Source organism: Atractosteus spatula, chromosome 14 (assembly GCF_055471065.1).
Source record: "Atractosteus spatula isolate fAtrSpa1 chromosome 14, fAtrSpa1.hap1, whole genome shotgun sequence".
Classification (NCBI taxonomy): Eukaryota; Metazoa; Chordata; class Actinopteri; order Semionotiformes; family Lepisosteidae; genus Atractosteus; species Atractosteus spatula.
In genome coordinates, this window is record NC_142719.1 from 37,455,921 (window position 1) to 37,600,099 (window position 144,179).

A 144,179-nucleotide genomic window follows, 5' to 3' on the forward strand; every position below is an offset into this window, starting at 1 on the left:
ACACACATACCCACATATATATAAATACACATGGCTTTTAAACTTTTTTCTAGGTATAGTTTTCATATTACATGTGGTTTACAGTATATATTTCTCAATTGTGTCTGATTTAGATTACAGTGTATTGACAGGCAGACATAATATTACATCATACATTATAACATAATGCACCAAATGAATACAAATGAGTATTTGGAGCTATAGTTCCCATTCTACTTAAAACCACTAGATCCTTTTGTTAGAATCTTAACAAAATGCTATGATATCTATGTATGTGTGATACGGGTACAAGAAAACCCTTTTTCTGTCTTTGCTGAACTATTTGTTAGAGCTGTAACTATTTTGTGCTTTTTTCCTTTCTATGATTTAGTATTTTTGTGACTACTGTACCCTGTGTCCTGTTTAAAAATATTTCAGTACATTTCATATAGACCCAGCCAGGAGTAAGAAGGCCTCTGTGATAGAGTCCCTCTTATTTACTCATGTCTCCACTTGTTTACCTTTTAAGTTATAGCTCAGAAAAAGTCCTTTATATCTATCCAAACCTTCCAGCTTTTGGCACTTATTGAAAGGAGCATACATTCCAATACAGACTCTTGGCAACATGAAAACTGTGCATCATCTTGAACATTGCACAGATTAATTCTGAGCGTATTTCCTGTCTTGCATAACTGAAAAGACTCTTCATCCTCCCCTTGCCCCAGAACAGCCTTCAGGTCTCATGAGCTGTTTCAAGGGTTGAGAGTGTCAATCGTTGCCATCGTTCTTGTCTTCATACAGTAGAATTGCCAAAAAAATAAACACCATTTTAACATTTTTTGTGAAACAATTTCATGAGAATGTCATTTCAGAAGTCCTTCTGTAGACTCATTATATGTTGCTATAAAATGCCTCCAGTAGAGCCATTGTATGTACTGTGTATTACTGTAACGTCTTTTCAGCTGTTTGTCCAAAGAACTTTAGCAGTGGTGATTTAATTCAAGATTTTTGCTTATAGTCACCCTCCTGTTAACATTAATGATAGCTATACAATTACAATTAGTAAATTATATAATTCTTAACATTATTTGGTCCATCAAAATTAGATCTTGAAGCATTGAAAATATTTACATCGATGGTACTATTGCATGTACGCAAAAATTAAATTAAAATTCATTAAAGTCAAATATAGCACAAATATATGAAATCTAGGTTGATTTCAAATGACAGGAAAGCTAAGCTGAATGTTTATCCTGCACCCTACAGTAACTTAATCCTTCAGCTTTTTTGTATCAATGTACATGTGGAAAGGATACATTCAAGTACTGATGTGGGCTTAAATATTCAGCAATAAAGTGCATGCAGCTGTGCTCAAAATATTTTGTAGGAACAAGTAATAAAGACAGATTAAACCACAGACCATGCACATCGAGATCTAGCATTATGTTTCTTGCCAAACAGGCTTCATAGTAGCTGTGGGTTTCAGAATGAACCACAGGACAGTCTGAGAACCACATACTTTGGAAACTTTTTTGATGTATTAAGTGAAAGAAGATTGTCATTTGAAAAGTGAATGAAGCCTTAATAAAAAAAAAATTGGAATGATTATGCACAGCCTGCTGACTTTCTTTTGACAGAAATTGTCCCAACAGCGACACAAGGTATACATTATTCTCATAGTCCCAAAAGTTTGTTTCATCCCTCATGCTATGTACAGTACAGTATGTGGTGTCAGAGTTAGAGCTTGCTGACCCTGCAGATGTGGTGTATAGCTTTTCACCTGACACTGTTGAGATGATCATAAGCTAAACTGAACCAGTTTAATAGCTTTCAAAGTTCTTATGCTGTTGATGATTTAAAGAGACCTAGAAAATGTGCTAGATTCTAGCCTGAGGACTGGGGTGCTGCCCCATTGCTCTGTACAACACTGCATTGTAAGAATACACATTTAATAACATTTTATTTGAAGAGACTGTTCATGAATAAAGGGGTTTTAGAGACTTGTGAAAGAACTGAAATAGATTTTATGCTTTCAAGACTTTCTTCGTGAATAATATTATCAGCTACAGATTGTCTTTGTGGTACCGTTTTCATTTTAACTGGTGAAGTTTAGAAAAGTAGGGCATCATTTGTTTCAGAGTTTCCCAAACTAATTCACTATAGTTACCCTGTGACAACACAGTAACGTACAATATCTTGTAATGTTCTAATTACAGTGTAACATACAGTACATGCATACTAAGCATACACACTATGTATTTTCCTACCAGGCAGAATATACTTTGTCTTAGAACATTTCCACTCAATAGGAGCATTTGACATACAGTATCTGCACTCCTGCACTCATCGTTAGTATCAAGCTGTCTAACCCCCTGTAGCTTTTAAAGTCTGTCTCTCTCTAACTTGAGAGTATAAAAGAGTTCTGGAATGTCTTATTAGTTATTTGGGATCATGCATTTTCCAGGTTGCCGATTGAGAAAGCCGTGTGGCATCTGTCTTCTGGCACAAGTTTCAGACATTTTTTTTTACTGGATTTCCTTGTCAAAAACAATTCTGCAAAAGTACAAATTGCAAATTGCCATAAAGTGTAAAATCTCTTGCATCTTTCTTGTTAGTGCATGTAAAGAAAGATCACATAAAAAGTCAAACTAGATAATGACATGCTAACAAAGGACTTATATGACAATTAAAATAATTCAAATCTGAATGGATAATAAATTAAATATGATAGGCTCCAAAAAATAGGAATGTTGGGGATGTACAGAATTGTCTCTTGGATTTTTTTTAAATTTCTCTGTTTTGGTTAAATACCTTTTTTACAAGTTCAACACATCTGACATTATGTTGTTGGGTTAATCATGGCATTAATGTTACTTACTAGATTATCAGTACATAATGTGGAACATAACGATTATAGGACACTGAAAGTCGCAATGGAAGATATGGCAGAATCACATAAATATATTTTGACCTTTGCTGATGTTTTTCATCATTTTGGGAAACAGCATGAAGCTAAACTGGAAAGGAATTCAAACCAAAAGACTTTGGCTACAAAAGGAACTTTTTATTTTTAGATGTTCAGATTTTTTTAATATTTTGTGCAGACAAAAGTTCATTAGTACAGTATGATACAAATGTGTGGTTTGGCTGTTGGAGTTGTATTTGCAATTTGTTTCAGAAAAACACGTCTTGAATAAAATGAACTAGACATTACCTTTAGGCTTTCTTTTGCATCAGTTCATACCATGCACACATGCTACATTTATTGAAAAAAATCTTTTAAAAAATAAAACATGGAGTATTTTAATCTCATTTATGAGGGCCTAAATATACTACAAACAAAATCATCACTGAACATTGCACCAAACTGTGACTACATCACTGAACATGAAATGATTCATTTTTGTTGTTGTTAATTTGATTCATTATTAGCCTTTGGCATGAAAAAGCATAAAAATATTCACTTACCCAAATATTTAGTCTGTATTTTTTTACATTTTTGAGTAAAAGGTAAGAAAAAACATTGAAAGACATACACCCGCTGAAATTTCAAGTGTAAGAATACATTCCACAGAAAAAGAATAGCTTTCAATGAGTTAACAAAAACAGTTGGCTTGAATAGCTTTAAAGCATTTCTCTCTTTAAAGAAATTACTTGGCACGGCTGAGTTGCCTGCTGGAGTGACTTCTTACAACCTTCTGAAATAGGTCCTCTGAAAAATGATAAGAAGAAGAGAAAAAAAATGAATTGACAAGACCATATGCTAAAGAATTACTTTTCACAAATATAAAGTAAAGATTTAAAGTAATTCAGGGTTTTTCTGGTAAGAATTTTATTATGCAATATGGTATGTTTAAAATTAGTTTATTAGTTTATAAAGCCTATATTTAAGTTCAAAGGCAGTGCAATTGTTTTTATTTTGTTTTCTAGAAACGGGATTATAATTCACAATATACTAAAATCTTTTGTGTGTTGTTTCATATAGTGTTTCTCTATAGATTTTCTGATTAAATTAGAAAGGAAAACTAGAATATGTTAAATAATAAATAAATATTATTTACCATTTCTCATGACCACTTCTGGTGACTGGAAAAGAGAAATCAATAAACAATCATTGTGAAAATAATGAATAATAATAAAAGGCTTGATATTTTAACATGATGACTGCAAATTAAAAATGGTTAATTGAAAAAAACAAAAATTGCAAATAGAGAATACAGATTTAAATGCTTAAAGGTGAAGACTAGTTTGTTTCTTTCAGAAGGAGTTTGTACAGGGTTATGAATAGTGAAATGCTTTGTAAACACATGTATTCACTCTGTAGAAGCCATTATCAGCAATTCATTTGTTTTTGTTTTGTTTAAAGAAATAAAACAAAATTTAATAGGATGCATGTAATATGAAATATAGACAATAGTAAGCAGCACATTAATATTAAGGATGTTAACTCCAGAATGGCCCTTCTGGCATAGAAACTATGAAAAAAACACACAGAGAACTGCCAATACACCTCTGTCCTAAACTGCCAAAAGTGCTTTTACAGCAGCAATAACCCTTTATTATTACACGTTGTTTATTATACTGCAAGTAGTTTCATTTCTTTTGATTGTGGCCAAATAGCAGCACATATAATAACATAAGACAGCAGAGAGTGAGAACAATACTGACCCTACCCCGATCTTTTCAAACAAATTCTCAATCTTAATGAACAGATTTAGAGAAAACGCCATCTATTTTCCTTTGCTTTTCAGTTAGAGTTCAAATGTGTGTTGTGGCAATCTACACTCCTAATGTCACTAAACTGTTTTGACCAGTGTGTTTATCTCAATCACTTTTCTGAGCATCATGTTAGAAGCTGTATGTCAATTGAAACTGAAATGTGATCCTTTACACAATGAGACTAGTAAGTGTTGGATGAGTAACAAGTCTGTGAAAAGTACCACAGAGATGCAGTGTGCTAGTGATAAACATCATGAAGTGTTTATTAATTTCAGAAAGATAACTCACTCTAAAAGCAGAAGCTTGTCTGAAGTCATGTTGACTTGAAACACTGGGGTCATCTCCTGAAGTTTTGGCAGCTGGAATACACAGAAGGATTTAAAACCAACACAAGTCGGTGATGAAATCTTTGACTAAACAAGCCACTATGAGTTTTCACATAGAGATGGTAATTGTAATGGAATGGAATAACAAAACAAATCTGAATGTTTTAAAGTATGTTGTTTACAAGCGACAAATGATACATTTTCATATTAAAAGTTAGTGTTCCATTTTTTTGGTGTTGATTTTACAATGGCATACCTCTGTTTACAAGAATGTAGACAATCATTGCCTTTTAAATCCCAATTTAACATAGGAATAGTGAATGACAAAAATATGGAATATTAGTAATGGTGCACAATTACTGCTACTGCTAAAATTTCTAAACTCGACTGTTCGCTTCTTAAATTAAGATCTCTTACGAAGTGGCTGAATGACAGAGCCAACAACGTGGACAACTCCATTGGTGGCCATCATGTCCGCTTCATTCACAGGCACTTTGTTGACATACACTGTGTAGTTTTTCTGAAGGAAAAGTAAATGTTTTTAGTAACTGGCATTCAGATGAAAAAAACAAGATTGTACAGTATATGCTAAACATACTAAATATCTAGTAAATAGTAGTAGTAGATAGTAGAAGTTAAAATCAAGTAGAATGTTTTTATGTTGTGTGAGGAAATTGCTGTTTTATTTTTAAACATTTTTGCAATTGTTTTTCTCCATGTGTGGAATGAGCAAACCTTCAGATATAATTGGCACCTAGGCTCCGATTGATGTCTTCCTCAGAACTGCTACCATGAAAGCTAGGCATGTCACGTACAGAATGAATGGATGAGAAATACACCCACACATGAAAAGAAAATGGATGTAAAGGACAAGGTTTTCCTCACCTTTGCAACATTTCAAAGGAGCCATGGGAGGTTTCACATGTCAAGGAAGAAAATGCAGTTGAGGACTCACCATGTTGAGCTCCAGACGTTCTCCCTGTAGAGGCTGTATCCTGGTGTGAGAGCCAACTCCCCCACTGACCAGGATCCCCTGTCCAATGTGGTACTTCAGGACATTGGCCAACTGGCGAGGGTTTCCTGTAGTATGAAGAAAGGGAATCAGGGCTCAGAAAATACATCATTAAGAAAATATTTTAAATGGTTCGAACTGTACTAACATTCCCATCTTCCTTTTAATATCTGTCTGCTGGCTCATATGCTGGAATCATTACCACGTACAGATTATTGATTGGTTGAAATCAGCAATATTCACCCCTGGTCTTGGGGGATTGTCATTTCCTGGTTCTCATTCCACCCTGGACTCAGATTAATAACTTAATTTAGATAAAATGTTCATTTAATTGGTCTTTGTTACAATGATTCCAATGATTCTTTCTCATTGATTAAAAATGACCTAGAATACCTGACTTCCGCCCTGAAGGACTGGAGTGATTATCACTGGTTAAGACAAAAGACATGAAAGTGCCATTTGGCACACAACAGCTCTGGTCAGGACACCCTGTCCCTTACAGGGAAAGAAGAAGTAGTGTCATGGATGTCGCCCGCGGGGTCAAAGTATAGTTCAGCATTCTGTCATGAATGTCGGAAAGGCATGCCATGGAATGACAAGGAGAGCAGTAGAGACCCTCTGTGTATCAACAAAAGGGGGAACATGGAGGTTAGCCCAGGCTCAGGGGGTCAGACGATGTCGCTATAGAAACCTATGACCTCAGGACACAAACGTGGGGCGACCTGGTAATAGGCGGGTCTCACAACATCCGTATCATCAATGCTGAGAAAGGAGCAGAGCAGACACAGGAAGTAAATAGGCGACACAACAAGACACTCCGGAAAGACATGAGTAATCACAGCAAACTAGGAACAGGACAGAAGTAGAGCGTCCTCTAGGTGTACCAGGCATGACAGTACCCCCCGCCTGATGCCCTCCTGATGCCCAAAAAAGAGCTGCACAGCACTGGGGGGAGGAAAAACCTCATTTAACTGAAAGGAAACCTCCTGGAGTCCACGACTGAGATCTACCCCCTCCTTTGGGATAAAAAACCTTTATTGAGTAGAGGAAGGGGGGGCCAGACTGGGCTCCGGAGGAGCGAGACAAAAAATCAGACCGAACACGTAAAAAATCACACACAACAAAAAATAAACCCTGATGGAACAGGGGAACAAACAACACATAAAAAAAATAACTCACAATAGATAGGGAGACCAGGGGGCATGGAAGCCCAGACCAGGGGGCACGGAAGCCCGGAACCAGGGAGACCAGCGGGCATGGGAGCGCAGGACAGAGAGACTGGAAGGCGTGGGAACCGGGGACAGAGAGACTGGGGGGTGTGGGAGCCCGGGACAGACAAAACACGTAAAAAATCACACACAACAAAAATAAACCCTGATAGAAAAGGGGAACAAACAACACATAAAAAAGAACTCACAACAGATAGGGAGAGCAGGGGGCATGGAAGCCCTGAACCAGGAGTAAAAAGAATTCCAAAAACACGGGAACAACATTTTTTTTAAAAAAGCCGCTCGTGGGGCCTAGTGTAGGATCAGCATTCTGTCACAGATGTCGGAAAGGAATGCAGTGGAATGACAAGGAAAGCAGTTGAAACCTTATGCGTAGCAACCTCTAGGTGTAACTGCGTGACAGTACCCCCCCCCCCTTCAAGGGCGGCTCCTGACACCCAAAAAAGAGCTGCACAGTACTGGGGGGAGGAAAAAAGAAAAACCTCATTTAACTGAAAGGAAACCTCTGGGAGTCCATGGCTGAGAACTACCCCCTCCTCCAGGGTAAAAAACCTTTATTGAGTAGAGGAAGGGGGGGCCGGACTGGACTCCGGAAGAGTGAGACATAAAACTAGACACACCAGAAAGACATGAATAATCACAGGGAACTAGGAGCAGGAGAGAAGTAGAGTGCCCCCCAGGTGTACCGGGTGTGACAAGTAGTGGATGTATTTAAATAGCTATGTATTAAGATCGCAGTCTCATCCAAGCATAAAAACAACAATCCCTTTCCTTCTGTCTGATGAATAAAAACCTTCATCTAAGTTGAAGGGCAAATGTGAAGCTTACTTTTTGGATGATGAAAAACACAAGAAATTAATCAATACAGCATGTTCTGCTCTGCGGTGAATAGGCGGAAACAGAATGGATGTGCTATAAGTGAAAACAGAACAAATTTAATAGCCATTTAAATAAAATGTTTTGTTACGAGGAAATGAAAAATACCACCAGATTGCATCTGGACGTATTGGAAACTGTACTCTTTTAGATAAATGTAAAAAGAGTTCACAAGAGGAAAGTGCATCCCAAAGTGTTTGAAAAAAAACATAGAAGTCTTTTATTATTTTGCAACACCTGGTGAGCTGTTCAACTTCCATTTTCATTCTTCCACTTTTCATTCTTAACTAGAATACACAATATGGCCTTTCCTGTACATTGCAATTAGTAGCAGAATGGTCCCTGAGAAAGAGTATCCAGATGGTAAGCATCATATTCTGTACTGACATAATGTGACCTAAAACCACTAACAATTTACAATACAGTACAGCTAAGAGACACCAAAATAAAGTCCCAGTTTAGTCACTGTTTGGAATTGGAATTCGTAACGTTCTTTTTCTGAATGATGATAATGTTTGGCTTTCTTGGGAAACAATAAAACATCTGGGAAAGGCTTTGGAACAAATTTAAACAAATAAGAAACATGTGCCTAAATAGCTTATTACATATATTTTGTGTCTTAATGTGAAGGTTTTGGGCTAAATGGGCTAAAATTTGAGTCAGCTGCAATGAAGGTATTTGTTTTTTTAATCTGAGTCCATTTTTTAAATATTCATCAAAAATCTTTGGTCAATATAACAAAGAGTAGGATAAATCTTCCAAGCCAGGGGATATTTGACAACATATTTTTATAACTGCCAGTTACAAAATACAACAGTTACAATGGATACAACAGTTGTGTATCCATCTTACTTCAGGTACAATAACCCATGTGTAGCAAGGGTTAACTTAGCATGGAAAGAACCAATTCACCCTTCCAGAAGTGCTTTTTAGTAAGTTCATGTAGACAGGAAGCTTTTACATAACTGTCTACATGAAGAATATTTGTAAAAGCCACGCTGCTGTCTCATTTTGGCCATATAAGTCCAATGATAATGCTAAACTTGTTAACATAACTCAAGAGCAATCCATCTCAAGTACTTAAAAATGATGTGTGTGTGTACAATTGCCATTTTATTTTAAATGTTTGGTTCAGACAATCCTGCACCAAGCCAAATATTAGCCAATTGTTTTCTTGGGAAAATAAATGAAATATTTATCAGTAGAACACTTGAAGATTTTTTAACCAAAACTTAGCAGGGGAGGTGCAGATCAAGTTTTCAGTAATCTTCAAGTGATGAAATTACAAGAATTATGAATTAGCTCTGAGTGCCAAACAAAAGAGTACTGAAGTATTTTCTTCAACTTTACTTGTTTGAAAAAACTTAAAAGCTTCACATAGGTTACAACTGTTCCCTCTGCAATATTTACATCTACATAGCTGACTCACGGTATAGTCTGGTGTACTTTGCTTCTATTGAGTACAGATTTGTTTAGATTTTTACACATCGGTAAACCATCATTTTCATGTGCAGTAATTGATCAGAAGGAAACATTTCACATTAACAGTATCTTGTTAAACAAATAGAAAAACAATTCTGAATAGAACTGGTAGCAAAAAATATGTTTTAAAATTCATGCTGCTGAAACTAATCTCATTTGATACACATCTTAAATGTGTTAACAAGAAGAATAATGATTTTCTGTAACTAGACACCTATTAATGGCCCTTTGTGGAAAAGAATTCTGTTCAACCTCACCATTCTCTAGTTCATGCGTCTCAGACTTTTTCAGCTTATGGTAAACTTTTTGTGGCACACGCAATTATTTTAAAATAATCAGCACTAAGGCTAAAAAAATAATATTTATTTTAAACTGAAACATAGACTACAATTTTAAATGAGACATATTTAACCACTTTTTGACTAGAGTTTCAATGTGAAATGTGAGCTTGTTCCAATGCACATAACTGTGTAATATTTAGTTTAATGTTGGAAAGAACTCCTGTTGGAAAGAATGCAAAGCTCCTGATCTACACTTCTAAACACAATCCCTTTTGATTTCACAACACATCAGTTCACTGTGTTGTTATTTTAATACTTAGTACTTAAAAGATTAAAAGTAGATTAAAAGGCATATCCCAATAAAAAAAAACATTTTTAACAACTGAATCTCATAGACTGATTTATAAATTAGCCTTCACATATATGTTCTAATAGATTATATTGCTATGCATTTTGGTTATAATTTTAATTCATTATCCTTTATTGCCTTTTCATTTTCAATACATTTAGTCTGCCAGAACTAGTGCATATTATCAAACATCAGTTTTAAAAAGAATACTGTTCTTATATCAAATAAAGTTTAAGAGTTATAAAACATGTGCTCTACTTGAGACACAGACACAGAATCTCTTTCAGGAGCAGTTGAAAATAGTCGTTATTTTAATGGTATAAGCGGTGTGGTGCCTTCAGTCAACCTTGAATGGCACAAGGGAGGAAGTCTAGCATTTCCTCTCCATTACACAGAAGTATTCAGTTTTCTCCAAGCTGCAATAAGATAAATCATTACCCATGAGTTTGTTCAGTTCCCCTTGAGGCATGGCACGGAAGGCTTCATTGGTGGGGGCAAAGACTGTGAGTGTCCCAGCTCCATTCATCATTTCTGTGAGGCCTGCCCTCTGAATGGCACCGACCAGGGTACTGCAACAGAAAGAGAGTCTCCCTAAGCCTGACGCCTCATTCCAGACTGAAAAAACAACAAAAGTAAGAATAAAACAACGATGGTGAAAAATGTTAGCACTGCTTCCTGTACAGCTGTTAAGGTAAGAGCTCTTACTGAATTACACAAGTAAAAAAACTGAAGAACTGTTAAAATTCTTCAGACTTTTAAGGCAGTATATTTGGCAATTACATTCTGCAGTCTTCTAGCTCCATTGCCTTCAACTAAATCTTAGGCTGAAGAGCTGCAGTGAAAAAAAAACTATTGGACAGTAAGGTTAAGGGTGAAATTGCACAGCATGTACTGTAAAAGTCAATTAAAAAATTTCTAGAATCTTTGCCACGTCAGTATATTGGTTGTTATACTACGGTACCTTCAAGTAAACATGGTAATAGTCAGTCTCAGCTACCTGAAGCGATTGTCACCCTTCAGAACATCCATGACAGTTCCCACAGGTGGAGTAAGAACTTTGTCCACATTAAAGAGAGATCCATATCGACCCTTTTTGTCATGAGCTGCAATGCAGGCGTTCTCAATACACAGAGCCTGAGGAAGAGAGAATAACCCCAGTAGTGTACAGTATGTACATTGTATGTACATGACGAAGGGTATTACATAAATCAAAAGATAATCATAATAGATAACTGATTTGGATCAAGACTGTCATAAGCCATCATCAAGATGAAAAATCTTGTTTCTTTTTTGGAAAAGCCAAGAAAGGCCACAGAGTGCACTTCTCTGCCAATACAATTGGTTTGGCAGAACTACAACACATAGAACGCTTGAGGAAATTACATCAGTGTTAATTCTGGGAATCTGTTTTCATCCAGGCATTTATCAAACCAGTGAAGAACATGTACTCTTCCTTGGGAAACTCACATTGCGGTAGACAAACACTCTCAGCTTCTGTCCGTCTACAGTCTCCAATTGTTGTCCATGATACAGATGCTTGGAGGACAGTTGTCCCTTCACAATATGTTTCTTCAATACCTTCCTCAATGCAGGTGTGATCGACACGCTTGCATCTGAACAGAAATGTTAAACATCCAGTTACAATGTATAAGATTAAGATCTGCATGTCATATTTCTTTTTCTAAAGCTGAATGGCAAAAAAAAAATAGATACAGTAGTTGTCATATTGTTATTATTTAGCAATTTGTGCTGCCCCTGCAAGTTTCTTGTGATTCACTGATGATGCTACTTTTTTCATGTTACACTGTCAAACAAGGATAAGAAAGAAAATTACTGTAAAGGTATTCCAAATATGTACAATACTATACACTGTGCTCTTCCAATAAATATACAAAATGATAATAATATATTGTATTGAAAGATCTTGAAACACTCAAGATTTGTTGCAGTCCATAAAGCAAGGTTTTCTATACATACTGTAGTAGTAACTTTCATTCTTGGCCTACAGAAAGTAGAAAGCCTTTTGTTTGGCTTTAAAACCTTTTAAGGGTAAAAATCACATCCAAAACAGGCAGTGATTCTCAATCTTTGTTTCATCAGGCACTATGACAAAATCATATAAAGGACCTGTCATCACCTGGGAAGGCATCATTCTGAGGAGCTATCAGGGTAAAGGCTTCACTCCCAGTGAGATAAGAGTTCAGTCCAGCATCAGCAAAAAGCCTAATCGCCGTGGTAACAGTGGAACCCTGGGCCAACTCAAACAGGGTCTTAGCTAGTTAGAAACGTAACACAAAATGAAAAATATTAATCCACACAATCTTACTAGAATGTTACTATTAATGATCACACCATAATTCAGTTTTCTGTTCAGCACATGGTCTTATATTTCATGTTTGAAGATAAAACTTGTGTCCAGTTAAAAAAGTAAAGAAAAAAATCACTGACTTCATCACATTTCTGACACTGATAAAAATATGCTTTCATTAATGGATTTTGGTTGTGAGGAAATGGTTTAAAAAAAAGGTACTAGAACTCAACATTGGGATAGGACACCTCAAAATATGTGCTGTTTTCTAGTGGTATTCTGTTTCATAAACCCTAGGCTTAAACAAAACAAAAGAAATAAAATATTTCTGAAAGTGCTTTCTTCAAAGGGACAAAAATAACAAGAACAGCACTGTTTTATTATAGATTATATGGCATGTGTGTTAAATGAAGTTGTTGTGTTGTGTACCAGAGTCAGGGATGAGAAGCTCATCGATGTAGTGAATGACTCCATTGGTTCCCAGGTGATCCTTGGTGGAGATGATGGCCTTGCCATTGAGAGTCATCTCTCCCCCTTCACAGCCAACCTCCAAGACCGTGCCCTGCAGTGTTTCCATGGGAGTGCCCGCCACAATAGCCTCAGAGCACTGAATGGAGTTCAGAATGTGATAGTTCAACAAGTCTGGAACAAATGAAGGAAATCAGGGGAATCCTTGCATTAACTTTAGGATAAATAAAATACCAAGCAATAATTGCCTTACTGCTTAATTCCGCTCATCTTTTCATCTATTACTGTTTATTTAACCCTGAATAAATCAGATGTGAAATATCTGGCAAACATTCAGTAAGCAGTAAGTTTTCATGAAGCCATTTGTGCTGTTTGTTTCACAATTTGAAAAGAGGTAACGTCTACCACAGCACATAAATGTATTGCTTATTGAACACTTCCTTCAACTATGGTGAACTTACCTTTCAGGGCCACTGGGTCGCCCAGAATCCTGTTCAGTGTCTCAGGAGGGATTTTCTCAAAGGCTTCGTTGGTTGGAGCAAACACAGTGAAATGACCATCTTTTTCCAGAAGAGTTGTTAGCCCTGCTGCAGCCACAGCAGTCTGACACACAAAATGGAACACAAAGAGAAGCCTTACATTAGGATTTAACAAATTTACATAAACAAACTAGAATTATACAAAATGATATAGTACTGCAACCGCCCATAATTGTACTGTGCCTTATCCAAGATAGCTATCCAGAATCATTTATACTTTGAATTTAACATAAGCATAGTGCTTTGCAGATTAAAGTAATTATGTCTGAAATTTGTATGAAGAAGTACTGTGAAAAATTTCCACTGGAAATGTTTTAAGTACTTTATGAAAATCCTTTTCAGTTTTTTTTCAAACTTCATGCACAGAGGTGCTAAAGTTAAAAGCGATAAGCATACAAGAATGTGTTATATTAACTGACTGTACAAAAATGTAGTTCTGTGCCAAAAACAATTTGCTTCCAGTCTAGCAAACAGTGAAAAATCTGACTTGTGTCTGGCAAAGCAAATTTCACATCTGCATAGAACGTATATGTACAGTGCCAATCCCTCTTTAATCTGAATAATGTAAAACATTTTGATTTGCAGCATAAGTGAAATATGCAGTAGGATATTAGATGTACTCTTCTATTTGAGCAGGGGTTCCCTTAAACCAAGCTGTGACCGGTTTAGGCACACTACTTGTGTTCTGAAATGGTTTAAAAGGGAGCCAGAAAACTCACACGCAGAGTGTCCAAGCTCTCGTCTATCTCAATGGTCTGGAGAATGTTATTGGTGATGGCTGTAATGACCTTGTCAACCACATGTACCATGCCATTGGTAGCATGTTGGTCAGTCTTCACAAGACGGGCACAGTTCACTGTCACGATCTACAAAGAATACAGATGTTAATGATGCATTATTCTCCTTTCCATCTATAAATAATCTTTTGGAAAAATAAATACATTTTTGGAAGCTTTAGATTGCATCATCTCAGTCGAAATTACTTTTCATTCACGGCTTCTTTGACAGCTCCAAATGAGATGGCCGATAAATGGAGTAACAGCTGAAGCACAGCTGTCCCAATGGAGAAGGGAAAATGCCCTCCTGTTTCTGACTCAGCAGATGCATTGAGAGGTGATACTCACTCCATTGGGATAATGGTGGATGTGCACGTCAAAGTCCTGGTACATGGAAGGGATAGCCATTCCGTGTTTCAGATCTTCAGAGGTCAAGCGCTTGTTAACCATGTGGTAATGCAGAGCATTCAGCAACTCAATGTTGACATTGCTAACCAGGGCATCCAGAATTTCCTAGAATTCACAAGTAATACATGTAATGACATGACACAGTAATGCTGTAGTCTTATTATTTATATTCATTCATCACCAGTAAGCCCCCTTACTCTGATGAGGGTCACTGCAAGCTGGAGACAACCACAACCCTGGACATTATGCCAGATCATTACAGGGCTGTGGACAAAGGAACAAATAGCAATGGCTAATCAGACCTAGCCAGCATATCACTGGGAAGTATCCTGTCTGGGGGAGTGTCATGTGCTCTTTTATCTCCATAGCATTACAGAAACTAGAATAAGCTTTGGTGGGATAAGCTGAGGTGGCTTGGATATAGAAAATACATACCAATGACTAGTTTGATATTTTTAGTTCATCATTCCATATGATAAGTAAGGCTTTTGCAAATAAAAAGTCACAATGCACTTAATGCGTTAATGTTTGTTAATACAAATTTCTGGTCAAACATTCCAACGTGTGAATACAACATATTTTATCTGGTTAATAAAGGAGCTAATTTAATGGGGGAAAATAACATGAGTCAATACTTTTATGTTCTTGGGGCAGGATGAAGCCTGCACACAAACCATTTGTATGTGAACTCCAGCGGATAAGAGCTTTGGGACCCAACTCAAAGAGTAAATATATTGAGAGGTTTGCTTACATTGGGAAGGGCTGCCCAGGCCTCATTGCTGGGGGCAAACATAGTGTAGCTCCCTGGCCCTTCTATTTCAGGCCGCAGGCCGGCTCTCTCAGAGTACATCTTGGTGGTGGTTGCTCCTACCACTCCCAGAGTGTTGTAGATGTTGCTAAGAGGCAGGGCTGGAGGACAAAGAGACCAAACCAACTATGTTGACATCACCTTTTAAAATTCTCTTTTTTGGGCGATATGTTTTTGTCTATGTATGTTTTTTTAATAAAGAACATAAGTTTCCAAAGGATAACTGTCATAGAGTGTTCACAAAATTACTCCTCCAAACAGATGGAAACTGTTTACAAAATGCAAAATTAAGCAAAATATCAGATATTTGCCTCAAGCTTCATGCTTATTCCTTGGATTTTTTTAGATCTTACAAAACAGCTACAAACTCTTACAAACAACTTTTTTTAGCTTAAAACCCACAAATTCCTCAACAAATTTCTCTAAGGCTTCTACAGTATATATGAAAAATTATTTGCCACATTCTTTGCTTCTATGAGATACAATTATACATATAGAACCATGAATGCTTTGATCAGTCTCTAAAATGTTCAAAGTTAACACGAACTTTATAAGTTTTTCTCAAAAATCTCTTGGGTTGTCTAATGGATAGATGATGATTACATAGACTTTCAGCCTCACAATCAACAGCAAAGTTACCAAAAAATGAAATCAGTTGGTGTCACTGCTGGAGTACAAGGTGCTAAAGCGGGATTGTGTTTGAATGAACCAAAAAGAAAAACTGCAGATCACTGTCCGTGAATAAAGCATTATCTCCTAGCAAGTGCACTAGGTTATAGTGGCAGTTTCCAAACTTCCAATCAATTTCATCGATAGGTGTATGTCTGTCCTTGTTGTTAGTGGCAAAAAAGGAACGATCAAAGTCTTTTACACATTATATACAGTATACTGTAGATGTCGAGCATGTGGCCTACCTGCTGGACAACCCTTTTCTCCAGGAACTTTCTCATATCCAGGGCAGCATTCGTAGGTGATCACCCTAATAATAATACGTTTGATTATTCACAAATTTCTTAGAATTGTCTCGCTTTTGAAGAAGTCTTTTTTGTAATCATCTGTTTTTTACAGCATGTAAAACCCAGTCCATTTTTCTTCAGAACTGACACAACAGTGAAAGGGAAGAAAAAGATCATTAAAACCAATACTGTCAGGACTACAATAAATCTTTCAGCTCTCATTTAGACTATTGTACTGTTATTTTTTTTCTGTCATTCTTTTCATGCTATAGCTTTTGCATGGCATAGTGCCAACAAAATTACAGCAGCGGTGAGCACATCTGTTTTGTGTGTAATGATTTAAGCCTAGCCATTAAAAAACATACCCAACTGCTTAGATAAACATTTTGTTGCTATGGATTTCTATCCTCACAGAAATATTTTTCCTACATTATTTGTATGAAATACCTCTATAATGAAGTCTCTTTTACTGTATTCTTTAGTATAAAGTACAGTAAATATAATGTACACAAAAGCAAAATGCCATTCAACTGTTTGCTGAGGTGGCAGTGAAAGAGATTGGGGGAGACTGAATGAACTATAAAACCTCCACCTCACTATCTGGAGAAATGGGAATAGCATTTCAGATATTTCCATTCTAAATTAATACAGTTATTCTTTGTCATGGATAGCAGTGTACCCATTTCCCTGCAGGGTAGCTGAATCCAGGCACCTAAATATTGACAATAAGAAGTTCCTAAGCTAAGATAGCAATGCCTCTGATGGACACGTTTCAAAACTCTTGCCTATAAAAATAGACGAGCTATTCTGGCTCCTGACTAATAGAATCCAGTCATCAAGCTGCTGATGCAACTGCTGGTATCCTTTAAACTACAGAGAGCTGCAGCCTGAAGAGGTCCAATTCAGATAACCAGACCACATACAGTATTCATGTTAACATCATATAACCACTGAGTACTTTTGCCCCACTTATGCATAACATCTAATTTTATAAGGACCAAGAAAAGCTGAAAACTTAGGTTTTTGACACTATGGAGAAAGAAAAATTAAATATATGCGACCCAAATACTGTATTGAGATTTGATGATTGAGTAGTACATTGTAAACCAAAAAAGATAACAGCTGCTTATGAGATATCATTACATTTGGATAATTTAGCATTTCTGCATCTGTGTTTTGCCAAAAACTAGCATTTTATAGTATTTTACATATTTTTTTAATAACCAGGCTTCATTTAAAGCTTCATTTTAATGTAGCTATCCATTTTAGAAATTCATTTGGGATTACTGACCTCATTACGACATGTGCTCTGGCCAGCTTTAAGTATATTTGTTAACAAACCAACATAGCCAACATATAAACATGTTAAAACTAATTTTTAACTACAATTTCAAACATTTTTAAAACATTCTTAGTATTTGTTAAAAAGCAGTCCCTTGCAGGGCACACACAGACATAAACATGCACACTGGGCCAATTTTACCAAAGTAAACTAAATCTACCAGAATGGCTTTGAACTGTGAGCAGAAACCAGATCAGCCAGAGCAAACCCAAGTAAACATGGGGAAAGCATACGAAATCCAAAACGATAAGCACTCCAGGCATTGAACCCAGGGCCCCAACACTGCAAGATAGCAATGATAAGCAATGTGCCACCACACCACCCTGTAATATATATATATATTGTAACATTTCTTTCATACAACCAATGAAACTAATTTTTTTTCCACTGAGTTTTACAGAGAGATGTTTTGGAGGTGTCAAGTAATATAAAATGAAAGTGCAATTTAGCATAGACAGCAGTATTGTATTAGAATCAGTAATAATACTGAAAACACCATAAATATATTTGGTAATGTGAAAGGACACCAGTTTTATTTTATTAATTTTGTGTCAATCATACCATTGAAGGAGACAGTTCAAAACAATTAAAATGTATATGGCCCACATAACCATAATCTGGGGAATCCTATCACAGTACTTTCTTATATTGAAGGAAATTACTGATGCACTGGACCTAATTCAGTATAATGTTAAAGGATGATTAAGAAGATTTTACATTTTGTTTCTTCCTTGTCCTGTGTGTTATCTTGCCTTGAACATTTACAGCTCATCTGGAATGAGCAGCCCACTGGGGAGTAAATATGGGAAAGATTAAAGACAAGCAATGTAAGATCAAGTAAAATGTAAAACAGAGGATAACAGCTGAAGGAGTTACATTGTAACAGTGTACCAGCCCTCAACACTAAGCCCTTAATTTACCCTGTAACAACGTACCAGCCTTCAACACTAAGACCTTACTTAGAGCCCAGCCCTTGCAGTTGTATTCTGTATGGGCATGCAGAAAAGTGATAGTAGGACAGTGGAAACAAAGGTAGACTGTCTTTCAGGTCTTTGAAGTATCATACAAACCTCCATGTCTAAGGGTATCATGTTGTTTGATGTACTGAATTAAAAGGGTGGTAGTTTAGAAATGAGGCAAGCCATCCAGTTATCTTCTAAACACAAAAATAAAAAAATCCATTTTATAGATGTTACATAAGATACAATTGGAATTTTGCATGATCTTTTTTCTTTTCTTTTCTCTACAGAGCTAGAGGCTCCACTTTCAAGTCATTCCAAGTCATGTCTGAGCATATTTAAAAGTGATTATGATCATTTTTTCCAACCACATCTTCTCAGGATATGGCTCATTACAGTAAAAGAACATAATGTTAGAACTTTAGGTCATACAACTAACTGTTTAAAGTGGAATGATTCTTTTTGTAATTGAAGACTTATTTGAGTATATATTAAATTATTTACAGCTGGAGGAGGGCAGCTTTTCAGGTGTTCTGGTTACTGTACCATCCAAAGATATGCTGGCTAGGTTCACTTGTGTCTCTAAATTATACCTGTTTGTGACTGGCTATTCATCCTGGGTGTAGTGTAGCCTTGTGCCCTATCCTTTCAGAATGGCTCCAGGTTGTCACAAACCTTACATTGCTTAAGAGGCTTTCTGATAATGGACAGATGTATAAAGCTATTTATTTTAAATGTAAGACTATACATAGAGGAAAAGAGTATGAACACTAATACTTTCTCCAAAAAATAATGTAACAAAAGTGCTAATACTGTACCTAATTAACAGTACATACTTCAGTGTGTTTGGGAAGTCTTTAGACCTCATCTGTACAAAACAATGATCTTTTGTCCATGAGTGATAGAGAGCTGAACCGTATAAGACATTTGAGACGTATAAGACATATAAGACGTATAAGAGCTGAACATATAAGACATCAGACATTTCATTGCCAGCAACTACTGCTGCACGCTGTATTGTTGTGCATTTGATAAATAAACTTTGATTTGATTATTTGATTTGATTTAAAATACTTTAAATGCATGGTTAAACAGAAACTAGTAACACCTTATTGTGGTACGTATCTTAGCATTAAGGCTATAGAACAATTCTTAAATTCACAGACATGTCAGAACATTCAGAATCTAAAACCAAAAGTCTACACTGAATAAAAACACAGATGGTAATGCAATACCTATTTTTCTTTTGCCAACATAAACAAAGGTGGTAGTCAGAGACTTCTGACAAACCAAAAACATCAATGGTCCATAATTCAAGCAACGTGCTTCTCCAGCTTTCCAATGGCACAGAGGCAAGTAGCCCTCCAGAAAAAAAATGACTAAGTGGCCCTTTGCTTTAAGGTCGTCTGTCCTCTCTAATGCCCCAGTTTGTCTGTTTTATACATTCACTCTGCTCCTTTGGCTAAACCTTTCCAAAGGTCTATATATCTGCAGTAGTTCCCCCTTAACTTTGAGGGATGTCTGTCTGCTTCCAGTCTAGTTCACTTTATTCAGGCAATCAGATTAAAAACTTCAAAAGCATGGAAATAAATTCAAAACTTGCAATTGCAAACTGCCATTTTTACAAATTATAAACCGATTGTTCATATTTATTGTTTTGTTTTTTTCCATTTTATTGTGCTGCAGTGATACAACCCTTTTGGCCTGGCCATCACCATTAATGAGAATGTCATCTCAGCTGACACATCTGATTAAATAAAAGTTTAAATAACAGACAAAATTGAATATAATAAGCACTGACTTTAATTTCTATCAAGAACTCCTTCCGAATGATAAATCATTTTTTAATCAACCAGTTCTTACCCTTACAAAATAATATATAACATTACACACCGAGTGTGATACTGATGCTTAATGGTATGAAGTAGATCACTATAATATAATGTAGAAATACTTAGATATAAATAATTTAATCAACAGACCAGACCTGCTGTACAACAACACTGAGTTCTTAATCTTTATCTTGCAGCAAACCATATCCCTCAAATGTAATGCAAAAATTAAAGAATTGTAGTCTAATTGGAAGATGAAATCGCGGTCTGCATTTGCACTCTGAGTCTCTGGTTCATCGGGCATGCAGCTTCCAAACGTTCTGCAGCAACAATTTGAGTTCCTGAATGTGGCTTGATCCTTTAATAATTACTTTGTGGATTTCAGGCTAGATGGCTACATGAAAGGGAAGAAGTCTGGAAAGCAGAGTTGTCAGCAAGACTGAGATCATTCAGAACAAGCCACGAGTGGTTTTATACAATAGCTTATGCATAGCATTGAAATGTATTGGACTTTGGCCGGCACCTCCATGGTAAGTCCTAGATGAGCTAACAAGAAAAAATAGAGAATGACTTCACATGTTGCACATAAGGAATAGATCAAATCTTTGTGTACAGATCTTCTAAGTTCAAATGTATGGATAAAATGAGCTAGAAAAACAGAAACAATACCTCAATGTAGTGGCATCTCATCTAAACATTGACACAAGAAGCCAAGAAGAACACAGAGCAGCTGAGGGTGGGCAGCTTTCTCAAAATCGAACTATGAATGACTTTAAGGACCAGCCATGCACTTTGAGAGAAGCAAATTCTTTTCCTCCCAGGACCCTAATAAAAACATCCTTCATTTAAGGATTCAATTTAAGAGAGCCTGCTATACATTTGGAACAAGTGGTGCCACTGTGACAAGGAAACAGGACCTTTCAAATGGTGGCTAATTATCGCCTTGGCCCACCAAGAGATAACACAGGACAAGTGACTTTAAGCCTCCCTTTGCCCCCCCTGTGGGCCGCACACACAAAGAGGGGGATTGTTAACCTATCCACACAGCAGGACTGGCTGCCCACAGCTTCCCCTGCTTTAAAAGAGCAAAAGTTTAAAAGTCCCCAGTGGAAGTTCATAAATAATATGGAGTTCAACGGTTTTCCAAAGACACAGCTATTTCCGTAGCTTTGTCTAGCTAACAGATACGCTGTCTTGCCACGAACTTTGCTGTACTTTATTATATAGTAAGTAAAACAATCCTTTATTACCATAACAGGTGAGATAAAACAAAAATGGTAAAATAAAGCCCTGTAAAAAGACTCAGAACAAATACTTTGTTTGAGGAAAGTAAATTTAAAAGCTTTTTTTATTTCCTGAAAACCACAGTAGCATATACTAAATTTTCTTTCACTAATAAAAAAAGTTTAATATTTTCCTTTTTGATCAAAATAAAATACATAAACAGAACAAAAATCCTAAGATTGAAAAATCTTATAGACCTGCTATGATTTTGTATCACTGCTTAATTATTTTCTTCAACATCTGTGATACCTGATTTCTTCTGCAGATTGATGATCATTGCTATTGATAATTACAACTGTGATATAATTGTAAATGGATTTAATCTCATTTTGTCACTTTCTCCCTGTCCCAGGCCCCCACGCCCGTTGTCTCTCTGGTCTGGGCTTCCATGCTCCCTGGTCTCCCTATTTTTTGTGAGTCAGTGTTGTTTGTTCCCCTGTTCCGTCAGGGCTTATTTTTTGTTGTGCGTGCTTTTTTAAGTGTTTTGTCTGGTTTTTTGTCTCGCTCCCTCGGAGCCCTATCCGCCCCCCCTCCTCCTCTACTCAATAAAGGTTTTTACCCCGGAGGAGCGGGTAGCTCTCAGCCATGAACTCCCGGAGGTTTCCTTTCAGTTAAATGAGGTTTTTCCTCCCCCCAGTGCTGTGGAGCTCATTTATTTTATCAGTGGAAAATTTGGCTTGTCTGCATACATTCTTCTTTCAAAAACGTAAACGTTTCTTTGAAAAAAATGTCATTTTGACAAAAGTTCTTTTGAATATTATACCCACCATATTTTGTTTACACTGCTGTTAATAGCCTCCTCACACATACCCTTTTTAAGGTTTATGGTTAAGTTTTTTTTAGTGCAGATACAGAATGGCAATGTATATTCTCTGTACAATAAGATACTGCAGGAACAACTAATCCTGAAAGATTGACAAGCCTTGAAGAGAAAAATAATTAAGCTCTTTAAGTTGTTAAGGCCATTATCCTTTTAACAGAGCTGTGCAGGCCTGTAAAGGTGTAACTTCTAAAATCAAATAGATAGACTATTAGGCCACTGTCTCTTCATTAACTTATTGCATGTCCTCTTATTGCATATTGTATGTTCCATGATCTGTAGTAATCTCTGTTTCGATCTTTTCAGAAGTTAAATATTCTCCAAGATTCCACCACCTGGGTAACAAGCAGCAATTCTACAGCAACAGCGCAACTACAGGACAGATCAAGCACGGAACAAACAAATTATTGCTTCTCCTAATGAATTACCTTCGCAAGATTAAACCTGAATGTAAAATGGCACTTGAAAGAACTAACCAAACATTTTGTTTCTGTAGCAAATAGCTTTAAGTATTGATCTAGACTAGCCAAAGTCAATCTTTTCTGTAATACTGTATGCCTCTTGCATACTTATATAACTTGTGTTTACCTCCTTCATAAGAAATCAATGACAGGTTAGTAGGTGCTACCAGATGTTCCTGTAAACTGAATAATCAAAGGTTCTTAGTGAGGTACAGTAGCTCACAACTGACTAAGCATCACTTAAGTTGAGTGAGTTGGCTCTGAATGCAGTATCCTTGGTTACTAAAAAAATAACTTTTTCATAATATATCTATTTATCGTCAGCGAAGACCAACACATGATATTAAAAAGCTTACTCATTACTGTTAAGATGTATAGTATGATTTCTTCCCAGAATTATAATTACTTGCTGAAGTCGATGACACAGAATTAGAAGGCTTCTCTTAAATCTTGTGCCAGTTATAACTGTGACGCAAATCTTTTTTTTCTTTCTTGGCCACAATGTGCCAATCCTATGGCTCTAAGAAAAAGGGCAGGGATTCCCAGTCAAATAAAATTACACTATTCTCTTTTAATAAAGCAGCCAAGCTAAACAGGATTTAAACAAAATGGGTTCTTTCTGTAAATGGATAGTATTCTGCTAACTCTGTTTATATAAATGTGTTCAGACATATACTGTACCTGAAGAAGCTTTTACACAGGAAAATAAGGCAACAAAAAGTTTAAAAAGGTGGTATTGTAGAATACACAAAATAACACAGAAGAAGACAATTTATATTATGTTCAGACCAGTTCATTCAATTATTGGAAGGGCTGTGATTATGCTCAGGATTCAATGAGGTGCTGATTTAATGTGCCACACCAATAAAATATGTGCACACCCGAAGAAGGCTCCACAGCCGAAATGTTCCGTTTCCATTCTTCTCTTTTCAGTACTGGAATAAACCTTTCATTTGTTCCTTTGCAAACAAATAGAATTACTGTTACATGCTTAACTACTATAAATTGTCAAACTTTCATAACCATTTTTGTCATTTGTTTCTTGGCATTAGTCATGGTGGCACAGTGGTTAGCACTGCTGCCTCGGAGCACTGGGGCTTGTGTGGAGTTTGTATGTTCTACCCGTGTTCATGTGGGTTTCCTCCGGGTGCTCCGGTTTCCTCCTACAGTCCAAAGACATACTGGGAGGTTGATTAGCTTCTGTGAAAACTTACCCTGGTGTGAGTGTGTGCATGTCTGTGTTTGTGTGTGCCATTCAATGGACTGGCGTCCCATCCAGGGTGTAACCTGCCTTGTTTGCCGGGATAAGCTCCGCCTCCCCCATTACCCTGTATTGGAGAAAGCCACTAGAAAATGGATGGCTGGATGTTTTCTGGTCATATTTGGCATCAAAATCACACACAGATTATTTTTGTTAAAACAACAGCAAAACTAAGAACAACCTCCAGCAATGAAAAATAATTTGTGGATTAGAGGGCTGTGAAACCCATCTAAGGAAAACATTTCTGTGAGATCAATCACTGGGACACAGGTTAAGAATTTTTCCAGAGTTGTGAAAGCCAGCGCAGGCCAGGCCAGTTCTTGAAATCATTAGCTGGAAACTTAAAAAGGTAGTGTTTATGAGCGAGCAGCAAAAATTACATCAGACACAACACGCTACACAGTTCTGTTAAAAGGATCATGGCCTTAACAATTTAAAGAACTAAATTATTTATCTCTTCAAAGCATGTCAATCATAACAGTAATGTAACACTTTATTGAGTTTTGCCTCTCAAATGAAGTATCCAATGGCCAAGTAAACACAAACACAATGAAAAGATTTTCACAAGGTCATATGAGAATACAGGCCCAGCCTTGCTTAACTTCTGATAGCTGATGAAATCAGGTTAGAAGATGGCAATACAGCTGCCAAAGCATAAACAGTTCATATCTATGTATATTCATAGTTCATATCTATGTATCAAGACAGATTGAAGCAGACAAAGGTGAGACCTATTAGAGACCTAAGATCATAATACTTTGGTGTACTCTGAGGTGTACTTCTTGCTCTTGATACTTGATATTTTAAACCTCTACAAGGAGAGTTCAAATCAAAAGTTTACAACTTCAAGATAGCAGACTAAAGGAATGCTTTAAGGAGCTGAAGAGAAATAAAGCAGGATATGTAAGAAAAAGATGGAGAATGAATAGTAACAGTTTAAACAGATTCTGCATGAGCAGACTAATTAGGACACATACTGCATAAGGGAAGCCCTTTGTAAAACCATTAGGTAAACAAAAGTTTCAGTTAAAGAAAGTGAGTAAAATGGATTGTCTAGACAATGAAATAGAAATGGCTAATAAACTGAATATTTCAGTTACCTCATCAGCTCTTAATGGCACCTTTCATTAAGGAATACCTTAATGAAATATGTAAATAAAAGAAAATTTAGCTGGAAAGCAGGAAACAAAATCAGCGTTCTATTTCAAATTAGTCTGCAAACTATCTGCTGACTGCTGAAAAATGTGCTCCATTTTTTAAAGGATGTCTAATAATCACCTTGTTCTGAAGTCATGTAATCTGAATATTATTTAAATAAATGTAATTTTTTTATGAGATCGTACCTTTAATAGTAAGTCATTATGGTTAGCTGCTAGCTGACCATAATGGCTCACAACCAAATTACTTGGATTACAGTAAAAGGAAAGAATTTGAATTATCTGATCCTTACAACTGAAGCCACTGTTTAGTGTGATTAATATCGGTTTTCATCTTACTGTTTTGGCGGTTTTAAGTTGAAAAGGGGCACTGTCATTAACTTAATCAAGTGTAATAACTTCCTGTGCAGTTTGTAAAAAAGCATGCTCAATCCATTTAAGACAGAGATGCCTTTTATATTCAAGTAATATCTCAGATGTATGGTAAACTCTACTATCTCACCCTGACAGCTATAAACAATTATGACTTCTAGCTAAAATTTGAGATGATGTCTTAAAGTAGCACAAACCCTCATTGGAAAAAAAAAATTTGATACACATAGAAAATAAGCATACTGCCTTATAGCATTAGGTAAATGCAAACCTCAAGATTAACCTTTGAGAATTCTGTATGTAACAATTTATCAAAAAAAGGAAAATATTCTAGTATAGTGAGTAAACTAGTTGAATGGTAGTAGAATAGGAGGATTAGAATACATTACAGAGGCAGCAAAGGAAGTAAAAAAAAGATTTAGACAACAAGACTGGACAAACATGGTAGATGTCATTTAATGTAGACCTGTGCAGATTACATGAATAATAAAAACAACAAACAGAAATACTGAACTAGAAAAATGTGCTCATAACAAAGACTTAGATGTTTCTGTTTACCCATCATTTCCATCTTCCAAACCAGAAATAGATAACCTTGGCTCATCTATTTTATTCCATTACAGGACTTTAAGCCTTCCAATAATCTAATTCAAAAACTGCTTCTTAACTGATGAATTGATCCAAGTGCTGAATATCGCTTTGATAATCAATGATTAGCATGAACAAAGATTTGCAATGGAACTGAATGGAAAAACCACGGATGTCCCTTCTTGTTCATTATACTTTAGTGAAACAACATAAAACATAAAAGGCACTCAGAATGTTAGAATATACAGTTAAAATTGCAGAATTTAAATTCTGCAATTTTAACTGTATATTCTAACATTCTGAGTGCCTTTTATGTTTTATGTTGTTTCACTAAAGTATAATGAACAAGAAGGGACATCCGTGGTTTTTCCATTCAGTTCCATTGAAGGGATGTTATGTGCATTGCGCGTGTAAATCACATATCTCAGCCAAATGTAGAATTTTGCTCTAAAGAAATACCCAATTCAGAATATTGTGTACAACTGTGGTCATCAGATACAAGCAATATAGTGCTGCTTTGGATTCAGTCCAGAGAAAAGCAGCCAGACACATTCCCAGGTTTTAAGGAATGTCCTTCTCTGACAGACTAAAAGAACTGAATCATTTTAAGTATTTAACAAAGAGGACTATAAGTGGATATGGTTCAAGTATTCAAAGTCCTCTAGGGCATTGATTATGGATTGGCAAGGTCCACCCAATGAAATTCTCAAAAATCAGTGAAACTCAAACCAGAGCACATCACTGGAAACTACAGAGAAGTGCATTTAGAACAGTAAAACTGGAACAAGCTATTCATTTTTTTTTTGGAAGTTTGGAACAAACCACCTACAGCTGTTAAAGCTGATACATCGGCTTTTTTCCAGAACACACCTGGATGGGTTCGTCAGATCACTTAGCTACTACAAATCAAGTAAGCATATGACCTACTCTCGTTTGTAGACTTTTTTATATTCCTTAAACACATTTCTTTCTGTGTTATTCGACTGTGGTAAAACGTGAAGCTTTTCAGAATGTTTTGTTCAGTTTCGGGTTCTTTCAGAAACCTTTAATTTTTCACCAGTGACAGCAGTTTATCTGCATGAAACGTTTCATTCCAAGTAACGTGGAGAAAGCTCCTGTATTTCTGTATTATGTATTTATGTACTAATGTACAGTATTATAGTCATATTTTAATTCTTCATTTTTAGAAAACCTAACCATTAACATTGTAGTGAAACACAGAAGAAATAATTGGTTACTTTGAAATACAACTTTAAAATAAATGTGTGCAGCTTCAATCAATCAATCATCAGTACATCTGTTAAGTATTTTATATAATAAACGTACCTCAGATCAGAAAAAAAAACATTCAGAAAACGATTTAACCGGGAGCAGAGAAAAAAAAAACTATTGTACTCACGTTGGTTTTCCACAGACTTTGCGGTGGTACCACTGCTTGCAGTTGGTGAAGTATTTTTTGTTGGTTCCTTGAATCTTCTGCATTGCACATACATTTGGACTGCGATTAACAAATTCAAAAATTGCAATCAGTCTTTTCATGATTTATTCCTGGGCAATTCAGATACATCTTATTAAATGATTGTAATTGAGCTTTATTAACTTTTCGAATAATAAGTACAAGAAATACGTATGTCACAAAACGTGATTTGATCACGATTGATGAGCAAGGATTATTGCAATTCAACTATATAAAACGTACATACGCGAATCTGTAGTAGTTACAGTATATATTCGTGTACTGCATATGCATGCAAATATAATACAGAAGATGAAGAATCTTCATACCCATGCTGTCTGCCTCTGATTCTGCTGTGCTGAAGAACTTGTTGGTAAGGAGACTTCGCTGCAGAAATTAGTGCAACAATGCATAGAGCCAAGATAAACAAGAGAAGATGCTTCATTTTTGTTCTTTTCATTGGTTATGTGCCTTTCAAACTCCAGCCAGGTTTCTAGGGGTTGAAGGTAAAGTGAATGATGGAGCTCTAATATATAGTGACAGGGTTATACAGTTGGGAGGGGCTTGTACCGGGCATTCGAGATGTAGTCGTGCGGAGTTCAAGTCATCAGAAGGACTGAAGTCCCTGCCAGCTACACCGGCACTGAGATGCTTTGTTTCTTCTTTGATTCCGAAGCGAAGAACGTTTTTTTTTCCACGTCTCAGCGGTAGCAAAGTTTCACAGGAAATTAATGTGTGGTTAAGAATTATTTCATGCATTTTTAAAAAAGAAAAATTACAACAAGATTCCTTCCATCTGACTTTAAAACACTAGATATTAGTATCATTAAAAGGCAAAGGGCGCTGTGGGTGCTCGCTATCTTTAGACACAGAGATTTAAACTTCTTGGAACGTCTTTGAAAAAGTAGTAATATTTGAACAGTATTCTAATTTCTGCACCTAAAGCTTAATGACTACATTTGGGCAGATACTTAAAAAACGATTAACTTTCTTTACGATATAAATGTAATCCAGGCTTCGTGAGCTCTTAAATCTGCCAAGGGAAACGCCAAGAAGTACAAATGTAAACATGATGTAACACATTTCCCTCATTATCAGTCAACTCATTATAATTATTAGCTGTTCTTGACAAAAAAAAAAACGTGGTAGTAATCCCGTGTCAGCACAAAATGTAATTATGTGATAAAAGTAAAAAAAAAACCTCTACTGACGCATAGGCACACGTTTATTTACCTTGTCTAGGGTTTTCTTTCTGGAATCTTTAATCATCTTTATTATCAATGCAATCTTAACACGACGAGTCATATCACGAACAAGAACGTTATCTTTATAATACTGGAAAAATTGGACTTCTGTGCAGTGGCATCATACAAGCAGAAGCAGTTTCCTACAATACGTCGTTATGCCCATAACCAAAGAAAACAATCATGATTGATGAGCAAGGATGACAGGGGTGTTCTCTCACTTTTGACTTTTATTCTTGTGTCTTAGCTGGAGTGTGCAGCCTCCAAGGAATTTAATTTCAGTTGTTGTCTGTGAAGACTTAACTGCCACGGTAGCACCTCCTGGAATGTAACCTCTCAGTTCTCAGCCTTTCATGTTCAGCTTTAATACTGCACTCCTGTCAATCGAAAATAGGGATGAATCACTGTTAGACGTTCAATGAAAAGGCTGAATTCCAACTATGAAAGCAATTGGGGTTTAAACTTTTACCTTTAGGGTATGAGGTAAAAAAAAAATCTCATCTGGACAAATGGGAATTGTTCCTCTGAATGCAATTCTATCCTCAAGCAGATTGTTGCTGTCTGGAGAGACTCAAATTTACTTTACAGAAGAAAAAAAAGCGTCTCATTTGTAATGAAAATGTAAACGTAAACATATTGTATTTCTTGCTAAAAGGATTTGTCAGATCATGTTTAATAATAATCTTGTATCACAAAATAGTGCCAATACATTTAATCCACTAAATCCAGTCATCTGTATGTCAAGCATGCACTTTTTAAACCAGTATTCCATAAACACAAGACACACTTAATAAAATACCGTAAATTTTAATATAATTCATAACTGATTTCACAGCCTGCAATAGGATACTGTATATTGTAAAAGTGTTTTCACTGTTTTAAAAGTCTAGTATAAACACAATGCTCTCTGTAAGTCCCATAGTATTATCCTGTTCCTCCACAGTTTAGTCTAAAGTTAAATATAGTATCATATAATAAACAGATGGGAATCTTTTATAGAGCAAGATAAATCAATAGTAGTTGTGTGAGTGACAGTCAACACTTCAACCATGAATTGGTGTTACTAGATTCTTGTGAATTTGTCATCAAATTTGCAAACTAACACTTCTGTGAGAAAAGCTGTTCAGTGATTACTCACAAATCTGGTTTTGAAGACAAGACATTGCTGTAACCTGTACAGTGTCTCCATTCTGAAGCCATGTCCCTGGAAGCTGGCAGAGATCACACTTCACAGCAACCATTCAGTAATAACACCAGAGCTTTCATTCATCCTGTCAACATTAGTTAGGAAAATGCAAAAAAGATATGAGACTTCTTGCAGTGCCAAAGACCAGCAGCAACACTAAATGCATTCTTGTGATTGGAAATGTCTGGTCCCTGCTCTTCAGTGCCAGACAGTAAGGCAAACGTTTTGTTTTTACTCCTGTAGCTACAGAATTATTGAGTTTAAATCTTATTTCCAAAATGTAATCCCGTAAGAGTGTGGTATTTTATAAAAAACAACATTTAACCACTATTTATGTTAAACTTTTTATTTACATCAGGTGGGTAGCTGCGTCAGCATGCGTAGACTGCAAAGGAACAAGTAATAGGTTTATTCCATGCTGAAAAAAAAAAGAAAGAAAACACAACGTTTTGGCCATGGAGCCTTCTTCAGGTGTGAGGTGTGAACACCTGAAGAAGGCTCCATGGCCGAAACGTTGTGTTTTCTTTCTTCTTTTCTTCAGCATGGAATAAACCTATTACTTGTTCCTTTTTATTTACATGTTAAATTGTATTTTAGGGCAAATTGGATTAACTTAATATAATCTCTTGAAAGTAAAACAAAATGTCTATTTAGCTATTTTTCTAAACTAAATATGCTAACTTTAGTCTTCTTCTCTTTTTTATGACCTAAAGCTGAAAAGGGACGTGACTTCCTCTTATCAGTTTTAATAGAAATTATAAGTTTGTATATCATGGAGCAACAGGCAAGTGAAAACCTTCCTGAAGAATGTAAACTACAAGCACACTTTATCATCAGTAGAATAGGTAATGTTAGTGACCTCCAGCTACCTCCATCTCAGTGGGTGTTCTAAAATGCACAGGCAAAAGTGGATGAATTTGTGAAAACTAAGAACAAGAAAAAAGTTAAATACATAGGAAAAACCATTTGAATGTGTCATTTCTCATTAATCTCAAACTCCCATGAATCTATAATTTTAGCATCAAATGCCTGCATTTTCCAGCAGTTTACTTTGATGGCGATTATGATTGTTTGTGAAGGATTCCTGGCAAGGACAACATTTAGAATTTTTCTTCACACTTTTCCTTTTAGCAGGAAAGTTTCCAAAAGAGTAGGCTTTGGCACTGGGTTAATGGTACCAGGTTGGCACAGAATCAAAGAATAAATATAAGTACTGTATACAGATTTCACTTTTTACAAAACTGCTTTGCTGTGACGACATATATGGTGACATAGTTATGTCTTTAATCAGTTGCAATCAAAGAAATATGCTTATATATACACTTTTCTACAGTTTCTTAAGAGCACATGGTACCATTAATCAAATCCAATAATCACCAGATTAAATGTCCTCTATGCTTTCCCACTGACATCAGAACTCTTTTTTTTCTTACTATATTGAAAGTGGCCTAGAATTCTTAATTATTATCTAGGTTATAGTATATGTTATTGAGCTATCATAGTTAGTAGTTTATTGTGTTGTCTCCATCTTTTAAAGACAACATAATCATAAAAAAAATCTTAAATTTCACATTTTAGATTAGGAAACAGACATTTGTAAACTATCTTCTCAATAGATGAGTTTGGAACTGTATGTTCTTTCACCTTGAAAGGCAGTAAGACTATACAATGACTTTATATTGACGAATATTGTGTACGGAGTACTGTATTTATCACTGCAACACATCCACAAAGGTATCTGGAAAATTACAACATTTTATTTCATGACTCAGATTTTCATTAAGCAATTCACAATGCTGATTAAAAATTGTCATTAATATTGTTGATCAATAGGGGGTCTAATGTGAATGTGAAAAAAAAACAAACTGTACATCTGCTATGCATGTTTTGCACCTAGTTGCAGGTTCTGTCACGCCATAGCAGGCATAAGTAGTTGGACCCTATGCATAGCAGTCTCCAGTGGAGTCGGGTCAGGTGATGGAAAGGGATCCGAGAGGACAGATAAACCAAAACAAGAGGTAAGGTCGAGGTCGAGTATGGTAGCAGGGAGTCAAAAACCGATAAGGACAAAAACAATTGCCATTAATTACTATGAGCAGGCATTGATTGGTCTGTCAATGGTCTCTATGCAGAGAGTTGTAAGTTTCTTTTTTAAGCTCAGTATATATCTATTTGGAAAGGCTTTAAAGGATATTTCAATCGATTTTTTACCCTTTTGAAAGCATGAGAAGCAAGGATCATGCATATGTGTTTTGAGTCCCAAGGACACTTTAAATATCATCCATCCATTCTCTAACCACTTTTTCCAATTCAAGGCCAAGGGACAGCCAGCGCCTGTTGGTTTAGGGCAGGATACACCCTGGATGTGATGCCAGTTCATCTCATGGAACACACAGATACAAACGTGCAAATGTTCACATCTGGTCCAAATTTACCTGAAGCCAATTAAACTACCAGCATGTTTTTGGACTATGGGAGGAAACATGCAGCACCTGAAGAAAACCCATGTGAACATAGAGAGAAAATACAAATTTAAAAATCACTCTCTGTTAAAGACATGGGAGGTATTATTGTTGACTGTTTTCTATTATAGTATGAAATGGACTCTTATCTGACAAAGTTCTTATTCAGGAAGACAAAAACATATATATATAGTTTAATTTCTGCTTTAAATATAAGCTATATTTAAGTTTAGGAATCTTGCAGTTTTATACTTTAGTAGACTATATTCTGCTGCTTCCCTGTTTACACCTGGTAGGCAGCCTCTTTTGCATTATGAACTCTTTAAATGACTGATATTGTCCTGCTATTCCTTTTCCATTTCACTTACTGGTCTATCCATGACCTAAACAACACAGAGGGCTTCTCTTGAATTATTATGCTACAGAGAATTTCTCTCATGGTGGGGTTTCTTTCTACTCTTTGTGGACTACTTCCAGAAAAGGAGTGAATTAAAGTTTATTTGCAGAAGGAACTTCAGAGCAGTGGGCAGAAGCATTTTTGCAGAATGAAACAATCAGCATTTATTAGAAAACTGGTTAAGAAAATATTTTCAGGGGAACAGAGAAAAGGAAGTTAAATACAACAACAGACATTGCAGGATGAAGGATTTATTTCAGGAGTGGTCAATCCTTGTCCTAGTGTATCATGAACCAGCAGATGTTATAATTCAATTTATATGATCAATTTACAAATATCTGTTACATTTTTATTATGAACAGTTAAGGTTATGATTTCTTTAATTAGGTAGATTTGAAATGAAATAGTAAGACCCTGTAACTCTCAAGAACTATTGCTGGGCATTCCTGAATTTAGCTGACTGAAAATATCAATGCACACGTGTTCCAAATTGGTGGTTTAAGGATAACACATAAGACCAACTGGACTGTAGCTTTTCAGAGCAAAGGTTGAAAACCACTTTTGTACCTCATGGTTCATGGAGGACATAAAGTTTCAAAGAGTATTAAATATCATATATTATTTTCTCTTTTCAGATTGACACAGACTTTTTACAACTCATACAGTATTTACATGTAAGAGAGAAAGCTTGTGAAAAAGTCATTCACATAGGCATACAACTTAAACACTGTTTGCAGTTGGTCATTAATTTCAATTAATGCCTTCCTTCCATCCCCTATTACCAATCAAATGCAGAAGCCCATCACTTTCAATACAGAGTAACTTCAACACTGTACAATTCTTTCACTTAAGATGATCCTGGAACTAAATTACAAGTACTTGTCCAATATAACTAAAATTGTACCTCAAACTAAACTAGACAAATAATGATTTCTGTTAATAAATATTATTGTATTCACTGATGTTTTATGTTTATAAGCTACAAAAGGTGCACAGAGAGACTTGAACTGAGAACAACAGTTCAATTTGTCTTCACTCTGATCACTGAATTTCTGATACCTTTGCACTTCTGAAGAGATTCCTATCTCCCCTTAACAAATATAATAAAGACTTTGAAAGGAAAGGCGTCTTATGAGTTCCATGGGAGTCAGTGTCCTTTATATATGATATACAGTATCAGCTGACTGATATATCATTTTAGGATATTTTCACATTAAATATGCTGGTTTCTCTAGGCAGACAATTACTTCCTTTTTTAAATATCTCAGAGCTTTAACATTGCAATATGTCCCAAGATTTATGCAGCAGGCTCAAATAGGACCCTTTTACCATCATGAAGTATGACGTGGAACATTAGCTATCCATTTCATCCAAAAGTCATGTTTCCTGCCAGAAATACACAGCCATAAGCACTAGAAAACAGACCACCTTTTTATCCTTTGAAAAAATAAAATTGCCGGGGCTCCATCTCTATTAGACATTTATTTTCAACACGTAAACTTTTATGGGACTTTTTTAAAATAAAAAAAAAATGTTTTTGCTGAACTGCATGGTATTTGGTGGGCATTGTCTATTAAACATTTGCATACCTTGAAAAAGATCATATTTTTCAGTTCAGCAGTCACCCATTAAGACTTTCAATTTTTTTAACAGAAGGCAGTTCCTTTGGCCTTACCACACTATGGCTCAATGGAAACAATGTGAAGCCTCACTTAAGGCCTGATCCTGTGGGGTTTTTTTTTAAAGGTTTCATTTTTCTTTTACTTTGGCTGGGTGTACACTAAGGTAGCTATTGCAGTGTTTCTTAGTGGTAATCTAAGTAGTGGTAGTGCTCTTCATGAAAGTAGTTAAGCATCTCTTTGTTAATACTGATGACACCAAATATGCTTTGACAAGAAAAATAATGTGTCACACATTTTACCTTTTTCTTGTATCATTTTCTTCAATGGTTGCAAAAGAATGATGCACACATTTTTACAACTTAATAAATCACTCTTATCAATGAAGATTTCTAACCTACTGTATATGTTTCCACAGTTAAGATAACACTTACAGTATATGTATTTCTTCTGAATCATGAGAATTCGATGGTTTCGATAGTGGTTCAAAAAAAGAAGTGACAAGACAATATATACTGTATCCAAGGATGAAGTGATCCTAAAATTTAAGGAGCAGCTGTTTATCACAGAGAATATCCCTAGCAAATTGTAGTAGGATATTCATTTATTTAGCTTAAAGCCAGTCATAATAAATATGAATTACCCCCATATCCAAATGTTCTGTGAAAAACCATTCTCTTAACACAGTTACCAGTTCGAGCCCTCAGGACATCCACACCTGATGGATTATTTTCCAACTGAGTTCTCTGTTAGTTAATTAAACACTTAATTGAATGAATACTTTGCTTGATCACAGCATTTTAAGGTAAGGTTTCAATTAAGGCATCCATGAAGGTTGGAGATTTAAGTTAGTTGTGAAACACAAATAGTTAAAGTGCTGAAATTATTAAAGAGCTCAAATTAGCCAAATTATAAATTTAATTGAGGGTCCAACTACATAACTGAGATCTCAGCTGGAATAAAAACCAGCTATTATGTTGGTTCCAAAGACCAGAACTGGGAAATCCAGCACTTTCATACGTTTACATTAATGCAGACGAACTTTAGCTTCCAGCTCCAAGGCCTGGCAAGTCTAAATATTTTCTGTAATAATAAAGCCACACACGGCAGGAGAACGTGCTTCACAGCAAAGCAAAGACCAGTGGTTTGGAGTTTGACTGTTATTTTCTTAACAAAATAAAAAATGAAACTCTCAGTATTCCATCAGATCCAAGCATTATGTTTTTAGTATTGATGTCATACTCCCTTTAAAAGTGTCTGACATGTTTGGATGACTTTAGGCAGGCTTGCAATTCTGGCAGATTAAAATCATCCAGATGTGTAAAGTAATATATTGCAATATATACAGTTATTAGCCCAACTGAAAAAATCCCTTACGGATGTCCCCTGCAGTATACCATGCTAAAAGCAGAGGAAAGTGTATTAAAGCATAGTGAAATCATTGTAAAAGTATAGTAAGGCATAAAAGGATATTTTAATAAATATATGGTAAAACAAGGTAGGATAGAATTAATGTGGAAATCTAGGGAAACAAATACATTTTTATTTCCACACAATGAGTAAAGTTAATGAAAATGTGCTAATAGTTTAATTACAATCCATGCATCTCTCACAGTACTCCCAAGCTCACAATACTCACAGACCTTATCCTTAAACAAAAAAGGGCAACTAAGCTCTGAGTTCCAAAGCACCCATATGCAGAGGTTGCTCTAGATTACATTCAGCATACACCCTTTCTACATTTACTTTTGTGTAATCACAAAGGATAATTTGTTGTGCATCATGGTAGCATAGAGATGACTGCATTTTAATTGTACAATTTCTGCTTTAAACTCAGTGCCACCATTAAATGGTCTGGGTTGTTCATTAGTTATGATAAGAACTTTACCAAGGTATGTCAATTTTTAAATCTCTACACTATAAAAGTGACAGAAAAGTATTTCTGAAAATGTTCTGTCTTTGTATTTTACAGTAAAATCCTCAAAACATGAATTTGTTGCCTCCTACTCCGGTAATTGCCAAAACACTACCCTGTACAGTAATGGCTATCAACTAAGCATTTCTACAAAAACATCTTATTAAATCTTAATCATTTGCTTGGCTAGTTAACATTTGTTACCTTCACTTATCTGTATAGGCTTCTACAGCAGCAAGAAAACCCTTTAATGACACATTAGGACACATTTAGCACAAAAATGTCTAACTAGTACTAGTAGAGGTCAAAGTGTACATCACCCATTGACTGCAATGCACCCTCTGGGAACTTGGATGTCTCCTATTACTGTTTAACTGGGCCACTGACCTCTGCTTGTGTTGAATAGTTTAACCTCCTGCAGTCTTACTAACACACTTAATGTTAGTTGTAGACTCATAATTTACTTTTCTTTAAATGATAAGCCATTTTGGGAAAAATGTCCTGTAATAAGCTTATTTAAAAAGTAAAAATAAAGCAAAATGTTTATTTTACCTAAAGTAAGTCTGTTGAGAAAGAGCATAATCAACATAATCTGAAAGTCACAAGTAAGTCAAAGTTTTCATTTAAGCATAACATTTGAATTATATCTAATATATGTGAGAAACTGGTATGTAATTCCTAATAATCTACAGCATTTAAGATGACATATGCTAGCAGAGAAATATTTTTACATAAAGAAATCCCTGCAAAAGGACTGAAAAGCATAACCGAATAAAATAAAAAAAACTGTGAAAAACACATTTTATTGTACTTTACTCCATCTGTTTCAAGTACTGAAAATACCCATTACAAATTGTTAAAATGGTATCAAAAAGATAAGGCCCACCATTCCAACAAAATAAAAACTTGCAATTTCAACTATGTATCAAGATAGAAACTTTAAACTGATACACAATAAATTAATTAAATAATAATAATACACAGAAACCAAATCTAAAGAAGGATGACAATCTCACAGCTTCTCAGACACATTTTTAATTTTCCTTTAAGACGTAGTATGAAACGTGGCCTGGTCTGAAGATATCTGTTTCTTCTATCACTTTTCAAAACTCTGTCCAGCATCCAATGTGGGTTTTTATGTTATGTTTAAAAGGCCTGTTTCCAGAAAAAAAAACACTCTTAAATGCAGCATGACAAAATGATGGGATGATATGGCAACAAAAAAAATCTTTATCTTTTTTACCGTTTTAAGACAATCATTTTGTACAAAAGATTATATTATATTATTTGAAGCAGTGTTCCAATGTTCCTTAGTTTTGATTGAGAGTGTCACGCCCTCCACAGCATGAGGGCGGTCGTGCTCTATCCTGTTCCTAGTTTCCCTGGGCTTTCCTTGTACTTCCGGTGTGTCTTGTGTCTGGGACTTTATATTTCCAGGTCTCTCCTTCCACCTCTCTCGGCATTGGGATCGGTTGTTGAGAGGCTCGCCTCACCAGGTCGCCCCACGTCCACTACCTGAGGGCTTATGTCTAACCCCGACTCCGTCTGATACCTTAAGCCCGGACGAACCCTCTTGTTCACGCCGTTCCTACCGCTACGCATAGGGTCCTACCGTTTCGCCGGTCTCACTCCACGGCTGAGGGGGTAGCTCTCAGCCGTGGACTCCCGGAGGTTTCCTTTCAGTTAAATGAGGTTTTTCCTCCCCCCAGTGCTGTGCAGCTTATATCTGTTTTTTTTTGGGGGGGGGGGTTCAGGAGCCGCCCCTGAGGAGGGGGTACTGTCAAGCCCTCCACAGCTGGAGGCCGCTCGTGCTCTGTCCTGTTCCTAGTTTCCCTGGGCTTTCCTTGTACTTGTACTATGTCTTGTGTCTGGGACTTTATATTTCTGAGTTTCTCCTTCCTCCTCGCTCGGCATTGGGATCGGTTGTCGAGAAGCTCGCCTCACCAGGTCGCCCCACGTCCGCTACCTGAGGGCTTATGTCTCACCCCGACTCTACCCAATACCTTGAGCCTGGACGAACCCTCTTGTTTGCTCCGTTCCTACCGCTACGCATAGGGTCCTACCGTTTCGCCGGTCTCACTCCACGGCTAGCTCCTGGCTTCCGTGACAGAGAGTCCAAATACATCTCTACAGCATGAAAGTCGACTACAACAAAAAGTGCTGTACTGATAGGATTACTTGAGAAATGGGCTGCATTGGGGAAAAAATGCCATGTCCAGGTCAGTTCAATGAGAGAAGGCTGAGATCTGGTGAAGAAAGACAGGAAACAAACTTCTGTGAGCCATGTTCACAGCTATGACTTTGCTCATGTAGAATGTAAATGCTATTCAAGTTAAAAAATGTGCCTCTCCTTGCACAACTAATCATTGTTGTGAATTTTTTGTTCTGTGCACGTTCTTCTGTTTTCAACATTTTATCAAATACTTCTTTACCCAAGTTCTAAAATACACAGATATGCAATCAGTACTTTTGGGTTTGCTTCTAAATACAACATAAGTCTACTCTTAATTCCCAGACAATGTAACCCACCCAAATTATAGTAACAAGGGTGTTTGCTACAATGCCTTCCTGCATTTCAAATGCACCCTATAGCACAGCAAAAGCACCACAAACTGCCTAGGTGTTGTTCAAACCCTAACCCTAATCCTAGCTCGGGCACTTGTAGAACATAAACCCAAACCATCCCTAAAGGAAATGGTAAATTTTAATAAGATCTCCATGGATCCACTTAGCTTCACTCAAGAAGAAGATGGCTAAGTTCAACAGACAGCGCAGGGCTCAGATACTGCTGGATATATGTTCTCTCATCATGTTTTCCTGAACATTACTGTAGAAATTTGTATTTTATCTTCATACAGAGATGTTAGCAAATATGAAATGTTTTTAAAAACTCATGTTCAGACTTGAGTTTACCTGTTTGCATACACTACAGATGACTATTTCATACACAGCTACCAAGATTGTGTACCTTAAGGAGAAATAATTAACTGCTTTCCCCTTTCACATTTCCTTGGGGAGCAGGAAAGCTCTCGTCACCGTCTGGACATGGTTCCCCCTTAGTTGTTGTGGTTAACATGAAAAAAACACAACAGCCAGTTCCCATGGATACATCAATGGTCTTTAGAAAAATAAAACTTGGGACCACCCTTGACCATTTTTGTTTTGTTACTAAGCACTTCTTTGTTACAAGACAGAAACTTTAAGAAGTCAGTCTGTCCAGTTACATTTTTTACCATCTTCCCCTGGAGTTTCGAAAACGAATGTTTTGGGGGTGGAGAAAATGATTAACTCTTGCACAAATCACAACTGCTGCAAGGTCTATAAAAAGGAATTGCCTACTGCTGTGCTGTATTTAACTTTGTATCCTATCTCCAGCACTAATGCTACCAGTTTTCCAGAAGCTACTCCACTTCTGAGGTGAAAGGTCAGAGGTGAGGTGTCAAGCTCATTCATCCTACAGTCTGACACCTACCCTGAGCTGAGCTGGTTACCTGATATAACCTGCTATGAAAAAACTCAACTCAAGAACATGTTTGATGCAGCCTAAATAATCAAGTCTGTTTTTGAGATATTCAGTTTCAATATTACTTCATTACTTCACTTTAACATATGCACTTGAGAGAAGAGTGAGTCATGCAGATTACAGTAAAACTCTCTTTCTTCCAAGCCTGTAGGGCTTGGAAAGTCAGTGGAGTGTTTCATGGGAGTTACCAACCAGCAGCAGGTGAACACCACTTATTCGGTGATGACAGACTAATAAAAAGAATAAAATGCACGTATGGATCAAGCAAGCAGTCCATGGGCGGATAAACTACAAAAAAAAAGAATAATGAAGAAGCTCTGAGTGACAGGCTGGATCTTGAAAATGATCAGGGCACACACCTTCCGCCTCCAGGTCGGGGTTAATTACCCAGTCTACACTACACCTCTCCGTTTCACACGTCTGAACCCGCTTTCCTGTCTGGAATAATGAAGTGTTTGTTCTTAAACAAAATGTTATCACAGGGCACACACACATTAATAGTAATAATGTTGATTGTTTTATTGTCTCCATAATCAAATTCCCCCTATTTTGGGAAGGTGGAAGGAAGCCAGAGCACCCAGAGAACATGATAAGAACATCTCTTCAAGGAAGGAGACCATGTCCATGACCGAACCTCAGACCCAGCTGATATCGCCATGCCACAACACTGCCTTTTATATGCACATGTGCTGTGTTTATACTTTATTTGTATAATTTGTGTATAAATATAAAACTTCATCTATTTGCAAAGCAGGACTGTGTCAGTGTGGTTTTATGATAATATTCCCTCTGAGCTTCACTTTATGCTGTAGTGCAATGTGTTTCTGTTTAACTCTTGAGCAAAACATGTCAAAAAGTGTATGCAATACCCCGTGATATGTTGTGTGTATGCATCCTGTGATATAATAAAGAGTAACTTCTGAAATAATTTACAGTGCAAATGGACTGGGAATCACTTGTTTTTCTGCTTGTCATAACGTATTTTGAATTTATTTATAATAAATATATAAAATACTATATTAAATTGAGTACTACATCACACCCATAAATATAGGTATTCCCCCTGGGAAACAATGTGTTCTTTTTATAATGCACATTGTATACTTCATTAACTTCAAAGATGGGCAAATCTGTTAAAACTGCAAAGTTTTAGCTGAAATTCCACCAATTCAGATACTTAGGGAAGAGCTCAGTAAATGAAAGGGAAACATATAGATCAAAATGTGACATACTGTATGCTCAATAAATTGTGAGAGAAGAGTTAACACCACAGTAACTGAAAGAATAGCTGCAGATACACCATATACTTCCTCAACTAAAACAATCATTTTAAATTTTCAAAATGTGTAATGTGTAACCAATGATTCAGCAATCCATTGAGAAGAGCTCAGCCATTTACTTTTCACTTAGAAACTCAAGGGTCTGTAGTGGGAAGTGGAGTTAACCCTGTACACCAAAGTGAAGTCAGCCCTCCTGACTCAGCCTTAAGGTCTGTCTGTGGTTTTCCTCTTGCATTCTTTCCAGTTACTGGTCACCCTACCGATTGTCTGTGTTTATCCCACCATGTCTCATTCTGCCTGTGTGAAAAATATGTTTTCCATCCTTTCTTTCTCAAAGAAGACCAGTGGCAAAGGCATGTTGATATGTGTTTATGTTATTGGTAAGTAAAGTGCATTTTTATTTGACATGGAGTCTTATTTGATCCACACCAGGCTGTATACATATTAGGTCATCCCCAAACCTGCATACTGTACATGATTTAGTCATTGTCCAAGTAAAGTGAAGAACATTTTACACCCTTGTACTCATGATTTGTTTAAAGCATTCTCAAGCTCAGTTTTTTAGAGGATATGACTTTCAATGTGTGGAGAGTAAACTTTGTGACATTGGTTTTCTCAGTTAAAAAGCAATGAACCATTCATTGGGTTAGGTTTCATTGTTAAATAGTATTGTAACTGGATTGTTTTGTGGAAATAGTGTCTCAGCAATGTTATTGAAAACTAAGATCAACCACTCAAGAAATGGTTGTACTGTACTTTCAGCAACACTTGGATCAGTAAGACACATATTGAGACCAGCAAGACTCGCAAAACAACCACATCATTGTATTATCATCTTCACTTGTGTGGTAAACAATTGTGTAGTAAATTAACTGCAATTACTACACATCTTTACCATATTTTTGCACAAATCTGCTTCTACTTAGACTGTTTAAAGAAGCAAGACTCAATAGGATATGATAGCAAATATACTTTGAGATCTTACTGTTGCAAGAAAAGGCAGAATACATATAAATACAATATATTCATACATTGAACAACTGAAAAAAATTATACTACACACGTTTTCTTATTGAGGAAATCTGACCTAAAACAGAGAGAGTAAGGCCACAGTGCTGCAGTATGTACATCTTTTTTATTTTTGGATGAGTTTGCTAGTGCAGATGTCTTGGAGGTGAGCAGAATCCACTAGGAAATTATTGGCAGCTCATATCTTTAAAGCCTCAGTATGCTATAACATGGATTGTTTTTTTTTCAGAACTTTACTGCAAAAAATAACAGTGCAACCACTATGTCTGAGTAACTGGTAATTGTTTTACCTGTGCACTGGACTTAACCAACATACTGTATTTACAGACTCTCTTCTACTTTTCCATATAGATCCGTGTTCTAACTGTTTTATGTTCCAATTGGCAACTAAACAGTGTAGAATAAAATAATACAGGACTTCCTATTCTAAGAGAGAAATGTCCAGTTAAGTCTGTTAATATTTAAGGAATAATGATAGTTATCATGAAGACTAAAACAAGTATTCTCAAAAGTAAATACTATAGCACAATCTTGATGTAGCACTTCCTTGGTACAGTATTAACTAATGCCAGTAGTCCAGATGCTACTTTCTAACCTAAAGAGGTCACTAGGGAATCTAATAAAAACGGAAAGAATTGCCCCTTGACATACCCGTTCAATGACTCAATTGTTTTTTGTTTTCTTTTTTGTGTAAGAAAGACTGCATTAAGGAACTTTTATTTGCTTTAATATGTGTTTTTTTTTAATAAAAAGACTGCACACAATATTGCAATCCAGGAAACTGACCACATTAAAAGCCTTCATCAGGGTGATGCAACTTTAGTCTTGGAGAATAGGTTTGGGGGTTTTCGTGGTCTCTTTAAAGCAGCAGCAACTGAAGAGCTGGATAAAGTTGATACATTGCTCCAATTCAGCCAATAATTAGATGATTTGGAATATTAAGAGCTATTATAAAAAAACAGTAGTCCAGAACCTGAGTTAGATTACTGTAGTCTTCATGACAGGGAAAGTAAAGGCAATAACAATTGAATTCAATTCGGTTTCAATTCTCCTCCTGATCACATCACTTTTAGCTTAAGAGTGCCCTCTGCTGGAAGATTCTGACATAAGACTTTCAAGCACTAGAGTACACGACTGCAAGCCAGAACGGTTTTTCTTTCACCTAAGCCCCTAAGTCATTAATTGCTTAATTGTACAAGATGAAGCCTTTCCTTGTTCCTGAGAAGCAGGAGATTTACAGAGACCTATAAAAGCTGTTAGACAGGGGCCCTTGCTCAACCCTGTTCTAGCAGAACAATTGCAGCACTGTTCAGAAACAAATTGTATCCTTTGGGAACAGCACATTCCTCATTAAATATGTACCTATCAGGCCACAATAATTCAGGTTTAATAGATTCCTGTTTCAGCTAGCTTGCCGTTGTGGTGTGCACAGGCCATGAAAGAGCTAAAGGAAGAATCCTGAAAAACGACAGACTGAATTTTACTGAATTTGACGTAACAAAAGAAAATGACTGCAGCGTGGGATATGGGGAGCAGTTGTGTAGGCCCCAAATGCAACAGATGGCTTTTTACCTCAGGGAAGAAAACAAGATGAAGATTTTACACATTAAAGATTACTTTTCAAAAAGTATTAACAACTGTATATTTATCAAGAAATTATTAACAACTGCGGGTAAACAAAAGCGTGTAATGTAAATGGAAATAGCCAGTTTGACAGAAACATCTGCAAGATTTGCACTGCTGTACTTCAAACAAACAAGCCCACAGTCTGTGAAATGCATAAAAAATATTGACTTCCAACAGCCAAAAGGCTGAAAAGCAAAATTATATTTCTGATGCTTGTTTTCCCCTCTGCGGCTCCTTTAAACAGCTAATGGTAGCTTCAGTATAATTAATTTCAGGATAGTTTATTTTTAGCTGTGCTAGCTATAGAAAACAACGTTGAACATAGTGTGGCGTAGCTATATTCAAAAGATGAGCTACAGAAATTAACAAAAGTTAACCAACACGTGATGTCAGCGCTTTCTTATTTTCTTAGAAACTGCCTAGATGAAAATATTGGAAGGGAGTGTTTCACATTTTTTAAGATTCATCCTTCCATAATATACAATTATAGGCAATCAATTATAGAAAAGTGATGTTTCAAAATGGCCAAGCTAGGAGATTTTAAATTTCAATGTATAGGATGCTTTCAAAGTTAATTTACTTATTTGAACAACTCCGTAATTAAACATGTGCGGTATGGAGCAATGAAGCTTCTTTCACTTGGAAATGGAGCCACGGGGACAGAGGGGACAGACCCAGCACAAAACTGGGTCACCTTTAACGAATATAGTGTTCTCAAATGTGTACTGTCATTGTCTAGGGTGAAGTGTTCCCCAAAGTTTAATTTATGTCTGTATCAAATTGCATTGCTTCACACAGACATGTTACTGAAGCTCAATAGTGTCGCCTTAATGGGAAAAGAGGCTGGTCTGGTGATGTCATCTTTGGCTTAGTAACAATGGCTGAGCTGGAATGAGTGTAGTTGAGAAGATCATTGATATAGGCTCCTGGTCCTGCTCTCTTAATGACATTGTTTGAATCAGCTGTTCACTTAATTGCTTCTGGCTCATATTGCCAGTGTTTTCATGGCTGTCACTGCAAGTCCCTGTTTCTTCAGAATGCTTGGTCAGGGGGCGCCCTGACAATAGGGCTGCCATTAGAGGCCGCTCTGGAGACCAGTCTTGAAAATGTAGGTACTTCGTTTGGGTTCAGCAATTATTCATTGAGTTTGAATGGTCACCTCTTGATATGAAAAAGATGGGAACATGACAGGACTCCACAGCTTGTATTTGTGTTTCTGTAAGTTGTTTTGCAGAAGTAGTTGTTTTTTGGGGAAACCAAAATTTAAGTAAAAATAGAATCCATTTTATTTTGCTTGTGGTGTGGAGAGTTCCGGTGGTTCTCGATCATGCCGCCAGAAGGTCAAACATCCACCACATCGTCAGTCTGGAGGCAGGAGGCTCCGAGAGTCAGTTCTGTGAAAAGCTGCCTCTCTGTACAACGTTTTGAGGACTCCAGATGTGGTGTGGCGTGGACTTACTCCATTATGACTGATGGCTGAGGCTTGTATCCATAAATTTCCGTTTCATAAGAAATTTAGCTCTACATTTCGAAACCTCTTTTCAACCTTGCACGGGAAGTGAAACTCTACACACTAAATATGCATCACAAATGCCTGAGTAAAATGCAAAGCAAACATAAACGTCATTCACTGATAATTTCTCTCATCCTCACAGGTTGAGGATGCAATAATAATGTAACGCATACGGCCACAATTGCAGGTTGTTCAAGCTGGCTTACCAGCACGGTGATGTCACCGCCCTTCCCTGTGAATAGCAGGGACTGCAGCCGCTGGGCTGAGGGGAGATTTCCCTTTGGCTAAAGTGGCTGGGTCCCTGTTGAGTGATGCCGAAGGCCTGGGTTCAAGTCCCCAATGGTGGGGGGCTGGACCTGAGGCGGCAGCAGCAAAGGCGCATACCCATGTGAACCCTGGAGTGTTACATTGGTGTCAGCAGTGGGATGGGATAGCCCTTCGCCAAGGATGGCGAATTAAGCGGGGGACAGTGTATCACATACGGCCACCATTGGTTGTGAGAGCTGGCTTACCAGCGCGATGACGTCACCGCCCTTCCCTGTGAATAGCAGGGACCGCAGCCGCTGGGCTGACGGGAGATTTCCCTTTGGCTAAAGTGGCTGGGTCCCTGTTGAGTGACGCAGGAGGCCAGGGTTCGAGTCCCCGACAGTGGGGGGCTGACCTGAGGTGGCAGAGGCGAGGGCGCATGTAAACCCCCGGAACGTAACAATAACATGAAAGCTAATATGTGTTAATTGACAGGGAGTCAATATCTCTGAGAACATTGTGTCCTGTATAACTTAACTTTACCAAATATGCATCAGTGTCCTCAGAAATCCAACGCCCTGATAAGAAATAATACTGTGTAACTGGATTGCTTAAAACACTTTATTTTTGTTTAATATAAGAGCCATATCTGGAGGGTGAGAGATCTTAACAGATGTTTTTTTCTACATTGAAAGAGCTGCAGCAAGAGCGCGCCTGACGGCTTTTCACAGCAGGACGTAGAACAGTTATAGTACAGTTATTCAGTATATAATGCGCGACTCGGACGAAGCAAAGTGGTCATCTTCGCGTCCTCTGCATGCCACGAACCAGCTGACTTCTGTGAGCAGAGCTGTGGGTTTAAAGAGGGGAACAAAGGGCCGAGGGGAGGCATCTGGGCACTTGAAACAAAGGGACTCGGTAAAGACAACCTGAGGAACCCGAGAAGCGAGTTTGATATTCCACCCATCCCACAACAAGGGCAATAACATAAGAACAATCGCCAAGGAAAGGAAACCCAGCGCATCGGAGCAAACAGGACACCCGATCTGCCCCGATCAGGCAGGCAGACTGAGTAAGAGGTAGTGTAGCCTACCCCGAGGCGCTAGATATCGTTGACCCCGTTATCTATATATCTGCCTCCTTCCCCATGAGTGACAGAAAGAACACCAGGAGCGCTGATGCTGGAGCTGAAGGCATCGGTGCAGAACAGCTGCACTTGCTGGAATAAAGGCTAATCAAGACAAAGGCGAAAGAAATTAAAGTTATAGAGATCTAAGTCAACACTATAAAGTTTTACTGTCTGATCTGAGTTTACGCCTTTTTTTTTCTATAAAGAAGCTATTGAGTAGACCGAAGAAGATACCGAAGCGCTCGGCACTGCTGCTCTATCCCGCAGCGCAACATCGCCTTTTTTAAGACCGGAGGGAGATTGTGGAAGGTCTGATAAGGAAAGTGGAGAAGGCAACCTCGTTGTTCTCTTCTGTATTCGATTATTATTATTCAGGGTTAATTTCCCTGAGCTGTTCTGCTCCGGGACAAGATGACAGTCCAGATCCCGGATGATTCCGACTTCACTTCTTTCAAGGAGCAGTGCGAGAACCTGGACGGGTGGACTGCTCGGTACAACAAGGGAGGAGTGACCGTGTGGTGCAGAGACGGCGAAGAGACTAACAGTGTCCAGAAATTAAAGGCAAGCAGGCTTTCTCTGTGTGTAATGGGATTCCCTCTTACAATACGCACTGCAGTGTGCGGAGAAACCAGAAGAGAAGTTATAACTGGTAGTCTGCGTTTCTGCTCGTAGTACGGTGCCTTTAAATTATTTATTTTTTAAAATTACATACAGGATGGTTCTTTGTAAAAAGAATGGGCAAATTATGAATACAGTTTGTGGTTGTGATAGTGGGTTGATACTCAGTTTTTGCCAGACTCTTATACTCATATATTCAGTGGTTTCATTTTAAAGGTCTGTGCGATGGTGAATTTTATTTCGGGCTAACTAAATAGGAAAATATCCTCACAGTGCACAGGTGCAACATGCAAGGGTATCAGAAAATGTTACGTTTAATATGCAGTCGCAACCAGGTGGTATGAATGGCAGAATTCCTGCCTTTGTATTGAATTGTATTAAATTTACAGAGGCAGACGCCACCCATGTAACACAGGAGATCGCTTTCTTTCTGGTATCACATGTCCAGAAGCAGTTAGGATGTTGACACAGCTGTCAGTTTGACTAATCCCCCAGATCATCTAATTCTCCAGAGATGGGGCGTGGCGCTGTGCCAGCAACCTAATACAAAATACTGCTGGAAAATGTGATGTTTGAGGTCATCACAGGTACGGTAGCATAGTTTCACCGTTCTCTTGAGCTTCAGAGAAGGTCCATTAAAAGTGCTCTCCAGTGCTTTGGTACCTATTTGACAATCCTAATTGCCTGCATTGCAGATCTAAAATGAGTTTTTTTACAAAATCCCGACTAAAGCACTTAGTCTGTGCAATGTTATTTTTTATAGATAGGATGAATCCTGTTGCCCAAAACTAAAATGTTCTTAGACCATTACAGGCTATTAGCTTGAATTAGATGGTTTGAACATTATCATGTTTACTCAGTCCTGTCATCTGTTTATAGCCATACCAGATGGGTGTAACAATGCTCACAGAGCTCCAATTGTTTTACTTCTGGGAAAAAAAAAGTTTTTCACTTCAGTTTTTTAAAAACAATTTCCCACTATTAAGGCCTATTTCCTTTCTTCCAGAGTATCACTATTTTGAATTTTCAGAGACTAGTGATGTCTCTGTTCCAAAATAAGCATTTAGAAAAAGAAAATAATATGGTTGATTGCCCGTCTTGTTTTAGAAATAGGTATGTTTCTTAGAAATAAATGGAATTATTTCCTCTAAGCATTATCTTTATGTAGCATGAGCCACCAATGCCAGCCTTGAATATCAAGCGTGTTGTAGAAATTAAGGTGTTTTAATGTCATGCATTTTCTGTTCCTTTCCCTCCCCCCAAAAAAACAACACTTGGTCAAGGTTCCCAGTGTCATTAGAGGCTAAACAACACTGAATGGAATTTTCTGCAGCATCTTGTCAGTGGCTAATTGAGTCTCTGTAGTATTAATTAAAATGAAGACCTATAACCTATGGGACTTGAAAACTAACACCTTTGTTTGGTATCCCTACATGATGTAATAACATCACATAGTGGTCTTTGATTTTCAGGTGTACTGGCCATTATTGTGAACTGTAAGAATTAAATAATTTTCAAGCCAGAAGGCCAGTTAAGTAAATAAATGCAGTTGTACCTATTTTAATGCAGTTATTTGGTAGACATTTTGACTTCTTTTTTTTCCACATGTAAAGAGTCCTAAGAATTAAACTCAACAGCCAAAAAAAAAAAAAACTATTTGGAGGCAAAGGGAATGAAAAACGTTGAAGGCTGTAGAATTTAGGAGAAGGTATTTATAACGTACTTTAAAAAATATTATGGATCCTAATAATTTATTTTGTTGCAGAATTGCCACTTCTAAGGTTTGACTATATAACATCAGCATTTACACTAAGCCTGCCAGGAACCATCGTGATCTAAGACAGAGTCTACCCAGGGATAAGCACAATACCTTCTTATCTCTGGGGTCTCTTATGCCCATATCTCTTTGGGCCCATATGCCCAAAGAGATTAACTTCTGGTATCACTGCAATGAAAGGCAGCACAATTAATTTATCTTTAAGCCCCCCTTCATTGCATTACTCTCACATGTACAAGAGGAAAACACTGTGCATATTTCAGCAGTCTTAATGTTAAAACATTTTTTGTCACAGTATGAAATGGATTCTAGTAAAAGAGCTACAGTACAAACAGGGGTAGCAAATTGGCAGGAGCAATTTGTACTTTCCTGACAACGGAAGTCATCAGGAGGCTAAATATTGTGCCATGCTATTTGAAAAAGATAGATTATAACTCATAGACTTCCACAGACTAGAAAACCAAGGACAGTAAATAAATCACTACATTAACAATAAGAAGAATTCAGTCATGTTCAGGATGCTGCAAATTTCTTTCTTGGTGTACAATAAGTGCTTTTAATCAAGCACATACCTTGAGTAGCTCATTTCACATTGGCAGGAGTTCATCATAAAGTTGCTCTGGAAGCTAGAATTTATGAGGTTATAATAATTGGAAGTCGTTTATTTTCTGCAGTCCATTACAGTTTTATGAGTGTCAGCAGTACCAGTAGTTGCAGTGGAGTCATAATGTGCAGAATGCATTAAAGTCATCACTTACTTCTAATGCTTAGGCCTATGCTGAATAAGGAAGAGAAAAAATCACTTAAAATCGATTTGAGGGAAAAAAAACATACTACAATATATACACTATGATACAGTGTGATCACTGGAAGCTGCTCATTCTTAGACTTATGTGAATTAAAAATAGCAAATATTCTTGAAAATACTTGATGTAGACAAAAAATGTTTCTGCACCACAGTGCCTATGCCAAGAAAAGGGTTTTGTATAAGTGAAATGGGATATCCCTTTTCTAAAGGTTTTAAAAATTGTTTTTGAAGTATAGGAGATGGAGAATCTGGCTATTTGGGAGCAAGTCAGTTGCACATAGTAATTTGTCATAGCACATGTGTGTAGACTGTTCTTCAAGTTCACTACATTTGTCTTCATTTCTACATTTGTGTGCTTCAAGTTCACTACATTTTTCTTCATTTCTACATTTGTGCATTTCATACTTGGTTGTCAATGTCAGTGGGGCCTGTACAGAATATCAGAACTATTAGTGAAAGAGTATACAGTATGCATACTGTATACTCTTTCAACATAAACTATAAGTATACCGTATACTGTATACTCTTTCACTCTTTAACAGCCATAAAGTTTCATTATGGTGTGCTTATGCACCCTTTTGTGTTAAACCCTTTAAATAGAGCATTGATTGTTTTGCTACTATTTGTTCTTCTATTTTTGCATCTTTGACTTGAGCACTCTGGTACAATTTAATCATTAATTGTGATAAAAATCCGGACTGGGAGAGATTTACTGCGGAATACATCACTGCAGCCTTTTTTATCATCTTTGCTTGCTGCTTCATCTCGTCTTTTGTTGTATTTGTGCTGGCTGTTGCATTCTTTGTACTGCTGCAATGGGACAATAATTAAGAAGCTGCTAACATTGCCCTTTTCTCCGACGCAGTGCAGGGTAACTAACTTGGAAATGGTTGATTATTAGATCACAGCAAAACATTTAGTTTCTTGACAGTATTTCTACTATTCGTAGACCCTGTCTATACCTTACGTTATAAGCTAGTGTGTGTTTATCCAAAAGAAACCATAGATTTATCTCAGCTTGTAGAACTGTGATAGCGATCACACTGGTGTCAGATGATGCTCCTGGAGGCTCTAAGCGATATCGTGGTACATTTGAAAAATGCAGAGTGGAAAGCAATACTAAAAGCCATACTGCTTCTGGAATCAGAGTTCTGTTGTTTTACAAAGAAAGGAAGTATTTGGAAGAGACCTTCACTTAACTTCGTGGGTTGCTTCAGGTGTGGGTATTCATGGGGAATAGGGGAAGAGGGGTAAATAAGACAAAAATTTAAAGCCTTCTGAACAAAGAGGCATAATAGATGTCCCTTCATAATTTCTTTGCTACCCCACTGCATCTCAACATGAATAATTGACTGCATTTGGAGAAGGATGTGACGACACCCCATTCACAGAAGCCTGTCAGAATTGTTCCAAGAAGTGGAGTGGAAAGGGGGAGTGAGGGGGATCTCATGAATAATGACACCACAGCTAGCGGGCAGGTCAGAGATTAAGTTACATGGAGAGTTTGCATCATTACTTACACCAGTAACTGATCGAATTGCATCTTAAATAGCTTTAGAAGTTGGACTTGACATCACCTGTGCTGTCGCCACAGAAGACAGACCTTTTGGAAGTTGAAATGAAAAATGCATTTGCTCCCTGAGGCATTTTATTTCTATCTGCTGGTTACATCTCTGTGGTTTTGCTTGAGTTGCAGACAATCTATTTGCGGGGGTGATTATTATAGTCAAATATGCATCTAGTATAACTGGACTGAATCATTTCTACTGCAGCCAAGTATTCGTCTACAGTATTAGTCTAGTTAATTCAGAATACCTGTTTTACCTACACATCAGATTGTTTATTCAATCACAAATAATCTTCAAAAGATTGTTATCATCTCAAACTCTGCTTCAGTAAAAGCACTCTACACCTCCCAGTCTAATGACTTGCCTTTAAAAGAGCATCCACTTGTATTTTCTGCCAACGTAAAAATAATAATGAAGAATGAGGGATGAATTCCTAATTAAAAAAACTTTAAACACTAGATTAATTTTTCTATGGTAACCGAAGGTGACCCATCTGAACAAGGTCTCAATAATGTTATAAGTGAAGATTGTATTGTACAGCAACTAAAATGTTGATGTTGCTGTAAGTCAAAGTAAGGTTAAATATCCTGTGAATGAATTGACAACAACAATTAATCTTTCCTATTTAATTATTAAACTTAGGGGTGCAAATAATTGTCCAATAGAAATAAACACTAACTAAGACAGTATCCTCCTCAGATACAATGTATATACTCTTACTTGAGCTTTTTTTCTTGAAAACAGACTTATGCCAGTCTCTTAATATGTCCTGAAAAGTAACTGAATTTTGGCAAATGGTTCATAGAAGTGGTATGAAAGAACATTATTTTATGCTATTTGTAATTCGACATATCATTATGAAACTACTTTATGAAGCTCTAAGATTAGTACGTTAGTAGCATCTGGAAAGGCAAAAGAAGACTAAACAGCCACGGACAGTTTTCAGTTTTACTTTTCAAATTTAAATTCTAAATTTCTTTCTCAGTGAGGATATCCTTTGCACTACAGTTAGAGAAAAACAAACTAATACTAATTTTGATAATGACAACTAAAGAATATTAACTAAACAGTGTGATGGGAGTGTGATTAAGAGTATTTATCCCTTTTTAGGGGAACTACAGGATATATTGAGAGATACCCTTAACATAATTGAATTATGTATGTATTTGCTGAGCTAGTGGAGTTTCAGCTGGCTTTGTGACTGCACATTCCTGAGCACTTCTATGTCAATGTATAATAAGGAGCACAGGCCCTAATTATGACTGTCATTGAAGGCACTGTTTTCAAACTACAGGTCTGAAGGGCTGCAAGAAGCTGGCAGCAGTTGGGTCCGATTACTGCTGTGCACAGCTGCACTGCATTATCCACAGCTTGTGATAATGGGCCCTTGGCAAAGTATCGCCAAGTGCTGAACTTTGTAGGTCCTGTGGGTTAGCTATTCCTGCCTGAAAAAACTGTTTTTCTGCTAATTAATGGAGAGTAAAAGGTGCAAGACACCATCTTTTCTTTCTGAAAAAAGGTTTCCCAAAGATCAAGACTTGGTCCTTACAGTTTTTAAATTATTATCCCTGTAACTAGGTCTTCAAATCTCTAAATATATAATTAAAAATGTATTAATACCAATTTAATGTCTTTAAAAATGATTTGAGATTTGTCAGATGAAATTTGATGAAAGACATTAGAGCATTCTTCCAATGTGTTTCTAAACTAAGAGCCAAGTTACACAATTACTGTTTATGATAATAGCTACAGTGGCAAGGTGGCACAGTGGTTAGCATTGGGTCCCTGGGTTCAAATCCAGAGGTGCTGTCTGTGTGGGGTTTCGGTGTTCCTCCCATGTTCGCTTGGCTTTCCTCCGGTTTCCTCCCACAGTCTAAAGACATACTGGTAGGTTACCTGGTATCTGGGAACATGGCCCTGTTGAGAGTGTGTGTGTTTGTGTCTGTGTGTACCCTGTGATGGACTGGTGTCCTGTAGCTTCGGCTCCACTGCTACCCTGTATTGGATAAAGCAGTTAAAAAATGGATGAATGGAGGATTAACAGTTTGAATATTATTTTTTTAATTAAAAACCTCAGAGAGTAAGTTTTATATATATCGTGACAATGACAATTGTCATACTAAACATACTAAACTAGAATGACAATTGTCATTCGTTGTCTATAAATTTACTCCCAACATCCGGCTGTTACAGATTTGTCACTATAGCTCTACAAACAGCTGAAGGGCATAACTGTGGAAGGTGGGGGTTTACAAAGACAAAATACAATTGAATGGAACCCGGTTGTTCCTCATAAAGAAAATGCTGGAGAATCTTTTGAGACTTATGTGAGAGTTAATGTCTTTTTCCAACAGTCATTTGTAGTCTAAATTTATTTGATTCATTTTTTCCCCAAATAAAAAAGGGACTAAAGTCCATAAAAACACTTTACAATGACACATTTAATAAGAAATGTACTTGTCCACTTTCATGCAGTGTAATTAAGCAGCAAGGAAGTAAAACTGAAAGGGATTAACTGCTGAATTAAAGCAACACTAATGCCATCCAAGACCCGCAAAAGACTGAAACGCAGTCAGGTTTTTCACTTATTACCACAATTACACCGCTGTTCCTATGGTGGTGGTTATATGTGCAGCTTATTAATTATGGAATCAGGCTGGAGGTAAGGGAAGCTTATTCTGACTGAGATCAAAATGCATCCCAGGCTGTGAGATCTGAAGTGGATGGTTGGCATTTGAAAGCTTAACTGAAGGTTGCTGAGGGAGTAATTGGTGTTAGGATATGACATTTAGAATGAAGTTTTTTTTTAATTTATACTGAGAAAAATCCATTCATGGGAAGCCTGCAAAAGGGCATGCCAATTTAAATATGAATGTGTTTTTATGTTTTGCTCACCCTGTTATATGCTTTATTCTATAAAAGCAATCATTTTTTTATGTTTGAGTATACATCATATTCAATTCTAATAGGACTTGTGTCCACGTTCTAGACCTTTTCTTGATTTTTTTTCTCTTTCCAATCTGATCATAATGAAAAACAAAAGTAGTACTTCCTTCTGTTTATTGCTCACAGAAAACAAAAAGTCAATTTTCTTCATTTTAAATATTTATTTATTGTATAATTTAGGCAGGGAAGCACAGTGTTAACATTGCTGCTGTGCAGGGCTGGGTCCCCGAGTTCAATTCCTGGGTTCTCCCAATGTTCTCAATGGCTTCCTCTGGGAGCTCTGGTTTCCTCCCACAGTCCAAAGGCAAAGGCATACTGGTAGGTTAATTGGCTTCTGGGAAAATTGGCCCTGGTGTGACTGTGTGTGTGTTTGCGTCTGTGTGTGGATAAACAGGGCAGAAAATGGATCGGTAACTAAAGTAACAGAGAGTATGAAAACGTATCACCATAATGGTGTTCAATTTTTCCTTTTCCTTTTCACGCTTCATGATATTTGTTAATAAAAAATAAAAATATATTTAAATATTACAGTAATCAAGTTGTTAAATTTTACACTACAGTAAATTTGTAGACTTTAATTCGATAGTTTTTAACAAAAGATCAATATAAGCCTGTAATTCACTGTTCTAAGCCATTTTTAGCTTTCTAATGGTCATGTATTATTAATGAAAATGAAATATAGCAACTGGCACCCCATGTTTACTGGACCTTGAACGCACCCCAGTCGTCCTCTTTCCATTTGAGTTGGTGAGTGTGAAATATCACCTTCTGCCTGGATGATATCCCTGGTTTTGCAGGCCTAATTAATAAGGATAATTCAAGGAGATAATGTTTCACATGACACAGAAACTTGAACAGTTAGTTCAAGTACCAGTAGCTTTGTAACGTGTTGTGACTTGTTTTTCAAGATCCATTTTGTGGACATCATTCATAAGAGGGAAAACATTTAGTCACATTTGTCTTTGTTTTGATGGGGCTATGCCCAAGCATTTGAATGGTTCCACTACTGAAGCAAAGATGTTGTGCATTATACCAGGTTTGGATCATAAAAACAAGCCAGAAATACCAAAGAGGCTGTTTCGAACTTCAAATTGGAAAAACAAGGAGTACATTTAATTCTTGTGCTTGAAAATGTTAAAGTTAAATTAGGTATACTAATGGGAAAGTTATTAGTAAAAGTCAGAGTATCAGAATGAAATGTTTTTCATGGCTATATTTCATTTACTGTCTGTATAACTCATAATTACAGAGCAATATACTGTAGCTTATAGCAGGTTTGTTACTGACCCATTAATATTAATGCACTAAATTTCCTAATACCCTGAGATGTGCTGACACGAGGAACCATCCAGGATGTATCTTGCCTCACACCCATTGCTTGCCAGGATAAGCTCTGGCTCCCTCGTGACCATGCATTTGATACAGCAGTTAGAAAATGGCTTTCCTATTCCCAATACCAATCTATTTTATATATACTTTTTGGTGTGCCAAAACATTAAAACTTTCAGTTTTAAATGTAACATAACAACATTGAATGTTTGTTATTTAATTGCAGACAGGGGCTGAATATTTTCATTTTTGTTTCTTCCAGATGAGAATAGTCTGTAAGGATGTGACTGCAGAAACATTATACGATGTCCTGCATGACACAAGTTATCGGAAGAAGTGGGACAGTAACATGATTGAGACCTTTGACATTGGAAGACTGACAGTAAATGCAGATGTGGGATACTACTCCTGTAAGTGGATTGTTCTTTGTTTTCAATCTAATATCTCTTCTCTTCCAAACCACTAGACTATTTTACACTCTATTTTGTGTCTTATGTATACTCCATGTTGTGGTTTATGTATACCCCAAGAAGAAGGCTTCAGGTGTTGATTTCTGATTTCAGCTATCTGAAGATTTGTCTTGCATTACAATTTAACATTTTTTTGTCAGCATACAACCTACAATATCACAAAATACTATATAATGTTTGTTTGTGTACTGGTGTCTTACAGTGCATTGAATTATGGTTAGATCATGATGCCTCTCTGGACAAAGAAACAACTTGAAAATCAACATTCCCTCTGTCTTTTCTTATTTTTATTGACATGAGGAAAGTAAATTATCTTGGGAGGATTTAAGTTTCCACAATTACGGTGATCTGTTCTGGTAATCCAGGAAGAAACTAGGGATATTCCTATACATTTACAAAGACAAATACTATGTATTGTGAAGTATTATTGTTTATATGCAGCGGTAGCTGTATGTCATTTGTTTAACAACATCTGGGTTACATTCCTCCACCTATGATGAATGAAGACATGGTTTATTGGGAACTACATGACCCACCATAATTAGCTTTCTTGAAGTTCAAGATTACTTGTACTTAAGGAAATGTATTCCAATGATGCTGTGAAAATATTACTTCCACCCTCAAGATACAGGCTGACATGGTTTCCTACTGAGCTACATCAGTGCCAGAATCAAAATGCTTTACTTGGGCTGGATAATTAAAAGGGCTCAAAAACGCATTCAATTGGTAGACTATGAAATTCTACCATGTATTCTAGTTACTACTGTAAACCACAGTATTTGAAAACACTTTCCCAAGCCACTCTCTTTGGGACAGGGGTGAGGGGTGGTATTTATTCACATTAGGTTGATAACTCAATTGCTTGAAGGTTCACAGTAGGTGCATCATTGCTACAGAGATATTCTCCTCAATGGGTCTTAATTCTCTGCAGTGCCCAAGCACTAAGAAATCAATAGCGGCTAATTTACTGCAGCTGCTGTCTTCATGGAACACTGCTCTTCAATAATGATCCAAGCCAAAAGAGTGTGGTGGCTTTAGAGGGCAATAAGAATAATGGCCTAAGAGTTTACAGATTCATTACCCTTCTGAGATGCAACACTTGAAATTATTTTATTCTGTTTTCAATTAAATAGTTTTTTTCTTGACAGGTGTTATTATTCATTTAGTTTCTCATTTAAAGAATATCCCATTTAATATAATTAAAACAAACAACTTCTTATACACAGTGTAATCAGCACCAGCTGCCCCAGACTCTCTGCTGTTGTGTTTCCATCCTGTACCCCACCTGGAGCTGCAAATAATTCCTTCTTCAAGAACTTCTTATAGTTATGAAATATTCAGTGCCCTTAAACAGCTTGTACTGAGATTATGAAAGATTCAAACCCCCAAAAGATCTATCTTCTTAGTGTTAAATGCTGCCTTATTTTACAATTAATGTACTTATTGCAGACTTCTGTGATGGAAGATAATTAGTGGGAATGGAGTTATAATGATTGTTTTCTGAATCGTGGAACTGTGCCATCAGTAAAAATCAAGGAATAAAGATCGAATCGTGAAAAGCATGCTTAAACGATATGTATCATGAATATAAAGATTCCATTTTGCACCATTCCAACCAGAAGTACATTTTCATTGCTTTCTCATCTTCTGGGCAATTTTGAGACACCACATTTTTGTATTCATGTCTCTTTTCTCATAATACTTCCCTTTCAAGCCCAGAAAACAGTGTTGTATTTCTTAAGATTCATATGGTACCACATGATGGGAGGCAGTGATGTGAAATGCACTGCAATTCACAATATATGTGTTATTACAGGGAAGTGTCCCAGCCCACTAAAGAACAGAGATTTCATCACTCTGCGATCCTGGCTTCCTCTGGGCAAGGACTACTTGATAATTAACTACTCTGTTAAACACCCAGTAAGTTGACTTAATAGATAATTATACATGAAATAGTTATGGGTTGTAAAACCATTAAATGTTGTGTGTTAAAATCCTAACAGATGTATAGCATACTGTATAAATAAACCACTTTGCGGGCTGAAGTCATGTGCAATGTAAGAAGAACAGGTAGTTTCATCCGATGAAGAGATGCTTTTCCTTATCCGGCATTAAATGGACCACTTGACTTTCCATGCTACAGAAAAGCATAGAGGATCCTGTAAAATGATAGTACTGTACCTATCTGGCATTCTTTATTTGCATTGAATATCGCCTTACAAACAGGCAGTCATGAAGGATGCTTCATTTTAGGATAGACTCCTTTACTGTATATATTAAAGTGTGGAAAGCAATGCCTGTTGGTTAATTGATGGAAGTGTCTGTTTAAACTCAAATGAAAGATAAAATCTGTTAATTGTTAGACTTCGTGGAGGGTTTCAATAACACCACATTAGGCACAATTAAACAAATGAGTGGCTTTGAATTTGTGATCTTTTAAAGAAAACAGATAATTTCTTACACAGCAGAGAATTTTAACTGTGTTTCAAAATGAGTGAATTTAAGGCTACAATGCTAAGTCCAGTCCATACAGTCATAATGACTTGGAAATTATGATCTTTGTGTATGGAAGCTGTTAATTTAGTGAGGATGTATGACAAGCCGAGTCAGTCTTAAAAACTATTCTCCTGAAGGACCACAGTCTCACGTTTTTATAGGCACTTTTCAAATAAGAAATAACTGAGACTGAAAATACACAATATGACTTCTTACACCTTAGCTCAATTAAATAGTTAGGATCAGATGTGAACTGACACAAAAGTGCCTTCCATCCTTTAAGGAGATATGCAACCTAGGATTATATTTTTAAATAAAAGAGTTTTGAAAATAAATGTGAAATCCAATGACTCTTTAAGCTATTAAGCTTTTAGGGTATAGATGAAGCCAATATTTTTTAAGGTTTCATGAAAAGTAGCTATAAGTGCCATTCACATCACATTTATAACTTCATATACCACGTATTCCTCAAATATCATACTTCATCTCTCTGTCTCAGCATCTTAAACAGAACGTGATTTGAAAGCTAGGAACTGGAATGATTTGTATTTCCAAAGTTCATGTTATTTCCTTTACTCCATTTTTTTTTAATCTCAGCAATATCCCCCGAAGAAAGACTATGTCAGAGCTGTGTCTTTACAAACCGGGTACCTGATCCAGTCTAATGGTGCGAACTGCTGCACTCTCTACTATCTAACCCAAGTAGATCCAAAAGGTGAGATAATTACGGTTACGGTTCAAAATTTATCTGAATATAAGTGATGGCTTGGACCTATAATTTGCCCTTGGCAAGACAGTCCATTAAATTCAATTCATGAAATTGTTGATTGAGTAACAGCTAGATATGTGACTTTTTCAGTGCATTGCACGCACCACATTGTCTCAAGTGCTTTCACTGTATTCCTTAAACGCTGATCGTGATGTGATTATAGCCATTACATCCTGAAAACTATACAATGTTTCATGGTTTGATCTGCACATTAAAAACTCTTATTATTTACCCCCTTCAAAAGTACAGTAAAATACAATGTTTCATGCTATGCTTTACAAATGTCTGTCTATATTTAATTAAATTTATGGTTTGAAACTTGCAGCTGTAGTATTTTTACTTGAAAATGCCCAAGCACATTCAGATATAAGTATGTTTTATAGTCTCAGTCCTTTAAATCCTGTAATAGTGTATGTTACATTGCCCTTGAGAATTGAAAGCCATGAAAGGCTGCACTAAATCTGCACATCAATGTCAAAGCCACAATATGCAAAAATGATGTGTATTGTATTTCTGAAGACATCTCTCCCAAAGTGGTTTTACATTTAAAAAAAGTTTAAACATCTACAATTTTTATATAGAAATCCGTGCTTAAATTATTAAAGCCTTTATTAGACATCTAAGATTTTGAGGATAAATGCACAACCGAAAATTGGCCATAATTAATCAATAGGTAATGACCCCGTTTTGTTTAAATAACAGAAACACATTTAGCTATTGCACAAATGGCTGTTGTGTCTATAGATCAATGCATAATTATGTGAAGAAGCACGCTTTCTACTTCGAAATTCCATTCTCAGCTGCAATGATGTTGGTTTTACAAGTTGTTTTCAATTCTCAAGAGCTTAAAGAAACAATATCAGTTAAGTACTTTTTAGGTCAGTAGTGCATAAGAGATTTAAAATACCAAGCTGTAGCCCTGATTTCTAAGATATGTCCCACAGTATTTTCAGAAGACAACAGTTTCATAATGTGTTACAAACTGAAAATCTCTAAATGTCTAAATACTGTTTTTTTTTTATTGCAGGTTCTTTGCCCAAGTGGGTGGTAAATAAAGTCTCTCAGTTTGTAGCACCAAAGGTAATGATTATTTCTGAAATTTTTTAAGCCTCATGTCACACAACTCATATGTGTGGGTTTATGGAATTTCGGAGACTCCGTTTCTTGTTTTCTGTTTGTAGTTCCAAAAAGAAAGCTATAAGGTTGTGAGACAATTAATATCTCGTTCTCAGATATCTGTTACACCCAGACAGGTAATCAGTGTATTTTTTTTACTTTGGTTTATGCATGTTACCTTTATTACCACAGTATAATAAAACCACAGCTTTTGCTGATTTAGAGTGCAATAAAACATGTTTTATTTAGTTTTGTAACGGGAGCCGTTGCAGATGGTATACACTGGAATTAAGTGGAGAAGGACATTGGGGAAGGAGACGTAGACGATCAGGACGGGTTGACAGACAGGGGGGCGTGACGACGGTGATCTGGAGCTCGGGGGGGCGTGGCAATGGCAAACGAGTTCAGGCAGTCCAAAAGGGGGAATCCGGGGCGCAGTCCAGAGACGAAACGCAGTCCAACCAAGACGAAACAAACACAGTTTAAATCCGGAACGGGACCCGGAACAGGGACAGGGAATAAAACGAAGGTAACGAGACCAGGCACTCCAAGACCCGGACTCAGACGGTCAGGATGCCGTGATGAAGCCTATGCCGTCGGGTCTCTCCTGAACCTGCAGGTAGGCGGGCTTCCGGGCGTCCATCTCCCAATACTGAGCCAGGAATAGCGAGAGCGCCAGGCTTAAATAATGAGACAGAACAAGAGGCAAGTGCACATAATCAACTAAAAAACGAAAGGGTCGGAGCGACCTTTAAGTGGAGGGATGCCAATCGTGACAGTTTTCCTTCCTGTTCTATATTTCTGGTGCTTTTATATTGTGACTACTGTGACAGTACAAGTCAAACTTTCAGTCATTGCTATAGTGATGTTCCCAGTCACAGCCTAAGCTTTTCCGTTTTAGTTGCCTTAATAATTTGATACTGTTTTTAGTTTTTGCATTTTTAAAGGGCTGTACAGGTAGTGATACAGTATATGTGGTACTCATTTATTGAAATAATTAGTGCATACTAACCTTTACTAATGGAAATATGAAAATTCCATTCTTGATTTTTGGTTTTCCAAAATATTTATAATTATATGTATAATTTATAAATATTTATAACATAATTATAAGTAGTATTACCTTGACCTTGAACTAGGGAGGCATAGTGGTTTGGTGTCTAGTGTTCTTGGTTACTGAGTTCCATTTCAAAAGTTTCTTCTGTGTGGTTCTTCCAAGTATTCCCAGAGTTTATTTCTTTTTTGCCAATTTCCTCTCGCTTTCCAATGACAATGACAAGGTACAGGCTAGGTTGGCATCTCCCTTTTGTCCCTTAGTGTTTGTGTGTGTCATCCTCCCTGGAAGTCCCTGGTATAGTCCCACCTTCCACCCTTTGTTCCTGGGATAGGTTATGGATTACTGTAACTCTTACCAGGAATAAATGGTGAAGTCCTACATAGATACCAACATTCCTGAACTGTCTGTTTTCCCATTTATAAACTCACAGCTGAACACGTTTTAGTTACAATCTGATGGCAGAGCAAGTCTGGGCTTTCAGAGCACTTATTCCTGATCCCCTTACACAGTCATATTGCCTGACTTTGTAATACATTTATGACACCGACCACTGAGTTGTGCTGCCACCTAGTGGCAACGTGCGCTAAAATCCTGGTTGTTAACCTATTTAATTAGTTTCACAAAAACAAATTGAATGCCTACATGGAAGGCACAGATAAATTCTTTGCAAGTTCAAAGTTTAAATAATACAAAAATCCAGTACTAAAATATCATCTTTAGTGTCATATAAAATTAACAGTATTACTAACATACTATGCAAAAATAACTGATAGAGTCGAATGTTACCATATTAGTATATTAAGAGCATTCTTAATTTTCTATTAAGCATGGCATTTTCTATTATTTTAATAACTGTGTAAATGTTTTTTAGTTTAGTTTTTAGTTTAGAGAGAAGAATGTTAGAGAGAATGTTAGAGAGAAGAAACCAAACTTGTCACTTAACAATCTTGGCTACATTCTGATCAGAATACTCAATAACATGAGATTTGAGAAAGGAGCTGTGTCAGCGTATGTTGACTACAAAGTCAGAAGTAAAGCATAAAATCCCAAGAAGACATCTGAAGAAGGTTCAACAGCAGAAACGTTGTGTTTCTTCATTCTGCTATTCAGAATGGAATTAACCTTTTTACTTATTACTATCTTAATGTTATTCGTGCATTCCAAAATGTGTAATTTGTTTACAGGAGAAACTTTAGAACCTCTTCATGCTCAACTCCTAAAGGCCGAGCATGTATCGAGCTGCTCCAAGCAGACGCGTGCACTGCCCCTTGAGTTCTAGAAACACTTGTATTTGGGAAGCCAGACTGTACTCCTTAAAGCCCAAGATGCCTGTAGCATCTCATGTGTCTTATTTGTTTTGTTGACTGGTCTGGTCATCTACACGCGGCTTTTTGAAAAACGTAAATATATGCATTTGTTTTGCCATGTTGGCTAATAAACCAAAAACCTAGTGCTAGATAGCTCTAAGAGCATCTGACGACAACGATAGCCAATTAGGCTCCGCCCCACTGTATTTACATAATTTTCTTATTGGTCACAAAAGATACAGCGAGCCAATAGCAAATTACATACGATGAAAAAATCAAACATGTAACATTAAAAAGCAAATCATGTGACGCAAACAAGGGAAAAAAAATCTTTAATTACTTTGGGCTGATTGGGTAGGCCTAGGATTAATCAGGGTGGGCCACCCAGGCCCAGCCGTGGCTATGCCCCTGATCCCGCCTTGCACCCTATGCATCCTGGGATAGGCTCCAGGCCACCATGACACCCTGTACTGAAAGTGAAGATGAAGTGTGGTGTGACGTCATGTAAGCCACACTAAGCGACCAATGTGGAAATCAGTCTGAGGGGTGCGCTGTGTTGTTGTTGTTGGCAGGCGATGAAGAAGATCTACAAGGCATGCCAGAAGTACCCTGAGTGGAAACGGAAGCACAACCCCAACCTGAAACCCTGGATGTACCCAGAGCAGAATACTCTTCCCTGCATCAGCCTGTCAGAGCTGTCTCTGCAGCGTGCAGACTCCCTGGAAAACATCGACGAGAGTGGGCTGAGCGAGGAGAAAACCCACATCAGCGATGATGACGAAGGCTTCTCCAAAGAGTCCTAGAGTCGCTGGAGGCTGTACTGATTGAACCCAATCACCCAGGCAATAAGACAGTAGAAGAACTTCATTAGCTGACTGTCAATATCTATATGAATGCCTGTGTGTATCATGTAGTGTAATTGACTCTGTGCTAGGGACTTGTGACTTTTTTCACATGACCTGAAAGGGTGGCTTTATATGAAACACATATGTATGTCCAGGTACAGAGTAACAGTAATGTTCCTTAATGCATTACCTTGCTTATAACCTTCCTGAATCTAATGACACAAGATTTGTTTTTTTCTCCTAGAGTGTAGTGATGAATGGAGTATCACCCCCTGCTGGTGGATTTGTGAAGGTGAATCAACACATAAACAAATCAACAAATAAAATGCTTACATCCAGTATGAGGCACGTAGTATCAGTGGGCTGAAGAGTTAACCTGTTGACATATTCCATGCCTTGATGTTATTAATATATGTCCCATATTAGAAGGTTAAAGCAACAGAATGCATGAAGTGACTTCACTGTTTACCTGTGCAGGTGAAGACAGACATCGTGAAACTGTCGTCCACTAAAGTATTTGGTCACTTTAGCATGGGACAGGAGTTGGAACAACAATTGAATTGCTTCAGGTCTTCTGAGTGAAATTTGTAATGTAACAGTAAGTAGTAATTCTCATTACATGTGTTCACAGCCATTTTAGCCATTAAGAGAAATCAGTCAGTCAATTGTCCCAAAAGTTTTGCTCCTTCAAAGTAAAAAATCACTTCATTAAATTGACCCAAGAGGGTAGAAATTAACTGACTTTATTAAAAATAAATTACTTAAGGGCTTTACTTAACATTCATTGCTTTATTTTCATGAGAAATGCTAATTGTTAGAGTTTATAGTGAAAAGTACAATTTAGACTTCACTGTCCCAATACTTTTGAAGGGCACTATGTAGATGAAACCATGGGGAGCATATCAAACAGTGAAAATGCACACCGTGGGGGGGTATATTGACAGATAGGTTGGAAATTGTATGCCTTAGTAATATTTAATTTGCCTTGTACGTTTCATTGTTCCATGGTGCACAGTTTTCATGACATATTTGATTGAGTAGACAGACCTGAGTTATGAGCACTCCTTTTATCAAATTAAAAACCACTAACACCATAAAAGACAAAAAATCAGAAGTTTGAAATATACTTGAGACAGTATATTAATAGCGTTTAGAAACTATTCGTACCTGAAAATTAAAGTTTTAATAGTTGTTGTGGATTGATGTTTCCAAATAATTTTGGGGGGCATTAGGTAGTTAATCACTTGTTAGATAACTGCTGAATCCTGGAACGGGGTTTATGTGATAAGAGATATATAAAGAAGAAGTATCCATTATGCTAAACAGACTAAGGTGTTTCAACTAAGTGGAAGAATAATTGTCAAAAAGAGATGAAGAGGGTGAAATTATCACCACCACCACCACCATTATTACTAGCATGGTCAAGAAGAGAGATATGGTAGATGTACATGGTTTGGAACACTACTATTTGCCTGTTGTTAAGATAGCTAATTCCTGTTCCATGCTATTTTACTGTGACCAATTTACCTGAATAAAACATGTTACACACATCTGAGGCACAGAGTATAAATGGTTCAAAATCACCAAACAGTATATGAAATAGAAAAGGGAAAAATAATTAGCATTTTCAATCACAGAAATGTACTTAGATTTATCACTAAGATATTTTAAGATTTTAATCTATAATGACAGCAAGAATATTATTTTTAGGTATTTTACTAAGAATTGTGTGTACCATACAAACAGTGAGCAGCACAGCAATTAAGTAGCAAGATGTTTGTTGGAATTATGCTACCAGCACTACGTGTATTTCACTGTTATTGTATTTCAGAATACATGCAATAACTATCAATGAATGTAGGTAAAGAGACCCTATACTTGAAAGGTAGCAAATAATGGGGCAATCCCATTTTGTAGTATTAGGTTTACACATTCATTAGGGATTCTGTAAGATATAATATATTGGTGCTGCAATAAAATTAACTTATTTTTAATGTGAAGCTTCAGTAAATGCCCATTGCAGAATTCTTACTTTCAATAGCCCATCCAGTCACCTGAACAGTATTACACAAGTACTGGTTCTCATTGACATTGGCATCCACGTTCGTATCATTTTTGACAGTTTTTAACTTTTGTTAACAAATATATCAGATACAAATAGTCTTTCACAGCTTTTTTTCTTCTTTTAAACCTGGATTGTGATGCTGCCATGCGTAAATTCTAAAATGATTGATGAATGAATTAATCGGCCTTGCAGCAATGCTTGAAATTTTAAGTAAGGAATCCTAGGCAATGAGTAGGTTACAAAACACTTCTCCAAATCGTTTAAAATGGCTGTATAGAGCATTTAGATTTTTAAGAATTAAATACATATATGGTGTATATTACAAAAGGAGTAGTAGGAAGTATAGATTTAAAATCCAATTTCTATTTAGTGCATGTGAATTTTAGTGGGAAAGCAGAATGTTTTCTTTGTTCTGAATAATTTATCTGATCAATGACTCAAGAGTCATTTTAAAATACCAGTGCTTTGATGCTTAACTCTTTGCTGAAAACTGTTGTAGTGGCAAGGCTTATTAGTAATACAGGAATGAACCCCTACACTGTTCTCCTGCTATAGTTAAGAGTGGGAAAAATATGGGGTTTAAAGCTTTCCCACAAGAAGGATGCTACAATATGGAAAACCTAAGCAAGAGATCATTCTAAGTAAGCCTTTAAGATGACAACGTCTAGCTTCTCTAAATGCATTGAATTCTTAATTTGAAAAATGAAATCACTCAATATACAAAATAAAATTAAAAAATGAATGCCAGTAAGCTTAAATGCACATTCTCACCCTAAGCACCTTCTGCTAATCCTGTCCAGGAATAAAAGATATTTAAAAAATATATCAGTACCATAACCATGTCCTGCTGGCAGGACACAAATCAGAAGAACAAAACCCTGAGTATGTTTTGAAAAGAAATGTATTAACAGGACAGCTAATAGATGTTTGCAATTGCACATTGGATATGCAGAGGTTATCTGATTTTCTCACTCAGCTGTTAAACTGACATTACCAGAGACATATACTGTATTACAATGACACTGAAAAGGATCTTATCAACAGATCATGTAGTCTTAATTTTCAGGATTATGTAGGAGTCCTTGTTAATATACTGTATTTTTTACCTTTTACATTTTCTTAGATGCACGTTTTCATTAGAATTCTAGGAAAGAAAATGAATGTGAAACTGGTTTTAAAAATATAATAAAACTGTATTTTATTCCTCAATTAGACTTTGGAGAGAAATGTTATTTTAAACCCTCACAAGATAATACATAATTAAAATGGCTCTTAGTCACTCATTCAGCTAATTCAAAGTAGGTTTGGATTAAAAGTAAGCATTATTCTCTAACTATTTAAGAGGTCAGGTGTTGTGCGATTCCGTCACTTCATGTTGTAAATATAGTTTGCCGTTGTTCTTTGGCTGTTTCACTGTATATTTTGTGAAGTACTTGCCTACCAAGTGTTAAACTGTAAAGTAGGTGCTAGGAAATTAGTAAACAGTGTTCAGACCACAGTGGGTAACTGTAGAAAATGACTCAGCTGCCAGAAGATTTCATCTGCACAATTAGTGTGATTTGTGATCTGAAAAGGAACATTAAAGTTGGCAGTGTTCAAATTTGGTTTATTCATCTGCTTAGTTTTGAGTAGTGCTTTACTGCATTTGACTTGCCTGAACATATTGTATGTTCTACACTTGACTTGACTGCAATGTGCCGTGAGTCTAACTGATGAAAGGGTTTCTCTGGTGTTTCCTTTCTTTTTATTTTCAAATAAATCACTAGTTTCTGAGAGCTTTTGTCATTTTATTTGAGTCTGAAGGATGTTTTGTTGTTTTATAAATGATATTCTTGTATATTAAGCACAAAGTGTTTGCACAAAGCAGTAACAGGGTTATGTTTGCTTAACAGATAATCATATGAAATATTAAAATCCTACAAAAAACAGTTTAATGAATAATGCAGATGTACTTTAATCAATCTAAATACATTGAAGAATTAAGCTCCTTGCTTCTCACTTAATAACCATGCTTTTATATATAGTTTAGGCATCTTTGTGCCTTTGCTATACAAAAACTGTGTAATTTTCACTTTTAACAGCGTTGGAATGTGTAAAAAATGCAAACAATGTAAACACCAAGACTGCAGATTTGTGAAAGACTAATGACTAAGAAAACCCCACTCATATAAATCTATAACAGGAGGACTAGAATATTTTTTTTTATATATTTGGAGAAAAAAAAAGAATATTATGTGCTACCACAAATCTCTTTCAGTTCTCTGTAGTGTTTATTTTTTCTTTTAGTTTTTAATCACATTACTCTGTGTTTGAATGAATGAGATTTACAACAGCTTGCTGGTTACATTACTCACTATGTCTGCAGCACCAGTCCATTAAGTTGTTATTTGAGAGGTTTTTTCTCTTTTTCCTTTAGAGTTGTGAAAGCAGGATACCAAAAGGTTCTTTTCTTCTTCAAACAAATGTTTCTTACTCATGCTGAGTCACACAGGACAAAGGAATAAGGCTTGGAATAAGTTGTGACTATCGGATGGCATTGGCCTCCTTTAATATCCTGACGTTCTGTGTCGTTTGTTGTTGTTTTTTTGTCATCGAACATGTTCGTCAAAACAATGAAGAACTAATAATGCTCTATCCAAATGCAAAACCATTTTTGGGATATCTCAGAGTTCACAAGGTACCTAAAATTAACTGTGCAGTACAAATAAAGCCATTTTTAAGTTATAATCACAAGTAATGCTGAAAAAATGTGGTTTATAATTCCAGATTGGAATAATGAAAAAATACATGATACAGGTATGTTACTTAAACAGTAATAAAAGTCACTGTCATATTGAAGGCATATAAGATTATAAGACAGTAAGAAAAAGCAGTTAAAAAAGTAATAAGTGTAGTATTAATTTGTCACCAAACTTCTTTAAAAATATCTATATTCTGAATGTGAATAACTGTATCTAAACAGCAGCTACAATGGGCCATTATCTTTAGAGCTAGACAAGCTTTTCTCCTTATCTCAGCAAATGATTTCAGTGTGAGACACTTAAAATGGGGGCAAAATATGAGAAAATAATGCTTCATTTTTTACATTAAAACCTTGATTTTTTTTTCTAATGGCCTGGAAAATATCTGTTCACTTGGGTCTCTCTGCGTATCTCTTTTGCTTCACTTAATACGCAAATAAACAGCTGGACCACTCCTTAAAATCTCTATTGTCTCAGGCACTTCCTGTTTCCCTTTTGGCACACTTCCTGTCTGTATCAGAGTCAGATTGTTTCATGGAAGGAAAGGAAACAGATCCTCAGATTTCTCACAGGAGAGCCCTCCACATTCAACTGAAATGCCTGTTTTAAGCACTCCAGTATAATGTGTTATTTCCATTCTGGAATATTCATTGGCAAACAATAAAATAACTGTAATAGTGGAACAATGAAATAAAATGAGGTACACCATTTCATTCAAAAGTAACATTTGGTTGAAATAAAATTTGGACAGTATAGATAATAAGAAACGAAGGTAACTGTGTGCTGTGTTTTACAAATCTGTACATATTAAAATTAATTGTTGTGTGCTTTAAACAATAACCACAAATTAGAAATGCAATACTCCATAGAAGATTAAAATTACCACAGCACTGTACCATTGTAACATGGAGAAAATATTTATATAACCTAGGGTTATGTGTGTGCATGAATCCACAAGGAATCTTTTCCTTTTCCGTAGGTGTGGAAGTCAAGGAATATGGACAGGAAGTGTACGCATTGAAGCTTTGTCTTCCTGCATATTCTCAGGTTGGGCAACACTGTTTACTTGACCCTCTCATTCTTTTGAATGGTAAGACAAGACTGCTGGAAAGCCATAAAATCTTTAAAATCTGTTTGTGACAGATGGCAGACGTGAGCCTGAAGCCTTAAAAACATCCTCCTGGTGTGACTATGTGGCCAAAAGGGAAAACAGTTTAGATGAAGGACAGCTCACACGTTCGAAATAAAGGTTTCAGTTAATTTTGTAATTGATTTTGAATTTGATTTCCAGTTGTCTACTGATGCATTTGACAAAAATATCCTTATATTTGTCTAAACATTCCAGACTGAGAGTTAAACTCTAAATGATGAGGGTATCATTTTGACAGGCTGTGAAAGGTATTTAGTGGAAGAAAATTGCACTGGATGTAACTGCTGTGCTACAAAACACCAAACATCAGTTAATTATATATGAGCAGTATGCTACTAAAAGAACATGTAATAAAGAATACTTCTTCAAACATTATTCACAGCTGGTATTTCACTTCGATGCAAAAACTCTTAAAATGTTTACGCGTGTTGGAGGTAATGTACTGTAGGAGGTACAGTAGCTATGAAAAGCTAAAGGACACCTAACAGTTCTCAAGAAACTACAGAGGTTTCTAACGATACCAGAGAATATATATATATTGTATCACTTATATTTTCGTGATATTAATATAAATTAATTTTTAGATAAGGAATTTTAATAAATTGCGAACATCTTTTTTTGTAAGAATAAATGGCAATACACCAAAAATCAATATTGTTTACCGTAGGGGCGGTTTATAAATGTGATAATTGTCATCAACGTCTCAATACGGTAGGCGAGGAAATAATGTTGCTTTTAAAATGTCACATCCAAGAGGAAGTTTATCATCGCCGACGTAAACAGTAACGTGCTAAACTGTACAAGACGTTCTGTAAATGTATACCCCCCACACCAAAAAATAAACAATAAACAGCGCAACAGTAAAATGTTAACATTTCTTTTTTTCTGCTGAATGCGAATGTATACCTTCATTCATCTAACGCGCAGATGTCTGACTATTTGGACCTGTTCCTTGAGCTACTTCACTGACTGGGTCTGTATTTACAGTACACTTAACGATTAAAATTAACGAAAATGACCCGTCGTCTTATGTCAACTGTCTCCCTTTTATCTAACTTCCTTTCTGGTGCATTTCAAAATAACTACCTACCAGTAAATACGTTGCACAATTGCTTATTTAGTGTTCAGTGACGTAAACTCAATGTGTACAATTATTATATGTTATTAAATTGACCGTGCTGTCTGTCGTGTAGTGTTTGGCAGACGTCTACATCGCAGTTGTGTTCTGGAGTGCATGATCCTTTTCGCTCTTCTAGTGATCACACATCTGTGTAAAATTGGCAAACTAATGTCAGATTTGAAAACCAAAGTTCCATAATGAAATAATAAAAATCTATACTAAATATGAATGATCTGCTTACTAAGAAAGATTAACGTGTATCTAAAAACAGTGGAGTGCAAGACAGTACTGTATAGTACTCTGTGAAGAGTAGTCGGCTAACTTTTTCTTCTTCACACGTCCTCCCCTTTAAGGTCTGCGTTCGTGTTCCTGATCTGCAAAGGAGATACTTCAACAAAACCTCAGAGCGCTCGGATACATACTAGTGCATGCCTACTGATTGCTCTTTCATGGTCCGAAGTACCGGAGAATTGCAAACTGTAATACTTATGCCTTTTTTTAAAAAGCTGGGGGACAACATTACAGTTTTCGCTGACGATAGAGACAAGAGGGAGGTAAGTAAAACTTCAGCTACAAGTTTCGGGGCAAAGGGAGCGAGACTGTAGTTAATCGAACGTTTTCAACATGATACTAGTAATTGATTATGAAGGGCCACAACCCACTGGAGCAGATTATGGACTTGCCTTATTCGTGCCAAGTGTTTTACAGTAGTGACCTGGCAAGTAGATATAAATCGGTAAATTTCTGTGATGTGACAGTTAATTGGATCTCTGCTCAACTTTTACCTTCACGGTAAATTTCTATGGTCATCCACGTAGTTCATTTACAGTAGGTCCAAAAATAAAATCTGTGTGCTGCCATGCATGAAACGGGTGAACATATAGTAAACAAACAAACAAACATGCTTTTTGGATATTGATAACAACTATAATAGTAATAATTGTAATTCATACTTTCCTTGGCAGTGGGCTGTGTAACTCTGGTAAAGTTTTTCAACAGTCATTGGATTTGATAAGGTCTTGCCTCTCTCTTATGGTTTTAAGTCAGATGGGCAATCAAAGGTATGAGGAGCCCTGTATTGGGAGGTTTTCTTTGCTAGGCACATCTTATTTGTATAATCACAAAGCCTGCACATCGCGTTAAAGCGGTCATCCTTCTAAAACGGCTTTTTGATGATGATTCACTAAGTGTCGCTGCGAGTGTGACATATTGCTCTTAAACATTCAGAAGCCTTCTGGAGACTTTGGTGACTTCTGCTTGTGGTGCAGAAATATACGATCATTTTTTGTAGCTGAATCTCTTTCTTATTATTAATAAAATGATACTGACCCTGTTCAGAAGTTCTGTTATGTCCCCTATAGCTTATTCTCAGAATAAGAAGTGTGGGGAATTGAGTAAGATTTGCCTGTCTATGTGCACCAAGACCACATATTGTGAGTTACGAACCCTCCCTTCTTTTCATATATGCATGTAATAACATTGATGCTTTTCCTTTCCTTGTCCTCATCCTTGGGTGTGACCAAGTGGATTATAATGCATTTCTGCAGGACTCCACGCACTTAGAAATGACATTTATCCAGTTATATGCAGTACTACAGAAATAGCAGTTGAACCGTTAGTATTTTAATTATCCTTAAAAAGAACGGGGATTTGTCTTTTGGTAGTGTAAGATGGGTGGACTAATGACCATAAAGTCATGCTGTTTAAGATAATGCTATTTTTAAAGATAAAAGTTTTAGTAAACATTCGCTAAATCTATAGACTATTATACAGTGGCTGCTATGCATGAACTAAAAAGATAAAGTGAAGAAATCCACCTTTTGTAATCTTTTGTATAGTTCTGCCTTACCTGCTCTGTCATCTTTACATGCAGTGTATCTTTATTTCTGTTCTTGATCAGGGAATTTCAACAGTTCTGAACATTTTTATCTAGTCTAAGAATATAAAGCCTTCTTATTTTTTTCTGTCCATTGTCTTTGCCTTTCAGGCTAGTCTTGGATTGTCATGACCAAATGGATTGGTCATAATAAGATAAGATAAGATCACTTTATTATCCATATTCAATTTCTTGCATTAGGAATTTGTTTTTTTGCATACCCCAGCTTGCTCTCAATAAGACACACGGTTACACAGACGGGGAGAGAGAAGCCTGGGGTCAGAGCGCAGGGTCAGCCATTTATATGGCGCTCCAGAGCAGTTGGGGTTAAGGGCCTTGCTCAGGGGCCCAACGGAGTGGGATTCCTCTGCCAGTTGTGGGATTTGAACTGGCAACCTTCCAGCCACAGGCGTAGATCCCTAGCCACAGTGCCTACGCTCTGCTCCTAATAAGATAAGGTGAAGGTGAATTTTGTAACACTGTAACACACCTTCAATTTGGTGATTTCTGATTTGGCAAAAGCAGGTATAAGCTTATTGACAAACGTTTTATGATTGTGTCTGTATTTGTGTATTGAGCCTTCTTAAGTAAAATTACGCTATGTATCAGGTAAACCCCCTGGCACGTCTATTTACTCTCTGCCATTAAAATGTGTCCTTGTGCATTTTCAGTTTTCTTCATTATTGGAGCTTTTTCTCCCGAGCACAGTAGAATGTTTCTAAGAGTGGTGATGGAACTCTTCCGAAAATCGTATGTCTGCATGTTGCACTATTCAGTCATAGTTTAGACAGAGAGGTTTTGGCATTTAAGTGTGTTATGTGCTCAGCAGCAACACAACATGTATCTTCAGGTTTCTGTGACAGTCCGGGGCAGGCTGTAGTGAAATGTATATTGTGAAGTGTCTTGCTCACATTCATTTAGACCAGCCTTGCACTCAAGATGACTTGTTGTTGAACTATAGTTACCACTACTGTCTGCCAAAGTGCGACATAGATGTATCTCTGTTCTGATGCTGTTCGGTCATTTCCTGCATATTCTGTTAAGTGTGTGCTTCTTTGTTCTCTTGTTATATTCTTAGACATTTTTACTTTGTTATTATTATTTCGCACGGGGACTATGACAGCGTCTGAAGTCATTTGTAAGAATGTGCACATCAGTATAAAAGAGCAGCAATTGAAACTTTGATTTACAAAAATTATTATTGAAGTGATTTAAAATGTGGCCAGATTGACACGTAAAGATGTTACTGAAATCTGAAGGCCTATACATTGGTACGTACTGTGTCATTGTTTCGTGTAACACTCTGTAATCTTCTGTTTAACATACCATTAGCTTGAGTTTGAAGGGTCACTGTTTTACAGTACATATAGGACTTGTGCAGCTAAGCAATGTTTCAAGTAAATAGGTCAAAAATGAAGTTACGTAAAAGTACCCATAAAATTAAGGTTTTCCTTATTTTCTCTGGTAAAAATGGACAATAACTTGTGTTTCTTTCCATTATCAGTGAATTAATGTCAGAGAGCTTTGAATAGTATTTTTCATCATACAAGTTTCAGATTTAGACAGAAACAAACTAGGATGATACAAAATCACATTTTCATCCTAGCCATCGTGCAAACCGTGTACTAGATACTGGCTTTTTGGCAGGCTTGCTTGCTTTCATCCAGCAGGATCCTACCATAAAATCACGTATTTGTAATTTGCTGTTGGATCAAGGTTTTGATTTTGTCAGAGTCTAGGTGTACTGACAAAACAGAGCTCAAACAACAGGATAATAACACTCAATTCAAATGTCAGTTTTTTAAGAAGCAGGTAATAAAAAACTAGTTTAATTCATGCATCCATCATCCGAAAGCCTGTGCAACCCATGGGTTATCCAGGAAGTATAGGGTGCAAGGTGGACAAACCTTGGACAGGATGCCACTACATTGTAGGTATTCACCCACACACAGAAACAACTAGCCTGACCAGCATGTCTTTAGAAGGTAGGCGATAAAAAAGTTAAACAATGATGTAAATGATACTATGGTAAAACTAAAGCTGCATCTAAAAACATTACCTTGTTTCCATCTAATGAAGATCTTGAATAGGGGAAAAAATATCAGATAATCACTGTTGCTTTTAGGGAACTGCGCAGTACTAAAAAAGTACTATGAATTAAGACACCAAAAAATAAACAGTGTACATAAACAGGTTTCCTATGGTTATTTATTTAATAAGTATCCCGTTGAGTCATTCACTGTTTCCAGATGGAGTTTCCAGGCTGTCTTTATTAATTTTCATCAACTTGATGAATCAGTTACTTAAAGCAGAATGTGGGGCACAGATTATACATTGCACACTGTATCACACTGGCTTAATTACATTTTGCTTCGCCAATTGGCTTCAGAGCATCATTCTACCTTTATTTGCCCTCCCATGACACTATCACTAATTAAATGTTGTGGTGATATTTAGGGGTAATCAGAGGATATACAGGCTAGTAATCTGAGCAGAAGCAATACAGAGCATAGGTCAGAACACATATGTACAATAAGATAGCCATAATGTAAGAAATGCATCCTGCTATTTTTGTAAAAAATGTAAAGTTTAAGACTGCAGTTTGAAGCAAGGGATACGGGCAGGAAAAAAGTCAAAGTATGATGTAGTAATTTCAGCAGCTCCACAGTCCATCTCTTCCTGTTTTTTTTTCCATCATCCTTAAATGAGAAAGATTAACCACAAGTTTTCATACCCCAGACATTCAGTCTTACTCTAAATGAAGCGCAATTCTTATGTTTCTTACAGTTCTGTTGCAAGAACTGGGCTTTCATGTTTTTAATTAAAGCTGAATTCATTAACAGGTACTTTTTGTTTTTGCGTGTGTACAGTACATGTTTGTGTTTAAATGTGTAGTTTTTGAATAGTTAACCGTATGTAATGTAACTAAAGTGCAAAAATATAAATGTGAGATCTAATTGTTATACTATAGTACTAGTATAAGAAGGTGCCTTTTAAGGAAAAAAAAACACTACATATAAGAGTCTGATAAAACAATTGCACAGATACAGTAGGTGTTTTTATTTTATTAAGATTCTTTGTTGGAGTTACATGCAGGCATAGACTTGGTGAGTCCTGAGGCATGGTGACTGTATTTCTTTTGACTTTTCTGCCTTACATTTTGGTGGGTTTCAATTAATATACTTCACAGAGGCCACTTGTGTATTAATGTTCATTTGAGGTACGAAATACTTAATTGCTCTGGGCTTAATTAAACGCATGAAAGTTTTAGTAAAAGAGAAAAACTGCTACTAAACAAAGTCCTGCTTTAGGTGAGTTGTTGATAGAGCAAATCTACAATTTTAATTAAAAAAAAAAACAAAAACTTGTATTTCTAAACCCAGTAAGCCACAGCTTTAAAGTCGATGCAACAGTACTTCTCTGTCAAAACTGCATATCTGGGTAATGAAAATGTGACTCTGAGGAAGAGGGCCAACTTATTTGCACACAAGTGTGTTCAGTCATCAAGTCAACATGGCTACAGCCAGCTCTGAACAATGATATATTGTGGTGTACAATAGTACCCTACTGTTATTTATACACCCCTGCACCCTCCATCCCAAAGGCCTCCTTGATTCCTCGGTTTCACAAATTGCCTTTGACTCCTTGGCTTCCACCAATTGTTTGACTGTTAGACCCAGCAACATTTAAATGGGGGAGAAGTCTTAACAGCTTTCATTTTAAAAAGTGGTTTCAAATTTCAAACACTCAGTCCCTGAAACCTAATTAATCTTGAATTGGATCTGAAGTAATTAGGAGTGTTGTATTCACGTTTTATTTTATGAATACGGGTAACAGCTGAAATGGAGGCAGAATATTGATTTTAATCCTACACCCAACTCTTACTCTTACTCTATTTTTCTCTTTAGCGTCTGACTGGCATCAAAGAATACGTGGTGTAATAACGCTATTTTCTCTTTACCACTAACTGTGACAACAAAAGTAATTTTTGTGACATTCAATTAGCTATTCATTCAGGCTATGCTCCTGATGCAAATTTGATCACAGGATGTGATTTAATGTCTGAATGGCCGTGTGTTTTACATTGCCTCCATGATTCACATTCATGGAGATGTGAGATCATGCAGATTTTGATGCATTTATTCAATTTACTAATCCTATCTGAATAAAGGGTAAAACCATTGAAGCCTGAATTGAAATAAATCGGGGTGAAGAGTTTGGAAAAGATGGGATTTACTCAATCTGCACTGGCGGAAAGAAAAAAATGCAGAATGCATCCCCAATGCTAGTATGAGTTGCTGTCATGACGGATATGCAGTTGATTAATGGAATTATTTTATCTGAAAACACTCCTGAATTCACCACTTAATTTATCAGGTGCTTAATTGGACATTACCCTGCTACCTTCACAAATCATTTCTAAAACTATTTCATATTTTCTAAACAGAAGAAATGTCCCTTTAATTGGATGTGTGTTCTTCACTGGACTCTGCTTCAATTGTTTGAATTCATAACATGTAAATTAGTGTTAGGATAAATAGTGGCCACCAAATATGTATCATAGGTAGGAACCGAAAATTATCTGCTGATAAATTATCATCTGCATGTAACGTTGCAATTGGCCTATGAGATGTATTATTTTTGCTTTACTTTGTACTAAGACTGGATTGCTTGTAATGTTGCTGAGTCAAAGACCACAAATTTTCTTCAAGCAAGGAAATGCGACTAGGCCGTGGGTGGGTTTTTACTTTGAAATAAGAGTTTTTTTTTAATAGTGGAGGACTCACAAAGCAGTAGGCATCCACACAGTTCTGTGACTAATGTGACTTTGTTGGGGTTGAGTACTTTTTTTTAGTAGCTTTAATGATTGTAGTTTTTGCAGTTTCTGCAGTTAAGGCCTACAGTATATTATCTATCCTCATGTGCTGTGTATTGGTTTTACTTGGAATATAACACGACTTAACATGCACAAAGGAACAAGTAAAGGTTTATTCTATGCTGAAAGGAAAAGGAAAGACACAACGTTTCGGCTGTGAAGCCTTTTTCTAAAATGTTGTGTCTCTTTCCTTTTCCTTTCAGCATAGAATAAATAAAATGAAAATGCTGACTAAATAGGTTTTTTTAGATATGAAAATATTTCACTTTACTGTAACATTTACATAGATGCTATTTTTAAGAATTAAATTGTTTTGGCTAGTACTACATTTCTTTAAATATGTATTTATTTCCAGTCGTTGTCTGAAAGGAGTACCTTCAAATGTTTTTTTTTTTATGTTCCCATGAATGCAACATTTATACTTATGGATGTTAATTATGTTTAGATGTATTTAAATTTGTTCAAATGAAGAATAGGGAGTTTAAAATGTTTTTGTCTTTCGGATGAGTCTCTAATTTATGTATTGCTCCAACATTCTTTAACAATTGCCTGTAAGTCATATAAAATAATAGTACTTTTATGACCAGTTATAAATCACACTAGCTTGTGACACTTTTATGACCATTTTTTTACTTTGAACCTATGAGTTTTGTAATAAAGGGCCTAGTCAAGTTGAGTTGTTTGAACGAATCTTGTATTTTAAACAATCTCCTGACCACAGATGATATGACGTTTTACTGTCTGTCCAAAGATGGCTCCTTTTTTAAAAAATACATTTTTAGGTTGACAAAAAAGGAAGAAGGAAGAGAGGAAGGAAATGAAGCCAACAATTGGTGGAAACTGGGAAACAGGAGTTTTTAAAATGAGAATTAGCTCCAAAGACTGAATAGTCCCTGTTTTTTGCCTACTGACTGTGACCAGGAGGAGCCCAGAGTTCTGATCCAAATTTAGTCGAATCTTCAAGTCCAAGTCATTGGACCCGACTAGGAACATGTGCATGGATGCATACCGTATGTGACTCCTAGTTAGCCACTAGAACCAATCATCTTCACTGGGGGGCTATCCCTGCCTCCTTAGGTCACTACAGGTCTACTGTTTACAGTCTGTATCTGCAGAGAGAAGAAATTGAACCAGTTTGTCACTGCATCAGACCATTGTGTGAATACGAGGTAGTGCAGTGTAACACAGACAGGGGTTCTAAACTGGGCTCGTAACAGGAGAAAATATTTAGTTGTAATAATTTCTGATGAATTCCCTTCCCCAGGAGTCTGTGTACTCTACCTTGATTAGTAAAATTAAGAACTTTTCACTAGACTCAACACAGGCCACGCCAGTACTCCGTTTCACAGTTACACTTAAGATTCCACCACCCCACACCACACCCTACCTAGAAGTTCTCCATTTTCCTAGTGCCTCTTTGTACTGTGGTCAAATCGTGAAAGATCAAAGGCTTCCTGAAAGAAACTATCCTCGAATAAAATGACCTGTTTCATTTTCAGATGTTGGCAGTGAAACTAAAAGATTGCTTTCTTTCAGGGGAGTTTACCGTGCGTGTTTGTGTGGGAATGAGGAGTTACAGAGATACATTACATAAACCACGTTTTTCTCTTTCTTTGAAGAAATAACATTATAAGCAAACGTTTTAAAATACATATTGTATGCTGCATATACGATTCATCATTACAAAAGATGGTATGGGGCCTGTTTGCTTCATACAAATCTTGATATGTTGTTTTCATCCCTCTTTCAGTTTAGCAGTGAAGAAGTGGTGTAATAAATATCACTTAACACTTCCCATGATTCCTCCAAGACTTGATGAAGATGTCTTTGAGAGTGTTCTGTTGGCCTGTTTACATTCCAAATAGTTTTTCACCACATTGGCTGTACAACTGGAGCCATTCCCATGTTGAAAGATTAATCCCACAGGTCTTTACATATAACGGGGGGCAACTTCATTCAGCACTGAAGTGCAACATCTATCTGGGTGACAGCAGTGGTATCCCTGCTGAGGCTTATGTGCAGGCATGCCTTGAGCTGGTTGCTGACAACTAATCATAAACCCATTCTATAACAAATTTTTCATATTGTTGCCATTAAATATTTTGGATGCACTTCAAAATACACGTGCATTAATTACAATGCAGCAATACTGTACATTACAATTACAATTGGGTGGTATTTTGAAATGTATATATTTACATCTTAATCATATGATAGATATTGTAATTGCATTATGTAATTATTACTTTAGCAAGAGTAACATTTTAAGTTTTGATGTGTACCTGCATTTTGAAATATTGCCGGTATTGCAGTATAGTTACACCTTTTTATACATGACCATGCACATTTCAGTACGTAATAATCCTATGATTGTACCAGTAATTAAGCTATAAATGTGCACATCGATTTTCAAAGAATGCCATTCTATATTTGTACCTCAATTAAAAGGTAATTATAGTGTAAATGTACAGTAATGTACCTGTATTTTGAAGTCTAACCAGTATTTGCAGTACTATTTATCCAAATTGTTATATCCAAAGTTATTTTTTAAGTTTAATTGTGGTATTCTTGGTAATATTGTGTGGCTTTTCATGTGAATAAGGCATGTTTTGGTAAATGTATTCTTCTGCTTTTTGTTCCTAATCTGAAACATGACAGCACTTTTCTATGAAAGCTGTAGCTTCCTTTTCTTGTAGAAGAACGTTGATAGATTCAGTTTACTTCAAAGGACATGTACATGATTTATGTATATCTTCATTAATCTTTAATGCAATGTTAAGAGATTATTACTGGAATTTCTTTAGTCTATTGCCAACACCAAGTCATGGTGAAGTTCTAACCAATCAACTGATTTACATGCTATTACAGCAGCAAGTGAATGAACTCTTTTGAAATGTTAGGTTAACAAGGAATGTTGTATCTAAAACTGTAATGTGGTTTTCATTATTACCTGTACTGAGATAATTTGCTTCTAAAACCAGTTTATTATATCCTTTCTATTGTTGTGTACTTAGTTGCTGTGTTGGTAATTTTTAAAAAATTATTATTACTGAAGCATACATTATGGTTACCAAATATTTAACATATTTAAGGTAGGTGGATGCTGCACATTGGTGGTGGTGGAGGGGAGGCCCCATTGTCTGTAAAGTGCTTGAGTAGATTGTCCAGAAATGCACTATATAAGTGTAAGGAATTTATTATTATTGGGCCTAGTTTTATCCATCAGAAACAGTTTGCATTATGAGCTTGGAAAGATGCAGTCAACTGGATGTTTTTTACCTTCCAGCATATTAAAATAACTGTTTGCATATATGATGAATCACAGTGTGAGCAACAGGACTACTCACCTGCTTTGTTGTATATACTGTATATATTAGTGTATTCCCATATTGGGTTTTTACTGCAGTCAGAATAACAACCCTGTGTTATTCCCAAAGGCACCAAGCTGTGTTTATCTTTGATCTGTGTGAACATCAGTAACTTATCTTGTTTCCTTTTGGAGCGGGTTGGGGGAAAGGAGGGTGTGGGCTTATGTTTTTAATAGGGTTTGAGAGACAGCTGTATCCTGTATTTTCAGCAGCTCCTATGAAGTCAGAAAGAGAGACTTTGTGGCCATGGGAGTCCAAAGGGAGCTGGATGGAGATTGGATAGAGGGATAATGTGTGTTGACTCAAATGGAAAGTGTGAAAAGTTAGTTAGGTCTTTCAGTTTAGCCATACATAACACAACAACAATCTCAGTTTTGCTTACAGTATTAGAAACCCTTCTATTTTCTAAGTGCATTTAGAAAAGAATAGCTTGAACTGTTAAATGTGTGTGTGAGAGAGAGAATTCAAGAAAGTCAGTACTGAATAAAAGTAATTGCCACTGTGTAAGGGCAAGTACTTTATTCCTCTAAATTTATCTTGGTCTTTGGGCTAGACATTTGTGCTTATTATTGTTTATTTGTGACCAACGGCTTAGTTTAATCATTTAACAGCTTTAAAGTGCATTTCATGGTATGAAGATTGAGTATATGTCCAATATAGTCTTTACATAGTCATATTACAAAAAAGGCTTATATTTATAACTTGTAGACCAAAGGTTCTAATTTTAAATGTTGTTTCTTCAGTTTCTGGTGAGTCACTTAGAATTTAGAAAAGAAACTTTCACCAGCAGTTTGCCCTTGATGCTTTTCAAGGTTTGGCAGTTTGATCTGTACAAATAAATTGCTGAAAACAAAACGTAGATTGGTTGGTAATGAAGTATCTTCAGCCTATGCCAGGCTGACAAGCAAAGCCCCACAGGACCAAACGGAACGTCATTACAGATCAACACACTCATGGCTAACTGCAATCATCAACAGACATGCATTCCAACCATCTCTGAATAAATTAAAGGAGCCGATCTAGACAATACAACAAAGGATGTTTTTTTTACCTTTTAGAAAGATTTTTCTTTACTTCTCAGAGCTATTCTAGGTCTTCTTCATCTATTACAGCTTTGTCCCTCATCTCCTCAGGTGTAGTTATCCTATGTCTCGGCACAACCACAATGGCATCTTATGTTTGAAAATATTTTAGCCGAACAAGTCTCTCTACATCTCCTCATACTGTGAAATTTCTTAAGGCCATCTGTTTGTGTCTTCATCCTTATCTTCCATTACTTCAGTTCATCTTTGTCATTGAACCAGGATTTTGTGTATCCTGTCTAAACTGTTTTCGGTGTCGGTTTCTGTTTTGTTTTGATTAAATGCAGCACGTCTAATATAACCTTCCTACTTTGTAGTTAAAATATACCTATTTATGAGCCAAGAGGTTTCGTTTTCTTTTGTTTTGTAATTTTTTTAACTTTCACATCAATGATCAATGTAAAGGTAGTATCATTTATCTGACTTGACTAATGGGTGGGTAACATAATCTTTGGAAGGTTAACTGCATCGTCTTCAGTATTGGATACGTCTTATTGTGAATCCACATTTCTTAAAGAAGCATGTTTAATTTACAGAAATTACATGTTCAATTTTTTTAGAATTATACTCTTATTTGGGACATATTTCAATTGTTTAATAACAGCTTTCAAAGAAGTTCATCATGCAAGGTAGGTAGTATTTTGGATGCTCTGGTCTATGAAAGAAAGGAAAATATCACTTTATAATTAGTAGTTACTAAGCTTGTGTTTGTAGGTATGCAGTTCATCAGTTAGATGTTGCATTTCTAGTACTCTAAACTGCAAGTCACAGCTCGTTTTAAAAGTCAGATATTATCTTTGACTTGAGACATTTCTCAGTTATACCAGCTCTCTGTTTATCAGGAAGTATTATAAAAGCACAGAGTCGCATGTACAAATGTAGATGTGCTCACAAAGTACTTTTTAAAAAGAGTAGGCCTATTATTATTGTCATTATTTTAACATTATTATGTAAGAACTAATACAGTTACATTACTTGCTGCATTCATATGCTGAGATTAAATCATCTGGACCGTGTGTGTTCATACAAAGTATTTTTTCAGTCTTGACATTACTATTTCTAAGATATTCTGTATAGTATGTTAGGTAAACAGTGCTTTTCAGCTAGAAGGTCATAGATAAGTTATCCAGAGATAATTTTCGAATGTCCTCCCTTTCGAATTGCCTCTCTTATACTTCATTCTGTCAGTTGAACTCATGTGTCTCCTCCTTTAAGCTCCCCATAAATCTGGTGTATCACCATGCAGGAGCCAAAGGTTACCTGCCAGCTCTGAGACAGGGTATGACTCATTCCCTTTTAATCATGTACACAATGGCGAGTTTCCCACAGAACACTACTGCTGTACAGGGAAGAGTGCTTATGGTGAAGTCATCGATGTTGCACAGGCATGCTGTAACATCCCAACCAAGTAAGACAGAAAGAGTTTTTGAACGTAACTTTGCACGTAATGACCAGAACCACTACTGCTATTTAGTGCACATAGTGACTGCACTTTAAAATTTACAGGAACCCAATTTTAACAGAAACCAGCAATGAAACCACAAGTTAGTCACAGATTCCTTTACCTTTAAAAGTGTTACAATGTACTGATATTTCTGCTTGATATCCATGGCTTTTACCTAATGAATGTGAAAATATAAAAAAAGTGACTGTTTTGGATAATGTGCTTTTTCATTTGCCTTGCAGTTACAATCGCAAACAGTTTTAAGCCTGAAAATAGTAACTAAGCCTTTTAGTTTGCCTGTCATTAGTGCATCCGATAGATGTAAAGATATGTAAATTCTGAAGGTGTCAATCATATCTAAATTAAATGGCTTCCGATTTTTTCAGTCCATATGATACTAACTGAACACCTCAGTGCTTTTCAGCATTCCCAAATTTACTTTTTATCTCACAAGCCTGCAGATAACATTTAAAGAAAAATTTTGTTCAAATTACATTAACAAAATTGCAGTCAATATGTACAATATGTGATGGCTACAAAAATCATTAAACATTCTTGCATACTTGTCGGTGAAATACTCAACTCATAAATGAAATAAATCCAGAATCATCCAGCTCTGTAAGAGCCTAGTGCTTCAAAAACTGTAATGCATTAATTAATATGAAGCTGTGCTTACCTCTTTATTTTAAGAAATACTCCCTACCTTCTCTTTATAGTGTTCCTCTATAGCTAAAGTACATTAGCTCTTTGCTCGTAGTTTCTTGTCATTTAATCTATTTTAGTTACAAAACTCACATGCACAGTAATATGGAATTATAAAGGAAGATTTCAGATCACCGTGCTGAAATTTTAAATTATTCTAAAAATATGATGAGAGAAGTACCAGCCTTTTTCTTAGAGATGTTGGCTGAGAGCCACAGTCGGCCTTGAGATTTTTAGCACTGCTATGTTCTCAAGCTCTGTTGCCCAATGGGACACTGCAGAGTCGGGGAAAACTTTGCAGGAAGCCTTTAGCTTTTGGCTTTTTCAAATGCTCACTCCATCGTTCTTGCAGGTCTGTAACTGCTCTGTAACACACTTGTTATATTGCAAGTTCATAATTAACATGATACCATAATCATCAATAATTATTTTATTGTCTGTTTTATATAAATATATGGAAAAAAAACATTTGTTTCCTTAACCTTTCTCTATCCTCTTCAGTTTTAAAGCTCTCCCTTAAGGAATTGTATACAAAAGCTTAAAACAGCAGATCCAGGTGCTTTATCAAACATCAGTGCCTGAAAAGCAGTGAGGTGTAAATGTAAATCTAATGTCCTCTTCGGGAATTGTGAACTTTACATATATATTGATGGGGTTCTAGAAAGTCAAAGTGAAGCAACCTTTTTTCTAGATGGAAAGTTGGCCGTCTAAGAATTAGAATGCAACATGTAGCTTCATGTGTACACTAGATCTGAAAGAGTCATAAAGATTATATTAATTCAGGTGGGTAGCTGGGTCAGCATGCATAGGCTGCAAAGGAACAAGTAATAGGTTTATTCTATGCTGAAAAGAGAAGAAAGAAAACATAACGTTTCGGCTGTGGAGCCTTTTTAATGTACATTATATAGTGGAACAGTATATCATAACATTTAAAAAGTGTTTCTTTTTCAGTACTTTTTTTCTTTTGGTGTGTGTCACTTGTAATTAAAAGTCCCAGGGCTGAGTTTGAAATTAGCACAGAGATACTAATTATTTGTCTTGGTGGGGTATCAGATGTCTGTAAACAGCCCCCTGTGTCTGTGGCTGCCCTTGTCAGTTCTTATTTACAATGGTTTGATAACATGGGCAGCCTTAATTACTATCTGGAAGAAAACAAAAACAGAAGAAAAGATGTTGTGAGAAATTGCTTAGTTTCCTTTATAATACATATGCAATATCTTATAATAAGAACATTCCTCTCATTAAAAAAAACACATCATCATGAACTCTAGGGAAAAAAAATCATTTTGCTTGTACTTCACTCTCAAGCTTTTGAACACCTTAAGCGCTCTAATAAATCAGCTTCTTTCCTCACTCTGCATAATATATTACAGTGGCATTTTTTTTTTACTCGAAGTAGGTTTTCTTGTATACTGTGTGTACAGTGAGTAAGAAGAAAGGATGATTTGGAGCTCAACACCCTTTAGAGTAACACCACGTTTAAGGCAGGAGCAAGTTGAATGTATCCTTTCAAGACTATATATATTTTTTATTAACCTGAATTATAAAATTACCAGCACAGAAAATGCAATGCTAGTAAATACATGTAGTGCTTAGCTTTAATATTTAGTTATATTGATACAGCTCATTTAATAATGTGCAATGATCTACAGTCAATACAACTGGATATTAATTGCTAGGTGTAATTTTTTATAAGATTGATGATATATATTTTTATGAGATGCCTTTTGTTAACATGAGGTGTAACTGTTTTTTGCAGACACTTTGGTTATTTTTTTAGCAACAGAACAGTGATCCAGTATCCCTTTAATCCCTTTATTCCCTTTACAAGGTGTGTAAGGTGAGAGTGACACTCTTACCGTACGTTAATTTTTCAGTTTGTAAAATGTAGTGCCACCTTATTTAAGTAACCCTTCTTATAATTTTGAAGATTCTGCAATGTGTTTTAAAGTTTTGTCACCTTAGTATTAATTTGTCCACACTCCGGATGATGTGTAGGAGTCATATTTGAAAATAAAAAATGAAACATCTTCTGTGGTATTGTGGTTTGTAAAAGATGTGTTTAAAAGTGGCATCTTTCCAACCACTGTGTTGTTACTAACCCACTTAGAAACCAGAGACTTATCTTTGTTAAGTGTTTAAGGATGTATTACTTTAAGTCATCTGGACTTACAGTTACAGTTTTTAAGGAAAGTTATCTTAAAAAATACATAGGGCAGTTTTGTCTAAGTTACTTAGAAGTGATTTTATACAAGAATATGCCATTATGCATGATTTACCTGCATAACTGCTTTATCCTATTTTGAAAAAGTATTTGTTCATTGTACATTGCACATTGCTTGGGTACAATGAGTATAATGAGTACAGTGAGTATGAGTACAAAAATAAAATGGGCTACATATTCAGTAGTAAAACTGAATATATTCAGTAGTAAAACATCAAGGATAACAAAAAAGTGAACAGGGGAAATCGGTAGATTCATGCTTATTAATAGTTTGAGATACTGCACAGTGTCATTGCAACTAAATATATGGCCACCTATATTGAATCATGATTTGTTTTTGGCAGGAAAGTCATATTAGTGAAATGCTCAGCAAGCCATGAGCAGCAGTAATATGTGTCTTGTAATATCTAACTGTCAGATGATTTTACACAGTTTATGATGTAAACTGAGGTTAGTTATGAAATTGTGTTGCCAAGTGGGGATAGAAGAGTTGAGAAATTTGGCATCCACTAATACTTGCTGTTAAAAACTTGTTTGAAGATTTAGGTTCTTAAAAATATGTGCTAGTAAAGTACACTGGAATTCTCTTACCATAGCTACACAGCACCCAGCAGAGTCATGTGTGGTAATATATTAGTATAATAAATATATATGCAAAGGAAAAAGTAATAGGTTTATTCCATGCTGAAAAAAAGAAGAAAGAGAACACAACGTTTCGGCCGTGGAGCCTTCTTCAGGTGTGAGAGAGACAGGGCAGTCGGAATAGGTAAACCTTTGCCTACTGCCCTGTCTCTCTCACACCTGAAGAAGGCTCCACAGCCGAAACGTTGTGTTCTCTTTCTTCTTTTTTTCAGCATGGAATAAACCTATTACTTTTTCCTTTGCAGCCTACACATGCTGACGCAGCTACCCACCTGAACTAATAAATATATATGAGAAGTAATTCATTCTTATCTTTTAAAGTATAGCTAAAAACCTTAAAACAAGTCCAAATAGCACCCAAACCTGAGATAGTCCTCTAAGAAGCTATTTTACCTTTTCACTAATACCATAATTACTACATGCAGACAATTGGGGAATCTTTGCTCAATTACGTACAGTAATTCTGTTTGTAGAGTAAGTTTGTTTAATCAAAGAGATTGTACGTCTTTTGAACATACTTCGATAAACATTACAACCTCATTATGTGGTTTATATTGTGTAGTTTTAAGACTCTGTAAAAGTCTTTAAAGTTTTACAGAAGAGAACTTCCTGCTTATTTTCTTGCTACTGGATAGGTGTTTTTTTTCATAGTCCCTGTACTCTTGCAGGCACCTAACAAGGATTTTAAAAGGAAAAACAAGGAGTCTTTGTCAGATAAATTACCCCAGTCTTTGTTCCAAGTGATTTTATGATGCAGAGGGAAGGCCCTGACCCTTTGTCTTGAAAGGTCACAGTGACATAATCTGAACTCCTAAAATACAGGGGCTTTCATGAGCACCAGAAAATATGTATTTGTCGCTGCACTCTTTTCAATCATCAGATTTGTATGAAGAGGAACAGTGTCAGAATTAGTGACATAATTTGATACAATTAAGTAGCCAGAATAGAAAAGGCATATATTTATTACATACAGTATAACAGCATTTTTTCCCTTTTAAGATATTATTTTTGGTTTCTAACTTTGTACTTGTGTATCCAGTAACTCTCAAAATGTTATCTTTTTTATCATTTCAGATGAAGGAGTGGTGCGATTTCCACTTTTGTGGCCAGTATTGGACACTGTATCGGTAACTGGCTGAAACTGAAGGCCTGACTCACCATGGCAACACCTTGCGATGACTGCTCAGATATTGGGAAGCTGCTTGCTTCCATTCATCTTGAAAAGTACATGGATAGCTTCCGACAATTTGGCTTCCAAAAGGCAAATGATTTCTACCACCTTGACAATGAAACACTCATCCAAATTGGAGTAACAGCTACAGGCCACAGGAAACGCATTTTGAAACTCGCTGAGCAGATACAGCAAACAGCACGATTACAAAGCAAGGAGTCAGCATTGGACAGATCATGGTCAGAATCTGCTATAAACCAGGCATTGCCACAAGACCTAGGGCCTGATTCTCCTTCTGAGAGTTTTTCCAATACCTCTGAGCTCATTAGGAACAAATCTGTCCCAAACATTCCCACTATTATTGAAGATTCCAAGGTTGGCGAAGATGTTTTGGTAAAACCGATACCTAAACCCAGGACGGTGTTCAGCAGACCTAAGACTGAGCAACAGGCATCCTGTCCAAAAACAGAACCTCAGGAACGAAACCTTTCAAAAGAGTCTTCTCAGGACTGCAGTTTGAATTGTTTTGTGATATTACAAGGCTTTAGTCCAGGAGAGTCCAATACTGATGCAGAAGGCCTTGGTCTTGAGCAAAGGCAGTGCATGAGGACACCTGAGAGGAGGTTAAGCCACTCAAACTCACTGGAATCCCTGGCTAAAACTCCTGGGAATCTACCCCCAGTTCCTCCAAGAATGCACCGTGGAATTCCACCAGCCAGTTTCACAAGCCCTGGCTCTCCGGGAAGAGCAGAGAGCAACCAGCTCATAAGTCCCCTTTCATCATCCCCTGTCTCCCCCTGCAGCCATGATGAGGAGTCATTCTCCATAGTGCCTCTGCTGTCTCCACCCAGTTCCCCTCACTCTAGTATTGAGATGGTATCCAATGATATTTATTGTGGCACCTTACCTGGCGCCCCATCGAGCGCATGCGAGGGACTTCGGAATAGACCTGTCCCACTTCCCCCGTCTCGGCAAGATTTAAGCCCATCGCCGGAAAAAAACAGGTAGCCTATATTTTTGTGTCTGGAATATTTTAGGTGTGATTTGCTAAAGATCTCTTTGAATACGGTATCAGCAAAAGCATGGTGATTTGGTTCTGTAACATTTATAACAAGGAAAAGCAAACATTACCAGTGAACACAGATAAAAGGTATAGGCTGCACCCATTTTAAACAGTAAAATATTGCACAAAAGATGTTTTCAATGTATATTAAATTAATATTAACATTGCAAGTGTAGCAATTAGATGTAAACTTAGCTGTCTGGGGACAATGTTACCATTCTCTCCTATTTTGATTTAATGGTAATGAGTTTTGCTTTTCATTAAGAAGCTAAAATATCTGAAACCTGCAGTTTTTGTATGGGAGGAGACTTTGTTTAGTATTATGTATTTGCATTGATTTTGGCAGAAAAGCTGGTAAACAGATTTTTCATTCTAATTTGTTTGCTTTCTTTACTGTGAAATAAGAGCAAAAGTGAGCCACATCATTTAAGGAGGTGTTAGCCCATTTCTTCCAATCGCAACATATCATTTGATTATTATAGTGTTAGTATAGAGCTTTCGAGGATACATAAATATGTACTGTATATACACTGTTTTAGATGTTTAACTATATTACTGTAGAGTGAAATGTGAGTTACACCATGCTCTTAACTGTTCATTTTCTCAATGAGACAGACCAAATGTAAAGGAAGCTGTTCTTTGTGAAACTGTAGAATTCGTAGAGCCTAAATAGACCTCCTGTATAATGTTTTTTCTTCCAGCCTTCTTTCCACAAAAAAATAAAGTGCACTATGAAGTGCTCGGTGTTTAACATTTAATTTGAGCAGAAGTGATGTTTGTGTGATCCTGTCCTCAGGTACCAAAGAGTTATTAGTTCTAGTTTTTTTTTCTTTTTGTTGTTATTGGGCTGCTCGGATTGCGGGAAGTGTGGGTGTCTGGGAAAGTGACACAGTCAAGGACAATCACCAGAAACTACACACGAAGCAGCAGCAGCACTTGTGTTTTTGATGCTTTGTAACCCATCTTCATATAAAGAAGCTCACAAAAATACATTTCCTGGCATAATGGCATAACGTGATTATTTTTGTTATATTGAGTTTTTTTGTGAAGTAAACTGTATAAAGCATGAAATATAATACACCCGTCATGTATCTACTAAAACTGTAAGGGTACATTTGCGAGACTAGTGTTCAATCCAGTGAAGTCTTCTCATTCACTAAACTACTTATCGGTGTAAAATTAAATGGAGAAAATGGCCAGTGTTATTGAATTGTCATTTTCTTAATGTAAGTAATTTATTGCTGGGTTGGAATTGATAAAAGATGTAGTTGGATGCAGCAGTGAATATTCATCACTGGAGTATAACTGGTAAAATGATTAATAGCGTAGTATATAGCACTGCACAAAGACGTGTGTTACTGCCTCCTTTTTTATAAACATAGATGTTTCAGCCTTACACAGTATATCAAGTACAGTATGAAGTATGTGCTTTTATATCTAGAATTAATGTATGGGCACCAAGGTGTTCAGGAACATTAATGAGATGCACTTAAGGCTTTGTAAACCCTTTTCTTGGGAGCAGGTATCTGTCATTGTTGTAAATGATTTTATAATGACTTTGAAAGCTTATTTTGTAACTCGTTTGTTATGGTATCTATAACAAAAAGAGAAAGCTCCATTTACTTCTCAAGTGAAAGATAATAGGGCTGTTTGGAGTCAGCAGCAATTATACTGGCATCAGCAAGAATACATTAAAAATTAGTCTGTTTATTGATGTGGTATCCAACAGTAAACTTTAACATGAAAATATGAGGATGTATATGTGACCTCTTTGTAACATCCACCCTGCTTGGTAATTAGTGACTGTAAAATGTCTGCTGCAGTGGGGACAAGCTTTTGCTATCAGGGCACATGTTAAACTACTGTATAATAAGCTCACCAGCTCAGCTTGAGATTCTTCATTCATTATTGATCAACAGAGAATTTTCTAAATGTTTTTAAAGACCATACTGAACACCATACTTTTATGCTTTTGGATTTATTCATCTGCAGTAAATAACTCTGTTGTAGTATATACAATAATTTTATAAAGTTACAGAAAAGTAACTTTAAACAAAATAACAAGGTTATAATGTTTTTAGAAAAGTGGAAAGAGAAGCCAACATTGGCTAAAATAACGATGGACATTTGCTCTGTCTTCAAACATCCGCTGGACTACTTCATGTGTTTAAAATGGTTTTCTGTATTTTGAAGACCGTTTTCTATTTTCAAATATAGCAAATATATTAGCAAATATATTTTATTTCAAAGTATTTTCAAAAGCAATTTTGAAATTCAGCATACATTAGTGTCTTCACATTATTTGTTCAGTTGATGCCAGGAGCTAGAAATTAGTAGAGCATGATGATAATAATCGATTAATCAATTTTTATGTAGTAATGTAAGAGTGCAACTTCATTAAAGGTTTGCATGAAGCGGAAGATCTGAAATGTGCTTTCAGTGGCACAGTGGTGTAAACTAGACTGACAACAGAGTGAGAGCATTGCAGTGAGGCTATCCTTGAACATAGAAGTCAGTTCTGCAGCATGAGGAAGGAAGAACATTGGCCTTGTCACTTTTTCTCAAAAGGGAGAACAAGTTACCAGTGTCTGGGATTTTAATTGTAATATTGTTTTTTGTCTCAACTAATATACTGTTTGTTTGTAGTGGCTTTAAAGTATATATTGACTAAAAAATAAATGGAATTAGGCAAGGTAACACTATTTTTAAACTGATCATTTCTGCAGTAAAGCCCTGCATTCTTTATGAAAATAGAGCTCATATTATTTATGAACTGTACACAGTACATTATACTGAACATTTTTGTTGCTCTTGTTTTTGCAGCACTTTAAAGACTAGCTTTGTTGAGCCCAACAAGAGAGGCCTTGGTAAGTCATTTCAGTTTTAATTAAATATTTGGTAAGAGCATTAACTGCCTATTAACAACCACTTTTCTGTAAATGCTAAATAAGCACTTTTCTCACTTTTTCCCTGTGCATATGTTTGTTTTCATTGTTCATAATGACATTGTATAAATATCCTGTCTAGCTCATATAAAAAATCATGTTCATATCAATTTCTGTACACAATACCCACTGTTATTTATTTAGCCTCAGATGAGACAGTAATAATAATACAGATGTAGGCTGTATGTGTGACAGAATAGTCTGTCTCAGAGTAAAGAGTGGTAGTTAGCTGTGACTTTGAAAAAGTGATCTATTTCACAGAAAACCTTACCATCGCATATCAATACCGTAGAACTGAAAAGTACCTATCTTTCACTCTCACAATCTTTTCGATGTATCTGAAACTTGTGGGCATTCCTTTGTTACAATAACCTTTGAAAAATGTGGCCAAAGCCTTGCGTTTTTGTAGCTGATGTCTAAATATGTGCTGCTTCCTTCTTTTCTGCAGTTCTCCAGGAGGAAGTGATCAGCCCTTACTGTGAAACTGTACTTCAGAGTAAAAGGCCCAATCAGGAAGTGAAGGTGAGAATTTTTTTTTATCAGTGCTTTGTCAGACAAAGCAAACCAAATCCACAATTAAGACTGGCACAGACTGTAACATATCTAGTAAAGTTCATTATTTCAGTTTTATCTTTTAAAAATGTTGTGCTTTTCAGTGCTTTGTCAGACAAAGCAAACCACAATTAAGACTGGCACAGACTGTAACAGTAAAGTTCATTATTTCAATTTTATCTTTTAAAATTTTTGTTTGCTTGTTAGATTTAATTATTTCAGTGTTAGAATTGCAATTTTACTGTTTTTTCTCATGTTTGTGAGTATCAATGATTTGTTGCCCTGTTATTTTTGCCTTTGGCAATGGATTCTTTTTTGTCAATTAAAAAAGTTGATGCCCCCTGTGGTGTAATAGACTTCCCTACCTCTTCACTCGTGCCTTGTTTTGTTCTGTGTGATATTCAGTTTTTGCTTTAAATCACAAGTCTCTTCATTTACCAGGGTCAGGTTGTAAAGCTGGCCTGGAAAAATCCAGGTTTTACTCTTTCACTCATCACCTCAGGCGATGATAACATGCCAGTACCGAGTCAGGAACAGCTGAACTATGATTATGAAATCGGAGAAAAAAAACTCATAAAAGTATGTGACAGACTTGTCTGAATAAAATGGTTCTTGCGTGAGAAGTAGGAAAGGTCTTTCATTTCTGTATTTTTACATTAAGCTGCAAGTGCTTGATAATTCAGGTGAAAACATTCAGGTGGCTTAGACTGTTGCATAAGCACTAAATCACCTCATTAGTGAGAGAGTTGATGGAGTACAGGTGATGAAGTGATTTAACCTGTTGGAATGTAAAACCTGGTGATAATAAAGAAATACACAAACAAGCAAACATGTCTTTCTTGTTGAGAGAACAGTGCCTTTGTGCCACTGGTATGTTGAATCACCTCAGGTGGAGCCAAGTCCTCTTTAGCAAGATTTTGTATAGCCCACCCTGTCAGACATCAGAGAGTAGCTGACAAGCATTTCACACATGAAGAATAATGTTCTGAGTGTACAACAAACTTACAGATGGGGAAGTACAGGTGTGAAGGTATAAGCAGGCATATTTAGTTGCTACAGCGCTCTGTTTATAATGATTGATGGCAGCCTGTATTTATGATCCAGCATTGATCATAGGTGATCACTCACTGCCCTTCCAGTGGGCTCTTCCTCTCTTGACAACATTCCAGCAAGAAAGCACACATCCTCCTGCTGCTCATGTAACAATGACTTTTCATGCAAGATAAGAATGTGACTATTATGTCATGGATGCCCTATTCTTAAAGAGCTCTTGTACAAAAAGCACTGGAGTTACTTTCAGAAACATCATTGAGTAACCATGGGTCAGAAGCCTATGGAAGCCCGTTTCCGCCAGGGATTAAAAAACACCCTATGGTATCTCGCAATTGCGACATTGTATCTCAGAATTACGAGTATATATCTCGCAATTGTGACTTAAAATCTAAGAATTCCGACTTTATTACTCATAATTATGACTTTATATCTCACAATTGCGACTTAAATCACAATTGCGAGATATAAACTCAATGTATAAAGCAGTGTTAATAAAGAACAAATAATAAATGTACAGTGAAAGCGCATAGGTAATCAATATATTGCTGTTTTAGCTAAGAGTCCCTCAAAAAACAAAGATACTCTTGTATAATACCCAAAGAAGGCTCCACAGCCAAAATGTTGTGTCTCTTTTTTCTTTTCAGCATGGAATAAATGTTTACTTGTTCTTTTGTACAACACTACTGTGAATTAAATGGATTATTCCATGAATAAGATATAAATCATAGCATAGATTCCGTAGCCTTGCAAATCAGATTTTGTAATCCATGACATTAACAGAGCTGTTAACTGTGAAGTCTTTTAACATAGTTAATTTCCGTCACGCACAGTTTGCAAGAACTCAAAGTGAAGGAACTACTGGGTTGTTGAAAAAGGAGGAAGATGGAAAGGAAGAGGATGCTGGGTAAGAATGGAATATGTACACACTCATGCCAACAGTACCATATAGAGGTGAAACTGCAGTTGAAGAGGTTGACACCATAGGTAGTGTAAAAATACTAATTTCTAAGAGTAAAATAAGATATTTAATCAAGATACTTGATTATTGTACTTCCATCTTCCCCCTCAGGAACCCTGAGGTTTTAAGACACTCTAGTAAGATATTTTCCATTCACGTGGCTTTATTAACTGGATTGTATTTAAAATCTAGAGAAACAGTACCACAAATAGACCCAGCAAAGATCAGCTTGGTTATACACACATGCCTTCATCATTATCATAGCCTCTAGAAACAGACCTGTTTACATGTCATGTTGACAACAGATCATTGGTTATCAGTGCATAACGTTGAAGCATGCCGCTGCAGCAGGCAATGGAATGGATTGAGAAAAGCGACATTTACTGAAACACTCCTTGGGCTTCCTTCTTAAATGACAATGAGCTGCAAAGTGAATGTTGTAGGTTTGTTTTCCTAGGCGTCGTGTGCTGGCCAGGGACCAGAGGATCTCCGAAATCATGCACAGTGATTCGATGGGCTACGCCACCGTGGGAGAACCCCATGTCCCCACCCGGAGCTTCTCTCTGCCCCCTGACATGTATGGCGATGAGTTAAATGAGGACCTCACCATCTCGCCCTACGCCAGTTTCACCTCGCTGTCTGACCACGTTGCACCTGTCATCAGCAGCTGGCTGGACAAACTGTCCCCACAAGGGTGAGGGTATCTTCCAAACTATTTCTCTGTGTGTGCATCTCAAAACAGGTCTGAAAACCCAATAACTGGGTTATGAAAAGTGTTCGGGTTTATGAAATAAAAACTACATTTGCCTAATGTCCACACAGACTTATCCTGAGATTAATTTAAGCCAAAACCATCTATATTAGGAGTTGGATGTGTTTTATGTTTATGTTTATACTTTGTTTTTTTTCTATAATGTGATTATGCCAATTTAAAAAAAAAACTATTTTTCTGATATTATGTACTTTTGCATATTGTGTATTCTTCTGGTATTATGTATTTTGGCTAAGAATTTCTTTAAAGCATTTTCACTATCAATTTTATGGAATTTCCTAGCTTTTACACTTAAATGAGCAATAACAAACATCAAAATTGATATCACAGTTAGCCTGCACAACTTCTTAGATTCTTTAGAAATTGTAAATGATCTGAACAAAATCCCAAACTTAGACACATTTAATTTAAAACCAGAGTGTGGCATACAACAATGCTAGGTACTGTATAGTTAGTCTGTGGTTTAATAGTTGTGCTTCCTGGCTCATACATATGCTCAGAGTTTTCTTGTTTTTATTCTGCCAGGAACTATGTTTTCCAGAAGCGCTTTGTGAAGTTTGATGGCAAGAACCTGATGTATTTCAGCAGTGAGAAGGTGTTGTGAAGTGTTTATCATTTTGATTCCCACCATATCGCAGTGCCAGACATGTTGAGGTCTTGATAAGCTGTCGTGACCTTTTGACCCCTTGTGCAAATAAACATGAGTGCTTCATATTATTGGAATGGTCAACACATTTAAATTTCTGCTTCCATGAGAAGTAGATACCACACCTTTTGTTTTTGTAATGGGGATTTCTGTCAAATACATGTTTTTATTTGTTGTTAAGACAAAATGCACTTAAAGAAAACCTAGGGAAAGAGTACAGGATTGTAGCCATTTGGTGAAATGTAAAAATAGATGCTTTAGTTATTTATTTTCTATAACTCTTATTCCCAAACCACACCTACTTTTTATTTATAAGTAAAATATAGCGAGATGTAAACACACAATTGGATGACTACTGTTTGTAAATTCTTCCCTTCTTTACACAAATATTTACAAGCTGTAGTTCAGAATGAACACAGTTTACAAGCAGTACTTTTTTACTTTATCTGTGTTTTCTTCACTAGGATGTTTACCCAAAGGGTGTGATCCCTTTGGCAGCTATTCAAATGGCACGCACAGCCAAGGATAATAAATTTGAAATTGTCACAAGCCAAAGGACATTTGTCTTTCGTGCCGAAAATGAAGGTAACCTAATCTCATTTTGTACTTAGAGCTCAAAGTGCTCTGCAGTGTGTGTGTAGTTCTCAGATCTAATTACACAGAATTTGATTGGGAAGAAAACCTGCCATTAAGCCTATTTAGTATATAATATGTACATCTAGGGTGAGGTTTCAGTAAGCAAGGTGGGATTGGTTTGCAGGGGTAATGCGTCAGAAAGACAAAGATTCTTTTTTCTCTGCAGGTCTGCGATATGACTGGTGTCGCACACTACAGAACAGAGTTAAGGATCAGCAAGTGACATCCAGGCCCAGGTTTGGCCCCGGCAGTCATTGCCAAAAGAGTGGATATCTGGAGCTGAAAGGAACCAAGTCCAAAATATATGTAGCCATCAACACTGACCAAGTGTGGCTGCACAAAAATGAGCAGGTGAGTCCAGCTACAGTTCATCTAGAGCAAAACCGAAATGTAGTGCTTTGCAATTGCAAGACCAATTCACTAGTTAAATGCTGAACCAAAAAATTAAAGTGCATCTCTCTTGGTTTGTGAAATGCATTTGATGGCAGGAAAACTGAAATATTCTTGTTTGTATTTTTTAAATGATATCAGTTGCCATGGGATTAGTTGTGTTGTATGGGAGGCATAGTTTTCTTGGTTTAATCAAAGATATTTCAAAACAGTTGATTTTAAAAGATACAAGCTGATTACAAGGCAGGAAGCAAACATGTTAGATGAGAACAACTGATAATGCAGACCGCTTGTGTCTTGCTTCACAGCAACCGTCTTCTTCACTCAGAGTCAATGTATTGAATTCATTTTTTTAACTGAATGGTGTGAGGTGTTGGTGTGAAGTCAGTATTTCACTGTCTTCAAAGACTTTGCATGTTAGAAGGCTTTAAAAAATGGGTGAAACACATAGTATCATTCCGAAAAAGACTACCTCAGTTATTTTACAATCTTTTGAAAGGGCGTGACAATCACTCATACTAAAGCAGTGTATTTTTATCAAACAAGTCTCCAGATGAAAACAATAAAAAAGTTATTTCCTTGTGTTTTTGAGCCCAGAAAAGGTAAACACTACCAGTGTTTTACTGTTCATGCAAGAACTCAGTATATGATATTTGGAAACGTGTAGGGGGGTTTTGGTAAAGGCAGCTGTTTTTATTCATTACACTCTCAGAGTGTTAACTTGTTTAAAGAAGTTTGCTGTTTTGCCCCAATTTACACAATAATCCGGGAGGCTTTGGATTTTTGGAGACCAGGAATCTCTGGTGAAGAGAAATATCGCAGCTAGCAAATGTAGTGTAGCGCATTCGCCTGGCGCTGCGGCCTAAGAGCGACCAGCTGGGGTACGCGGCGAGGGGCAGGACAGGAGTAGTAGTGGTCAGGGCAGGGACTAGGAAGGCCACTGACCAGTGCAGCTGACCCATTGCAAAACGGGTGTACAGAGTGGTGAAATCGCCCGGGTTCGTATAAATAGTTCCCTGGTTTTGCACCCCTTTTATACTTGTACCCAATTGCCACCCTATCCCTGCCTAACTGTACCCGAATAGACCCCAGTGTGTTGCGCTGTCTCTCTTCTTCTGGCTCTCGTGTGTTCTCTCTCTTTTCCTCTCTCTCCCCTCACTCTCTGCTCGCGCGTGGGCGCTGTGGTTGTGCTTGCTGTGCCGGACGGTCCGAAAAATAAATGCACCGTTTTTCATTCAACGAGAGTCTGAATCACTGTGTCAGTCCTTGCCGAACCCGAAAATATTACACTATGTAAAAATGCCTGTTTTAAAAACAATAATTTTTATCATTTTCCATTTTTTTCTTTCAAGTGTTTTAAAAATGGAATTGGGATAACTTTAATCGATGTTCGGGGCTCCACAATCCGAGACAACAAGAGCAAGACCTTTGAGTTGATAACTCCACACAAAATATTCAGGTAATATCTAGTAGCTGCAAGATATAATAATGCGGTGTTAGAAAGACTGTTCCTGGTTCAAAATGGAATTTTACTATGGGATATAGACAGTACTTTTAATTTTTCTGATAGTTTACGAGTATTGGATTTTTCTTTCTTCTGCTGCAAGTACAAACACACACCAAGGTGCTTGTCAGTCAATATATCTGAAGATCTGAGGCAGAGGTTACAGAGGAAAGTGCTGATTCATAAGATTCACATTTTTTAGAAAATTGGACGAAAAGGGCCAGATGTATGACCAGAAGTGAAACTGACTGGTGTGGTGTCAGTAGGTTTGTGTCCTGATACAGCATCTCCCAACAGCTTCACAGCAGAGTGTGAGAGAGAGAAGAAAGAGTGGATGGAGGCGCTGCAGGAGTCTATTGCTGAGACCCTCTCTGATTATGAAGTGGCCGAGAAAATCTGGTCCAACAGATACAACAAGATCTGTGCTGACTGCAAGGCCGTCAACCCTGACTGGGCATCCATCAATCTGTGTGTGGTTATCTGCAAGAACTGCGCTGGTGGGTCTCTGCTTACAGCCTGCTTAACCCTAGTGTGAATGAAGGCCTCTCTATACTTAGAGTAGTTCATAGAGAACGTCTCAGCTTTCTTAATTGTTCTGTAATGAATTTGGTTTTGGTTTGTGATTATTTGTTCTACTTTCCTATTTACTTCAGCAGTCATTTTTTTTTATCTTAAGGTCAACACAGAGGTCTGGGCACAACGGTTTCAAAAGTGCAGAGCCTGAAACTGGATACCAGCGTGTGGAGCAATGAAATAGTGCAGGTGAGCAAATAAACATAGCAAATTAAGATTGATTGAGTATTCAGCACAAGCCATAATATTTTGTACATGATTCTATTAATGACATTGTTTTTAACACCTTTTTAACCAAGCACCTTTCATCCAAATTAAGAGACGATAGTAAAATTCTTTATGATAATTGTGGTTTATGGTTAGTTTTTGGCACTTTTAGTTTTCAGTTTTGTTTGAATTGTCACAGCTTTTCATCATGCTGGGGAACGACAAAGCCAATGAGTTTTGGGCAGCTCGGCTCCCCCCGGCAGAAGAGCTGGACTGCGACGCAACACCGGAACAACGACGCGAATTCATCACCCTGAAGTACCGCGAGGGAAAATACCGCCGCACGCATCCCAGCTTCAGCACACAGGAAGAGCTGCTAAAGGTGAAGAACCAAAAAATACATTTTCTCATACAGCCCTATTTATAGTTTTGTTTTATTGCCATTAAACTATGTGGTTTTATACCTAGACCTAGAGCAGTCCGTTTCTATTAAAGTGATGGTTTGATCTATAACAAGTTACAGGTTAGTACTGTATGTCAGATTCATAGATTATCGTGTAATCATAAACATTCGGTATGTAACAAAAATCTGTAGTCTCTTGTTTTAGATTTAGCCAGCACTTTGTTTTTGTTCTCCCCAGGCCCTGTGCTCAGCAGTGGCAGAGCAGAATCTCCTGAAAACAGTCTTGTACATCTTCTCTGAAGCAGAGGCAGCTCATTTATCAGACACTAATGGCTATGACAAATGTCATTCCCCTCATCGTAAGAGCACCTTTGACTCCCACTCCCACACTACTTCAGGTATGAACATCTCTAGTTATCGAATCAGATATCTCGATCGCCAGCTCACGTTTTTACTTCGTCAGAACTGTGCATGTCATCAGTATTGCATAACCAGCTGTTTCGTTTTTTACATTATCAGTTTACTTCCAGAAAAGCTGAAAAGACTTCAAAATACTTCAAAAAGTTTAGAAAATAATCCTGTTTGTGTGTGGAACTCATTAATTATAAATAACTACTGCACTGTGAGTTTAAGAAGGCAACAGTGAAAAAATAGGACAAAAAGGTAAAGCTGTCATTATTAGCTGTTCATTACAGCTTTTTAAGCATGAACAATATTTATGCCTGTTTTGAAAAAGTGGCTTATTATGTTGTCAAGAGAGAAAATAAATAAGGATATTTCTGAGCAGTCTGATATCCGTCATCTAGCACAAGGCAGATTTGGATTCAGTGGTTTATAATCAATTGAAAGGGTCCACTGGGGTCCTGAGCTTTTGGAAGAAGATATCATAGCTGTGCTGAACCAGAATTGTTTTGTAGACTACCCACACTTTAAAATGCGTAGCCATAGCCTTATTTCAACTGATGAATGAGTGCCTTTGTAAGAGAAGAGAATGTACAAAACGAGAGAAAGAGGGAAAGAATGTTAGATATCAGCCAGAGAGCTTGCTCTAAATATTTCAAGCCTTTTCGAGAACAGGAAAATGAGAAGTTTGCAGCTATGCTTTGTTTGTCAGAAACAAAGGAACTCAGGTAATAATTTATTTTTACCTCAAATTCTGTGAATCGTTTCTTTTTATACAACAGTCACATGAGGATTTAGCCTTCTCTTGCCTCATTAAAAAAGATGAATCTCTGAGATGGCTGTCGAAGGAGGGATCGGACAGAAACACAAAATGTTTTTGTGGCTTTGTAGAGTTTTCAATAAGCAGAAAGTAGAGTTAAAATATCTTGAGTATTGTCCTTGAGTATGGTATTTTACATTCCTTTACAATAATGCAGAAATAGCTTAATATATTTGTGAAACTCCTAAATTAATCACAGTGAGATCACAATCCAAAAAAGTAAAGAATCCTTTCAGTATGTTACTATTTCAATTACTTTCCTTAAATATTGTTTCCTGCAGATTTCAGTTTCTCAGATGGGTCACAGAGTGTTTATGATGAAATAATGCAACCAGTCATGTATTCTGGGTACATCTACAAGTCTTCAGCATTAACCAAAGGAACATTATCCAGGAAAACCAGAGAAGGTAGGCCAATTTTGAACTGACCATCATAGTAAGAGTATAGTGCTAAGGCATTTATAAGGTATACCAAAACATTGCTAACCTTTCTTGCTTTACGTGAGCACATTTCAATATGATCCATGTTTGTTTGGATGTATTGTTGTATATATTAATGTACCATTATGGCAGGCCATTTATTTACCTACTACAAAGAAAGCAAAACAAAGTTACTGAAAGTTAGTATTTTCTTTGTTTCTTGTTTTTAGTTTTAAAAAGTGCCTTTTAGAGGTCAACACAGGACTAAAGTACGAAGATATTTTTATTATTTCTGGCATTCACACAATTTAAGTGTTACTTTTTTATAAATATTTTTATAAGTAACAAATATTTATATATGATTTGTGTGCATTCTTCTTGTGAATAAATGGTCTTGGGCCCACAGATTTCCAGAAGTACTGGTGCTCAGTGGAGCGGTCACTCCTGTTTTATGAGTCTGACAGAAACCATGACCCAAGCATGAAGATCGACCTTAAGGATATTATCTGTTTAGGAGTCAGCAGGCCAGACTCGTCCAATAGCACTGGATTTATAGATAGGTATGGGTTGCAGCCTTAGACATCAATGTCAAAGTTTTCTTATAATAGTTTTTCTCTCAATGCAAAATATGCCTCTTTTCTGCTCCACATACCTTTATATTTACACATCACAACTATTTATTATTGCAAAATATCTGTTACTCACTTTGGAGCTACAGTACATTGTAATCTTAGTTGTAGAGCATACATTATTTAATTGCAGTTCATTTTACGTGTTTTTCTTTGTTTAGAAAACAGGCCTCAATACATAAAGTTCAACTTTTAGTGGTGGGCTTTTTTAAAGTGTGTTAATCAAAGAAAAGAAAGTAATCCCATCTGTTGACATACTCCTTATTGCATGAATGTTTTGCCTTTAGTCTTAAAATACTTAAATCTAATTAAGTGCATCTGGATTTCTGCATAAATGTAAATATGGAAATCTGGAGTTGACCTTAATCATTCAATTCCCTGTGATTTTATTTGTAAGACTGAGTATGCTCAACAAGTTACGCAAGGAAGCAAAGATTTGACGGATATAATGAAAATGAGACCCTAACTTTTTGCCATGAGTCATTTTTTGGACATTTTTTTTGTGCTTGGTTTCCAGGTTTCGATACACGTTTGAACTTTACTTGTCCTCCGAGAAGCTGTACCAGTTTGGTTTAGAAACTGCTGAAGGCCTCCACAGCTGGGCCAGTGCCATTGGAAAGGTACAGCATTGCTTTTGCAGCCCTAACCTACCCTACAACGAGATCAGGATCATGTCCATTATGTCCGTCGGTCGTGTTTCAGTGTTTCCAGCTGATTGGAAGCATAGAAATGACCAGAATTATCTTTGTGATTACTTTTTTTTTGTTTTGGTCTCCAAATCCTGTACATGAACAAGTAATAGGTTTATTCCATGCTGAAAAGAGAAGAAAGAAAACACAACGTTTCGGCCGTGGAGCCTTCTTCAGGTGTGAGGGTGAGCTCACACCTGAAGAAGGCTCCACAGCCAAAACGTTGTGGGTTTTTTTCTTCTCTTTTCAGCATGGAATAAACCTATTACTTGTTCCATTGCAGCCTACGCATTCTGATGCAGTGACCCACCAGAAATCCTGTACATTTTGTCTATAGCTCATGAGTGTACAGTAGTATATTAACATGGCTCTCGTTTTTAGGATGAAATGAAAAGATTTCATTCTCCTAATAGTAAGTCTTGGATTATCACAAGGTTTGGTGATTACCTTCCTACAGGCTTTCACTCCACTCAGCTGTCACTGCCTGCTGGCCAGGGAGTTTGAGCGGATAGGGCGACTTCGGTACAAGGCAATGCTGGACCTTGAGCAGTGGAAGGAGGGCTACTTTGTATTGCAGAAATCCAACCTTTTCATCTGTCCAGGGAATGACGGAGCTGCGGAAGACATAGTCAACCTGAAACGACTGCAAGAACTGAGTAAGCAATCCCGTGCAGTGAACTGAATCCATGCACTCTGAAAGACTGTGCATCATGTTGGAACATTTTTATATACAGTATGTCTTGTCATTCTAAAGCATGTGGAGAAATGTAAAACTCACTAGATTAGAGGTGGTTGTCTATATTTATATAATGGTTATAAGATAGATACACTGTGGATACTGATGTTTGTGATAATGAATTTTATGTCTGTTGTACGATACTGATTTAATTTTATTGCTAGAATTCTTTCAAATAAGCCATGTATTGCATTAAAATTACAATTACGAAATTTTTGCCAGATGCTTTTATCCAAAGCAACTCAGTGTTATACTGGAACAATAAGGGTGACATACCTTACCCAAGTGAAGTGTCCTACCCAAGATCTGAACCTATTACTTTCAAATTATAAACCCAGAACTCTAATTACTGCTACATACACATTTTTTGTTTGTTTCCTTTTAGGTATTACCTCCCAGAATGATAATAATGAGAAGAAAGACATTCTGGTGCTTGTTGAAAAGGGAAGGTAAGTTTTCACCTTTAGCCTATTGCAGTGATTTTATTTTGTTTTTTTTCAAAGTTTGAATTACTTTGTTATTAAAGCAGTATTTGCATTGAGTGCAAGTAAATAACTAATTACATTACACACTTTTTAATGTAGAAATACAGAAAATACAAGATTCCCCCAAGTAGGTTATACTGATTGTAAGCTAGAATTCCCTCTTTAAGATCAAGAATAATGACTGAACACAATGCTAAGAAATCTTAGTATCTTTTTCCATTAAAGGCATGGTTGATCTTGATCAACAGTTCCCACTCCTAGAAATTAGCGTCTTTGTGATATAGCCAGCAGCTGCCTGGGTACACGACAGTGGTGGTGTGTCCAGAATTGTGGTGAATGCCATTCCTCGTCTAAGCTGGTTACTGTGTTGCTGTAGGACGCTATACCTTCAGGGTACAGGACGGATGGATTTCTCCCTTTGGTACACAGACATTCAGACTGCGGCAGGAGGGAAGGGAAATACCCTCAGAGATCAGCAACTAAGCAGAAATGATATTCCCATCATAGTTGACAGCTGCATAGCCTTCATCACCCAGTATGGTGGGTACATAGTTAACTTTCTTCAATAAAAAACAGTTTGATGTCATTATTCGGCATGATCCATTCGTCACAGAACCCTTTGTGATTCAAAAGGAATTAAGTGTTCTCACTGCAGATTAGCTGCAAAACCGCATATCTCTTGTTTTATAACTACAAATTCTTCAAAAAGCTCTACAACTTTATAATTTCCCAAAATCAGTTGGTACGTTGTGTTACTTTAAGGTTAATGTACTGTATGAGTCCATTCAAACTGCCAGGGTGTAATCAAGGCTACAGCTTACATGAAAATATTATAATACAACAAGATTGCACTTTCAAGTACTATTGATGAGTTTGGCAGTGTACTGCAACAGCATTGCTTTTTAGTTTAATGCATTTGAATACAGTTTGAATAGCTGGCAGTTTTAGCTGCAAATTTTTCATCAGCTTTTACAGCTTTTTCTAATAATAAAAAAAGCACTGTGATTTATCCAGAGCTTCTGGTTCTGGCGTTACTGACTGTGAAGAGTTGCAGTAGATACTGTGACCTCAGGTCAGGAACACTCAACGGATGTGTGTTCATTTCTTGGCTCTTCCACTGTTTATATAACCATGGTCTTATCATGTTTTTGCAAATCAGGCCTACGGCACGAAGGAATCTACAGGAAAAATGGAGCCAAGTCAAGGATCAAGCTGCTGATGGAAGAGTTCCGCAAGGACGCACGCAACGTCAAACTGCGTATCGGAGACAACTTCATTGAAGATGTCACCGACGTGCTCAAGAGGTTCTTCAGGGAAATCGATGACCCTGTTTTCATGGCAGATCTCCACCCCATGTGGAAGGAGGCTGCAGGTTCATGTTTAATCATTCATTTCGTTATCTGAGACATTTAAACCACAGTGTGAGGGTTATATCTCATTTCCTTGACCTATTTTTTTCAGCTTTGTCTTAAGTCTGTGTTTTGTGCTTGCTTATTTTTTGTGGCAGTGGTATATAGGTCATTGAATCTTTCTCATGACCTCGAATTTCTCATAACAGTGTAATTACAATGAGCATTTTAATCTTTTAAATGAATGTACATCTCAGTGAAGATCAAACACTAGAACATTAAGGACGTCAGTTTAACACCTCACACGTTACTTCTTCGGGATTATTGATTTGAAGGCTGTTATGTACTGTCAGGAGGTGGGAACAATTATTTTGAAGGAGTACAGTCTTTGTCCTTTGAAACAACTTATTTGATTGTCTCTGTTCCTTTAGGGATTTCCAATAAGATGCGCCGTCTGGACAGGTACAAGGATCTGATTCGCAGCCTGCCAAGGGTCAACAGGACTACACTGGCTGCCCTTATTGGTCACCTCTACAGGTCAGCACCCATAATTCTTGACTATAACACATTGAGTTGATGTTTTCTAAATGGCCGTATGCCTGAGACCTTCAAACTATTTAGAATCAGAATCACTTTATTTGCCAAATAGGTTACATTTTGATCTGGTGTGTAAAAACAGATGAAAACAATTTAATAGTACATGTACACTTCATGCAAAAACCACACACAGGTCCATAATTATATACACACTATATCCTGTATTAATGTATTCTGGGGAATGCGCATTTCTGTCTTAATAGATATTATTGAGTAGTCAAAGAGTTGACCCAGTAGCTAGCTTCTTGAAAAAGCTGCTCGTTTCCTGGCATAGCAGAATGAGGTCCTCAGTCCATTAGACCACTACCAACCAAACCGCCGAGTTAAGCTAAATTGCCTTCTCTCGTGTTATGCGTAATGTGCTGTGTATACTGTATTTTTTAGCTTGATTAATACAGTACTAAGAAAAAAATATTTCTTCACAGTGTACATTTATAATGTTTAGATGCCTGCAGTTTTCTGTTTACTAACCACTGTGCCATCCATAAATATTTAAAATTATAATAATTTATCAGTAACTTTAAGTAGTATTTGTAATTACTTTTATATCATTTGCATATATTATACGGTGTCTTGCAATGATTGCTGTAAAAGACACCTTATCAATGAAGACATGTTTGAATGACATTGTACAGGAATGTTTTTAAAACCCCTCTGTTTGGATTTATAGGGTTCAGAAGTGTGCAGACCTGAACCAGATGTGCACCAAGAACTTGTCCTTGCTGTTTGCACCCAGCCTCTTCCAGACAGATGGGAAAGGGGAACACGAGGTCAAGATCATTGAAGATCTCATTGACAACTACCTTTATGTCTTCGATGTGAGTACATGCACTTTATTATACAGCAATCATACTCACACTGGGAGATATACAAAACAGTTTATACCGTATAGTCATTCTGGTGAGTTTTGTTTACCACATTTTGTAGTTAGTTTTGCAGAAAAAGAGGAGGAGGAATGCAGGACTAAGAAAGCCAGGGAATAAGCAAGGGCATGTGGAATCTGCATCCTATAGCAGAAGGATGAAGGAGGTGGAATGTGAAATCAGAAACTTGTGGAGGTGTTTCTGTTTTACCACCTTAAACCATAATGTCCGGAAGCCCTAGCTACATAGAAGAGATGTCTGGCCTGGAAATATTGAATGTGAAAACGCAGATAGTTTCTAGAGTGAGAGGCTATCAATCAAAAAAGAGCTTTTGAAATAAAACAGTCGAGCAGTATTATGTTCACTTAAAAACTGCTGATTATTTTAGATTGATGATGAGCAGCAGACACAGATTGAACTGGAGATCAGTCTAATCACCACCTGGAAGGATGTACAGGTAATAGCAATCTGACCTTGGTAAATCACATGACTAGTCACCTAATGATAAGTAGTTTTGTTTTACTAATATTGCACTGTGAATATGATCAATATATTTAAATTCACACCTTTATTTTCATTTATTTTTGACACCCTGTGATTGTATGGTTTTTATATATGCCTTTTTTCTTTACTGATCTGCTAGCTGTCCCAAGCAGGTGATTTGATTATTGAAGTATACCTGGAGAAGAAGTTGCCCGATTGCTGCATCACACTTAAGGTAAGAAGCAAACTGTTTTGGTTGAAGATCTTAAGCTATATACAAGCTAATTACTCCTCTGGGTATTGCTTTTCAATTATAATGTATTTCTGCTGGTAAGAAATTACACCATTTGCAAATTTCCTACTGCATTTTTTGCAAACTTTTTTGTATATGTTGTAAATACTAGCAGACTAAAGGTGAATGACTCAAGTCCTTTATAGTCATGAGAAGAAATGTATTGGTGCACCATTTTACATTGACATCTCACACACAATTTACCTGGATGAAATGTTTTTTTATGTAGATTTTCATAACATCTTTCCTTCCCAACTGCCATGAGTAGGATTTCTTTAATTTTGTTTTGAACTTGTTTGTCTTTGGCTGGAATGAGTAAAAAGTGAATTTGAATGGGAAAAAGTCACACCTTTGGAGACCTGCAGTTCCATATTTCCACCACAGTGCGGGGCTAATGCTCCACATCAGCAATATGACGTGGTCGTTTAAGATCTACAGTAGCTACTGTAAGTCAGTATTTGTATTCTTTTGTTAGGTATCTCCAACCATGTGCGCTGAGGAACTAACCAACCAGGTCTTGTACATGAGAAATGTTCCTGCAGGTGAAAAAGATGTCTGGTTGACGTTTGAAGCCATTGAGGATGAGGAGCTGGGTAAGCAGAAGGCCCTAAGGTTTTCGGCAGTGTGGAGCTCTGAGGTTTAGAAGATGTGGAAGTAGCCCAAATGCCATGATGAGGCTTAACTCACCTGAATGCACAGTAAATTCAAAACCAAAATTCAAAAAGCAGAAAATGCTGTAAGGAAATGGTCAAATTTATAACCATAAGATGTTTTTTTTTTATTTTTAGGTCATGTAGGTGAAACTGTATATGTGTATAGTAGGCTGTGACAAAGCTGTGTCATCAATTATGCAATATTGCCCATGAAATGTACCACACCTTTCCATTTATCTGATGGGCCTGTTTAATTTAAATGTTTCCATCTATATCCTACTAATTTTTATGGCCTGGTAAAAATTTCCATTAATTGTGAAGCCGAACTGAGAGTTCTTCACATCCTGCCTTTGGTGCTAGGCCTTGATTTATGTACAGTCGAATGAAAAAGGAAAAACAAATAGAAATGTTCTTTTAATTGTAAAATATATAGAAAAATAAATATGATTTGGAAAAACAGAGTTTAAATGGGTGATCCTCTTTGTCAGGAATCTTTTAGCAACATTACATTAACATTGCTTAAAAGCTGTCGTTTGTCATCCATATATTTTTTCTGTCACAGAGAGGCCCCTCCATCCCAAAGAGAAGGTTCTGGAACAGGCTCTGCAGTGGTGCAAGATGCCTAATCCAAGTTCAGCCTACCTCGTTGTCAAGAAGGTTCCCAGAACCGAGGCTATCAACATCTTCACAGGTAGCTTAACGCTAAGTTTTAACGGCTTTGGCACAAGTTATTTCTAAATCTGTGGTGCATATGAGTGTAATGTGCATAACTCCACAGATGTTTTTTTTTCAGAGGTCTTTCCAAAGTGGAAGATATTGAAGTAAAGAAACTCTTGTAAACTGTCACAGGCACTGTTTTTTGCAGCAGGCAGAGGAAAGGAAAAGAAAGTTAGTGAAATACACAACTTTCATTGCCTTAGAGTCTGTTTTAACTTGGTCTGATGTGCTGCTTGTTTGGAATTAAACTTCCAGCTTATGTTAAAACATCAGTGGATTGGTTTGTTGACAGCTTACAAGTGTGACATTGTGAAGAGTGGGGTGCTGAAGTGTCGTGAAGAGCCCCCCAAAATGTTGCAGGGGAACAGATTCCAGGAGAGATCATTCCAGATCCGGGATCACAAACTCGTACTTCTGAAAGACAAAAAGGTGACAATACACAACTCTATCTTGATATGGACAGAGAGCTGCCTGAAGAATCAAAGAACCTGAATGTTCAAATCAGCCTGAATTATATAATGCTGAAAATATATTTATATTAATACAATCCTGGTTTTGTGTTTTGCATATCAAAACACATTTCAATTGAGTTGAGTTAAGCCGATAAGCCGATTGCAAAATGTATGAAAGTCTCCACTGTGCAGCTTTTATTAAAAAAATCTTTTTTACATTTTTATATTTTTCCAGAGCACTAAACCTGAGAAAGAGTGGCCATTGAAAACTCTAAAAATCTATATTGGAATTCGCAAGAAGCTCAAAGCACCAACACAGTAAGACACAGTTTATGTTAATCATTCAGACAACTGATTGTTATATTCGGAATTAACCTGCATTTTGACAACCTAACACAGAGTATTGCTGCTGTGTAGATCCTCTTCATCTTTTAAAGTATTTGTCATTAAAGTACTCCAACCTTTAAAGGTAATTTTGATTCCATGAAGATGACAAATCAGAAAATTATTAGAAATGTATTTGTTTGCAGTTATTAGTTGACATCAATATTATTTTTTTTCTTTCTTTTTCTTTCTTTTTTAGGTGGGGTTTTACAGTGCTTCTGGACAGACAACAATTGTAAGTAATAATATTAAAATCTTGTGTAATTGGTGATATACTGAATATATATACTGTGCCAAAGTGCTGTTGCTCTACGGATGAATTATGGTGCTTCATTATATGTTGAAAACTTGGGCACACAGCTGCATAATTGTTATATGTTTCATTACATGTGTCGTGTATTCCTAGCCCAGTCAAGCTGTTGTTCTTTCTTCAGGATAGTTGCTTTTGACATGCAAAATGGAAGTCTGTACTTCTGCATTTTCTGGAACACCACTCTAGTAAGAAGGCTTTCTGTTGGAACAGGTACCTCTGTTGTTCTGGAGAAGCTGAGATGTGGGACTGGATGATCAGTTTTTTGAAAGCCCAGGTACTTCTCCCTTCACCACCTTTCAAAACTCTTGGAATTCCTAATCAGCCACGGTTTTTTCAACGAGTCACTCATCTGACTAAGCTTTCAGGCCACACATGTAGTTCCCCTTGAGTCTGCTTTCATTAAACAAGCCCTGGTTCCTTTTCAGCACGATGACCTCCGGCCTCCAGTTTTACGACGGCACTCTTCTTCGGACATTTCCAAACAGAAATTTGGAACAATGCCCCTGGTTCCCATCCGAGGAGATGAAAGCAACTCCACCATGTTGTCCGCCAATCAGACACTGGTAATGTAACAGAGTTGCAGCAGAGAGTGTGACTGAGAGTAGACATGTGGCTCTTTCTTCTCCTTTTTAGTTGCTAAGGTCAGCTTTGGATTCAGTCGTCAGTTTTCAACACCCAACCAGAAATTTCTATTTTATTGGTAAAGGGCACTTTTATTACATGACACTTTTTTAGCTTTCAAGATTTCCCACTGTGACAAAGAAGCATATTGAGCACAAAACTTTTCTCACCTGCCTGCCTGGGCCTTTGCTGCTGTCTGCCCTTGACTCCCTGTATTTGTCGCAGTGTTGTCTTCCCTGCTTATGTAGCTTTATTAGGGGCTCATAGCTCGTCTGTTTCTGTCTTTGCAGCGAAAGCTACATGCTAGAAGGACACTCTCCATGTTCTTTGTAAGTATGGCCTTGCTTTTTGTCTGCCTGCAAAACAATTCAGACTTTCTTTTCAGCCTGTGGTCTGCCTGACCTATATACAGTACTTGTGTCATGTTCTTGCAGTTCTGGTAGTGTGGGACTCACAAGAGATTGGTATCTCAACAGTTTGTCATTCTACCCTAATATATGGTGAACCAATACATATAAGGAAAAATCTGTATCACATGCTTTATTAAAATAAATACATTGTTCTTGCTTTGATCTTAATGCCCATGGAGTGATGTGCTCTTGGTAAAACGCTTTCTATAACCATAAGTGTGAAAAATGGCTTTGTTTCCTTTTTGAGCTGGATTTAATTTGTTTGAATAAATATGATCTGAGAAGCAATGTGTAAAATCTTTCTTGTCTGAGGAATAGAAAATACATCTTATCAGTGCTTCAACTCTGCAGCAGTTTTTCCTGGATTGCTTCATTCCTGTGACAAATATAATTCTTCCATGGTTTTAAGTACAGGAAACAGTGTGAATTGAAAAGATATCTGTGGTGCTATACTCTTATTGTTCTAAAGTTTGCCTTAAGGCAAAGCTTTGTGCTTTACACTCAGGGTATAGCTCAAGCCAGAGATAACGACCTAATGGCACATCTTCATAAACATGAAGGTTTTAGTGGTTTGGTATTTAGGCATTGAAGCACTGAAGATTTTCCTTACATAATTTCCATTCAAATAAGTTCTCTTTATTTATTCATTACTTATTAATGTCCAAATTTAATTGCTAAAATACTGTATTGTTTTATCCTTGTTTTATTTTTCTAGCTTTGTTCTTCCCATTAATATGTTTATTAAAAAATATAAAAAAATAATATGTGTTTCTTAACCTTGTTATTTTTGTGTACATAACTTGGTTTGCAAAATAATATTTGCTTGATTTATTTCTTACATTTGAGGCATAGGAATATTTATTTTTATACATAGATTTTAATTCTAATATATTTATTAGAAGCAGTCTTTACAAGATGCTTTAGTTTTTATTTGTCTTCTTGTTTGCGCAGAGATGAAGATGCCTAATAGCTAATGCAGGCCTCCAATCTTCTGAAATAGGGTTACATAGTCATTACATTATTGTTACAACAGAGAGTGAAAATGAGAGAGTTGTGTTTTGCTTATTCCAGATTTTAAAAATGCAACATGCAAATATGTGCAGCAGGAATTTTATCACACATACGCCAAAACTGTAAAAATGAAAGGAAGCAACAAACAAAAGAAAAGTTACAAATGAAAAGAAGGATTTCAGGCCATCAAGCTCAATTTGTTGCTAAGTACCTAATTAATTGGAGGATCCAGCTGATTCCTGAGAGAAGCCTGGGTCCGAGCTTTGAAAACCTGGCTAAGTAACTTGTTCAAGACTCACACAGCTGTTGGTGTGATGAGACAAATAGTACACATTAATCCCTGTATGCAAGTTGTCAACATCCATTCATATGAAATGGTGCTGCCTTTAACTTTGTCACAGTGCAAATTGATGTTTAAAAGTGCACAGAGCAGAATGGCATCTTTACCATATTGGGAAATGTCCCTTGACTACCCTGCTCCACGTACCCAGTTCCATGTAGCTCTTTAATATAGAAGATCTACGTTTCTGCTTGACATATCTTTTTTTCATTACACAGTTGCTGTGTTGACTGTGTTAAGCTGCTATTTCCCTCACGGGATCAATAAAGTCTCAGTCTATCACAGTGTGAGATTTGGGTTCTTTTTGGATGTCTTTTGTCCTTGGTTCATTCGTAAAAAAGTCTTATCCTGCCATTAATGTACTGAGAAGCATTACACATGTAACAAATGAGTACTGGAACCAACAGCATTTGCTGTGTTTTAATGCCTGTCAGTATATGCTGATATATTGTAATGTAAAAAGATGTGTGCTAGCTTGCATCATAGCTGATAAAGCTTTCCTAGGCTTGTAGAGTTCACATTAAACTCCATTTTACTCCTGACTTTCAGCCCATGAAGATGCAGCAGGACTCCTTTGAGGAGCAATCGGAGAGTCCTGAGCCATTGTATGAAGAAGTAGGGGACTTTGGCATGCAGGTCCTCAAGTCCCTGGAGACCAGCTTCCTGTCGAGTACAGATGCAGAAACCCAGGAGGTAAGAGGGGTGAATTCTGCAAAGACCCTGGACAGGCCAACCAGTTTGGGCCAGAGAAAGACTGCTTCCCTGGACAGGATGATCGGGCCCAACCCTGTGAAGATGCTGATGACTGAAAGTCCCAGAGGCCTCACCCCAGCAGCCTCTTTGGATACTTTAAGGAGCAGTCAGCCCGTTTTCTTAGATGACACTGGTCGGCCAGACTCCAAGATGACCCGACCTAATCCCAGAAAAAAGATCATAGGACATGGCAGCCCTACGCAGGACAGGCTACTGGAAGAGTTATCTAATGTGTTTGTGAAGAAAAATGAGACTGATAGTCCCACCAAGCATGATGAGGACAATATCATTTGAGGACAGAAACAATGCACAAAATTATGTCTTCTTAAAAACAAAGCAATTATGCTATGTGCAGACATATTTGTGGTATTCAAGGAAAGTGTTTAAAACTACTGTAAGAAGGGACCCTTCTGTTGCCTAATACAACAGTTATAAATGTCTTACAAACATTTCGCCCAATATGTATAAGTGCTTCCAAAATAGATAAATGTCTGTTATAATAGATTTACCCTTAGAAAGGTGCTGTATATTACTGCTATTTAAATATACAGAATCCTTGTCCTAAACTGACCCTTAAACCTGGGAATACATCAACTATGGAAACATTATGAAAATTCATAGTTAAAATATCTTGAAACAGGATTCATTCCATCTGTGTATGGAATTTCACAGATACAGTTGTCAGAGGAGATATTCACAGACCTTGTTTTTATTTCTGCATTACCGCTAACAATTGTCAGATTAATTCTGAAAACTAAATGATGCTAACTTCTAGTAAGTTCAGTATCACTTAACTGCACTTACATCTTCTGTCTTCAACAACATTATTTAAAGTTATCACATTTCTGATCTTAATAAAGAGTATCATTGTAACATTAATTGCTGTCCACTCTAATAATGATGGCACTTTTCTTGAATGTAAGAAGTCATGCTCTTCAGTTTTTTAGTATTTTGTTAGTCTTTCTCTTTAAGGCCCATCATAATTTTATTTCTGGGATGTTAGGTATATCCTGTAACAAGTGGTAATGTTACAAAGTGTACTAAGAGATACAGTAAAACTACTCTGTGTATTTAGCAGTACAACAGCAAAGGTCTTACGTGGGCTTATAACTGAAAAGTGAACTCTCTAAATCTTTCTCTTTTGTAAAAGGGAATCGAGTTATTGTCAATAACTGAAGTGCCCACATTATTTTTTTATGCATTCTTTCCTATATACTTTGTTAGGAGATTTCTGCGTGATTCTCTTTGTCAAGTTGATTACACCGTTCCGGGAAAAATAGCTTCTGAAAAGGCATATCAAAGCTGTTTGCAATAGAGCGCACGATAGAGTGGGCAAGAAACTACACTGCACAAATATTTGAACCCTATTGGTGGAGCAGTTAGTATTCAAGGTAGTGTGTAACATTGACATTCTCCTCAGGCTTACTGCCTGTATCACAAGACTATAGCAAGTTCATTATAAAATAAGAATCAAGCAACCAAACAGATTGAAGGAATGACAGTAGTTCAGGTGGGTAGCTGCGTCAGCATGCGTAGGCTGCAAAGGAACAAGTAATAGGTTTATTCCATGCTGAAAAAAAGAAGAAAGAGAACACAACGTTTCGGCCGTGGAGCCTTCTTCAGGTGTGAGCCTGAATTCCATCATTGAAGGAATCATTCCATCATTGAATAGGAATTTTATTTTTTTTTCCTTCAATCATTCCATCATTCCATCATTGAAGGAATGACGCTTTTCATTTCAGCCTATTTTACAACTGCTCTGAAATAAGAGCTTCGCAAAACTGCTTGACTGTTTTTGACAGCAGAGGTCAGTGTTGGACATGTAGTAGCAAAAAAAGGGGGATGTTGGGCATCCTTGTAAAGTAACTACAGCCCTTCAGGTATTGTGACTGGTTTTCAGGTTATTTGTAATCGAAGTAAAATGAAATCAGAAATTTGCTCTGAAATACAAATTCTTTTAGGTCACATTCTGTAAGGTAGAATCAATTCGAATGATTAAAAATGTACAAAGCTCACTCATAAGGATTTTATAAATTACTGCTTTTTAATGTTGTTCAGTCTTTTTCTAGGACTATGAAAGGTTTTGCCAAAACTAAAGATGCAAATACTTTTATTTTCCCAGGGACTCAAAATACACAAAGTGTATTACACTCATACACATATGTGTCTTTATAAGCCAATATGTGGTTGAGTCAATTTATGGTGCACCTGTATGCAAACTTTATAGTTTATAGTTGCAGAAAATAATATCCAGATCTATTACATACTGAATTACATAAGCTGTTATGAGTGCTGCTTTTCTTTATGTTACTTATTTATTTAAAATGAAGTGCTCCTGGAAGAAATGCATTCATTATCACAACACTTTTATTTTACTGTATAACTGCCACTTGAATTCACAGAGGGTCACGGCCATCCACATCTTCATGATTAAATGTTTATTTTAAATTGTACATTTACAAATGCAAAGTACTCTTTTGGATAGTAAAATATTCAGCAGTACACATTATTTTATACAACCAGAGTATTTCAGCAATTAAAGCAGTAACTAGCTTGTGTGTTTCTTACCACAAGACAGTAGCTAGTTTTATCATTTATGAGCATTGGCAAGAATTTTCACAACCCCAGTGTATGTTACAGCTGCTCAGTACATAGTTGACAGCTGTATGCAGCAACAGTACAGGCTTAAAAATAAAATTCCTATTCTGTGGGATCAGCAGAAGCATCACTAATTTTGAAAATTTTGTGAATGTGATTTCTTTCCCTGAATCAGTGCCTGAGTGAGCTATGAAAGAAACCTTCATGTTAAAATTCAGATTCTGATGTCCATTACAAAACTCTTTAAGATGCATGCTTTACCACTCCTTCATCATCTGTCAATCTTTGACAATTCCTTTCATTTTACTAATAATTGAACTAATTACTCTTTTTGCATTTGCAGTAATCTAAGCACTACATAATTGCATTAAAGATTAATTTGTAATATTTAATAGCAAGAACTTTTTAACATGTTTAACAACATAAACTTTTTTAAAGGTTATTTGTTCTGTAAAAAGTATGTTTTTAATTTTGGCATGTTCTGATTTTTAGTTTTTGATGGTGCATAGCTTTATGTATTGCTCAAATTAACTGTAAATACTGTACAGTGTATATGTGCCATTTTTAACTAGTTCATTTACCTTTTCGAAAAAAATGTAACTGAAATGACAGATTGTGAAGGAAGTTTGTTTCTTGTATTAAATGAATGTTTTCTACATAGTGTTTATATCTGATTATTCATAGTCCAGACAATGTTACAAATCGTAAAGACTTCAGCAACTGTAGGCACCATATTCTCAAAATTGTATTTTGTGGTGTTCATGAAATTGTAGCAGTAAGACTGCTATATAATATAGAAGACTGTCTATATAAGAAGAAATGAGGTGAAAAGTATAGAGCCTATAGACTTTACACTCTTTGGGTTAGAATTTTAAGTGTTTATGATGGGAATTACAAGAATGTTAAAATTTCTACTACAATAGGGACTGTTTTAAGAGGTCCTGTACTTGATTAACAAATTTTCTACCAACAGTAACTGATAATGAAAGCTTTCTGGAATATATTTTATTCAGATATGCACTTCATTCTGATTTTCATCTGTTGCTTTAGAGCAGAAGATTATAGCATAACAGCCTGTCTGATTTCAGGAATTCAGTTGATATTGCATGATTTTTTAATGTGCTTCTCTTATCCAAACCTTTCTTTTAATAATAATCACCCGTTTTATATAGCTGTGATCTCAAAGTGCTTTACAAGAATAGTAAATAAAGTTAAAAGAAAATGAAGCAGGTGATATGGTTGAAGATTGTGGACTTTTGTGTTATTGTGACTTTCATTTTTATACGCTATAGTCACTCATGCTGGCTATTTTCATTTAGCACTTAGCATATGTTGAAGACTAAGCACATAAGAAGTGCTTAAAATGAACTATTAACTTCATATCCTTTCTCAGAATTATGGTCTCAGAATCAAGCTACTTGATTAAATGATGTAGCTCAATTATTTCTGTAATTGTGTGAGAGAAAAAGCAAATAAGTTATAATAGATAAATAAGCCTCAAGAACACAAAGTCCAGCTTCTGACAATGACAATTATTCATATGTTTTTTGATTTTCAAGCATTTTGCTAACAGCACAAAGTTTTAAAAATGCATATTGGTCTTAAATAGACATGGTCTTTTTAACAGACATGGTCTTTCACAAAGCAATATCACCTTCATTGGTAAGTATGAATTACCTTTTCATAGTATTTTTTGTCTGTGAGGTTATTAGAAGCCCTGAAATCTTCCAACACTGATTGTAGTTTTCATCAGATTATATTTCTATATCCTCATTCTCATTGTTTTCTAATTGGTACTTACTGGGCATACTACCTATAAGCAATCACACCATGTGAAAATATAGAAAAGAATATTCTCTTAAATATTTATTGCACTATCATTATTGTTTCTTGGTCAACAGAGCATATTTCATTTAGCAGTTGAGGCATTCTAATTAGTTCTTAAATACAATTCTTATTTTATATGACCATATCTTTGAGTTCCTTGCTTCTTTATCAAGACAAGACAAACCATCAGAGTTTGAAATATTGAATTATTTTGAGAAATTATAGTAACCAATAATCTTATTGGTACTACTTTGTGTTCTGCATGTTTCTTGTGCAGTGTGCACTTTGTACCGTTAATTGTTTTCAATGTGAGGTGTCTTGAATAAAGGCATTAGCTAAATAAATAGTATCTTTAAAAGTAGAAATGAGAACATTGGATCATTTATACCTCTATTTTACAGCTTGTCAGTAGGATTATTCTCCTTATTATTATGATCGAAAAGATAATTGTGTGTGTGTAACAACCACTATCAAAATGAAGGTATTATTTAAAAAACAAATGTCAAATGTCAGTCCATCATGTCCTTTCTTCTTTTTCTAAAGAGTTAGTTTTTTTTATAAATTATATGATTTCTTCCGACTTCATTTTGTTAGAGGATTGTTGTGTTGTCTGTGACCCCTGAGTGCTTTCTTGTGTCCTAAGCCCAACCAGCGCGCCCTTGACTTTGGCTCTGAAATCATCCGACACGTAGTAGTAAAGAAAAGGGTCAATAGCGCTGTTGAATGTGCTGAGGGCTAGGCCAATCATGTAGGCCAAATACAAGAGGGGGTCCTGCCAGGCTTTATCTCTGAAGTAATGAAGCAACAGAATGACATGACTAGGAATATAGCACACAGTGAAAACAGTCAGTACCAGGATGGTGATCTTGATAGTTCGTGCGAAACGTTCTTTGTGCCGAATCATCGAAAACACAATGGAAACATAACAGAATAGGATGGAAATGAAGGGAACAAGGAACCCAAACCCTGACAGAAATGAGAAGTAGTAGATGAACAAGCCGGTATTTAGAGATTCTGGTAAAACGTCATGGCAGATGATCAGGTCGGTGCCGTTGATGGGGTAAGACTGTTTGTTCAAGACAAACGGCGCCATTGCTGCTATGGCAGTTGCCCAAGCCACAGCACAAGTTGAGATGGCCAGCATCCTGCTTCTGAAGCTCTTGGCTGAAAAGGGGTGGACCAGAGAGATATAGCGGTCGATACTGATGAGCATGAGGCAGAGGATGGAGCAGTACATGTTGCCATATATGGCTGCGGTGACAATACGGCACATAGGCTCTCCAAACGTCCAGTGGCTCCCCAAAAAGTAGTAGACTGCTTTGAAAGGCAAAAACAGAATGAGGAGGAGATCCGCAAGGGCCAGGTTGACAAGCAAAATTACAGAGGGTAGCTTCTTGACTTTGGTAAGCAAGACCCAAAGAGCGACAGCATTTGCTGGTAGCCCCACCAGAAACACCACAGTGTAAACGATGGGGATTATTAAAGTTGCTACTGGACCAGTTAAAGTGGATTGACTGGAGGCGTTCAAGAAGTTCTTGATGACTCCATTTTCACACTTTTGATACAGGGTGAGGCTCCGGGAAGGAGGAGGTCCTGCATAAAAATAAAAGTTGTGTTTGTGAATCAGAAAGCATTGTACTTATCCCTGGAGTGAGGAGCTTTGAGGTATAGTTTGACCTTGTATTAATCTTGATTTCCCATAACTAGATTGAAGACAATTTTTGAGGTAAGATTAACTTCTTCATACATTTTTTCTGGCATATATCCCGATTTTATATGGTCACATCTACAAATGCAATAATAATATATAAAGTAATATATATATATAAAGAATAACAAAAAAGTGGGTCAACAAATGGAAATTGCAACCACAGAAGCAAAAAAGAAAAAAAGCTTTGTATCATGAACAGCCCACAAACCATTTCAAACATGCTGAGGTATGTTTGAATAAGGATCATGTGCTTTTATTGTGAACATCTACAGCAAAAACAGTCTCTGGTCTATTTAGGACTACCCTTATTTCAGACTAACGTATTGATCAAATAAAAACAGTTTCTGTTTGAAACAACCGAAATAGCTTATAAGTGGTTCAGAAAGATCTGGTTAAAAAAGCGATTAAGGAAAAAAATGGATATACTGTCTGGGACATTGTTTTAATGCTCTAAAGATGAAAAGGGGGAAATGTTAACTTGGGCTAAGTCATGGCATGCTCTATGGTATATACTCCAACAATCTCTCCTAGTGAAAGTTCAATTAAATTTTGCCCCTTACCACATTTCCGCTCGTTGACATGCTGTTGAGTCCAGATGAGACCAAAAAGTCCAAAAAATAAACTCAGTCCGAACAGCAACGAATTCATCACTTCAACTCCAGAGATCAGTTTGAAACGTTCTATCGCTGTTACACAGATCTGTAAAACTGATGACACAGCTGGTCAGATGGAAATTAGTCTTTCTCAACTGCAGCTTCCTGTTGAGAATCCGGTTTAAGATACGTAGATACATTTTATTTTTAGAATACAGTGTTGTTTCAGAATATAGTAATGTTCATTACAAATGGTAAACCTTTTTTTCAAATTGAAGGACTGGATTAACTGACATTAATTAACCTCATTCTATATTTCTTAATGTGTTTACTTCCTCATTTTTGTCATGTTTCTAAATAAGAGCGATAAAAAAAATCCATATGAAACTACATGAATTTTCATCATTGCTTTGTTTATTTATAAGTTGAATTCATTATAAATTCTGCTTTCATACACTAACTTGAGCAAAATACACACACTCTCTCCCCAACATGCCTTACACATCTACTGTCTCAGTACACACACCTCATGCCTGGAGGGGAGGCAGACCACTGGGCCTTGGACCCTCAGAGATGTATTTTTCTCCTTATGGGGATTTATGTCTTTCAGTCCAATTACAGTTACTCTGTGATACACTAAACCACTTTACATCCACTTACATTCATTTCCTTTGAATTTATTGTATAACCCTTCCTGTATATTCTGTGTAAATAAGTGTCAAATTGCTCTGTGACTACTTATTGTGAAGGACGCTATACAGAAATAAAACTGAAGGATTTTTTGTAATTATCCCAATTCAACAAATCAACAGAAAAACACACAACCTTACAACAAAGTAGGGGAAGAAATAATCCACACATTTAGCGCCTATGTGGACTAGAGCTCACTGCTTGTCAAACCACCTGGATTCTAAGGGCAGAGTGCAGCTTTTTACTCTAAGTTATTGGAATTAATTTTGTAAGTGCCTCCAGTCATACCACCTTGATGCCTAATCTCAAACCAAGCAAGGCTCAGCCTGGCTTTTAACTGGAGACTCTTAAGATGAAACTGTACCTTGAAGACTTGATATTTGTCTTTTAAGTAATACTCTTCCCTCAGGTGCCAAAAGCTGAGAAGCAGTATCATACAACCATGCTAGAGAGCGACCCACAGGAGGCGCGATGTTGTGGATAAAGTCTTACATTGACTTCCCTTCCTTGCCATCATTGATGTTTAGTAAAGTTATATGATCCAGTGTTTTTCATGTACCCATTGCAAGTATTTATTTGGCTGGCAGTGTGGAATAGAAGTTAGATCTATTCTAACTAGAAGATTCTGGGTTTAAATCCCCTGTGGCCTATTCCTGTTGATGTAGGTGCTGTATTCTGCTTCCTTCACTAAAACATCGTGGCAAAACAGAATTTGATTTTAACTGAGTTGTCTGGTTAATTACAACTGTGATTTCCTGTGATCTCTGCAATACTTTGTCACTCTTTTCCCCTTTTTTCACAATGCTTCACAACACTCCACTGTGTTTCAACCATGGAATACCACAGTAAGCTTACAGAAAGGGCTGTACATTGAAATTGTTGAATTTTTGGCTTTTCAATCCAGTTCCAGCAGCTGAGCTTGACTGAATTCCCTTCTGCACTGATGGAGTCATTCCGCAGTATTTAACAGTCATTACCAAAAAACAAGCAAACGCCAAGAAAAATACTACTTGCAAAGGAACAAAAGACAGGATATTCTGCTTCCTTTTCCCATTATTTCGAGCTGTGATGAAATTCCCCTCAATTACAGATTAGCTGCCCACTTTAATAAGCATGGAAGAGGAGGTTAAATGTCATTAAAGACTAAAGGGATAAATTCAAAACATAATTACAGAACATGTGATTATAGTGTCACATTTTGACTTTGCTAAATTAAATAAGTCACATCTAACCATTACAGAATGTAGAAAGTAAAGGTTATTATTCCTTGGCTTGGATCCTCATAGAGTGTAATGTATAGCACAACGCGAGCACAGCACTTAATTATCACAGAAATGTAAAAAGAGGAAAGTAGTAATTGTTAGGTTCCTGGCTCATAGGTGCCCAGAATAAAAGTTGAAACAGACCATGTTTCAGAATTCATAAGATAATGAACATAAGCATAATTCTTGTTTTACATCTCTATTAATTGTACTGTTTCAGAAAAGTTTTTTAAAAAAACAAAAAGCATCAGCAAACATTTTTTAAGATTGCAAAAATCAACTGCTAATATATTGTATGTTAAAATTTTGCTTTGCAAGAACAGACTGAAGATTGATTTTGTTCCATGTTACACAATCTACTTTGATTAGAGAGGGTTTGATATTAGTTATTTTACATAGTGTTCATAAAAAAGACATGAGGGTGACGTGACAAAGTATTAAATCAATTATTATAGTTACTATATTGTGCATATAGTGTAGCACACTAAGGTACTGTGCAAAATGTTTGATAATTTTAATTAAATATATACTTTTATTACCATACCACCATTCTATTATAGTACTATTATAAACAAAGTTAAACTGTATAAACCTATTGTAAAATAAGATTTAATACAATTTTGTTTTGTATCTCTTCATTTCAGTTTTTTGCCCTTTACACTTTTAATTAGAATATAACTGTTTTCTAAGGTATTTCAAAAGTCAAAGGATTCCTCTGACATTTCTCTCATTCATGTCAGGATTGTGGCCATGATATATCTGTCCAACAAAAAGAAATGCTACCTTCTAACTAGCTTTCACAGGGAGAACGGACTGAAAAATCCATCTTACTGTTAGCAATAAATCTCAACAATCAGTCTTGTGGTCTAAACTTTCAGTAGTAACTGACATGTCTGTACCAGAAAGTTCCAGGCAACTCCTGCTCAGTGATGATTCCCAGTTTGCTGCTAATTAAGAGGTGTGATGTCTTCAGCTGGCAACTTTTTCTGCTGTCAAGAAGTCCATTTTATAAGGCTGGGTAGAGTCAAAGATAACAGTGGTAAACATTTTCTCTTTCATAGTACTGAAACCAGCAAAATTATATTGTGCTGTTGCAAGGGTTGTATCAGTTGCAACATGTTTTGTAAGCACTTGATGTTTGATTAGTCCCATTTTTCTTTACTGCTTTTGTTCCCCTGAGAGTACATACTATTAAAGTAAGAATGATATTTATATTGTAATGTTTTTGCTCAATTTTATTATTTTTTTAGGTTGATAGAGGAAACCACAGTGGGAAAGGTTTTGGTATTTGCTGATTGTTTTAGATTGTGGTTTTGAAAACTGAAAAGAATGGAAAGGCCTTTATCAGATTCATGTTAATCACCACAAGGTGTACACTACACTCATATACTGTTTGTGTATCACAGAGAAGTAAACATGTTCACCAGATGTATGTATGAAGTGCAGCCGAAGTCTGCTGTTCAGAACGCTCAACCCTTAGCAGAGAATTAAAGTCTTAATCATATTCTCACTGCCAGTTTATCTCCAAATTGAAACACTCTTACAGATGTGAATGTTTTGCAGCAACTGACTTACTCCACTGAGCAATATAAAGTCACCCGTCCAGCCATTTTCTAACCACTTATTTTCATAAGGTCACCTTGTGTGCTAAAAGTAACTTTGCTTATTAAAAAACTTCTGTTGTTTTCTTGACGATCTGACATCAGAGATTTCGGAAGCAGGTATTGACTTGAAATCAACCATACATGAAAAAATAAAAATCAAATGCCCACAGACAAGTTTGTTGTCATGTACGTCTCAAATGAAATGAAGTAGTGACCTTTCATTTAGTGACCTCCATTCTCTTTTTGTATTCCACTTCTTTAATTGAGCAGCCCTCACCCTGAACCATTTTAAACTGCGCAGTCAATCCTGGAAAATACTGCTTTTTACCTGAAATATTTCTGTATTTCACAAAGGATTAGATGGTTGAAGAGTGTAGTGGAAGTGGCATTAAAGGGGTGAAGATTTCAAACTCAGGTAGTGCCTTATTTATTTAAATAAGACAGAAAGGTAGTAATGACTGTCCAAATGTGGGAAAAATGTTTTGGGAATCTGTCCGAGTTGGAAGATGAGGCAACCACAGGATTAGGTAGCTAAGGCTCCTATTTCAAACCAAGAGCAATCCTGTCTTTATGAGAGCCTCTTAGCAATCATGAGCAATTAGCACTTTGTGGAAGCTATTGAAATCAAAGACATGAGACCTTTCAGGTAAATGCTCATTATTTTTATTTTTACCAGCAATTCTGACCACAAACCTCTGAACTCCATATTCCTTTTTTCCCTCATCACACCCAGGTGTGTATACAGATTTATCAGCCAGATTTATCTACAGTATGTCGCATAATGCTAGGAAAAACAGTCCCATTAATTTATTCTGGTGCATACGGTCCTATTTTTATTTTAAGGGTCTCTTAAGTTAAGAATCTCTGAAAAGAATATCTGGTATTAATTGCTTTTTATTCTGCTATTAATCTGATATAAAAAATACAGCCCATTATAATGTTTGTTTGTTTTAGAAATAATTCTGAACTACCTGTGTAGGTGATGCAAATTTATTATTTGCATTAATATTAATAATAATGGCTCACAGAGGTATTATTGGCAATATTTTATCCTAAACAATGCCAATTTATGTTAAACACATTTCTGGAGTTTTTAAATCCTAACATAGTGCATGTAAAAGTTCAGGTCAGAAGAAAGCAGGTATAGATCTTCTGCACACACAATGAACATAAGTGTGAACCTAGGTAGGTTTGAATATTTGTAAGGGAATTTTAAGCTGAAACAAATTTAAGTAGAAACGAATAAATTTGTGCCTATAATATGTTTGAATATAGGCACAAAGCATGGTCACTGTCTGGATTAGTTGCCTAATCCTGTTTTTTAATCATTTAACAGGACAATTAAACCTAAGAGTGATGCCTTTATGTGTAACCCCAACCAACTAATGATTGCAGTTGCAGGCCAAATATATATAAATATATATATAAGCAATTTATTAAATCTATGATGTTGAACGTTGGAAAACCTGTCAGTATCACACTTCGTTTCAGTTTTTCCTTTGCTATATACATTTTATTTGCAAGGTGGGCATACCCCTACCTTTTTTTACTTTATATGTCAATTGGCATTCATCACAGGAAAGTTATGCCCTTTATGCTCCTGTTGATGAACATGTTTGTGCATGGAGTATATGACTGCAGATATGACAGCTTATGTTTAACTAGCCAGCAACTCAGAGCAAGAAATCAACTAGCTTCCCAGCAATCTACCCAGTAACTTGCCCCAGTTATTTCACGCAACACGTGACTGTTTCATTAGGCTGGATTATGCAAATCTGCACAAGTGACTGCATTGTTGCACAGATTTCCCGCAGGGAATCTTGTAAACACCCCGGTAGCATTTCTTCCTTCTTCCCCCTGCGCCGTCTATCCTCAGTTACCACAACCAATCGACAAAGAACACATTAAAAAAAAGTATAATCCTGAAGATGACCCTGCATTATCATGTCATCTCCCCAAGGATAAAGAAAAACACTGAACCTCTGAGATGACACCTCTGAAAATGGCCCCCAGATTTGGGACGATGGTAAGAAAGGACACTTTATAGCCGAGTCTGAATCCTGAAGCCACTCCCCTTGTTTTACGGCCTAGTGCTGCAAATGTTCTTGCTTGCTTCTCTGTACATTAATCTTCTTTTCTTTCTTCATCTCTCCTTCCCTGCTCCTCACCATTGTGGCCGAGCTCATTGTAATGTGAGCCCGACTTCATTTCTATGCACTGGCAGGCCGGACAGCCTTTTCCTCCTCTTTTTATTCCTTTCCACCAGGGGCCTAATTGCTTCAGACCACCAGTATTTTGGTGCTGCAGATGTCCCTCTCCTTAATTTGCGTAGAGAGCACAATCAGACCCATCTGTTGCAGTTTTTACTTTCCACCCCACCCAACCCCCCTTCCCCAACTCTCTGCAAAGCTCCCCAACCCCCCTGAAAAAAAAACACAACTCCTACCCCTCCTATAAACCCTCTTGTCAGTGGGACTCGGATTGAAAGCCCATCAAAAAGCTATACAAGAGTGCTTTGGTCTGGAAGGCCACAGTCGAGGGCTGGACTGAAATGAGGACCCCCTGCTAGTTTACTTTTTTTTCTCCACTCCCAGCTAGGGGCCTGAAAGAGACTTGTTGGCGATCAACAGGGACAGATGGGAAAACTTTGGGGAGGAATAATATGGCGCACCATAGCCGATAAGGAGAAGCGTGTTGCTGTGTTGATACAAAACAAAATAAAATATATGACTGTGATTCTCTTTAATTGGCCTTAAAGGAGCTCACAGACTGCAACACTGAGCTCCTACTGCCCTCTATTCTATAGCCGCCTCTTGTCTTGAAACTAAAAAAAAATTAAATATGGCACTAAAAAAAAAAAAGAAGCATCCCGAAAGTTTTACCAACTTGAGACAGGCACACCGGTGCATTTCGCAACACAAGCCACTGAAAACAAATTACGCAAAACTAATGTACAAACTGCTTTCACCAACTCCCCATAAGAACTACTGTGGTCAATTCATTGTGAGGGAAAAAAATACCTGTTAGTTAGTTTTGCTAATTACAAAATAAGAACATTTAAGAAAAAACCTCTGTTTCCCAAAATCGTTTAGATAAGGTGTGAATTGGCTCAATAGCAGCTCAAGTGTCAGGATATTGCAAGCAGCACCATGAGTTGCAAATGAACAACCAGTTTTTGCTTTGAAAGTATTTGCCAGCTACATTAGAAAGTAAATGTAGCCTAAGAGCATGTCTATTTCTGAAAGGCAACAGGTTAAGATAAACTGGATTCAAGTTTAGGAGTTGAATTATAAAAAATGGGTCAGTATTGACATGATTGTGGCAGCTCTCTGTATAAGAACAGCTCCAATATAGTTTGTTGTTGAACTTTCTTTAGAGGTCTTTGTGCTTCCTGCTACAGTTTTTGTTCTGCTGTACTTTTTTGCACTACTGGTCTTTTGTCTTCACCAGTGAAATCATGAGATGAAGACTTGTGGAAACCCTTTTAGTTCAGGGCACAGAAAAGGCAAGACGTGGAATCAGTCATGAAAGAGCAGGGCCCGAATATAATTTCCTTTATACGGAAAGCTTGCTTTACCATCCCAATCCTCAACACCTTTTTGTGGTCAGGTTCCTCCACATTATGCTTTTGTAGCAAAGACTGAGCTGCAGTCTGAATAATCCAGTTTTTGTCCTCCCCCCCCCCCCACCTTTTCTGTTATTTCTTTCCGTTCAAACATCATTGAAACATCTGTAGTAATAAGTCACAAGAGTGAATTAAACGCAAATCCTAACTAGCACGTTTTAAAGGACACAGTGTCACCACTGAAATTCACTACTGTACAAAGCGCTACACTTTTCAAAGTGTAGTGGTGTTCAAAAATCAAATGGCACACTATCTGTGAAATAACTAATTCAGTGAGAACTGCCTTTTCAAATTAAATAGAAAATGTGGGTTTGATGTTTACAATGGTACGCAGTGGGTTGAATACCACCCTCTACTGGCAGATTGTAAAGGGTTAATATATAAGTGAAGAAATCTTGAAATCGTCTTCTCAACACATTTTGGGGGATATTTTTTGTCTGAATTAAATCATGGTATAAGCATTACACGTATTGTTACATTTTACAACTTATGTACCATGATTTACACACTATTGAAAAACCTATGTTTCTGATACAAGCCTTTTGACTTTTACGACTTCTTTTGACTCCAGGTGGCTTGAAAAATGGTTTCGAGGCATTCTGGTGAAATATTTAAGCAATGCCTCTCCTTGAAGAACAGGTAACTATTTGAAGTTTATTTTGACTACTTCATGATCTGTGCTTGGACATTTTAATTCTCTTGTGAAAGTTTGTGGTGCACATTAATAAATGATTCTTAGACATACAGTATATGTTTTGGGATTTTATGGTATTCCTCTGGTCAGGCAGCAAAACAAAGATGTGAAAACCAAAGAAATAGTTCTCTAAATCTAAATTTGCTATATCTTTTTTTTGTAATTTAACAATAATCTTTTATAAGTATTAATATTAAAAACAAGAGCTTTCAGTTACATTTCAAAAAGTCTCAGAGTCTTTAAAAATAGAGATGAGATTATATTTCCCATATATAGCTACTGTGGGTTCCCCAACTATACAGCCTGAGACGATACTGAAGAAGAAATGACCTCATTTGCAAAATACATTTACACAATAAACAAGTCTTCCTGTCACAGAGTTCAAAGTAGTTCTGCTGTGCAAGAGAAACAAAATTCCCTGACGCAATGAAGAATCATTTGAAGAAGATACTTTGACCAGATCTGGAAGAGAAACTCGCCAATAGTGATGTAAAAGTAAGAATTGCTAAATATCACAATACTAAACTGTTTTGTTATTCTCTCAGAACGTTTTGTCCAATAACAGTTAGAAGAGGTTATGAATAGGGAAAAGATTAACGTGGTATCACAGTAAGGCACCCTATACAATGCACATTTTATTTTGCCTTTTTCCACAATTCCCATCGCTGTAAGTGAATAAAAAACAGATGAATAGCATGCTCCTCTTCAATTTCTTTACACGTGCAGACAAAGGTAGTGTATCTTTAGTGTATTGAACATATCACCTTTTTAAGAGGATTGTTCTACCATCAGTGTCTACAGGTGCTGGTTTTGATCAACATGGCTTTTTCACACATCTAATTGACTCTAACACAGTGCTGCAACCCCCTCCAATGTTTCTTTTACCATTTCTACATTCTTAAGCACCCGTCTGTTAATTTTAGCAAAGGCAACTGACTGGAAAGTGCTAAAGACATTAGGACTTGAGATTATACCATTATCTTAATTTACACCCATCCTGTTGGCATGAATACTGCAGGAGCCTAGCCAGGGATTTCTCACACTGAAGGACCTAGGAGAGATGACCCAGCATGCTGGAGTAGTTTTTACACTGTGGAAAGCTGTAAAGGGGTTTCAAATTGAACCAGTTTAAACACATACAAATAACATTGCTGAATTGCAATAAAAAACAACAATGCTTGAGTTAAAAGTTGCGTTTTGTGAACTCGTGGAAAAGGAATTAGAAGAAATTTCAGTTGAAGTCACCTGTTGTCACCTGCATATGAACAAGCAAGTTTAATTTCCATAAAGAAAAAGAGTGAACTCTCACACTGTCATGACAGTGATTTAATGGCTAAAATATTACAACAAACAAACTGTTGTAAAAAAACACATTTTTGTAATCCATTAAAGCAGAAAACAATACAACCTTTACTTAAACTTGCTTCGGAGCTGGGGGCGTTAAAAAAAGCTGTTTTTTTTCGTCTTAAATTCTCTGAACCTAGTGTGTTAAAAGCAGATATTTTTCCATTTGTCTTCCAAGGCTGTGCCTCATCTAACTTTCATGTCACACAAAGAAGAGGGGAGTGTGTTATCATTAATGTGGTCAGGGAAATTTATAAGAAAATCCATTGCATCCCAGAGCAGTCCATGGTCATGGTCTTTTATAATTCAATGCCAGTTTGTTCTCAATTAGATTGCTTTGTAAAAACATTGAAAGCGTTTTTTGACTATTTCGTTGTGCCATCTGTGAACGGCTTTCAAAAACATAAGCAATTGTATATTCAACATAAAGCTCAGGTTTTATCACTACCTTTTCTCCCTTTCTCCTATTTATTTCTTTTCAAGAGCGTGAAACGCACTAAAGGCCAAACTCACAGCACCATTTAAATATCATTCAAGAATGAAAATGAATGGAAAAATATTTCGAAAGCAAAAGGAAACAAACTAATTTGACCTCATTTTGATTACCAACAAATACATATGCTTTTCTTTTTTCTTTTTCCCTTTTTGTCAATGATTTATTTTCATTTGTGATTTGTTCACTGTGAGGAGCCTCTCATTATTAAAATTGAATACTGACTGATGTAATAATATAGGTCTTTATGAGGAATATAAACGTGATAAAATAGATGACAGCTTCGAATATCTTTTTAAAATAATGAATGTGTATTTTCGTTTATTCACTACTTATTAAAAATATATTTTCACTTGTTATTTTAAAATAAAGTTATTTATAGTTTCTAGTTATTTTAAATAGCTAATAGTAGGTATATGTGATAAGGTCAGCAGATGGCGCCACTTAATTTAGGTGTTACATCAGGGGTCTGTAGAACCCAGCTACCGAGGAATTTAAACACCCTTTATCTTTACAACAAAGTACTTTTTATTGTAATCATTTTAATAAAACACAATATGCGTAACCCTGATATATGAGAAAGCATACACTAATGCAAAATAAGATCCTGATCCTAATTGGAGGTGAACTGTAACTATGCCCCACAAAAAAGTTGTATTACATATTGTATTGCATGTACAACTGAGTTTAAAGGTTTTACAAACATACCCCATTAAAAACAAATGTAATTAAAATAAGAGAAGTAATATCATTAATTATAGTTCTGTATAGTTCTCACCAATGTATACATATTTCCTGAGGAAAACCACAGTTTTTAAATCCTGTTATAGTATTACATATTTTACCTTGAACACGATGTCAGCAAATACTCCCGACATTGTGAGTTACTGGGAAAAATAAAAAGCCTAGTTTACAGAACCACACAAGAATGTTCATATCCTAAATGCTACCTGTTCTTATGCAGCTGCATTTTGAAGTCTAAGGTCTTCAGGCTGTGAAAGCATTGCTGGTGTGGATTTGTTGTATTTTGTTTAATTTCATTTTAGTCCATATTTTATTTTACGGAGGGGCAGAAGCAAGGAGTCTGACGTGCTGAAACGGAGACGTTGAAAAGGCCACTCCACTGTGGTAGCCGTTTTGTCATGGCTGAATGGGGGAATAGGTGAGCGTGACGTATTGGTGTTTGGTTCAAAGCGAGGACTGCCACTGTCACTGTGCCACAGAACACTGGGCTCCTGCTGGGCGTTTATCACTGTGAAGCACCGCCTTTGTTTGGAGCTTGTTTACCTTGCTTCTCTGAGACTCAATGGAGAACAATGACGGCTAGATAAACAGCTCATTTACTGCTCCCCGTCCTCTCATCCCCATCACGAGAGGGCCAAAAAGGAAGGGCCCAGCTTGCCTCAAAGAGAGGATGAAACCCCAGCATCCTCGCTACAAGTACAGAGTGCTTCCATTCAAAGGCACAGGGCTGTCACATTTTCCTGGGGCCACCTTTCACGTCGATCCAAGTCGACTGATAATGCTACTTGCAGAAGGAACGGTCAGATCCCTGAGATCCCAGGAACTGTCGTTTCATTCTCTGTCAGAACACAGGCTGGACCAGTTTGCATTTTGACCCCTAATCTTCCGTATTTGTGTTCCTTAAAGGTCACCCAAGGTCTGGTGGTTGTATTGTACACATTTGATTCCCATAAAGTTCAGGGAAATTGTTAAGAAGGTACATGGAAGAATAGAAATACTGGAGGGTATGGATTTTATTTTTTTCCCAAAAGGAACAAATGTCCATAACCTAAAATAAAACAGCAGCAAGGTGGCCCAATAATGATGCTCTGTGCTGGAGAGGTGGGGAGGGGGGGGGGGGGGGGTGCTGAGGGGTGGTTTGGGAACAGGCAGGCTAAACCAGCTGCATTGCAAAAACGCCTCCCATTCCCACTCTGACACAAAAGATGAAAGCGTGTCATGCTGGGTGGCAAGGACACCAGGTGACTCCAAAACCTGACGGGTTTAACCAAAGTGTTCTTTAATGCGTAAAACCGCATCAAGCAATATAAAGACCATTAGGATTTTTTTTTCTTTTTCTGCGAGCTCTTTTTTTTTTAATTGCAACCACATAATCTTTGCCTCCGAGTACGAACAATGAAACTGTCTGAGGGTGGCACCAGACCAGCCCTCCATAACAGGGGCAACACATTCAAGGGCTGATTCACACGTATTGGGTTGCACGTGAGAAACTGTGTACATTACGGTAGATTCAGACAGGCTTAAATATTGTCTGACCCTTCTCTGTGTCTACATGGCTAAGGGAATGAGGGAGGAAATACTGGGGGAATGGATATTTCATGGAGATACTAACACTTTGATGGGCACAAAAGATTGAGAACCGTTTCTTTATTGCTTATTTGCTCTCAGTTCACAAAAGGAATCAATTCTTTTTGACTGGACAGAATGCAAGAAATGCATCCAGGGCTAAGTGTCAAATAAACTTGGTCAGATATTTAATACTGAAACCTAGGAAAAAATGTGCATGTGTGTACACTTTAAGGTAAAATAAATCCTTGTTGTGACTCATTAATCATCTCTTATCTTAGTTAACATTAGGATCAACTTTCATACCAGCATTCATACACATCTACTCAGGTTGCTACAATACTGTAATTTTCTTTGATGGGTAGAATTTAATGTAAAGACAAAAAGGTTTTGAGGCAGGTGGTTTCTTTCATTATTTTAGCATAATATCCCAAAACTATACTTTACAGCTCTACGGCAGTCTGTCTGGTATGTTTCTGGAAATATCGACATATGGGCCAGTGAAAAGTGTGCTAAATGAATATAGCAGCTTATCATTAAGATTTAAAGTATTCACAACAAATAAGAACGTAGTGAAAGATCTAATGAATAAAGCATTAAATAACCTTTGAAATTTTCAAAGCCAGTGCCTTGAAAATGTGGGCCCGTGCCTGCTTTTTAGCCATTAGCATGAGAACGGTCATCGTGTTTAACGGCACTGAAAGTATTGACAGGTTTGTTAATCATTTTCTCATTTCTCAGTCTAAAAGGCTCAGGCTGAAGCCAAGGCTTGCCACTCACTGACAGATCCGGATGATGAACGCCCACTACACCCAACACCGCCACAGAAAGATCAATCTATAAGTGAATGAGCTCATCTGGCCCATGCATAATGAAAAAGGAAGCCATTCCAATGGAAAGGTACTACATCAAATCCATGAATAAGAATAAAATGCCTTCAGATTCAAGCAGACTGATCATTCAGCTTATTGATCTTTGGTCCCTGTGACTTACTTTAGTGATTGTAAACCTCACAGAAAACTCTAGATGCACGTTGTCCTTTTACTGATTTGTAATAAACGTAGGAGCAAACTGATCCCAAGTTCATTTAACTTGTACTTTCCATGATGTCTCAAGCCAAGCTATGGTATGAAAGATCTTGTTAGATAATGTTAAAGCTAAATGTATCTTATTTTCTTTCAGACCAAGAGAACGTGCAAACTATAAACATCTGTGAATTACAGTATTTAGGAAATTTTTGATGAATGTTGAGTTGGGATGATATCCTATATGAGACTTCTATGTCCATTTGTTTCATTTGTTCTTTTATTTTTTTTACAATCCAGTTTTGCAAACTTGTTTAAATTAACTAAAAGAAAGCAAATGCTCTTTCCTGGTTCTGTTTTCAATCTAGTTCAACGTAACGGAGGAGTTTGTTCAACACCGCAAGTTGAAATGTTTAGCATGTAAGGATATGGAGCAGGGGGGAAAAAAAGGAAACGTTTCATCGTCTCCTCCACACTCCCACCCTTCGACCCCCACCTCCCCCGCTTCCCTGCCCAGCCAGCCGTCCACCTTTGCCCCACTCGGCCCCTCTGCGCCACCGCTGTCACAGGCCCGTAATTATTCCAGACTTCCAGCTTCCCCTGGAACTAATGTGATAAAATCTAAGAAAAAGACAAGGTGCACAAAGAGAGAGATGTTGCCTCGGGGAGGATGGCAGTCAAAGGTCTAAGCCAAGGCAGCCTGCGAATGGGATGTAATGGGATTTTCTGGGGCTCTCATTGATCTCCTCGCGCTCATTCAGAGCTCCAGTCTTTCAGAGGCGGGTGGCACACTTCGGCCCAGACTCGCCCACCTGCAGTAGGGGCCCCATTGACCCAGATCATCTGGCTGGGTGCTCAAGAAGTCATTACTACAGGTGAAGCACGGTCTGGAAGCACAGAGAGGCGGGTATTGTTAGGGTTAATGTGGGGCAGACAGGAAGGGGGGAGGGATGGATGTTCCTCATGGGGGCATATCTGTATCCGTGTCTGGGCTTCAGTTTTTTTTTCAGGATTTTGTTTTAGTCATAAAGAGACCGGCAGAAAACAAATTAAAGGAAAAACTGGTTGGTGAAAACATATATATTTTTTTCTGTTTTATTTACAAGATGAAATGATCCTCACTTGCTGCTTCGATTAGCTTTCTGCCAAGTTTGTGGCTTGGAAAGAGCAGAATGAAACAACTGCAATCGAATGAAAGATTAAACAAAGGAGCCCGGAGCCGCAGAACATTAAAAACTGACTTAGAGTGGATACAACCTAGATCTGACAATTTAATTGTTTCATGTAAGTGGAGGACAAATGGATGTTTTGTTATGGTTGCAATTTGGTGATGTCATCCAATAAATATTTTAAAATTAAAATAAAAAGGTTTAAGCTTTATGTTGTACAGGATTTTTTTTAATTATTTGTACTAGCCTTATGAATTTTCCATAAGAACATTTTCTTTAAATTAGATTACATTTGGGTGAATTAATTATGTGCAGTAATTTTGTTTTTCCACACAGAAGCAGGAGGAAGAGGATATCCACACCAGGATTGGAAATCCAGTGATCCTGGAGCTCCTATGTCAAATAATTAGTAGGAATATATTTAAACAAAACCCAGAAGAAATTGCTTGGCTTGTCTGAAATTAACTGTTTCTTCCAGTGTCACCCATTTTCTCTTTTTAAAATTGTTTTTAGAGGGGTAACAAACAGAAAATCCCTTAAAGATTGGGATCAACAGCACATGAGTAAAATGTTATACGTGTTCATGTTGGTTGGTATTTTATTGTCAGTCATTTTAGAAATTTAACACAAAAAGATGGCTGGAAAGATTAAAGCCCAATTCAGATGAAAAGTCAAAGGGTCTCAAAGCATTTCTAGTTGAATTCCCTGTGTAGCAGCAGCAGAGGATAACTATTTCTGCAGGAACAGGTTTTAGGGCAGTAGTGCAGGTTCATTCTGTTTCTATTGACTTAAAAAATGTATTTCTTATACCGAAAGGAACACCACAGATATCCTCAACAGACACCTGTGGTGAAGACATTAATGTCTGCCATGTTTGTAAACCACTTTTGCTACATTTCACTGTTGGTGAAGTTCAGCACTGACATTAAAAAATGACACAGACTAGCACACAGTCATCACTGAAGTATGCCAGAGCCCTCCTCAAAACAATCCAGAAGACAGATTCAGTCTTACAGAGGACATCCATGAAAATGTATAAGCAGGTGTCAGAGAAATCTCATTATTGCCAGAACTGGACTTGCACCCTGTTTTAAAATCAGATATGTGTATGTAATTCACATAGTTGGAATATCTAGATAGGTCTTATTAAAAATGACTTTTGAGAGGGGAAGAAAGCAGAAGATTTAAGCTGTTGTAGCTCATGGAGTGCCAGCAGGAGGATTTATTTCCATTCCGAGAGCCCAGCTAATGAGCTACACTGAAAGACCTCTAGGGCTTGAAATGATCTCAGGCACCGCTGACAGTAAAGTCAACAGTGTGAGCTTTTGGAAACGCAGAGGAGCCTGGTCAGGCAATTTCAAGTGGCCGTGCTTTCAGGGCTTTGTTATCCACTCTGGGCTGGCCTCTCTGACCTCCCTGCGTGCTGCTGAGCTTGTGAGGAAATGGAGAGGGCTCTGGTGTTGTTTATTGTGATGGGGAGTGGGTTCAAACGCACAGGACAGACTGTATTCCCAGAGGAATTGTGAGGGTAGGAACATTGCCAAAAGGTGAACAAGAGAAGAAGTTGTAGATCCTTTGAAAGAGTAAAGAGGCAAAAGATCAATGTAGACAGGCGACCCCTCTCGTTGTCTAAGTCTGTCCTACACCGTTCCATTCTCTAAAGCTCTTTGTTCTACTTTTATTTCTAATATAAGGCTGCAGAGTGCTCCTATTTCATCCCCAGGCAAAGTGGCAGAATGCCACAGTTAAGCATGTTAGTGTCCATTTAAACGGTAGAGCAGTATTAAACCAAAATGCAGTCCACAACACAGCAGCATAGATGTCTTTATGGGTTTGAGTGTGGCTGAATGACTTATATGACAGGTTTTTCTTGAACATTCTTTCTTCATTTTCTTCACGTCCAAGCAAAAAAAAACTGTTTTTAATTGAAATTTAATTGAAAATTGAGTTTTGTTAGTGCTCTGTGTATTCCTTTAAATATATAATGAATAAATGTATTCCTTTAGGAATGTCAATGCTCAAGAAGAGAACGAATATAGTCCTAAAAGACACAGGCAGCTGACTAAAAGTACTTCTAAAAATGACCACGCTCGCATACATACTTCAGAATTTACACTTGCTTCTCCTAACAGTTGAACTGGATACAAATAGAAATGTTCAGGTTACAAAACACAAAATGCATGGCAGAGTTCTTCTCATCTCCTCTGCATATATATCCTGCTATGAGACCCTTTCCATGGATTTTCCATTTTGTTTTCTCCCTTCTCATTCTAGGGATCTCAAACACTGTCATTTGGCAAATGCTTAATCCAGCCAAGCTCTAAGACTTGCAGTTCTAATACGATCTGGAATACAGAGCCACCATTCACTAAGCCTCCTCCTAATTCTTTGTGTTGTGATACTTTTTGGTATTAAGCAGCCACACCATCCAGTCCCTTTCTAAAACTCTGTTTTAATACTTCGGCAGACCCAAGACTTTTCCCACCTTATCACAATCCAAATACCCTCTGACAGACACAGCTACATTGCAACTTCCCTGTGAATGCTCTACACTGCCTGGCATTTGGACACTAGATGATCCCATCTTGTTTAACATTTATATCGCAGCTCACAGGGATGCACACAAAGAAGCAGAAATTTCCTACAAAAATCAAATTACCTGTAAACACATTTTAAAAGAAGGACATGCTGACGAGTCCTTGTATGAAAATGGGACACTACCGAAAATACATCTGATACCGCAAGGCTATGCACAGCAAAAACGATCATCAGTACTGATGGAAATCTATATTCCCTGAAGGTTTTGGGCCTAAAACAGAAATGTAACTTTTTTCATTCAAATCATCCTGGGAACCTCTGTTCCTCATTCTACAGGCACTTCAACAAATTGGCTTTTGTAACCGTTTTTACGTATTGTGGCTATAGGGAAAGCAATAAACAGGTGATAGTTGATAGATGGTTGAATTGTAATTCAAGAAGGAATGATATTACAAACTCAAATTTAACCAACAAGGAATGACACTTTTTTCCATAAAGTTACAAAATTAAGTACTGGAACTAGGCGTTTTAAAATTAATGATAACTCCTTTCATTTGCCTTTGGAAATTTATGTGCAGCAGTAATTACTACACAATTACTACTTAATTACAACCTAATTACCACCATCTTATAACATGGTATAAACTTGTAATTAGGTATGCCGCAGGTACTGGGGAAGAAAGGATGATCATCATCAAATGATGATTGCACCCAAAACTTTGGGAAAATTACGTTTCATGACCCCACTTCTGCTGTGCCGATGTTTGTCTTACAGTATGTTTAAACCATTCCTCTACTACTGTCAATACTGTCTAAAGTATTCAAAGAGACCTTTGCGACCTCTGGAAATCTGCAGAAGGTATTTCGGCCACAAGACAAACCTCATAATACTTAAGTAGAAAGACTCAACAATAGATAACATTTTTTATGATTACAGATATTTCATTAGGTCAGTCTTTTTCAATGCATGTGTATATTCAATTTCTTGTGAGTGTCCTGTTTGCTGGACATCAGCATGACCACATTATAGCAATGCTGTGGTAAGAAAGGTCACTGCTGTAACTAGTGCAGGTGGGCCGGTGCTTGCTGCCCTTGGTCATTAAAGATATCATAGCACCTGTGGAAAAGACTAGGGAGTATCCTGGTTAAATTCTTCTTTACAATCTACAGTTTCCCCTGATTTCAATTGTTGAAGATCCTTTTCTACCTTCTGTGTAGTATAACCGCTGGCACAGAATGGCACTTAAGGTGTGGGTGAAGGGATAATAATATCAATAAGAATAGTAGTAGTGGATTCAATGGGGAGTTTTTGATACAGGGGAAAGTCATCTTTTGGAATGAATTAATACTTTTAATGAATGGCGTAAAAGGAATGCAGTACTGCAATGATTGATCAACAAACTGATTTTTCTTTTCATTTAAGAAGCAGGTTTTTTTTACTCCAAAAAGTATTGCACTGTTTTAAATTTGGCCTGTTAAGGAAAAACGTGAAAACAAAATTCAAGCTGTTGATGTTAAAAATTGGTAAAAGGGTATATTTTTATTTGTTGTTTTTTTTTTTCTCTCTCCAAGTGCCCCTCATCACTAACTTCAGTAACACAAACAAATGCAAATGGCTCTGAAAACTTTACATAATGTAACTCGGGCCCTTTTTAGAGGTGGGAAGAATAGCCCTTGAAAAGGGGCCTAATTAATCTAAGTACAGAGGCAATGGGCCCACTTGGAATTTTTTCACTCCTTTATCTGAAGTGAAAGAAAGAAAGGGAGACAAGCCTCCCTTTTTTTCTATCCAGAGAAGAGTAGGCCTTATTCAGGCATTTATGTTAACATTACCAACTGCTAGACCCCGTGAGTGAAGAAAATCAATCAACCTATATCTTTTTTTTTTTTTTTTTTTTACTGCTGGTAAAAATAGGGGGGAAAAGATATATAGCAATAATCTCACTTCTTGGGGCCTACACGTTTTTAAGAAGCAAAAGAAGCCTGGTGCTAGAGTTGTCAGGTGCTGGGGTGGCTGGAAGAACAATGACAAAGGAGAAGCAGAAGGTTAGAGATGAATGCTGTGGGTAAATCAGTAATAGAGCTAAAGGGCATACGCCTGTGGGGAATTTGGTGGTTTATAAAGGAGCTTTAAGAGGCCTCCATTCATATGGACCAAAAGAGATTTGAATTGCCCCCTTCACAATCACTTGAAAGGCTGAGCTTGGGGTGTTCCGAAACAAAGTGGAAATCACGCTGCCTTTGAATGGTTCTAATAAGCTTTTAACTATTTTACATTATGGCGTTACCCTCTTCTTCTCTGCTTCTTTTTATTGTCTGTGAGCCGTGCACTCGGCCAACTTAAATGTCTGATTTATACTTCTCTTCATGGTGACTTAAAACAAAAAAAATAGGAACCCGATTCAAAAAGAGTAGGGCTTGGTTTCATCATGCACAGTCGAAAAATAGGATGCATTATTTGAACAACAGCAAAAAAGTTCGCGTGAACCATTGTTTGCGATGGACAGCGTACACCATACCGCTTCATGAAAAACTTAAATGTTTTCATCTGCAGGAGCTTAATTTGTAAGGCCTATTTAAGTCCAGCTATGAGAGAGTTTTATTTTTCAACTTTTAATATCTGGAAGTTATTTTCTGTTTTCAAAACAGTCTAACTCAGCATGAATTATTTCAGAGGAACTGCCATATTTAGGTATTTCTTTGTGCTGCCATGCGGTGCTATATAAAAAAAGTTCTTATTTACTTAAAATAAAAACATGGGAGTCACAGCCCACGTTTTGACTTTAATCAAATGCTGCAGAAATATTTACTTACTGGCCTTCATTTTTCATCTAACTGGTGTACTTTTGCATTTGAATATTAAAAATTTTGCTTCTAAGGATTCGTGAATCATGCATGCCTTTTAGAAGTTAACGTGCTTTCTCATTATTAACAGTATGGAATAAAATCTAGTTGATTGTAAGTGCTTTTTCTTATATTTAAGACAAAAGGTCACTGGTACCTATAGCGCAAGGCCAAAACAGGACTGAATTTGTCCCTTCAGATCCCTGAGGCTGCAAGGTAATGTCATTCACCAAAGTAAGTGACAGTCAAAAGCTGTTAGGTCCAGTATTCATTTTCTGTGCTTTTTACATTTACTTCCAAAAGCAATGGAAGGAAAAAACAACAACAAATAAATCACGATTTGTACTGTCATCAGCACGACTTTCAAAGCAGTCTACTTTTAGGTGAAGTGTAACTGTAAATTACAATGTGAGATCTGGATATAATCAAGGTTCAGGAATTGTGAAAACCTCACTTCAGTTTGGCCTGCGCATTAGTCAAGGAAACTACACTGATTGTGCTATAGGTCTGTTTATGGCTCTGTAAATTGCCCCTTGTCTTCTCTTTCTGAAGGTCACAGGTTCAGCGGCTGCCTGACTATAACTTAAACTGCTACATTTATCGGTACCCCAGGATGATGGGTGTAAAGGAGGTGGGGGTGGAAGGGCCACAGTGTTGGAAAAGTCGCCCTTTGGATGACACTTAAATTTGAGGTCCCGTCCGCATTGTGGACATTAAGAATTTCATGGTAATTGTTGAAGACAAGCAGGGGGGTTGACCTCTGCTGCCCTGATTAAGTTCTCATAAAAAACCTCCCTGCTTCATCTCAATAATGGCTTCCAACAGTAAAAGAAAATAAAAAAATACTGTTTTCTGAGTTCAAAGGTAGGCATGCTCAATTCACTGGAATGCTTTATAAAAACAATATATAGGTCCAAATGTTGCAAAGTTTTCACTAGTTTCAGAGAATTGCCCAATAGAAAATTTACACAAGTCTGTCCTTTTTCCTATCGCTATAGTTATAATTTGTCTTCTCCATTTTCTGCCTATAAAAATTAATACCTCTTTTCAGGCAGAATATTTACGCCTAAGGTTTAAACACACATCAAAACTCAAAATCTAAACGGCATTATTCTGTACTTGCAACTGTTCTTCGCACTTTATTGGCAAGCTCAGTTTTAAAAGTCTTTTAAAACATTATTCAGATGAAGAAAATCCCAAGGAAGTGTCACAATACTTTTCATAGCCAGGAAATATCTTGTGTTTAAACAAGTAAACTGTGTTTAAACACGTGTGAAATATTCTTTTCTTCCATAAACATGAAGATGGACTTTATGACCTGGTTTATTACAAAAGGTTAGATAAAGGTGTGGTAAAATTCATAGTATTAATAAGGGTGCTTAAAACAGCATTACTGCTATATGAGAAATATAGTAGCTGTACAGTATTTACCAAATGCTCATGCATAAATGTATAGGTAAATAGATTTTTGTATATTTAATGATATTTAGTGAAAAATTATTTAATATTTGCTACCAACTTCATTAAGATGAACTTGAAGATTACTCCTAGAATCATTCTGATCTGTTGGTTTACTTGCATAAAATAAATCAAAGAATGGAAATGTAAGAATATCTTCATTCTTAAGCAAAGATGGAGTTTCTAGTGGCAAGCAACATTACAGAACTTCAGGACATAATGTGATACAAATATCAACAAACACTAGCCACTACAAAATGCAGTTTCCAACTGGCACCATCTAGAAGACACAGATACACTACATAACACCATTCCTGGCTTACCTGCACAGGTTATCCCAAAAGTTCCAAATCTCATTCTGGACAGATATTCTGTTTTACCAAGCCTTCCATTTCTTAACCTCAACACTTCTCTTATCTGTTGAACCTTCCCAAGGAAACTCAGAATCGCTGATATTGAACAGAGGGGTCAACAAGAGTTTTGCTCAGGAATGTTGCTTCAGACCTCTTGCAATTTTTCTCAGTAACGTTCTGGCCTGTATGAATGAAAGCGATCACTAGTGTTGACTAGTTCAAATCTAAAGATAAATCTGTTGTTGAACTTTAACAAAGTAAACCTGTTTTCATTTTTGCAACCTGGCTTATACATTTTTCTGCGTTATATAATTTTTCACTGCTTTCAAAGAGTGCACTGAGTTGACTACAGAAATGTAATACAAACATCTGAATCCTGTTTTTATCTCAGTTATCATAAATAGCTGCCATCCTAGCACAGAATACAAAAAGCCATTGGCCAATTTTTGCATGTGACCTCCCCTTCCATAAAGCTTTGAAATCAGTGAAGCCTTAATACAGGTGCAGAAGGAGGAGAATAGGTTATCTTGTAGTGCATAGAAAGAGGAAAATCACATCTGTTTATCTTGAGCGTGAGGCGGGTTGGGTTTCCGTGATTTTTATCTCTGCTCTCTTAGGACCCCTTCTAAAAAAAAAAGTCATCTATTTCCATAGGATCGGTATGAATATGTGCAGCTGCATGGCTGCCTCTTTGATTGACACTTTCCTGTGACTCTGTTATGCTTCTGTGGGTATCTAAGCATCTGTACAAGTGGTGGGTTGTCCCTGCACTGAGGAGAAAGGCAGGAGGGGGCTGGAGTAGGCAGGGGTTAGTGCAGGTGACAGTGCATGTCAGCTCAGGTAGGTTTGCCTCCACCCCAAACCCTCCCCTTTTCTCTCCCCACTCAGCCCTAATTAGACAGCACTTATCATGGTTGAGAGCACTTCTAACCTACTGCTAGCGATTTCCCTAAAAACATCCTCTCAAAACAGGTTGTATTTTGAACTTGTAGTGGCTCTGAAGAGTAGCCCTTCGCACTTTGAAGTCGGGCTTTATTCATGCAAGCACCTCATTGTCAAATATCTCACAATGCACAACCTGAGCATCCGTTCATTTAGAAGAGCATGTTTTTGTTCAAGCAACAGAGTCGGCACCCACACACAGAGAGTGCAATGGAAAGGCTTGACTCTTTTAGTTCATTGTGGGCGTATTTTCAAGAAGACAGTCTTGCTTTTACACATCCAACTAAACTTTAGATACCTTAATCTGTTTCTAATGTGTAAACACTTACACAACTTGTATTTTACATTTTTAAAGAATAATTTAAAATACTTTTCATGTTTTTTAAATGGTTTATATGGGAGAATGGAAGTATTTTTTTCCGATTACATTATGTACTAACACTGAAATGGCATTCTACATTGTATGTCACCTTGTATAAGAATAGAAGGTAAGTAAATAAACACATAGCACAGGCATCAAACACACAAAAAATGCTTTATATTGATGAGAGTGTTTCCATTGGTCTCTCAAAATCAGAAAAGAAAATAAGGATTTTGAAACAGTATTGAAATTTAATACAAAACCAAGATGTCTGCTTTGAAAATCTATATTTCAAGAGCTTTCCTTTAAGAGTGCACAAACATTGTGTGGCTGTGTGTATTGGTGGCTTTCAATTACAAATGAAGACAAGCTATCTTTACATAATGAAAGCAACCGCTTGGAACTAGGAGCCCTGAGGCTAGGTCCCTCTGTGCTTTTGTTCCACAGATTTAAAGTGGATAGTTGAAGCACACAGATCTAAGGTTAGTTTCTACCTTAGGTTATGGGACATATGTTTAATCTACCATAGAGAAACATCTGCACTCACAGTAATTCAGTAACTAACATCAGTGTACTTAAATAGCACTGCTAGTGATGTGTCTACAGTGCAAATGCACTCTTAGAACGATTACTAAAACGTTCATCATGATTAAATTGCTGTCCATGATAAAGAACTCCTGTACTGCACTTTGAGTGTTTAAATGTATATTTTTTTCCTAGCCAAATGCCTTCTCCAAATGTTTCAGATTAAGACATATGCTTTTGTAGGACAATGACTGGCTACAATAATTTTAACTTTTGTATTGTTTATGACAGGTTTATGTAGGCAGGTGT

General features: G+C 36.8%; 4 protein-coding genes across 5 annotated transcripts; 2 read left to right on the forward strand and 2 right to left on the reverse strand.

Moving 5' to 3' along the window:
- Window positions 1–3,022: 3,022 nt before the first annotated feature.
- On the reverse strand, window positions 3,023–28,687 carry tgfbi (transforming growth factor, beta-induced). Its single transcript, XM_088931707.1, has 17 exons — window positions 28,378–28,687; window positions 27,992–28,090; window positions 16,475–16,539; window positions 15,504–15,661; window positions 14,693–14,857; window positions 14,288–14,434; window positions 13,491–13,632; window positions 12,991–13,203; window positions 12,391–12,528; window positions 11,721–11,866; window positions 11,251–11,387; window positions 10,692–10,822; window positions 5,980–6,104; window positions 5,442–5,544; window positions 4,987–5,057; window positions 4,041–4,065; window positions 3,023–3,691 (listed from the first exon to the last, which is right to left on the reverse strand). The coding sequence occupies exons 1-17, from the start codon at window positions 28,506–28,508 to the stop codon at window positions 3,630–3,632; spliced, it is 2,058 nt and encodes a 685-aa protein (XP_088787833.1). The 5' UTR covers window positions 28,509–28,687; the 3' UTR covers window positions 3,023–3,629.
- An 18,941-nt stretch (window positions 28,688–47,628) lies between these two features.
- stard15 (StAR-related lipid transfer (START) domain containing 15) lies at window positions 47,629–68,163 on the forward strand. The gene is made up of 6 exons (XM_088932322.1): window positions 47,629–47,778; window positions 56,526–56,673; window positions 58,550–58,653; window positions 59,827–59,944; window positions 61,026–61,078; window positions 64,051–68,163. The coding sequence occupies exons 1-6, from the start codon at window positions 47,629–47,631 to the stop codon at window positions 64,279–64,281; spliced, it is 804 nt and encodes a 267-aa protein (XP_088788448.1). The 3' UTR covers window positions 64,282–68,163.
- Window positions 68,164–71,821: 3,658 nt separating this feature from the next.
- On the forward strand, window positions 71,822–117,162 carry arap3 (ArfGAP with RhoGAP domain, ankyrin repeat and PH domain 3). 2 transcript variants are annotated; one of them, XM_088932623.1, is made up of 34 exons: window positions 71,822–71,953; window positions 88,688–89,788; window positions 92,671–92,714; window positions 93,241–93,314; window positions 95,228–95,301; window positions 95,813–96,049; window positions 96,653–96,722; window positions 97,238–97,358; window positions 97,576–97,760; window positions 99,152–99,258; window positions 99,601–99,800; window positions 99,980–100,065; window positions 100,283–100,465; window positions 100,725–100,884; window positions 101,990–102,115; window positions 102,534–102,687; window positions 103,274–103,376; window positions 103,903–104,101; window positions 104,567–104,630; window positions 105,043–105,206; window positions 105,826–106,038; window positions 106,447–106,552; window positions 107,283–107,430; window positions 107,864–107,932; window positions 108,119–108,193; window positions 108,726–108,843; window positions 109,466–109,594; window positions 109,913–110,049; window positions 110,308–110,390; window positions 110,656–110,691; window positions 110,980–111,043; window positions 111,195–111,332; window positions 111,681–111,719; window positions 113,701–117,162. In XM_088932623.1, the coding sequence occupies exons 2-34, from the start codon at window positions 88,773–88,775 to the stop codon at window positions 114,196–114,198; spliced, it is 5,220 nt and encodes a 1,739-aa protein (XP_088788749.1). In that variant the 5' UTR covers window positions 71,822–71,953; window positions 88,688–88,772; the 3' UTR covers window positions 114,199–117,162. The 2 variants fall into 2 exon arrangements, with proteins under 2 accessions (XP_088788749.1, XP_088788750.1); XM_088932624.1 differs by lacking the exon at window positions 111,681–111,719 and having other exon boundaries at window positions 71,828–71,953; window positions 113,701–114,573.
- Window positions 117,163–118,166: 1,004 nt separating this feature from the next.
- On the reverse strand, window positions 118,167–120,688 carry LOC148821279 (proteinase-activated receptor 4-like). The gene is made up of 2 exons (XM_088932625.1): window positions 120,601–120,688; window positions 118,167–119,922 (listed from the first exon to the last, which is right to left on the reverse strand). The coding sequence occupies exons 1-2, from the start codon at window positions 120,686–120,688 to the stop codon at window positions 118,892–118,894; spliced, it is 1,119 nt and encodes a 372-aa protein (XP_088788751.1). The 3' UTR covers window positions 118,167–118,891.
- Between the last annotated feature and the right edge of the window lie 23,491 nt (window positions 120,689–144,179).

What these genes read in the sequence shown, in the direction of transcription:
- stard15 (XM_088932322.1), top strand. Translation starts at nt 47,629, where the DNA reads ATGACAGTCCAGATCCCGGATGATTCCGACTTCACTTCTTTCAAGGAG. An exon ending in ACTACTCTGTTAAACACCCA is followed by an intron (nt 58,654 to 59,826) that starts GTAAGTTGACTT and finishes TTTTAATCTCAG; the next exon opens with CAATATCCCCCGAAGAAAGA. An exon ending in CTCAGTTTGTAGCACCAAAG is followed by an intron (nt 61,079 to 64,050) that starts GTAATGATTATT and finishes TGTTGTTGGCAG; the next exon opens with GCGATGAAGAAGATCTACAA.
- arap3 (XM_088932623.1), top strand. Translation starts at nt 88,773, where the DNA reads ATGGCAACACCTTGCGATGACTGCTCAGATATTGGGAAGCTGCTTGCT. An exon ending in GGCCCAATCAGGAAGTGAAG is followed by an intron (nt 93,315 to 95,227) that starts GTGAGAATTTTT and finishes CGTCACGCACAG; the next exon opens with TTTGCAAGAACTCAAAGTGA. An exon ending in GGAGCAATGAAATAGTGCAG is followed by an intron (nt 100,066 to 100,282) that starts GTGAGCAAATAA and finishes GAATTGTCACAG; the next exon opens with CTTTTCATCATGCTGGGGAA.
- LOC148821279 (XM_088932625.1), bottom strand. Translation starts at nt 120,688, where the DNA reads ATGAATTCGTTGCTGTTCGGACTGAGTTTATTTTTTGGACTTTTTGGT. An exon ending in TGTCAACGAGCGGAAATGTG is followed by an intron (nt 119,923 to 120,600) that starts GTAAGGGGCAAA and finishes ATTTTTATGCAG; the next exon opens with GACCTCCTCCTTCCCGGAGC.
- tgfbi (XM_088931707.1), bottom strand. Translation starts at nt 28,508, where the DNA reads ATGAAAAGAACAAAAATGAAGCATCTTCTCTTGTTTATCTTGGCTCTA. An exon ending in CCTGGGCAGCCCTTCCCAAT is followed by an intron (nt 14,858 to 15,503) that starts GTAAGCAAACCT and finishes TGTGAATTCTAG; the next exon opens with GAAATTCTGGATGCCCTGGT. An exon ending in AGAGCTTGGACACTCTGCGT is followed by an intron (nt 13,633 to 14,287) that starts GTGAGTTTTCTG and finishes TTTGTGTGTCAG; the next exon opens with ACTGCTGTGGCTGCAGCAGG.